The 144,179-nt window shown below is 34.6% G+C and overlaps 1 pseudogene; it reads left to right on the top strand.

Annotated features, from left to right (window-relative positions):
* Window positions 1-30,811: 30,811 nt before the first annotated feature.
* Window positions 30,812-122,424, top strand: LOC149571606 (rust resistance kinase Lr10-like; annotated as a pseudogene).
* Window positions 122,425-144,179: the final 21,755 nt, after the last annotated feature.

The raw sequence follows: 144,179 nt of genomic DNA, 5'->3' as shown, positions 1-144,179 counted from the left end.
AAAACATATAGCAGTAAGTGGTGTAAAGTATAGTGAAGACCATGCTACTTTGGTCATTTGGTCTCTAAAAAGAGGATCTAGGACTCTCTCCTATGAGCCTAGTGATTCTAATATAATAGGAAATTTGATTATAAAAAGAGTGGAGGACACCCCCAATGAAGAGGCAAAAAAATTAAATGTTGGAACAAAAAACCTCGTACTAGCCACTGTGGGGATGGAAAACAGATTTGTGTGGGAATTGCAAAAAAAGTATGAACAAGTCTTAGTATCTTATGATGAGGAAATTCAAAAAAGGCTAAGATTTGAGAATGAAATGGCTAGGTATAAAAGGAAACAATTCAGAATATCAAAAATTGGGGAGTCATCTCAGAGGCTTATTGCTTCCTCGCCTACTCCTCTACCACCTACTATCTCCATACTTGAAATTCTTGATACCCATCTACATCATGAAGATACTAGTAAAGAGGATATGTTGGAAGAAAAGGCTGGGCAAAAAGACTATGTAAGAAGAAACATGAAAAACGTATGATTAAAATAGTAGGGAGGCAAAGCTTTTCTTTGTCTATGACATTGATACCAAAAGACTACACTACATGGTTAATACATTACTCTTTATTTGATGAAAGTTGCTCCCATTAATACCATAAACACATTAAAAAAATAAAGAACCAACAACAAATGCGAGAAAAAAATATGGACTTATTATTTGTATTGCAAATGTAGAACTATAGAATTCATAATTACAATAAGCTAACCCACATGGGTGCCTTTATTATAGTAATTTGCAAGACAAGTTGCAAACTATCACCAAGAGTTGCCATAGACAATATTTGGGTCTTTCTTAAATATGTAGTTTTATGCCACCTGGGAAGGTTCTAGACAATGAAACATAATACCTAGGGCCGATAGATCCTAACAATACATATAGAGTTAGCCAGATACATTTTTGACAATTATTTTTGACATTTCGAGTAGCCCAACTTTGAAAGGCCATAACTCTTGAATTGTTTCTTTGATTGGCTATTATAACCACTTTTTAGAAATGCTGACTCCTAATCTACATGCTCAAAATTGTACAAGTGCCCTTTTGTCAAGTTTTCAAACCTCATCCAAGTACTCTAAGGCCTCCAACGATGAGCCTGAAGATTTTTCTACAAATTTTTCCATCAAAAATCAACAATAACTTCTCTAACACTTAAGCTTGAGCAATGAGATTTTTATAGTAGGCTTATAACTCTAAAATGAACCTTCTTTTAGGAAATGGGGACATTCAGAGCTCATATGAGAAACTTACTAAAAATAGCAAGTTCCCATAAATAGTAACCACCTTATCTACTAGTCCTTATTAAAATAGAAAAGATTAAAAATGAAATAATTTTGGGTGATGCAAGATCTCTCTTATACCCAAGATGCTCCTACATCAGAAACCTAGGGTAATTTGAAAAGTGACTCCATCACATCTTAGGTGTTCAAAGGAAAACCAAGATGGTTGACCTCCTCCTTTGCTAGCCAAGATAATCCTCAACTAGCCTCTCTTTCCATTTGACTAGATATTCCTCATAAGTTTTGTTCCTAGTACTTTTTCCAATATGACTGTCTGGTATCTCCTTAATTTCCTTTGTAGCTGAACTAGTTGCTAGAATACTTCATTGCACTCCTACAACTTCATCGCCATCACCTCCTTCATAATACTCTGTCAAATCTAAAATGTTAAATACTGATAAAATATTCAATTTAGCAAGCAACTCCACTTCATAATCATTTAAAGAGTCATGCCTTTTCACTATCTTTCATGGTCCAAACTTCATCTTCTACTTATTATATGTACCCACTGGAAAACACACCTTTCTCAAATGAACCATGACTTCATCTCCAACCTAAAATTCCTTATACCTCCTTTTCACATCTACCTTAGCCCTATACTATTTATTCATCTTTATGATGTGCTTCCTCACCTCCTCATTGATTTTCTTCAAATGTTGAGTAATATCTTCTGCTTCAGCACAACTTAGCTCTTCTTTATCCAACTATGTCAATTAAGAAGCATTCATGGGACTACTCCCAATTACAATCTGGAATGATGATTTACTAGTACTCCTATTGATATAATTATTATATGTAAATTCTTCCTATGGTAAAATCATATCCCATTCTTTTGGTTTATTTCCAACCAAGCATCTCAACAAGCTCTCCAAACTGTGATTCACAGCTTCTATATGTCCATAAGTTTATGGATGATGTGATGAACTAAACTTCAAATCCCTCTTCAACTTCTTCCACAGTGTATGCTAGAATTACCCAACAAATTTGGTATCTTGATCTAAAACTATACTCTTTGGTAGACCATGTATTCTCACCACTTCTCTAGAAAACAACTCAGCTACATGAACAACATCACTAGTCTTTTTGCAGGGAATAACATTTTCCATCTTTGGAAACCTCTCAACAATCACAAAAATAGAATAATTCCCACACTACGTCCTTAGTAATCCAAGAACAAAATCCATGCTGACATCCTCCCATGGCTTCTCTGGTATAGGTAATGGCTGATGTAACCCTATATTTTTCTTTAATCCTCTTATCGTCTGACATACTCTGCAACTCTATAAAGGGTATTTGTAGGATCATGGTGTACCAAACTATGGCCTTAAGTGGCAGTGAAAATTCAGCAAATCAGATTTATGTCAACTTGACACATAATTTTGAAGTGGTTATGGACTTTATATCAAAAAGTTGTAAGAAAATAATTTGTAAGAAATTGAATGTAGTTTCTAAACTACTAGGCCTTATCAGGAGAAAAAAAACTTAATTGGTCAAAAGTTTGAATTTTAATGCAATACTAAGAAAATTTCAAGACGAAAATAAAAAGTAGGTGTATGTCTGACCACCTTAATCAAAACCAAATCATAATATTTCTTTACTATAATTATAGATATGAAAAGTAGACTCATGCCCAATAAATAAGAATTAAATTAAATAAGAATTTTCTACCAAAATTTTTTCAGAAAAAAAAAAGTCTCGTGTCTGACCACCCTAACTAATAGAAAATTTTACCAAATTTAAATTATTATTTTTATTTTTCTTAGACTAGCCGAAGTATAGAATGTGACGTAAATTTTAGATTTAAAAAATGTTACACCGTTTGAAAGTTATAGCTATTTTTCAATTAGTATGTCAATCAGCACTTTACAATAATCTTCATTAATAATTAACTAATAAATAATTATTGAACTTAGAATTTGATAGAAATTATATTGATGGAATCTAGAGAGCGATATTAAAAAACCCTTTTCATTTTATTCAATTTTGATCAAAATAACATTGTCAGACAGCTACTCGAAGTCTAAGTATTACTAAAACCGTTTTCAAACACGTCTTTTGGGTTGGTCGGGTAGGCTTGGTAAATACCAAGCCTAATCGGATATCCGATTTCAAATCCAATATCCGATATGTTGCGGGTGGAAAATTTCAAATCCCAACCCATTTTGGAGAGAAAATTGGGTTTAAACGTCATAGCTTATGATTTATAAATTATTTCACATATATTACTATGTAAAGACGTATTTTAATATATTATATATATATATATATAAATATATATATATATATATATATATATATATATAATAACGTAATGTAAGGATATAAGATATAATCTAGCAATATATTATAATATTTTATGTTAATCTTATTACAATCTATAAATATAATTTATATTATTATTATTTTTACTAAATATAATAACGTAATATATATATATATATAATACGTATTATATATTATTATTTTAATATGTATGTTATTAATATATATATAATAACATAATATTTTCATTAAATATAATAACGTAATACATGTATATACATATGTTATTAATATATATAATAACGTAATAGTTTTTATTAAATATAATATCATAATATATATATATATATATATATATATATATATATATATATGTATGTATGTTATTAATAGATATGTATATTATTAATATATATGAGTCAAAAGGGGTCATAGGTCAACCATTGACCCCCTTTCATGCATTAAACGACGACATATGTCCTTAGGGGTCCTAGGACCCCTAGGGACATATTACAATGGTTAATAGGGTGACCTATGACCCCTTTTGACTCATTAAATAACGATATTTGTCCATACGGGTCTTAGGACCCCGAGGGGCATATTTGAATCGTTCATATGGGTCAAAGGGGGTCATAAGGTGAACTATGACCCCCTTTAACCTATTAAACGATGACATATGTCTCTATGACCCCTAGGGTCATATTCGAATGGGTAATATGGGTCAAAGGGAGCCATAGGTCCCTTTGACCCATTAAATGATGATATATGTCCCTAGGGGTCCTAGGACCCATAGGGACATATTCGAATGGGTAATATGGGTCAAAGAGGGTCATAGGGTGATATATGACCCTCTTTGACCCATTAAAAGATGACATATGTTGCTAGGGGTCCTCGGACCCCTAGGAACATATTTGAATGGGTCATATGGGTCAAAGGGGGTCATAGGGTGACCTATGACCCCCTTTAACCCATAAGAATGATTCGAATGTCTCTTGGGGTCCTAGGACCCCTAGCAACATATTCGAATCGTTCATCTGGGTCAACGGGGTCATAGGTAACCTATGACCCCCCTTTGACCCATTAAACGATGACATATGTCTCTAAGGGTCCTAGAACGCTTAGGGATATTTCAAATTGTTCATATGGGTCAAAAGGGGTCATAGGGTGACCTATAAGCCCATTTGACCCATTAAATAATGAAATATGTCTCTGGGGGTCCTATAACCCTTAGGGACATATTCGAATCGTTCATATGGGTCAAAGCGGGTCATAGGGTGACTTATGACACCTTTTGACCCATTAAATGACAACATATGTCCCTATGGGTACTAGAACCCCTAGGGACATATTGGAATCGTTAATATGGGTCAAAGGGGGTCATAGGGTGACCTATGACCCCCTTTGACCTATTAAACGATGGCATATGTCTTTGGGGGTCCTATAACCCTTAGAGACATATTCGAATCGTTCATATAGGTCAAAAGGGGTCATAGGGTCACCTATAACACCCTTTGACCCATTAAATAATGATACATGTCCCTAGGGGTCCTAGGACCACTAGGGACATATTCAAATGGGCCATATGAGTCAAAGGCACTCATAGGGTGAGCAATGACCCCCTTTTGACCAATTAAATAATGACATATGTCACTAGGGGTCTTAGGACCCATAAAGACATATTCGGATCGTTCATATGGGTTAAAGGGGGTCATAGGGTGACCTATGAGACCCTTTGACCCATTAAATCATGACATATGTCCCTAGGGGTCCTAGGACCCCTAGGGACATATTGGAATCGTTCATATGAGTCAAACGGGGTCATAGGGTGACCTGTGACCCCCTTTCACCCATTAAATGATGAAATATGTCCCTAGGGGTCATGGGGCTCCTAAGGACATATTCGAATCATTCATATGGGTCAAAGGGGGTCATATGGTAACCTATGACCCCTTTTACCCATTAAACGATGACATATGTCCCTAGCGGTCCTAAGACCCCTAGGAACATATTCGAATTGGCCATATGGGTCAAAGGGGGTCATAGGGTGGGCTATGACCCCCTTTGACCCATTAAATGAGGACATATACCCCTAGGACATATGTCCTCGTTTAATGGGTCAAAGGGGCTCATAGCTCACCCTATGACGCCCTTTGACCCATTAAACAACGACATATGTCCTTAGGAGTCCTAAGACCCATAGGCACATATTCAAATCACTCATGTGGGTTAAAAGGTGTCATAAGGTGACGTATGACCCCTTTTGACAAATTAAACGACGACATATGTCCCTAGCGCTCCTAGGACCCCTACGGACATATTCAAATTGTTCATATGGGTCAAAGGGGATCATAGGGTGACCTATAACCCCGTTTGACACATTAAACAATGACATATGTATCTAGGGGTCCTAGGACCTTTAGAGACATATTCAAATGGGTAATATGGGTCAAAGGGGATCATAGGCCCCTTTAACCCATTAAATGACGACATATGTCCCTAGGGGTCCTACGACGCCTAAGGACATATTCAAATCGTTCATATGGGTCAAAAAGGGTCATAGGTCACCCTATGACCCCCTTTGACACATTAAACGATGACATATGTCTCTAGGGGTCCTAAGACCCCTATAGACATATTTGAATGGGTAATATGGATCAAAGGAAGTCATTGGTCCCTTTGACCCATTAAATGACGACATGTCCCTAGGGGTCTTAGGACCCTTAAAGACATATTCGAATGGGTAATATGCGTCAAAGGGGGTCATAGGGTGACCTATGACTCTCTTTGACCCATTAAATGATTACATATGTCTTTAGGGGTACTAGAACCCCTAAGGACATATTCGAATGGATAATATGGGTCAAAGGGGGTCATAGGGTGACCTATGACCCTCTTTGACCTATTCAACGATGACATGTGTCGCTAGGGGTCTTCGAACCCCTAAGAACATATTCGAATGGGTCATATGGGTCAAAGGGAGTCATAGGGTGACCTATGACCCCCTTTGACCCATCTGAACGATTCAAATATGTCGCTAGGGGTCTTAAGACCCTTAGGGACATATTTGAATCGTTCATATATATCAAGGAGGTCATAGGTGACCTATGACCCCTTTTCATCAATTAAACGATGACATATGTCTCTAGGGGTCCTATAACACCTAGGAACATTTTTGAATTTTTCATATGGGTCAAAGTGGGTCATAGGGTGACTTATGACCTCCTTTGACCCATTAAACGACGACATATGTCTCTAGGGTTTCTATAACCCCTAGGGACATATTCGAATCGTTTATATGGGTCAAAGGGGGTCATAGGGTGACCTATGACACCCTTTGACCCATTAAATGACAACATATGTCGCTAAGGGTCCTGGGACCCCTAGGGACATATTCAAATCGTTCATATGGGTCAAAGGGGCTCATAGGGTGATCTATGACCCATTTTCACCCATTAAACGATGACATATGTCCCTAGGGGTCCTGAGACCCCTACGAACATATTTGAATCGTTCATATGGGTCAAAGGGGGTCATAGGGTGCCCTACGACCCCCTTTCACCCATTGAACGATGATATTTGTTCCTAGGGGCCCTATGGGCATATTTGAATGGGCCATATGGGTCAAAGGGGGTCATAGCGTGACTTATGATCCCGTTTGACCTATTAAATGATGACATATGTCGCTAGTGGTCCTAGAAAACTTAAGGACATATTCAAATGATTTATATGGGTCAAAGGGGCTTATAGGGTGCCTTATGATACCCTTTGACCATTAAACAAAGACATATGTCCCTAGGGGTCCTAGGACACATAGGGACATATTCGTATCGTTCATATGTGTAAAAGGAGGTCATAAGGTGACCTATGACCCCCTTTGACCCATTACACGATGACATATGTCCCTAGGGGTTCTAGGACCTTTAGGGACATATTCAAATCATTCAAATGCGTCAAAGGGGGTCATAGGGTGACCTATGACCCTGTTTGACCCATTAAACGACGACATATGTCCCTAGGGATCCATGGACCCCTAGCGACATATTCGAATGGGTCATATGGGTCAAAGGGGGTCATAGTGTGACTTATGACCTCTTTTGACCCATTAAACAATGACATATGTACCTAGGGCTTCGAAGACCCCTAAGAACATATTCAAATTGTTCATATGGGTCAAAGGGGGTCATAGGGTGACCTATGACCCCCTTTGACACATTAAATGATGACATATGTCCCTATGGGTCCTAAGACCCCTAAGGACATATTCCAATCGTTCCTATCAGTCAAAGGAGGTCATAGGGTGACTTATGACCCCCTTTGAACCATTGAACGAAAATATATGTCCCTAGGTGTCCTAGGACCCATAGGGACATATTCAAATCGTGCATATGGGTCAAAGGGGGTTATAGGTCCCATTTGACCCATTAAACGATGACATGTGTCCCTATGTGTCATAGGACCCCTAGGAAAATATTTGAATCGTTCATATGGATCAAAGGGGGTCATAGGTCACCCTATGACACCTTTTGACCCATTAAATGATGACATATGTCCGTAGGGGTCCTAGGACGCCTAGGGATATATTCAAATCATTCATATCGGTCAAAGGGGGTCATGTGACCTATGACCCCCTTTGACTCATTAAACGATGACATTTGTCCCTAGGTGTCCTAAGACTCCTATGGACATATTCAAATCATTCATATGGGTCAAAGGGGGTCATAGGGTGACCTATGACTCCCTTTGACCCATTAAATCACGACATATGTCCCTAGAGGTCCTAAGACCCATAGGGACATATTTGAATCATTTGTATGGGTCAAAGGGGGTCATAGGGTGACTTATGACCTCCTTTGACCCATTAAACAATGACATATGTCCTTAGGTTTCTTACAACCCATAGGGACATATTCGAATCACTCATATAGGTCAAAGGGGGTCATAGGCTGATCTATGACCTTCTTTGACCCATTAAATGATGACATATGTCCCTAGGGGTCCTAGGACCTACAGACATATTAGAACCGTTCATATGGGTCAAAGGGGGTCAAAGGGTGACCTATGAACCCCTTTGACCCATTAAACGACAACATATGTCCCTAGCGATCGTAGGACCCTTAGGGACATATTCGAATGGGCCATATGGGTCAAAGGGGGTCATAGCTCACCATATGATGCCCTTTGACTCATTAAATGACTACATATGTCCTTAGGAGTCACAAGACCCTGGGAACATATTTGAATCATTCATATGGGTTAAATGGTGTCATAAGGTGACCTATGACTCCCTTTGACTCATTAAACGACGACATATGTCCCTAGCGATCTTAGGACCCCTACAGCCATATTCGAATTGTTCATATGGGTCAAAGGGGGTCATAGGGTGACCTATAAACCCCTTTGACACATTAACAACGCCATATGTCTCTAGAAGTCCTAAGACCCTTAGGGACATATTCGAATCGATAATATGGGTCAAAGGCGATCATATGTTCATTTGACCCATTAAATGATGACATATGTCCTTAGGGGTCCTAGGACCCCTAGGGACATATTCGAATGGATAATAAGGGTCAAAGGGGGTCATAAGGTGACCTATGACTCTCTTTGACCCATTAAACAACAACACATGTCTCTAGGATTCCTAGAACCCTTAGGGACATATCCGAATGGATAATATGGGTCAAAGGGGGTCATAAGGTGACCTATGACCCTCTTTGACCCATTAAACGATGACATATGTCGCTAGAGGTCCTCAGACTCTTAAGAACATATTCCAATGAATCATATGGGTCAAAGAGGGTCATAGGGTGACCTATGACCCCTTTTGACCCATTAAACGATGACATATGTCTCCAGGGGTCTTATAAATGCTAAGAACATATTCAAATTGTTCATATGGGTCAAAGGGGGTCATAGGGTGACCTATGACCACTTTTGTCCCATTAAACGACGACATATGTCTCTGGGGGTCCTATAACCCCTAAGGACATATTCGAATCGTTCATACAGGTCAAAGAGGGTCATAGGGTGACCGATGACACCCTTGGACCCATTAAATGACGTCATATGTCCCTAGGGGTCCTAGGACCCCTAAGGACATATTGGAATCGTTCATATGAGTCAAAGGGGGTCATAGGATGACCTATGACCCCCTTTGACCCATTAAATGACAACATATGTCCTTAAGGGTCATGGGACCCCTAAGGACATATTCGAATCGTTCATATGGGTCAAAGGGGGTCATAGGGTGACCTATGACCCACTTTGACTCATTAAATGATGACATATATCCATAGGGGTCTTAGGACCCCTAGGGACGTATTCAAATGGGCCATATGTGTCAAAGAGGGTCATAGGGTGAGCTATGACCCCATTTGACCCATTAAACGATCACATATGTCCCTAGGGGTGCTAGGACCCCTAGAGACATATTCAAATTGTTCATATGGGTCAAAGGGGGTCATAGGGTACCTTATGACCCCCTTTGACCCATTAAATGATGACATATGTCCTTAGGGGTCTTAGGAACCATCGGGACATATTCGAATCGTTCATATGGGTGAAAAAGGGTCATAGGGTGACCTATGAGCCCCTTTGACTCATTAAATGATGACATATGTCCCTAGGGGTCCTACGACCCCTAAGGACATATTCAAACCGTTCATATGGGTCAAAGGGGGTCATAAGGTGACCTATGACCCCCTTTGACACATTAAACGACGACATATATCTCTAGGGGTCCTAAGACCCCTACAGACATATTTGAATGGGTAATATAGGTTAAAGGGAGTCATTGGTCCCTTTGACACATTAAATGACGACATATGTCCTTAGGGGTCATAGGACCCTTAGAGACATATTAGAATGGGTAATATGGGTCAAAGGGGGTCATAGGGTTACCTATGACTCTCTTTGACCCACTAAATGATTACATATGTCTCTAAGGGTCCTAGAAACCCTAGAGACATATTCAAATGGGTAATATGGGTCAAAGGGGGTCATAGGTCTCTTTGACCCATTTAATGATTACATGTGTCGCTAGGGATCTTCGGACCCCTAAGAACATATTCGAATGGGTCATATGAGTCAAAGGGGGTCATAGGGTGACCTATGACCCCCTTTGACCTATCTGAATGATTCAAATATATCGCTAGGTGTCTTAGGACCCCTAGAGACATATTCGAATCGTTCATATGGATCAAGGTGGTCATAGGTGATCTATGACCCCCTTTCGCCCATTAAAAGATGACATATGCCTATAGGGGTCTTAGAACACCTAGATACATATTTGAATTGTTCATATGGGTCAAAGTGGGTCATAGGGTGATTTATGACTCTCTTTGACCCATTAAACGACATATGTCTCTGGGGTTCCTATAACCCCTACGGACATATTCGAATCGTTCATATGGGTCAAAGGGGGTCATAGGGTGACCTATGACACCCTTTGACCCATTAAATGACAACATATGTCCATAGGGGTCACAGGACCCCTAAGGACATATTCAAATCGTTCATATGGGTCAAAGGGGGTCATAGGGTGACCTATGACCCCCTTTCACCCATTAAATAATGACATATGTCCCTAGGGGTCTCGGGATCCATACGAACATATTTGAATCGTTCATATGGGTCAAAGGGGGTCATAGGGTGCCTTATGACCCCCTTTGACCCATTAAACGATGACATTTGTCCTTAGGGGTCCTAGGCACGTATTCGAATGGGCTATATGGGTCAAAGGGGGTCATAGGGTGACCTATGACCGCTTTTGACCTATTAAATGATAGCATATGTCCCTAGGTGTCATAAGAAACTTTAGGACATATTCGAATCATTTATATGGGTCAAATGGGCTCATAGGGTGCCTTATGAGACCCTTTGACTCATTACACGATGACATATGTCCCTAGGGGTCCTAAGATCTATAGGGACATATTCGAATCGTTCATATGGGTAAAAGAGGGTCATAGGGTGACATATGACCCTCTTTGACCCATTACACGATGACATATGTCCCTAAGAGACCCATAGGGACATATTTGAATCGTTCGTATGGGTCAAAGGGGGTCTTAAGGTGACCTATGACTCCCTTTGACTCATTAAACGACAACATATGCCTCTAGGGGTCACAGGACCCCTAACAACATATTTGAATCATTCATATTGGTCAAAAGAGATCATAAGGTGACTTATGACACTCTTTGAACCATTGAACAAAGACATATGTCCCTAAGTGTCCTAGGACCCATAGGGACATATTTGAATCGTGCATATGAGTCAGAGGGGGTCATAGGTCTCATTTTACCAATTAAACGATGACATATGTCCCTATGTATCATAGGACCCTTAAGAAAATATTCGAATCATTCATATGGGTCAAAAGGGGTCATAGGTCACCCTATGACCCCCTTTAACCCATTAAATGACAACATATGTCCCTATGGGTCTTAGGGATATATTCAAATTATTCATATGGGTCAAAGGGGGTCATAGGGTGACCTATGACCCCTTTTGACCCATTCAACAATGACATATGTCCCTAGGTATCCTAGGACCCCTGGGGACATTCGAATCGTTCATATGGGTCAAAGGGGGTCATGGGTGACCTATCACCCCCTTTGATCCATTAAATGACGACATACGTCCCTAGGGGTCCTATGACCCCTAAGGACATATTCGAATCGTTCATATGGGTCAAAGGGGGTAATAGGGTAACCTATGACCCCTTTAACCCATTAAACGATGACATATATCCCTAGGGGTCCTAGAGACATATTTGAATGGGCCATATGGGTCAAAGGCGGTCATATGGTGAGCTATGACTCCCTTTGACCCATTAAATAATGACATATCTAAGACCCCTAAGGACATATTCGAATTTTTCATATGGGTCAAAGTGGGTCATAGTGTGACTTATGACACCCTTTGACCCATTAAACGACGACATATGTCCCTAAGGGTCCTAAGACCCATAGGGACATATTTGAATTGTTCATATGGGTCAAAGGGGGTCATAGGGTGACTTATGACCCCCTTTGACCTATTAAACAATGACATGTGTCCCTAAGTTTCTTATGACCCATAGGGACATATTCGAATCATTCATATGGGTCAAAGGGGGTCATAGGCTGACCTACGACCTCTTTTGACCCATTAAATGATGACATACGTCCCTAGGGGTCCTAGGAGCCATAGAGATAAATTTGAATCATTCATATGGGTCAAAGGGGGTCATAGGGTGACCTATGACTCTTTTTGACCCATTAAATGATGACATATGTCCTTAGGGGTCCTAAGATCTACGGACATATTCGAACCGTTCATACGGGTCGAAGGGGGTCAAAAGGTGACCTATGACCCCTTTTGACCCATTAAATGACAACATATGTCCCTAGCGGTCCTAGGAACTCTAGGGACATATTCGAATGAGCCATATGGGTCAAAGGGCATCATAGGGTGAGCTATGACCCCCTTTGATGTATTAAACGGGGACATATGTCGCTAGGGGTCCTAGGACCCTTAGGGACATATGTTCTCATTTAATGGGTCAAAGGGGGTCATAGCTCACCCTATGATGCCCTTTGACCCATTAAACGATGACATATGTCTTTAGGAGTTTTAGGACCCATAGAGACATATTCGAATCTTTCATATGGGTTAAAGGGGGTCATAAGGTGACCTATGACCCTCTTTGATCCATTAAACAATGACATATATTTCTAGTAGTCCTAGAATCCCTACGAACATTTTTGAATCGTTCATATAGGTCAAAGGGGGTCATAGGGTGACCTATAACCCCCTTTGACACATTAACAACGACATATGTCATTAGGAGTCATAGAACCCATAGGGACATATTCAAATGGGTAATATGGGTCAAATGGGATCATAGGTCCCTCTGACCCATTAAATGACGACATATGTCCCTAGAGGTCTTAGGACCCCTAGGGACATATTCGAATGGGTAATAAAAGGCAAAGGAGGTCATAGGGTGACCTATGACTCTCTTCGACCCATTAAACGACGACACATGTAGCCAGGGGTCTTAGAACCCCTAGGGACATATTCAAAGGGTAACATGGGTCAAAGAGGGTCATAAGGTGACCTATGACCCTCTTTGACCCATTAAACGATGACATATGTCCCTAGGGGTCCTAGGACCCCTAAGGACATATTTGAATCGTTCATATGGGTCAAAGGGGGTCATAAGGTAACCTATGATCACTTTTAACCCATTAAATGATGACATATGTCCCTAGGGGTCCTAGAGACATTCGAATGGGCCATATGGGTCAAAGGCGGTCATAGGGTGAGCTATGACCCCCTTTAACCCATTAAATGATGACATATGTCCCTAGGGGTGCTAGGACCCCTAAGGACATATTCAAATCGTTCATATGGGTCAAAGGGGGTAATAGGGTGACTTATGACACCCTTTGACCCATTAAATGATGACATATGTCCCTAGGTGTCCTAAGACCCATAGGAACATATTTGAATCATTCATATGGGTCAAACAGGGTCATAGGGTGACTTATGACCCCCTTTGACTCATTAAACAACGACATATGTCCCTAAGTTTCTTAGGACCCATAGGGACATATTCAAATAATTCATATAGGTCAAAGGAGGTCACAGGCTGACCTATGAACTCCTTTGACCCATTAACTAACGACATATGTCCCTAAGTGTCCTAGGAGCCCTAGGGACATATTTTAATGGTTCATATGGGTCAAAGAGGGTCATAGGGTGACCTATGACCCCTTTTGACTCATTAAATGATGACATATATCCCTAGGGGTCCTAGGACCTACGGACATATTTAAACCGTTCATATGGGTCAAAGGGGGTCAAAGGGTGACCTATGACCCCCTTTGACCCATTAAACGATGACATAGGTCGCTAGTGCTCCTAGGACCCCTAGGGACATATTCGAATGAGCCATATGGGTCAAAGGGTATCATATGGTGAGCTATGACCCTCTTTGACCCATTAAATGAGAACATATGTCCCTAGGGGTCCTAGGGTGATATTCAAATTGGCCATATGGGTCAAAGGGGGTCATAGGGTGACTTATGACCCCCTTTAACCTATTAAATGATGATAAATTTACCTAGGGGTTTTAGGACCCTTAAGAAAATATTTGAATTGTTCATATGGGTCAAAGGGTCTATTAAATGACGACATATGTCCCTAGGATTCCTTGGAGCCTTAGGGACATATTCGAATCATTCTTATGGGTCAAAGGGGGTCATAGGGTGACCTATGACTCTCTTTGACCCATTAAATGATTACATATGTCTCTAAGGGTCCTAGAACCCCTAGAGACATATTCAAATGGGTAATATGGGTCAAAGGGGGTCATAGGTCTCTTTGACCCATTCAATGATGACATATTCGAATTGTTCATATGGGTCAAAGTGGATCATAGGGTGATTTATGAACCCCTTTGACCCATTAAACAATGACATATGTCTCTGGGGTTCCTATAACCCCTACAAACATATTCGAATCGTTCATATGGGTCAAAGGGGGTCATAGGGTGACCTATGACACCCTTTGACCCACTAAACAACAACATATGTCCATAGGGGTCACAGGACCCCTAAGGACATATTCAAATCGTTCATATGGGTCAAAGGGGGTCATAGTGTGACCTATGACCCCTTTTCACCCATTAAACAATGACATATGTCCCTATGGGTCCGAGGACCCCTAAGGACACATTCTAATCATTCATATGGGTCAAAGAGGGTCACAGGTGACCTATGACCCCCTTTGACCCATTAAACGATGACATATTTCCCTTGGGGTCCTACGACCCCTAGGGACATATTCAAATGGGCCATATGGGTCAAAGGGGATCATAGGGTGACTTATGAACCCCTTTGATCCATAAAACGATGACATATGTCCCTAGAGATTCTATGATCCCTAACAATATATTTAAATCGTTCACATGGGTCAAATGGGGTCATAGGTCCTTTTGAACTATTAAACGACGACATATGTCCATAGGGGTCCTAGGACCCCTTGAGACATATTTGAATCATTCCAATGGGTCAAAGGGGCTCATATGTTGACCTATGACTCCCTTTGATGCATTAAACGATGACAAATTTTCTTAGGGGTCATAGGACCCCTAAGAACATATTGGAATCATTCATATTGGTCAAAGGGGGTCATAGGGTGACTTATGATCCTTTTTGACCCATTAAATGATGACATATGTCCCTACGGGTCCTAGGTCCCATAGGGACTTATTCGAATCGTGCATATGGGTCAAACGGTGACCTATGACCTCCTTTCACCCATTAAATGATGACATATGTCCCTAGGGGTCCTTGGAACCCTAGGGACATATTCGAATTATTTATATGGGTCAAAACGGGTCATAGGGTGACCTATGACACCCTTTGAGCCATTAAACGATGACATATGTCCCTATGGGTCCTAAGACCCCTAGGGACATATTTGAATCGTTCATATAGATCAAAGGGGGTCATAGGGTGACCTATGAAACCCTTTAACACATTAAACGATGACATATGTCCCTAAGGGTCCTGTGACCCCTAAAGACATATTCGAATCATTCATATGTGTCAAAGTGTGTCATAAGGTGACCTATGACCTCCTTTGACCTATTAAACAATGACATATGTCTTTAGGGGTCCTAAGACTCCTAGGGACATATTTGAATCGTTCATATGGGTTAAAGGGGGTCATAGGGTCCCTTATGACACCCTTTGACACATTAAACAATGACATATGTCCTTAGGGGTCTTAGGACCCATAGTGACATATTCAAATCATTCATATGGGTCAAAGAGAGTCATAGGGTGACCTATGACCCCCTTTGACCCATTAAACAATGACATATGTCCCTAAGAGTCCTAGGACCCCTAGGGACATATTCAAATCGTTCATATGGGTCAAAGGGGGTCATAGGGTGACCTATGACCCCTTTTGATCCATTAATCTACGACATATGTCCCTAGGGGTCCTAGGACCCCCTAGGGACATATTCGAATAGGCCATATGGGTCAAAGGGGGTCATAGGGTGACTTATGACCCACTTTGACCCATTAAATGACGACATATGTCCCTAGAGGTTTTAGGATCCCTAAGGACATATTTGAATCGTTCATATAGGTCAAAGGGGGTCATAGGTCACCCTATGACCCCCTTTGACCCATTAAATGATGACATATGTCCCTAGGGGTCGTAGGACCCCTAGGGACATATTTGAATCATTCCTATGGATCAAAGGGGGTTATAGGGTGACCTATGACTCTCTTTGACACATTAAACGACGACATATGTCCCTAAGGGTCATAGGACCTCTAAGGACATATTCGAATCGTTCATATTGGTCAAAGGGGTTCATAGGGGGACTAATGACTCCCTTTGACTCATTAAACGACAACATATGTCCCTAGGGGTCCTAGGACCCATAAGGACATATTCAAAATGTGCATATAGGTTAAAGTGGGTCATAGGGTGACCTATGACCCCCTTTGACCCATTCAACGATGACATATGTCCCTAAGGGTCCTAAAACCCTTAGGGACATATTTGAATTGTTCATATGGGTCAAAGAGGGTCATAAGGTGACCTATGATCCCCTTTGACCCATTAAACGACAACATATGTCTGTAAGGGTCCTAAGACCACTAGAAAAATATTTGAATTATTCATATGAGTCAAAGGGGGTCATAGGATGACCTATGACCCCCTTTGACAAATTAAACGAAGACATATGTCACTAGGGGTCCTAAGACCCCTAGGGACATATTCGAATCATTCATATGGGTCAAAGGGGGTCCCTTTTGACCTATTCAATGATGATATATGTCCCGAGGGGTCCTAGGACCTCTAGGGACATATTCGAATGGGCCATATAGGTCAAAGGGGGTCATAGGGTGACTTATGTCCCCTTTGACCGATTAAATGATGACATATTTTCCTAGAGGTTCTAGGACCCCTAAGGACATATTCAAATCATTCATATGGGTCAGAGGGGGTCATAGGGTGACCTATGACCCCCTTTGACCCATTAAACGATGACATATTTCTGTAGAGGTCCTAAGACCCCTAGGGACATATTCAAATCATTCCTATGGGTCAAAGGAGGTCATAGGGTGACCTATGACTCCCTTTGACTCATTAAATGGTGACATATGTCCTTAGGGGTCATAGGACCCCTAAAGACATATTTGAATCGTTCATATTTGTCAAAGGGGGTCATAGGGTGACTTATGACCTCCTTTGACCTATTAAATGATGACATATGTCCTTAGGGGTCCTAGGACTCATAGGGACATATTCGAATCGCGCATATGGCTCAAAGGGTGACCTATGACCCCCTTTGACCCCTTAAACAACGAGACATATTCGAATCGTTCATATGGGTCAAAGGGGGTCACAGGGTGACCTATGACACCCTTTGAGCTATTAAACTGCGACATATGTCCCTAGGGGTCCTAGGACCCCTAGGGACATATTCGAATCGTTCATATGGGTCAAAGGGGGTCATAGGGTGACGTATGATCCCCTTTGACCCATTAAACGATGACATATGTCCCTAGGGGTCATGGGGCCCCTAAGGACATATTCGAATCGTTCATATGGGTCAAAGGGGGTCATAGGGTGCCCTATGACTCCTTTTTACCCATTAAATGACAACATATGTCCCTAGGGGTCCTATGGACTTATTCGAATGGGCCATATGGGTCAAAGGGGTCATAGGTTGACCTATGACCTTATTTGACCCATTAAACAATGACATATGTCCCTAGGATTCCTAGGATGCCTAGGGACATATTTGAATTGTTCATATGGGTCAAAGGGGGTCATAGGGTCTCTTATGACACCCTTTGACCCATTAAACGATGACATATGTCCTTATGGGTCGTAGGACCCATAAGGACATATACAAATCATTCATATGGGTCAACTCTATGACCCCCTTTGACCCATTAAATGAGGACATATGTTCATAGTGGTCTTAGGACCCCTAGGGTTATATTTGAATTATTCATATGGGTCAAAGGGGATCATAGGGTGACGTGTGACCTCCTTTGACCCATTAAGCTACGACATATGTCCTTAAGGGTCCTAGGACCATTACGGACATATTCAAATGGGCCATATGGGTCAAAGGGGGTCATAAGGTGACTTATGACCCCCTTTGACCATTTAAATAACCACATATGTCCTTAGGTGTTCTAGGACCCCTAAAGACATATTCAAATCGTTCATATGGGTCAAAGGGAGTCATAGGGTAACCTATTACCCCCTTTGACCCATTAAATGACAACATATGTCCCTACTGGTCCTAGGAGCCCTAGGGACATATTTGAATTATTCGTGTGGGTCAGAGGGGGTAATAGGGTGACCTATGACTCCTTTTGTCCCATTAAATGATGATATATGCCCATAGAGGTTATAGGACCCCTAAGGACATATTCGAATCATTCATATTGGTAAAAGGGGGTCATATGGTGACTTATGACCGCCTTTGACCCATTAAATGACGACATATGTCCCTAAGGGTCCTAAGACCCATAGGGACATATTTGAATCATGCATATGGGTCAAAGGGGGCCATAGGGTGACCTATGACCCCCTTTGACCTGTTAAACGATGACATATGTCCCTAGGGGTCCTAGGACCCCTAGGGATATATTCGAATCCTTCATATGGGTCAAAGGGGGTCATAGGACCTATGACCCCCTTTGACCCATTGAACGACGAAATATGTCCTTAGGGGTCCTAGGACCCCTAGGGACATATTCAAATGGGCCATATGGGTCAAAGGGGGTCATAGGGTGAGCTATGACCCCCTTTGACCTATTAAACGACGACATATGTCCTTAGGGGTCTTAGGTCCCCTAGGGACAAATTTGAATCGTTCATATGGCTGAAAGGGGGTCATAGGGTGCCTTATGACCCCCTTTGACCCATTAAATGATGACATATGTCCCTAGGGATCCTAGGACCTATAGGGACATATTCGAATTGTTCGGATGTATATGAGTTAAAAAATGAAAGGATATATATATATACTATTTATACTATTTTATGATAATAATAATTATATATATATATATACTATTTTATGATAATAAAAATAATATAAATAAATATTAAATATTAATATTATTATATCTATAGAAATAATAATAATACTATTATAGCTATAATAATAATATATATATTAATACTATATTGTAGTATAATAATAATAAATTAAATAAACACTAAATATTTACACTATTATATCTATTGTAATAATATTAATACTATTATGGGTTTAATAATAATATTGATACTATAGCTATATTGATACTATATATTAATACTATTGATACTTTATATTAGTACTATTATACTATTAATACTATTATATATTAATACTACTATACTATTAGCTTAGTAATAAACCAAAGTCGATTTCCCTCCAATGATTTTCATAATATTAATATAATTATGGCAAAGGATGGAAATTATAGCAAGTTTTCTCCCCAAAAATTCACTTTACAAAATCGGATATCCGATCTAGGATTTTACTGGCACCAATTCCTAATATTTTCTTGTCCCTGTAGCCCCGACAACATCACTTTTTCACTTCTTTTTTCACGAGTTCTGTAAAAAGTCGCATTTTGGAGCCCAACCAATCAAAAAAAATTTGAAAATATAATTTTAGGTGTTCGAATTTGTCTTCTGAATGGGGAGCAATAGTCGTCGAAAGGATAAATGCAAAAGAAAGATATCTATTGAAGATATTGCGGCATATAGGGAAAGGGACAAAATGGAACACTGAAGAAAAAGATAAGGTATGCTAAATATCAGTCAAGTTGACGATGAATTAATCGAAGGTGAAATCATAGATTCAAATAATGAATATGTATAGTTGGGGAATGAAAATGCACCTATTGAAAATGATAATGCCGAAATTGAAAATTTGGAGAATGAAAATTTTGAAAAAGAAATGCCACCAAGTCATAATCCAAATTGCATAATTGACCATGTCGAAGATGACAATGCACAAGAACCTTACATATCTCCTAATTATAATCTACATGAAGGTTCTAAAACACCAAAATAGATAATTGAAATTGATGAAATGATTATTACTAGTTTGGAAGGAAAAAAATAAGAAAGAACCATTTGGTTATGAGCTTCAAGACTATATCAGATGTTTTTCGACAATAAGACAGTGGTAGAGCAATGTCAGCTTTTCATGCACTTATTAAAGATGCAAAAGATGAGACCTATGCTTTCCAAATTGAAGATTCGTGTCAATAAAAAGTTGGGAAGAAATTCCATTATCATGAAGAATCTTTTCAATACTCTCAATAGCATTGGGAAAAATAGTAGAGAGAAGGATAATAGAGCTGCTCGAAGGGTTATTACAACCTCTTTGGTAAGTCATCATTTGAGAAAGGGTAGATATATGAGACAAACTTGTATTGATTTGAATCTAAATCGTACTACTTTGAAAAGAGCACTTAGTCGACGAGATAAAATTGATGATCCTCTTCAAAATGAAACATGCGAATTTGGTGGGAGACTTCCACGTTTTGATAAGAAGCTATACGATGATATGAAGGAAGAAATTACACAATTTTGGCACTCTAACTCACGAGTATCACCCAATGCTAAAGATGTCTTAAAGTTGAGAATTGGCATTAGAGACCACATGCCACATCCTAAACACCATTTAGAGGTAAGTCAAACTATGTTGTTCAAAAAATTTAGAGAGAGTCATCCAAGTCTTCATATATCACAAAGGGCTTTTGAATCTTTGAAGCCATTTTATTGTGTGCCACTCAAAATTTGAAATACTTGTTGTTGCAAATATCATGTTGAGTTTTCTATGCACTATGAACTATTACACTCCATCCGTTCTACGTTGCATAGTAAAGAAATGTTGGAGGATTGTGGGGCTAGTGGGCTTCCAAAATCATCAAGAGACTTGCTAGATCAACTCTTATGTCATAGAGTTGATGGTTGTTCCTTTTATAGAAATGCTTGCTTAAATGAGAAGTGTTCAGAATGTGGTGGCTTATCCAAGTTTGACACATGTTTCTATGAGGGGGGTGAACAAGATCTTGGAAAGACAATACTGACAAAAAGGGTATATAAAATGGTGAAATACACATTGAAGAGTGGGAGTGAGAGCTCTAGATGTGAATTGGTTGGAAAAGATATCCGTGTGGCTAATTTTATTTCAAATTTCAAGCCAAATATTTTTTACAAGTATGCAAGACATAGTCATAGGTCTCAGTGGTTGGAACAACAATTTAGAACGTGTAAGGAGACTTTTCCCATTAGCACTATTATATCAGTTGTTGATTTTGTTGCGAACTACACATTGCAACCTCAAAATGAGACACAATCTCAGTATTACAACTCCATTTAGATTGCATTTTTTGTTCACATAACATATAGACATGCCCCTGATAGTGTGGAAGATAATCGAAAGATTATTAAAGAGTATCATTTTTTTATGCGTGATGATAGATCTCACTATCACAAGTTTGTGCAACATTGTTTTGAGAATTTTTTAAATTTTTTACATGAGCATGCAATTGCTATGGATAGACATATCATTTGGGTAGATAATTGTACAAGTCAATTCAAGAATGTTCACATGTTTTATTGGTTGTGTAGGATGCACATAGAGAGAGGGGTGCCTCATATTTGAACTTTTTTTGAGTCTGGCCATGGAAAAGGGGAACATGATTGAGCAGGGGCATGTGTGAAGAGAGCTCTAGTTAAGGAGCAACTAAAGATTTCAACAACAGAGCTTCTTGATGCTCGTAGTATTGTTGATTGGTGTAGTTTAGCATTATCACAGGGGGGGACTCTTGATTCAATGGTACGCAGGTTCTTTTGGTTGGTTGAGGAAGGGTCCATAGGTGATAGATCACATTGTGATACAGTGAGAGACTCATCAAAAATGCATTCATTTTGGAGCTCTGATACTAGTACATGGACTATTTGGACATGACAACTAACTTGTTTTTGTCATACTTGTTTTTAGTGTGATTGGGATCACTATGAGTCAAGTGAGTGGATGGACACATGGGCTCCACATTATCTTACTCCATTGTCTATCATACCCTCTATCAAAAATGATGACATGGAAAGTTCACTTGAGCATAACCATCTATCATATCTACTTCAGCCAGGACATGTCTTTGCATTGGTTGCACCACAGGGGAATGATGAGAAATATGATTATTGGTTAGCATGTTGTGTAAGAGGAAAACAAAAACTTGCACAACCAATCATAGATGATGATGGATTCACATATCCTACTAGTTTAGTGGTTGTTGCTAGAACATGGCTGCGGACATACATGCTTAGAAGGAACGAAATTCCTGCATTCGAAAACTATCAAAAGCACAAAATAATTCTCATATATTTGCATCTATTATAGCAACAAATGTAAAGTTATTGAAGCATCAAGGAAGACCAAAAGTAAAAGAACTTTTTACTATTGCTAATGCTGATCATCAAGCCCTATTGAAGACCCTAAAACAGAGAGAGGACCCTATTGGAATACTCGACTAGGTATATATACTTCTTATGTTATTTTCTTCATAATGATTTAATGAATTTATGATTATCTTGTTTAATACAATAAGTGACTAATTTTTTTATGATATTGGAATGTAGGTACATCATGAACAGTTGGAAGGGGGTGGTATTGGGGAGAATTTCTAAAATTTATGATGTATTATGATGTAAAATGTGTACTTTTTTTGTATATGGTTTTTGTATTTTGGTAGGTTCTTTGTAAGGAATTATAAGAGGAAGATATTGAACAAGTTCTTGCAAATCATATTTGCATGTGATACAAGGCTATAAGGACAATTTTAAGAGCATTTATAACAATCTGAAAGATAATTGCTTGCGGATATCTTATTACAAATTTGGTTTTTTCCTTATTTGACATAAAGCTGACATTATGATTATTAAAACTATTTTTATCAAACTAATCAAATAAGAAAAATCTAGAAAGTACGGATGAATAATTAGAATACTTCATTTTTTCCATTTTGCAACCAATCATAGCATTTGAAAGCATAAAGAGTAATAATATTGTATAATGTTTTGAAAGACTTTCATATTGAAAAGTTGTATGAAGCACATTTGGGATAAGCCATGAAATCCATGAAAGAAGATAGCATGTAGGATAAGCAATTAAAGCCAATAAGCAAGATAGCATATGCATAATGACATGATATGAAGTTGGATATGAAGGCTATAAGTGAATGAGAAAGTAAAATAGGGAATCTCATGGATAAGATAATGGTTTTCACCAAGGCACATTTTTTATCTTTTTTTCTATTTTTTAAAAAAAAATTAGAAATAGGTCAACTATTTTCAAGTTAGATAGTGTTCCTAAAGGAAAGATAAGTTATGATAAGCCAAGACCATAGATAAGTATGCTCAATGATTTTGATAGGGTGAAGGAAGTGAGATGATAGTAGGATAAGAGTTCATTCCTTGGAAGGATTGTATGTGTATGGATAGTAGGTAAGTGTAGCTTTGAAAACATTGCATATGGGTAGGTGACAAAGTGGGTAAGATCAACATTTACACACACCTTGGAGGGTTTCAGAATGATGGAGGAATCATGGAGGAAATGGATTAAGGTTTAGATGTATGATCTGGTAGGACAATGTTAGAAGAAGATTGAGTGGAATATTTGTAAGCTTTTGAGAAAGATGTTTGGAAGAAAATGGAGTGGAAGCCTTTGGAATATTGAATGTCAACTTAGATTTATGTTCAATATTAAAGTCTTTCAAGAGAGACTTTGGAATCCATATAGCTTTAGATTTTCCTTTGGATACTTCATAACAAATTTCTTCAATAATGGGTTTAGGAACCCATATTTTCTTTGATTTCACTTTTTGAATAGTGAACCTTTGTGGTATCTTCAATATATTTTTGTTATGTCCATTCACATGTTGATTAGATGAGACATAATGATCTCTATTTTTTAATGTATTATTGTATTTCTTGTGTTGAACATCCAAATTGCTTCCAAAATTTTTGGGACTTATGGATGAATAAGGCTGATATGATTGGTTTAGATGGTTGAGTGGACGGTTATTTTCTAGGATGAATGTCTTGTTGATATTGAGGTACATTAGGAGAGCTAGAAGTAGAAAGTGTAGGAGAAGTTTTGAAGACTTTAGATTAGATGGATAAGGACCAAGGATAGAATTACAAAATGCAAAGGTATAGTGACTAGGGATTTCAACATCTTTAGAGTGAGTATCATGACCAAAGTCATCAATAGATTCATGAGTACCTTTTATAGGAGAAAGACTTTTGATAGGAGTGTTTGAATCTTGAGCATAGTTTTGAAGTGGATATGGAGAAGTAGAACATGAGGGGACACTTTGATCTTGACATCTTTCTTTATATAGCATAGAAAGATCACTTTTCCTATAAGTTTTAGTAAGCTCAATGGAGGTAGTGGAAATGGTATCCTCATCATATGTAGGAGGTGGGTAACACACAGGATATAGAAAGGTGAAATTTTGGATGAGATGAAAAGGTGTTTGATCTTGATCTTTATTTATATATTTTTCTTTTTGAGAGTCATCTTGATATGGAGCACCTTCTAAGGACAAGGGAAAATTTGAGGTGTGCATTTATAGAATCTTTAGTTTTATGAAATTTTCTTCCATGAAAGTGGCAATAATGATAATTTCTCCACCATGGAGGTTTGATTGTGGGTTCATAAGGTCTAGAGTTGTCTAGTAATGTGATGGATTCATTATTAAGAAGTGTTTGCAAGATGTTATCATGAGAATCTTCCAATGGAGTAAAAGTTCTCTTGAAAATTTCTCCATGATAATTTTGTTGTTTCTTAAGTGAATAGAATGCATCAATTTCTTCATCACTATCTTGGTCAAAGATAGGTTCATAATGAAATTTTGGCATAGGCTCAAAGGAGGTATCACTTGCTTGTTCTCTAAAGAGGTCTTTACATCTAGAAGATGAAGATATTTGATGTCTTGGCATAGAATATGTAGACCTTGAAGAAGATGACCCATGTGTATGTAAAGGTCTTAAGGGAGATTAATTTAAGAATTCAATATTCTCCTCTAACCTTTTCTCAAGTTTAGAATTGATTTCTATCATGTGCTTAGAGAGATGAAGGTAAGAAAGATTATTTGTCTCTTCTAGCTCTTTGTATTGAACATATAGATCTTGAAACTCTTTAGTGGCATGGAGGATATCATGATCATCTAGATTTGGTTGAGGTTTGGTAGCACAAGGTTTGAATACCATAGTGGTAGATAGATAATAAAGCATGAAGGAGACTAGAGGAAGCTAATAAGGTGACACAAGATAACTTGATGTCCAAACTAGAGAGGTAGAGTGTTCACATGTCAAAGAGAGGTAGAAATTAATGAGTGACTTGTCAAACAAATTGTCCAAGTAGGTTACAACACTAGTGACTCAAGTCAAGAGGTATGAAAAAATCCCAAATAGCAATGTAGATAAAGAAAGAGAGATGACAAGTGAACAAATTTAAGTGTAGTCAATAGAACAAGGAAACCATTTAGTGAAAGAAATTCTTAGTATGCATATCATAGACCATGAAGTTAGAAAATACCAATAGCTCTAAGACCAAAGAGCCATTTTAAGCATGTTCAAGCACTAGAGACATAGAAAATCAAAGTCAATTTATGAAACTCCCCTTAGCAAAAAATGCAAACAAATATTTGCACTTGACGTTTTGACTTATTTGAAAAAGTTTGACAATAATTGATAATATTGCAAGCTTGATGTTCAAAAGAAATTTTTTTTCCAAGAAAGATAGTGACACATGGAGTAGTCTTCAAACAATCAAGCAAGGCACAAAGCAACCTTTCATGATACAAGTCAAAGGGGTCAACCTTTCTTGACAAATTTTCAAAATCTAACTCCTAACGGCTACAAGTCAGTTCCATTAGCTCCGAATGGGTGTGTGAATCGTAGTGACACCCTTGTTCCAACCATGGAGACCCTCTATCGTTCGTGGCCACCCCATACCGAGGAGTCCCCAAGGTTCTCTAAGTGCGTTTTGAGGTCGATCTTCTGAGGGTCATAAATGGGAGCTCGTGAGGGCTATTGATAAACTATCAAATGCTACAAGACGTTGATGTTGAGGCCTAAAATAAACTATTTCATTTTTGAGAGATCACATTATGTTTGGATTCGGCATAGGGATCTTGCTCGATGCCAAAACTCGCAGTGTGCCTTAGTTCATAGGTGCACCACAGTGTAACTTTGAAACCGCTGATCTTGGCATCGAATCATCAGTGCCATTAGCTTTGGATGGGTGGGTGAACCCTAGTCACACCCTTGTTCCGACCATGGAGACCATCCATCATTTGCGGCCACCCCGTACCAAGGAGTCTCCAAGGTGCTTTAAGTGCATTTTGAGGTCAATCTTTCGAGGGTCATAACTCAGAGCTCATGAGGGCTATCGATGAACTATTAAATGATATAGGACAGTGATATTGAGGCCTAAAATAACCTATCTCATTTTTGAGAGATCACATTCCGTTTGGATTCAGCACAGCGATCTCGCTCAATGCCAAAACTTGCAGTGTGCCTTAGTTCATAGGTGCACCACAGTGTAACTTTGAAACTACTGATCTTGGCATCAAATCATTAGTTCCAATAGCTCCGGATGGGCGGGTGAACCCTAGTCAAACTCTTGTTCCGGCCACGGAGACCATCCATCATTTGTGGCCACCCCATACTAAGGAGTCTCTAAGGTGCTCTAAGTGCATTTTGAGGTTGATCTTTTGGGGGTCATAACTCAGAGCTCGTGAGGGCTATCAATGAACTATCAAATGCTACACGATGGTGATACTAAGGCCTAAAATAACCTATCTCATTTTTGAGAGATCACATTCCGTTTGGATTCAGCACAACAATCTTGCTCGATGCTGAAACTCGCAGTGTGCCTCAGTTCATAGGTGCACCACAGCGTAACTTTGAAATCGCTGATCTTGGCATCGAATCGTCAGTGCCATTAGCTCTAGATGGGTGGGTGAACCCTAGTCACACCCTTGTTCTAGCCATGAAGACCATCCATCATTTGCGGCCACCCCGGACCGGGGAGTCTCCAAGGTGCTCTAAGTGCATTTTGAGGTTGATCCTTTGAGGGTCATAACTTAGAGCTCGTGAGGGCTATCAATGAACCATTAGAGGAGACAAGTTTGTAAGAAGTAGTGGCTTAGTTTTTTTGCTAAAATAAGTTAGTGGGAAGGCTTTATTAGAGGGTCTTGGCCAAACTAGTGGGGTGTTTGCCCACTCTCTAATTTTAGAGACAGTTAGGTTTTGGAGGGAGATTAGGGGAGCTCTACTACAACTATCCTTACCCTAGCTTGGACCAAGGTTGGTATCTCAAACTTGCTTCTTTTCCATTTCTTTCTTTTAGCATGGTTAAGCAAATATGCAAGTGTGGAGTTTATCAATGGAGTATGCATTGCATTGCATTGTGGAGTAGCATTTATGTGAGTTCTTGAATGGTGTTCATTCCATGTAGATTAGTGTGACACCATTGTGCATCTTGTTGTATTGTGTGGAGTATTGTGAGTATGATGTTTGGATTTTGTCTATTTCCTTGTTGTATTATGGGTGTTGATATTGTGTTGTGAAAATGTGATGTGCTCTTGAAATTTTTTTGTTTTATTTCTACTTGGTTTTTTTTTCTTGTTTTGTGCTTGAGTATTGTTATGGGCGTGGGACTTACATTCACCCTTGTGGGAAGGGAAGAGAAGTCCAGGGTGAAGGGCTTAAGTTGAGTTCAAAAAACGTATTGAGAACCTTGGAGTATGGGCTCCATTGTATGCCATAACATTTCATATCTTATTGGGGGTGATAAGGAAAGTATTGTGTAGAAAGGAAGTTTGAGGAATTACAACTGATGCTAGTGGGTTTGGAGGAGTAAATGTGGAGGCCCCGAGAGGGCATGAAATTTTCTAAATTATGATAGCCTCGAGAGGGCATGAAAATTGTTTATTGCAGATATGGTTTGGTATGGCAAGTCTCCATTTTAGAACACACCTTCACCCTATGTTTATGGCTCCATCTATGAAGCCATTGTGAAATAGCCTTGGGGGGAAATTGTTCAAGTTTGAAATGTAATGTTTATGCATTGAAAGATTGTATGTGTATCCCAGTTTGACCCTTGTTCCCTAGCATAGGGGTGGTCTCTTTGAGGCTATGGTTGGGTGGAAAGCACCCATGGTCCTGGTTATTTTGTTGTGTTGCATATGAAGATTTGTGTCCAAGGGAGCAATGGAAATGGCTTGGAATGATCATCTTGAAGATTGATGTTGGATGAGAAAACTTGACATTGTGCCCTCATTTGTGAAGGAGGATTCACCAGCTTGTTCATGTTCTCAATGATCATGTTGGACAATGTTCATGGTACTCACTGTCCATATCTTTCAATGTTCATGTTCCTTATGATTTTGAAAAGTCCCTTATGTTGCCCCATTGTGATGGAAGGAGATTGTATCATTGTTACCTAATGTATGTGTAGAGGAAATAATTGATAAGGTTGTATATGCATGTTTCATTTGGAGTTTATATTGCTATGAAAGCATTGGTATGAGTCACATATTTGCTTTGACATCATTGTTATCATTTGAAAATGTGAAGTAAAGTTTTCTCCTTGTGGTATTGTAAATGACTAGTTGATAATAACAATCCATAGATGTTATGTGATAACATTGATTGTATAAATTTAAAACTTAGTAGATTGCTTACAATCTTGTTGTGCACTCAATAATTTGGAAGGAAAATTTTATGTTCATATCACATGCATGGATAACATTGATTTTAATTACCAAGCTTAATGCAATTCTAAGCAAGGAAATCATCAAATTAATTTCATAATATAACAAAATGAAGTTTGTTGTAAGAGAAGACATAATAAAATCTATGAGATACATTGTTGTAGGCATGCATTTTCCTCTCTAGAAAATGTATGGTAAAGGCAAATAAATCCCTTCCTTAATATAGAGCAATAAAATATTAAAGAATATTCTTAGATTCTAGACTGCTATCCAATAAAAATAAAAATAATAATAGCACATAGAGACTAATGAGTGTCCTAGAATAATATATTTCCTAAGTGACAGAATGGTACACATTACAATCTTGTGACCTCTAAGTCACATCCAACACTCAAATAATAAATTAGTAATTAAATAAATTTAAATTGACACACTTAATACGATGGTGTAGTAGGATGTGTTTAAATACAAATCGTGAATTATTATTGAGTTAAGTACTTTGAATTGGCCCTTAGAATTACTAAGATTTCCTCATTTTATGTGCTTAGTAATTCATACTATGAAACTACTTTGAATCTTAACATGCTTTGATAATAATAATATTGATAGTGAGAAAGCGAGCTTATGGTGAATAATTAGATGTAATAATGTAAAAAGTAAATGTAATAGTATAGTAATTATAGTAATTAAAATAGTAAATGTAAAAGCATGGCAATGTAGCTAGATTAGTTAGTAGTTGATGAGCTAGATAGTTAGTAATTGTCTTTTGTTAGAGTGAGTTCAATTTATGTATTGAAATCTATGTTCCACGGAGTTTCCGAAACGGGGACGTTTTAGGGGACGGGGACGTGTTTCCGGTACGGGTACGGGTCAAAGCCAAAATTTAGGGGACGGGACATCAGGGGACGGTGATTAAAAACATAGGGGATTTTTTTTAATATAGAGACAAAATTCAAATATGTATATCATAACATTGATAAACCATTCACCATAGACATTTTAGAAGATAAATACATGGAATATTATCAAATGGCAAATACTAAGTGCTTCCATTATAACAATATCAAATACATATATAGCAAAAATTAAAATGCCTAAAGGCTTCAAGTATCATGCTGAAATCAGAATGAAATAAAGAGAAGTCCAACTAAAATAGTTAGTGAATAGTAAATACCAAACGCAATCTTTCTTCACTAAACACAATCTTTGCTCATTGCTGCTACTGCTCTTATGTTTTTTTCCTTCCTCTTAGCAAGTATGTTAAATCGAAAAATGAGTAGAAGAGTTAGTGTTTTAATGGACCAAATATAGGTTGCATATTGTTATTATGTCTTTAAGATGACTAGGGGCCACACGAACAACAAAAATTAGAAAAAAATGTTTTTTTGGGGATGGTTTGCCTTTACCAGATTGACTGGAAAAAAGGAGACGGCCAGCAGTTTCGGGGACGGATAGGGGACGGAAAAACCATCCTCGATATTGCTGGCCGTCCCCAAGTTTCGTGCCCAAAAAAATTGGCTGTTTCGGGGACGTTTTTGAATTTTTCAAAAAGGGGATGACTCAAGGGATGGCCAAAATCCATCCCCGCGTCCCCGTTTCGTCCCCGATACAGGTACTAGGGTACAGAGGCAGGGGACGCGTCCCCATGGAGCATAGATTGAAATAGTAATTTTTGTGTTTAGGAAACTGTAGTGAGTGCTAGTTTGGTGAGGAAGCAATGTTGATAGAATGCATAAGGATGACTAAATAGAGTAAAGAGGGAGAAAATGACTCAGTATTGGTCCAATCTTCGAGAGGACCTATAACTAGTAAGATATGGATGCAAGCACATGATACATGTTTGGCACATAAATGCAACTAATGTAACTAATGTGTTGAATGATGGATACTATCAATGCAAGTGGCCCCTTTTCCATCATGTAGGCTTCGAAGCTACCTTTGGGGAATATCTTTTCTAATTTCCAATGGTTAGATCTGATATAGTCTGGTAGATAAGAGCATGTTTTCTTATTTGACTAAGGGTGCTCATGTGATGAGTACTAAATCTAAATTCTCTAGATACGTGTGTTTAATCGATTAAGATATACTACACTTCCACACCATATAGTAATTGTCACATTAATAAATATTGTAATGATTAATGAATGTGTGTACATTGGTAATGAGGATAATAAGTAATTTTGATCCCCTTCCCTTACATGCTAGAATCATGACCTAGTCCATATGATACAACCGACAGACCGTAATAGAATATTAGTATTAGAGGCTTTTTAGGATATGAATTACCTCACTAATTTATGATTGTTGTATCTTGAACTTGCTCATTTGACTCGTGATGCTAACTTGACATAGACTAAAATGTTACAACTAGATGACACTATCCACATGAGTCTTGAACTCCTATTCAATGATAACCTTTTTTTACAATATGTAATTTCTTATGCGACCTCATAAGCTACAAAAAAAATAAAAAATTGTTGTGTTTTTACTAGTAAAAGTTAGGGCATGACACATGATCCACGATAAATTGAACAATACTAGATACTAAATTAATATGTATATCATTGTGCACATAAATGACAAAAATATATATCAAAATACATGTATCCATAGACAAAATTTTACACAAATATATATCAAAGATCATGTATCCATAGACAAAGTACTCAAATATATATCAAAATACATAGATCCATATACAAAATGTGGCTGATCATGCCATCAGAATGTGTATAATATCAATGTTTCTGTATACAATGTGGCATATGCCATCTCAAAATGTCTCATGATGCATCCTACAAAAACTATACTATCCTAGGGTGCTAGTGGATGATCAAAATGCAGCTTCTTCGCTGCACTAGGTGGATTGGATACCTCCTACATAAACAAAAAAGGAAAACCCAAAGTTAGACTACTAATTTTATATGATTCTACGTATCTAACATTGAATTACTCAAATGCATAATGATATTTTCCGTAATGGAGATTAATACTATCAAAATTTCATAATAAATACCTCTCTTGTTGACCTCCTGCACTGGTCAGGAGTCCTCTCGTATGCCCTTGACAATGTTGGTACCTCTCTTATTGTGGGCTATATATGTTCAAATACCTTTGTCAGATGAATCTACAATTTAAACTATAACATTATAATTCATAGCATGTTAAATTTATAACATATTTAATCATGAATTCAAACTACAACTTACTATTGTAGGCTCCTCCTCAGGAGTGAGTGGCTGCATCATCAAATCTACATAACTATCCCGTCAGACCTCATGTGCATTAGGAGTCTCCTATCAGATACAAAATAGTAGTTGTTAATATCACGAAAATTAGTTTTGAATTTATTTATGAAGATAAGTGATGCAGGAGCATCCCATGCTCATCAGGGGAACATTGAAGATCCAAGGCATTATAGAGGTCATGGAGCATCTCTTGAAGTCAATTGGGTAATCCTTGCACCAATTATGGCTCATGGAAGCATACAAAGTTATAATGTTGGACTCATATGTGGAAAAAATTTGTAATTGGGCATGATATAAGATTTTAGGATTTCATATGGTAGATGAGTCATTTGATAGGTTCATGTAGGTTTTCATGATCATATCTTGTCATTAGACAAGTCAAAATGTTCAATAAGCCCATTAAAAGCATAGTTTAATAGTTAGAAATTTGAATAGTAATGGTTATCTATTTTTTGGAGGGAAACTCCATAATTTAAATTTTATGAAGAGTTAACAAATGAAACCAATTGGAGGTTTTTGAGGGGGTTACTAACCATCCCTTGAAACTTATAAATTGTGATTGTATGGCTTGGAGGGTCAGATTTGTATGGATTGTCTCAGAAAATTGAATGAAAGTGCTTGGTTTTCAAGAGCAACTTGAAGGATTCTTTGCTTTGTAAGTGCTTTCTGACATTGGAATGAGTGGTAATATCATCTTAGATATGTAAATTCATGGTGAATACTAAAGGAAAAGTTCTAGAATTGATTTTTGGGGTTTGAACAAGCAGGCCCTGGTTTTTAAGCCATTTAAAGGATGGTTTTGAAGTTTGGGTGTTTAGGAGTGTGACCAAGACCTATAATCTTGAAAATCCTTTGCTTTAGATCATTAATAGAGACTATGAAAAAGGATTAAGTCAGATTTCAAATTTGAAGGGTACTTGCTTTGTAAAAGTGGTCTAATTAGGCCTAATTCTGAAACAAACTACCCTGTTTCGTACAATCTTTCCAAAGGAGTGATATCATATTTTTGGATATGTTATAAAAATCAAAAAAGGGTATCTGAAAAGCTAGTTTATTTTCTTGGTTTTTTGGAAAGTTTGGGAGAAAAATCAAGAAAATAGGGTCTACTGATCCAAAGAAGAGAATAGCCTGGTAAAGGGAAAAACTGGTCTCTTTTGTATCTACTGAAGATTTGTGGGTTTGGAAACCTTAGAAGCATGTTGGTTTAAGTTTTCTAAGGTGTGTAGAGGTGGAGGGAACACTTGGTGAATGTAAATCCAAGTTTGGAGTCTTTGGTGGCATTGTGTGCATTTGGGAACACCATTGAAACATAGGGGTTGGGTCCATATTGTGCTTGAATTTGCAAGTTTGTGGTTAGATCCTCCATCCTCTGCATCAAATGGTATCAGAGCATCAACAAGGTCTTTTGGGAGTAGATAAGTTGTAGGTTTTGTCATCATAGGAGTCTTTGTCATCCTTAGTGTGCTGGTCCCTTTGTTGAAGCCTTGGAGTGTCTAATTCCTCCTTGTGTGTCCTAGAGTTGAAAGGTACATAAGTGGTATCCAGAGATTTCTTGGTGAGGAAAGAAAGAGAATTAGTGAGTTGGCTCTTGGGAAGGAAGAAAACTTTTTGTGAAAATGCCTCCTAAAAATCAAATGGCTAGAGAACTTGAAGAATTGAGAGAAGAGTTGGAAAGAGAGAAAAGGGAGAGGAGAGAACTTGAAGCATCTAGAGTGAGGGAAGAAAGACAAATGAGAAGAGAGAAGCTAAAGCTTATTGCAAGGATAGAATCCTTAGAAAAGGAAAGGCAAGAACCTAGAGAAGAAGAGGTTAGAGGAAGAAATCATGGAGAGAACCATGAAGAAGAAGAGGTTGGTAATGCAAGGCAAGAGCATGAGACAACAGATGATCTTAAAGAAAGGAGATCTATGAGAATCATTAAGGCAGTACAAGCTAATGGTGGGAAGAACCATATTGATTTTCCAATATACCAAGGTAAAATGGATAGTGAATAAGTGCTAGGGTGGATAGAGGCCCTTGAGAACTACTTTGATCTTGAAGACATAGAGGAAGATAAGAAGGTAAAAGTAGCAAAAGCAAGACTGAGAGGAACAACACTCACTTGGTGGACTAGTGTTCAGAATGAGAGAGAGGAAAGGTGGTGCAAGGCACCTAACCTATGTGGCAGGGGGGAACAAGTATCTATGTTTTCGAACACCTCGCCACTTCATGAAAGCGAGGATTCAAGTAGATTAGGAAGTTGGAATAAAGGTTTGGTCCATATTTTACAAGTTGGTCTATGTCTTGTAATAAAGGCACATGTAAGGCTCACGAGCATTTTGGTGTGGTTATAAACCAAGTGACTCCATGGGACCAAAAGGCCTTAGAATAAGGTATTTACAGTCTAAACAGTATTAGCAAAAAGGGGTTGTTTGTTTGTTTTATGGTTGGGAACACCTATATGGTTGTTCCAATAGTCATGTAGACCTTTATATATGTCCTATGTGATCTCAGTTGAAAGGGGGAGATCAGAGTGTACGGTGGTTTGGAGAAAAAATAATAAAAACTACAATTTTCTAGAAATTTATTGGTAATTACTCGGCTATTACACTGGTATGGATCCGTATAGAACTTTTATGATTTCTAAGTGTATGAAATAGTTGCAAGGGTGAGTTAGGAAAATTTTGGTTTTGGTTTGACTCAAAAAGGAGTTGGGGTTTAAAAGTTATCTGCATTTAAGTAGAAGGTGGTTTGAAAAGCCTTGTTTCCTAGACCCTTCCACAAATCCATCCCTAACTTGCATTCCCACTGGTGGCACCCTCTAAAACTGAGGGATATGCAAGTTAGGAGACTAGGATACATAATGCTAGAGGTTGGAGGCTTGGAGAGAAGGGCAACTATTTTTCCAAGTCGGCCCTAGGTCAAGCAAGCCCATGTGCTTGACCAGTTTTTGCAAGGTAATTGGTGACAGTCATGGTTGTAGGCACTTCTAATCATTTTGGGTCTTGGGAACCCACAATGCCCATTCTTCCTTGAAGCCCTAGCCTAACTTGATCAAGTAGGCCTAGGTACCAAGAAGCAGTTTGGAGGGTGCTAGAGCAAGATCAGCCCAAAAGCTTTTGGATTCTTAGTAGGTGACAAGAAGGGTGTTTGAACCTATGGAGAAGTCCCTATGCTGTTAAGGGATACTGGGAGAAAAGTGCAAAGAAGCTAATTGGAAAGCTACAAGGTTTGTAGGCCTAGAAGTGCAAAGGTGTGTTGAGAGTTTGGTGGAACCAAACAAATTGATGATTTTGGGTTGGAATAGTATGTCCATGATTGTCTCCATTTCTAGTGATAGTTGGTGAGGCTTTTGAAGTGGGATTCCCTTGTTTGGCTTGGAGGTTGAGTATATCCGGAGTGGGTAAGAGGACTTGTGAGAAGTCCTAGAATCCTAAGTTCGATTGGGACAACCATTTATTGGCTTGTGGAAGGTAGTTGCTGTAGACTCTGCATCAAAAGGGGATTGAATAAGATTTCAGATTGGGAGAGAATGAAGACCATGGTGAGAAATGAATTCTTGCCATCTGATTTAGCAATCCAAATAAAGATAAGAAGGAAAAATTTGAAATAGAGGGATATGGATGTCATGTCCTATACTGAGCAATTCCATACCCTGAGTATTAGGGGAGAACTAAATGATGAAGATGAGAAGGTGGCTAGATACATTAATGGCCTCAAGTACAATATGAAAGATGAAATAGGATTGAATGTACCAAGGACACTTGGAGTATGTTTTCAGTTGGCAATCCGAGCAGAGGAGAAGTTGAAAAGAAAGAATGAGAGGCAAGCAAATCAAAGAGGAGGTGGAACAATGAGAGGAAGAGGTGTAAGAAGTCAGTTTGACACTTCAGAAAATCAAGACAAAGATAAAGGAAAAGAGATTACATCTGAGACAAGAGGAAGTTTCAGGGGAAGAAGATTTGGAAGTGGAAGAGGTAATAGTGTTTTCACAGGTAAATGCTTCACATGTGGAGGAGTAGGCAATCAATCCTACAAGTGCCCTGAGAAAGGTGTGGATTTTAGGAAGGAGGAGAGGAGAGTCACCTTGACCCAAGGAGAAGAGGAAGAAAAGAAGTACGATAATTCAGACCCCGAACTTGAAGGAGAATCTTTGATGGTGAGAAGAGGACCACAAATGAAGCAGCAAAAGGAGACCAGACCATCCATTTTTAGGACAAATTGCATGAGCCATGGTAAGATTTGTAAGATGATAATAGACTCTGGTTCCTTTGATGATTTAGTGTCTTATTAAATGGTAAATAAACTAGGATTGAAGAAGTATCCTATTGATAGACCATATAGGGCATCTTGGGTCAGTGATGTACAAAATATTGTTGTAAGGGAGCAAGCAATAGTAGATTTCTCTATAGGAGAATATAAAGATCAAGTTATATGTGATGTCATTCTAATGATATGCTGCATGTAATCCTTGGAAGGCCTTGGCAAGCCTCAAGGAACACTATTCATTTTGGCTCATCAAATTTTTATATAGTACACAAAGATGGTGTGAAGTTTAAGCTAAATCCTTTGACTGGTCATGATGAGGAGAGAGTTATTTGTTTTGGCAAGAAAGAGTTTGTGGAGTTGTAGGAGTAGAGAGAGAGTAAACATGATATGACAGATCTGCCACTAAAGCCATCTCTTTTGGTTATGAAGGATGAGATTATTCAAGAAAAAACTCAGAATTCTGCTTACAAGTAGATAGTGATAGAAAAAGGAGTGATGATAGGAATAGTATGGTGTCCTTTGGTGATGAGAGTGAACAAAGAAGTGAACATATCCATGGAGGATAAGAGACAGGGGCAACATGACCTCAGGCAACAAGTTATTTAGCCTTTGTCAAGGATAAAAAATGACTATTCACAATTAGTAGGCAGTAATGTTACCATGACTGGTAATAAGGATCCAATGCTTTTTGTTTCTAATGATTTGTATGCAGGTGTACAGGGTAATACATTGCAGGTGCAAAGTTGCAAACATCCCTTTGGAAGGATGGGAGGAAAGAAGATAGTACCCCTTAACTCTTGGGACAAGAGTTGCTTTGAAGGTGGGGTGTTTGGTGCAGGGGCACCTATTAAATCATCTAAGAGAGCCTTGGTACTAGATGAAGATAGAGGATCAAAGACATCATTGATTGTTAATTGGGATATATTAAAACCAATAATGGAATTATGTAATAAACAATTTACTTTGAAAGAAAAAAAGTCATAAAAGTCCTAGTAAGGACCTAAGGGCAACATGATGTAAAATGGCCAAAAGAGCCATATGGGGTAGTCTTAGGATAGTTTCATACTTAGTTTCATTTAATAAATCCATATGACCAATTTTGAGTCAATGGAATAGTTTAGAAAGTTAGGGAATGCATAAAAACTATAGTTTGAAATTTGAATTTCAAATTCAAATGGTCATATTAGTTTTGGAGGGAAAGTAGTAATTTGGTATTTGTTTGATTAAATAAACCTTTGTAACCAACTTGGTCGGTTGGATAGGTGCATATAAGCCTATTTAATTTGTAATGAACATATGCAAGACATGAATCATTATTGGTACAGAAAAAATCATAGAAATTGTATGGAACAAGAATCATACTTTCCTTTGCATCAATAAGAAAAATAAAAAATACATAATACTTATACATACAATGGGGCTCTCTATGCGAATGGAAATTCTTGATGATCTAGGATGCCGAATCTGTATAGGCTCATTGCCAATAGCCACACCCTATATACAATAAAGAATGTAATTAAATGAGATTACCACAAACATTTTACAAGAATGCATCGATATTTAATCAATTGGAAAACATCTAATTACCTTTCCTTTGTCAGTGCATGTTGGCTCACCCCCCACACTTTGTCCCCCTGGGGTAGGTGGTATCTGCAAGATAAAAGAAAGATTAGCAACCATATATGCTACAATATCAAATAGGAAAAAAAATGCGAACACAACATAATGTATCGTAGATGTCTCAAGGCCAAATGAAATGGCTGAGAGTGTAGCATCGTCTATCTGTTTGAGCTCCTCCTTGGTCATCAACTAAACATGAATGAAGATCACATACATGTAAAAGTCAGTATGGCTTAAAAATTAAAATTACTCTATTATAAAAATTAACTTTAAATCGCATATTTCATAACAAAAAAATTTATACATGTACCAACACTGAAGGAGTCCATGCCTTTGCATTCCCCTCCTCTCTCGCATCGGGGTCTGTAGCCTTTGCACGTGCGTCTGGTGTATCCTCGTCTAATACAAAATGATACTCAGGAAGATCACCTATGGGACCCAGGAAAATATTCTTGCATGTAATGCAAGTGTGAGGCACACAAATGTGTGATGAGCTAGCTGATGATGAATTGCACCAACATCATCAACACGAGGAGGCAGGACTAACCTAGCCTGAGATATCATTAGGCTACTCAGCCTATGAATGGCTCTGATGGTCTGAGAGCTAGCCTCTGCCATAATATCTGGATACTACACGCAAGGAGTGGGGGAGATATCAAGGGGGGGACAAAAGTACCAAGTTTCTTCCGCTAGGAAGAGGGTCTATCCTGAGGAGCTCCTAGTCCTAAGCCCATGTTGGGCTTCATGCTCCAATAGTTCACTTTAAGTTTCAACACAAATTCTGCATATAATTTTCTAAGGAAATAAAATGGTATGTCTAAATTTCCATGTGGAGAGATATCAAAGACCATCCACCAAAAATCCCAAAAATTTGCACGTATGGCATCATTTGTGCACCATTTAATTGATAGTTCGGTTTTTTTTGGGTCAACTGGAATACCTGTTTTTGGGTTAGCAAAAAGGCTAGCCAAATCGTCTTTGGTTATGTTGAGGGTCACGACCTCATCATAATCCAAACCATCATCAAACATATGGTGCATTTCATCACACCAACGAAGACTAGAATTTTGTTGGTTCGTAAGGGTTTCAATGTTATCCACTATGGTGTTTAACGTGGATAACATAGGAGCCAGTGCAGGTACATTATTATATGTTCTATGCAAACCTCTCAACTCGGTGAGATTTTTATTTATCAAATCCTCGATTTGAGGAGGGTTTTGACGAGGTAGAGGATCATTTGTTGGATGATTTTGTGGGGATATTGGATTGTTTGGTGGTGGGTTATGAGGAATATTATTCCCTGCCTCAGTGTCATCATTCTGATCAGACATTCCTATTGAATTGCAAAACGCAATATATATTAAAAAAAAATCTAAATTTTAACCATTTTTGTCAAAAAAACCCTAGATTCAACTGAAACAAACAAAATCATCCTAAAATCTATTAAATTTAGGTTAAAAATGAGTTGGGGAAAAAAAAACATACCTAAATATCTGATATCCGATTGATAATGGTAATACTGGCCCCAAATTCGCATAAAATGAGGGCCCGTGGGTTTGTGATTTTATTTAATCCAATGGATAGGTATCGGATATCTGATATTATATCGGATATCCGATATAATGAGTATAATATATATAATATAACATATAACATATAATATATATTACATTATATTACATTTTATATATTTTTATATTATATTTTATATATATTATATTAATTTACTATATATTATAATATAAAATATTATATTATATAATAATATTATTGTTATATTATATTATTATAATTTATAATATATTATACTTTTTTATTATATATTATATTATAAGATATTACTTTTTATTATTATATTATATCTTTTATATATATATTATATTACATTACTATATATTATAATATATTAAATATTATATTATATTATTATAATATAATATATTATTATAATATAATAAATTATAATATTATTATTATAGTATAATATTATACGATTATAATATAATAATAATAATAATATTATTATTATTTAATATGATATTATTATTATTTAATATAATAATATTATTAAATAATAATAATATTATATTAAATATTAATAGTAAATAATATATCATATTAAATAAATAATAATAATATCATATTAAATATTAATATTAAATAATATATCATACTATTATATTATAATTATAATAATAATTATAATAATATTAAATAATAATAATAATAGTGGTATAATATTATTACTCTAATTATCAGATGTCCGGTCACATGTCGGATATTCGATTTAAAATCGGATATCCGATGTCAAATCGGATATCCGATAAGGCTCAGCCTTACCTTCCAGGTTTGGTTCCTAGATAGGTGAAAAAAAGATAGAGCAAATTTTGAAGCACGTTTAGGCATCTTCAAACTCTTTTTTTTTCACATTGCCACTTTTTGGCACACCATGATCCTGCACATACCCTAAAACATTTTCACATCTTGCTGCACCTGTGGCCAGTAATAATTCTTAGCAGCCAAATATATAGTTTTACCTTTACTAAAATGTCCAACCAATCCTCCACTATGCTTCTCCTTGATGATATTCTCCCTCATCAAACTTTTGGGAATGCACAACTAGCTTCCTTTGAATACCATATTATCATGGATCATAAAATCCAACCACTTTGTCTTGACAAGTGTAACATGTTCTCTACACGCCTTCCATGCTTCACTAAAATTAGGGTCTTCTAGATATAAAGTACTAAGTTCCTTGAACCCAATCACCTCTATATACATTTCTGTCAGCAAAATTTTTCTTCTACTAAGAGCATCTGCAACTCTGCTAGAATTCCCACTCCTTTGTTTCAAAACAAATTATAACTCTACAAAAACTCAACCCACTTCAAGTGCCTTTGGTTAAATTTTTCTTGACTATTCAAATATTGCAAAGCTTGATGATTAGTATAAAAAACAAACTCCTTAGGAAGAAGATAGTGTCTCCATTTCTTCAATGCTTGAACTATAGCAGAAAATTCCTAATCATAAACATAATATTATCTTTTTGCATCATTCAAGTTCTCACTAAAATAAGCAATAGGTCTATCTTCTTAGCTCAAAACAACTCCTATTGCAGTACCACTAGCATCATAGTCTACTTGAAAGACCTTGTTAAAATCTAGAAGTGCTAACATAGGTTGCTCAATTATGTTTCAAAATATTAAAACTCTTATCTACTCCTACAATCCACTTAAATTCTTTCCTATCCCCTCTCATTGTTTTAGTCAAGGTTTCACAAATGCTTCTAAAACCTCTTTTGAACTTTATATTTAAACTAGCCAATCCATGAACAGATCTTACCTCTATCACACTCCTTGGAGTAGGCCATTCAAGGATAGCCTTCACTTTATCTAGGTCCATTTTCAGACCTTCTACCAAGATTACAAATCCTAGGTACACCAACTCCTTCACAAAACAACACTTCTTCAGGTTTATCAGCAACTTTTCTTCCCTCAACTTATTAAACACCTTGTGAATATGAATCCAATCCTCCTCCAATGTCTTACTAAAGATCAATATATCATCTAGGTAAAGAATAGCAAGCTTACCCAAAAACTCCTTCAGTACCTCATTCATGAGCCTCATGAAAGTACTTAGTGCATTGGTTATCCCAAAAGGCATGACTAACCACTCATATAATCCTTATTTGTTCTTGAAAGTAGTCTTCCATTCATCTCCTTCTCTAATATGAATCTAATGGTACCCACTCTTAAGATCTATCTTTGTGAAATGCTCAACTCTATGCAAACAGTCCATAATATCATCCATTCTTGGGAATGGAAATTTGTACTTGATCATGATTTTTTTGATAGCATGAGAATCTATGCACATCCTCCGTTCTCCATTCTTCTTTGGTGCTAATATTGCTAGTACAATACATGGACGTAGGTTATCATGAATCAACCCCTTCTGCAATAACTCATGAACTTTCCTATTCAACTTTTCACTTTCTTTTGGTGTCATTCTATGTGCTACCTTGTTTAGAAAACTAGCTCCTAGAACCAAATCCATCTAGAAACTAATCTTTCTCATTGGGGGCAATTCATTAGATACATTATCTAACACAACATCAAAAAACTCTCCCAACATATCTACAACTTCTACAAGTATGTCCTCTACTTCTTCTTTACTATCTTTAGGAATTATAGCAAAAAACATATGCTCATGCTTCATACCTTTGAGAAACTCTTTTCCATCAACAAAACATATTCTAGCAATGCTACATACCTTTTCTTCTTTATTGTTCAACATCTTTAACTTATGTTTCACTCCATCCTTAGTTAGAGTGTAAGTATTTTCTTGCCCATCATATATAGCATGTCTAGCAAACTACCACAGCCTACCTAGAAACATATGACATATGTCTATAGGCATGATATCACATAGTACCTCATCCTAGTATCTTCCAATCTTGAACTTCACAGAGCACTGCTCATTAACCATGAACTTGTGGTAATCTTACACCTAAGGAATATAGTATTGATGTGGGTGTTTCTTTCTTTTAAGCTTCAACTTGGTGACCATCATTTTTTAGACAAATTGCTAGTACTTCCACCATTAATGATCACATCACAACACTTATCTTCACATTTGTACCTCATGAAAAATGAACTCCTTCATTGATTAGGTTCATTCTCAGCACCCAACAGGACTCTTCTATTAACTAGGACTTCTCCTCTTTCAACATTTTCAAAATGTGATGATCTAGCATCTTCATCAACATGTTCAACTTTGGCCTGGCCTTCCTTTCTTTGATCTTTCCTTCCTTCATATTGGGTACATTTGAATGCTCTATGACCATCTTCTTTGTTGTAAGAACATTTTCCAAAGAAGCCTCCTCTTCCAGACCCTTGTCCTCACCTTTTCCTCTCTAATCTCTATTGTTCTGATCATGGAAATGATTGGAATTGTTTCCCCTATGGTTTTGATTACTACTTCTAGCTTCATCCTTTTTCTTTTGATCATCATTACAACCTCCATAAGATTGTCCACTAGATCTTCCACCATGACCTCTTCCTATTCTTATTATCAAACTTCTTTCTTAGTTTCTCCTCAACTTTTAGGGAAAACTAGTATGCATCCTCAATACTATTCATTTGAAGTAGACTTAGCTCATCCTGAATGCTTGGCCTTAACCCATTAAGATAATTGGAAACTTTCTCCTTATTAGCTTCTACATGGCCAGTTCTAATGAGAACTCGGTAGAACTCTTTAGTATACTCTTGAATAGATTTTTTTGCCTACTTCAACCCTTGCATCTTCTTCAAAATATCAAGAACATAATCCATAATAATGAATTTTTAATTTAGTTTAGCTACCATTCATTCCCATATGGTGATTTGGTCCTTTGCCTTTCTATTTCTCTCCAAGTAAACCTTTTGCCACTAGATCTTTGCATGTCCCTTTAGTTTTGCCTTTGCAAATTTGACCCTATTAGGATCCTTGATATCTTCATACTCAAAGTACTCCTCCAATTCATTGATCTAATTGATCAAATCCTTTGGGTTAAGATTTCCCAAAAATGTGGGAACCTCAAACTTAGGTCTTTCTCCAATTTTGGATATGGCCCTAAAAAGCCCTTCTTCCTCTACATTTATAATTGATCTACTTTGGCATTTTCTTCTACTTCATCATCATCCTCACTTTCATCTCCTATGGGAATATTCATTCCTCTACGCATTTGTTCTTCCAATGCTTGCATTTGTCTTTGGAGGGCTTGAAAAGCCTCAGGTGTAACACTTACAACTCTTCTACCACACTCTCTTTGTGGAGGCATTTTTGCACTTTTACTAAAACACTGTGCAAATTGCCTCCCAGTTGATGATCTATCTACATACTTAACCCAAACCATGGTCCTAGTGTGAACTACCTCACAGTTGAAAATTTGTCCACACACCCAAGAACTCTACCTCTTATACCACTTGATGAAGGTTGCTCCCCTTAATACCATAAACACATAACAGAAACAAAGAAATGACAACAAATGCGAGAACAAAATATGGATTTCTTCTTTGTGCCACAAATGTAGAATTATAGAATTCATAAGGAAATATGCTAACCCACATGGGTGCCTTCATTAAAGTAATCTACAAGACAATCTACAAACTATCACTTGGAGTTGTCCTATACAATGTTTAGACCTTTCTTAAATAGGCTATTTTATCCCACTTGGGAAGCTTCTAGACAATGAAACTTAATACCTATGGTCGACAGACCCTAACAATACATATAGAGTCAACCAAATACATTTTTGACATTTATTTTAGATATTTTGAGTAGGACAACTTTGGAAGGCCATAACTCTCAAACTGTTTCTTTGATTGGCTATTATAACCACTTTTTGGAAATACTAGCTCCTGATGTATAAGCTCGGAACCATACAAGTGACCTTCCATCAATTTTTTGGACCTCATCTAGGCAATCTAAGGCCTCTAACAGTGAGCCTACATATTTTTCTACAAATTTTTCAACTGAAAATCCATAATAACTTCTTTGATACTTAAGCTTGAGCAATGAGATTTTTATGCTAGGCTTACAACTCTAAAATGTACCTTCCTATAGAAAATGAGGACATCTTTATCTCATATGAGAAACTTACTAAAAATAGCAAGTTCCCATAAATAGTAACCACCCTGTCTACTAGTTCCTATTAGAATAGAAAAGACTAAGAATAAAATATTTTTGGGTGATGCAAGATCGCTCTTACACACATGATGCTCTTCCATCACTATCCATAAAACCACTAGCAATGATGGTGAAATACTAAGAGAAATTTTGAATAAATGGGTAGTTAGAGAGGAGGTAATGACATAAATATGCTTTGAAAAAATTAATAAGGGGAATGATAATCTTAGAGCTAAGAGAACTTATGGCCAATTAAGAGGATTATTGGATTTTGATATGAATAGATAGTTACTAGAGAGAAAGATTTGGTCATGCATCTCCAACTGTCAGAATAAAATTTTTGATTTATTTCCTTCATTGTTCACAAAAGGAGATGAAATAAAAACCTTAACAAACTAGGATGGTGATATTTTGGCTGTGCTAGATGAAAAAGTAGGCTATATAATAAGTTATGATGCAAATGGTTTATTTTTCGATGTTATAGTAAATTTGGAAGAAGCCAAAAAATTTTATAAGATTTTTATATCAGAGGCAAAATTGCTCAAAAGCAAGTGGAAGGATACTATTAATAAAGAGAAAGATATTATCAATTATGATTGACCTGATGATGCACCATATGATGAAGGGGTGACCAAATATTGTTGTAAATATTAAAGACTAAGATAAGTTATTGAGGGGGAAGGGTGAATTAGTAACTTTTAAAAATTTCAAAACTTTCAACCATTCAATTAAGATTTATCCATAATATAAATTCTGATTTAATTGCATACATAAGAAACTGAAAGCATTCATCACACTAAGACACAAAGATTTGGTGACCCAGAAACCTTCCAAATAGAAAGTAAAATTAGGGTGGGGATGATACCCACAACTCTGGTACTACAATATAAAGTTAGCCTGTTAAACCTTACATTTACGACTTCTAATGATCTACCCTATTAGGAGCAATAAGGACTGCCAGGTCCACCTTGTTAAAGGATTTACAAACATACAATCAAGTATGCACTTAGTAAAGAGATTTAAAAAAGACTATTAGATCTACCTTGTGAAAGGATTTGACTAATCCACTTGTTAGGATGAAGCAGTAGTAGATCTCTGATCTACAACTTAGTTTACTGAATGAGATTCCTTTGTGTACTAATCACCTTTCTATGATGTATATGTCTCTGCTACTCCTTATGTTGTTATGGCCTTTATAATTTTCTCTTTTTCCTTTTCTCTGATGTAATTCACATTCATATTTCCACACATTACATACATACATCATCATACATTTGATATGATACAATGCATTACACATATCAATCCAATTATACAAATTACAAAGTTGGCCATTATACAAGTTACCACAAATTTTACAAAGTTGGCCCACATGAAGACATTCAAGTTTTGAAGACTGACTCAGTGAGGTTTTGATACTCGGCATCCACTGTCAATACTCAAAATTTTCATGCACTCAGTTGACATAGAAGCCCAATCCATACTAATCACTTTTAAGTAGTCCTAAACTTAGTTTACACTAGTGACTTGGTAGAGATTATGAAACTCGTCATATAAAAGGAGTCTCTTGATTTACACTGTATGACTCAGTAAAAATTCTCACCTTGAGCTTAGTATAAAATGATTCTCTTGGTTAACACCAAATTCTCATCACATACACTACGAATTCAGTGAACACTACACTGCTCAATAACCACTGATAAACTCAACGTCAACTGAAATGCATAGTTTACACTTTTGGTCTTCACATTAACTAAATCTACTTTCTAATCATTGAAATGTGTTCAAACGACTCGGTAGCAACTATAGAACTCAGTGACAACTAAAATACATGAAAAAATTGTAAACTATACAATGAGCCTAGTAGCTATATACAATCTGAATAATTGTGTGTCACTAATAACAAAATTGACCGATATGTCAACAATGTCCTTCTTTGGAATTAGTGACAAAAACACTTATAAGCCAAAAATGAATACCTTATATCCATCACCATGCTCGGTGGAGTATACTATTTTTGGGATTTTCAAAATTGATTTTGTAAGGTATATATAGTATACTATACATCTTCTTGCTATATACAACATGTCTTATTTATTGCAAGTTCTCCCGCATGGCATATTTCTCCTTATACTATTTGTCTCTCTATGTACATGTCTTACTTCCCCATAACATATTGTTGGAATTTACAAGTGGGAAAATTTACTTCTAAGGGTAGGGATGGGGGGGGGGGGGATGAATCAAAAGTAACTAACTTTAACCTTTCCAAATCCTTTTGATTGAAAACATTCACATGCATCTAGTTCATCTAATAAGCATAAAATTAAAGACATGCATGAAAACACATAACACAAGATTTGGTAACCCAAAAACCCTCCAAAATGAGAAGGTAAAACTGGAGTGGGGATGACACCCACAAAATATCACTACAACAATATGTAATTGTTCAAGGTTACAGTGTTTGACCACTTTCAATGGTCTACCCTATGAAAGGCCTATCCTATTAAAGACTTAAACCCTATTAAAAGTCACCTACTTAAAGGATTTAACTACCCTATTAAAAGTAGGCCCGATTAAAGGAATTTAGTACATTCACTTGGAATGCCACCCTATTAAACGATTTACAAATGGCTGCTAGGCCAACCTAAGTCCATAATATTTTCAGTCCTATTACAATTGCTAGAGAGTATTAGAAGATTTTGACCTGATGACTTGCAATCCTCTATTGCTGATTCTAGATCCCTGCTTGATCTAATATGTTACTCTTCAAAACTATGATACTTTTTTCTTGATCAACTAGATTCTACAATGCCAAAAAAGTTTTACTTACCTCTATGATCATCTTTAGAGAAGCATCCCAATTGTCTAAAGTAGTTTCCAATGACTTGTGTTGGATGGTTGTCTTTGTTGCTAGATGTACTACGCCTTCTAGAGTAGAAAGATTAGGATCTTTCTTTAGTACATTTTTTGCATAGGACATTTCTTTATGGAGTACTTTTAAATGTGGGGTAATGGAGGATTTAATTTGTATCAATTTGGCCTTAATATTGGCCAGCCTTAAACATCACACACGAAGGAAGAAATTAAGACTTGAAAAGTAAGTCAAACTTTGACTATTTAACACTTTTGCACTAGAAATCAAGCCTTAGTGTGTGATGTTTAAGTTGTTCACTTAATATTGGCCTCTTCTGCTATCCATATAGCTAACTCTTTATGTGTGTGAAGCGTAGTTTCAAAATGCTTCTCACTCTGAGCTATCTTAGGGTAGCTATGTGCTAGAAATCTTGAGATTTTGTTCCAAGCTCAGTATCCTTTGGCTAGTTTCTTGTGTGAAATATGATGAATCACACAACTTGGAATACAATGAGAATACATTCCCAAGTACTATTTTTTCCTTTTCAATCTTCTTAGCTAATTCAACTTGTGAAAGTGCTATTTCACTAGATATTTTCTCATTTACTTTCATCTAAAACTTATTTTCAGACCATTCTAATAATTTAACATTAGTTTTAAGGTCTTCATTATGTACCTAGTCCACTATAATGGACAATTTCTCCATGATGGGTTGGGTTTCATTAGGTACTTGCAAGCTAAATGCATCAAGAAATATCTCTTTGATCTCCACAAGTACTTTCTTTTGTTGATACTCATTTATGAGTATCTCTTGTCTCTTCCTTCTCTCTAGTGCCTCTTGCACTTCATTTATCTGTGTTAAATTCATTGTCCTTGAGTCATAACTGGGTATGACTATTTCTTCATCAAGTGTAGGGTCTCCATAGTGAAGTACCCTTACAACCTTGGTGGAGCTCGAGACTGGTGCTAAAATTTGCAATGGTACTGCATCAGTGCTCAGCTTCTTGGTAGGAGTCTCTGAGGTAGGCAATTTCACCAATGTTTGTATTGCCTCATGCTCCTTTTCTTTAGGGGTTATTTCTTCCTCTTTACCCTCTTATCTACTACCTTGATCAATAATGATGATCTAAGGAGGTGCACTTTGGGTTTGTGCAGTAGGAACATCTTGCCCTATTTGTTCCTTTGTTGGCTCCTTAGTAGTTGTTGTCATTCTAACTGTAGAATCAACCTTAGCAGTTTTATCTTGTGTTTCTTTCTCTTTAGGTTGATATGTTGTAGCCATGGGAGGTTTTGAAGATGTTTCTTGTGTGTTTTCCTTCTCCCTTTTTATTTCTTCTACAACCTTCTACAATTCATCCATACTCAACAGAATTGGATTTGTACATAGTTGTGCTTGTAATGTAGTTTGGTGAAGGATCTTTTTGAGATCCTCTATAGTTAAAGGATTGATGTTCTAAGCTAAAGTTCCAAAAACATCATTTAAAATTGTAGTCTCTATAGGTGTTATATGTGGAGGACATGGCGGTGGTAGTTCGGTGTCTTGGACACTCTATTTTGGTTTCTACTCTTTAGTTGTTGCCTCTTTACCATGTGTCTTCTCCACTATTCTTCTTCTTTCTCTTTCTTTACCTCTTCCTCTTTCTCATTCTCTTCTTCTGCATCATCATTTCTCCCCTCAAATGGGTCTTCCTACCCTTCTTTGATAGTTGTCAATCTATAGATTAATTTCCACATTTGTGTGGAGTTTTGCACATTTTCAATCTGATTTTGCAAAATTCTGAAGGCTCTATATTTGGGTGCAAATTTGTTCCCATACTTCTTACTAACCTTTGTTATTTTACCTTTAGTTAGGTCTAGCATTACACAAGCCAATGTTGGCTCCTTTATTTCCTTTTCCATCTTAATATAGTAATGCCATTTATTATCAACTAATGAGCTTAGCTCCTTAGGAATTGAATTATCTAGTTCAAGTGGGGTGATCTTGAACTAAGCCATCATAGTATAGATGGGATCTTCCACTATGTTCTATTGTTCCTTTGACAACTTATTAAAATCTATGGTCTTCAAGCCAATTAGATCAACATTGTCTCTAATGCTATTACAAATGATTTCTAATTTAGATGTGGTAGAATGACTTACCAATTTGAATTGTTCATCATGAGACTCTATCATTTATTCATCTAATTTAGGATGTGCAACATACTTTCTTCTTTTCTTTTGATCTATAGGTCCTCCTTGTTCTATTACCTTTTTCTTCTCCTGTTCTTTTGCCACTTGGGTAGTTACCCTGGTATCTGACCTTGTAGTTGGCTTGGTTGGGCTTGGCTTTATTTCCTTCTTCTTCCCCTTGGGCTGTGTAGGTGACTATTTTTTATCTTTTCTTTTCTTTAGCTCTAGCTTTGGTACTTCTTGCTTGGCACCTTCCTCATCATATGCATCTTCCACCATACCTTGCATTACAAAAAGTGGCCCCTAACCTTGCTCCTCCTCATCATCCTTGGCTTCTTCACATTCTTCCTCTTTTGCTTCTGCAGTGCCCTCTCCAAAATTGGCTTTTAACTTCTTGAAAGTTTATCCTTATTTTTCAAAGTGGAGGCAATCTTTAAATCCATATGAACTTTTGATCTTACCATGTCATAGGTTCCAAAATGTGGTGCATCCTTGTCTATTTCCTCTGCTAATAATGTAGTTATTTTGTTGATACTTCATCTATGTTAATTTTATAGCCAAAAGGTCTTAACCATCTCACTCTTGGTATGGCAGCTTGAATGTATGTATAGTCAATATCTACAAGAAAACATACATCATTTACATGTTTCTCTACTAAGGAAACTGAAATTCTTAGCCTTTTCTTCATTGCCTTCTTAAAGACTTCAAAATAGCTAGTCATCAAGGTCTCAAAATTAGCTCCCATTTGCTCAATATATTTATTTACTTGAGCTATTATTGGCCTATTAGTTCTCCATGCAATAAAAGAAAATACAAATAAAAAATAGCACCAAATTTTCCTTGGGCTCCCTTGGTTGTTCTAATTGTTGCTAAATTCTCATTGATCTGTTGTAGTTGTAGTTTTGTAAGATCATAGGTATGATCCTTTTTCACCAATTCATAGCCTACATCTACTATAATGCAAGGAACACTATTGAGTCTGCTAGATTGGTAGAATTTGTGTGCAATAACTCTAATAAAAAAATCAACAAGAGGGTCATGTATGGTATCAAATGTCATCCCTCTCTTATTCCATTTAGCACTAGTATTTTTCTCAATTACTTCCTTTGCATCACTCCTATGTGTCCTTGGTTGATCTAGGGTTGGGTACCCTATTACTCTATGTACAACTCTCTTTGTGATTTTTATAGGGCCATCCTCCAACTATAAGCTACAATCATGCATTCTGCTCAGCAATAGCCTAATCCATTTAGTCTTGAAAATTATGGGGAATTCTAGGGCTCGTGTTAAACCCTTCTTCTCAATAATCTAGTATTATTCCTTTAACACACCATTTTTACATAGTCTCTCATAAAGGCTTCCCTCATTTCAATGTCAGCTATGGCTCCAATCTTGTAATTATAGCATCTTCTTACATCTTAAACCATGACAACCTTAGGGGGTATGATGGATAGGACTCCAATTGGGTCATTCTTATATGCCACTTCAGGGATTGGGTAGAAATCAGGTTGTTTAACCTTGTTGGACACAAGCTAGACTTCAAAAGGTTCCTTCTCTTGAGTTTTCCTAGAGCTAGAAGCCATTTTTTCAATCTAGGGTTTGTACGCAAAGAAAATATGAAACTACATAGCTCGGCACAAACATAAATACCTCAAGATTGATGAAATCATGCTAAAATGTTGTTGAAATCTATTTATATGCTGGATTCTCTTCTTTAAACTCACTCTACACTCTTTCTCATCATTTCTCTTTGTTCATGATTAGAAAAAATGATTGAAAATGTGATAATATACCCTATTTTTATTGCATTTAATGCTTAATGTGGTTACAACTATCCACTCAGCTTCTGAATTTTTCTACATTACTTAGCTTCCATTGGCTTTTCATCCACTTGGTATCCACATAAGTATTCTTTACTCAGCTTCAATTAAATTTCTTCTTTACTCAGCTTCCTTTACCAACTTAGCTCCAACTGTTCATTTAGCTTCTACTGGTTTTGACAGTTAACTTGACATGCACTAGAATTTTTACTCGACTTCTAAGGGAAGCTTGACAATACTTGCAAAATCTTGAAAATTTAACTTTGCATCTTTGTTCATGTTGATCTCTTCTTTTCAATACTTGCTTGTTTAGGAACTGATGTATGTTAAAGCTTTGTAAATTAGTTCCTTATGCCCTCTTGTACTTGGTTTGATGAAGTGTGATCACTTGACCTATTAGGTGAAGTGATCCCTTCATTTTATGTGCTACACTCATCTTTCTTCTTCCATGTCTTATTCATTTCTCCTTTGATGTGTTCAACACCTACCTTCTCTTTACCATTGTTGTTCTTTGAGTTGGGTGCCTTTGACTTGGTTGGGCAATTCCTACTCATATGACCAGTCTTCAAGAAACTAAAACATGTAGTTTGGCTCAACTATCTATTGTAGTTTCCTTTGAAATGTGTCCTTATACAATTTTCAAGAATTTTTCCATATTCCTAATAGTAATGACAACTATACCTAGTATTGTAGTCCCAATTGTAATGACATCCATGGTTATTTCCCCTTATTGCCTAATTTGGTGACCACATAGGCTTTGATCTGCAGTCAAAAGCTCTATGTCCATACTTCTTGCAATTGTAGCAGTGACCTTCAAATTTTGGTGTTCTAATAGTCCTAGTCCTGCAATCATGTACTTGATGTCCTTGCTCTTTGCACTTATGACAAAATCTTGCATTCTTAGGTTTGTCATGTTGATTCTTACTCCTACACACATTAGAGGTATGTCCCCTTTTACCATAGAAATGACAAGTAGGTTTAGTGTTCTTACCTTTGTTACTCCTTTCTTCTATAGTCTTAAATGACTTACCTTGTTTAGTGTTGATGTAACCTACTCTTGAAGTATCATTTCTAGCCTTTGGTGATTTTAGTAGCTACTCAAAGTACTTGATGACCTCATTAGGTTTGTTGAAGCTCTCTACAATCTCCTTTTCTCTTTTCAGGTCATTTTGTAGTTGTTCATTCTGCATCTTTAACATAGAGATCTCAATATCGTTGACATTCAATTCATGATATGCATTCATCATCTAGCTTAGGGTGTCTAGCTACATGTTTGAAATTCTTGCAAGATCAAATGAGTTTTCTTCTAGTCTATTGGAAAGGTTTGTCTTGTCTTCTTCTAGCATAGCCTTGTCTTCAATGGCTCTTTTCTTCTATTTAGTTACCTCACAAAGAATCATGGCTTGTGACTCTTGTTCAAGCTTGAGTGTTCTAATTTCTTCTGCTTAAGCTCTATTCTTCTCCATCAAGTCTACTATTACTGCATCAAACTCCTTGGAATGTCCATTTGAAAACAAGTTTGAGGTGTCAATCTCCTTGTATAGTGTATCATTCTTAGCTATGGCAATCCCTCTTCTTCTCTTAAAGGATTTTCTTAGTTCTCATCTAGCTTCTTCCAAAGCATGTAAAGAAAGTTGGTTTATCAATTACTTCATTCTTTATGATCTTCCCAAGTTTGTAGACTTCCATCTCTAGATCTTTTCTCCAAGCTATAAGGCTCCTCCTTGTGAGAAATAGGGTCTGATGCCAATTGTTCGAATTTACAAGAGGGTAGATTTACTTCTAAGAGGGGGGGTGAATCAGAAGTAACTAAATTTTTTCTTTTCATATCCTTTTAACTGAAAACATTCACATGTATCTAATTCATCTAATAAGCATAAAAGTAAAGACATGCATGAAAACAAATAACACAATATTTGGTAACCTAGAAACCCTCCAAAATGAGAAGGTAAAACTAGGGTGCAGATGACACCCACAAAGTATCACTACAAAAATATGTAAGTGTTCAAGATTATAGTGTTTGACCATTTGCAATGGTCTACTCTATGGAAGGCATGTCATATTAAAGAGTTTACACCCTATTAAAAGTGACCTAGTTAAAGGATTTAACTACCCTATTAAAAGTAGGCCTAGTTAAAGGAATTTAGTACATTCACTTGGAATTTCATCCTATTAAAGGATTTACAAATGGCTGCTAGGCCAACCTAAGTCCAGAGGATTTTTAGTCCTAATATAATTGCTAGAGAGTATTAGAAGATTTTGACCTGATGACTTGCAATCCTCTATTATTGATTTTAGATCCTTATTCTACTCTAATACTTGCTTGATTTGATATGTCACTCTTTGAAACTCTGATACTCTATTCTTTATCAACTAGATTATGCAATTTCTATTTTTTACTAAGTCTTTTCACCCTTCTACACTTTGCCATAATTCACCTATACACTTCTCTCTCATACATGCATAATGGGGTATGTCCTCCTTTTAAAGATTTCAAAGACTTAGGGTTAGGTATGAATCTATGATTAATATTAAATCTTCATTTCCTGCACTTTTCCTATTGATTACATGCCTTCTCCATTTTTCTTATTGATTGCATTTTGATTACATTGGTAATGCAAAATATTCATTCTTATCTTCAAGATTCTTCAAAATTCATCCCATGTTGGCTCCAAAAATGGTTTACATCTAAGTTTGTGAAGATACAAACTCATATGCCAATTTTGTGTTACTTGGCACTTACTAGTTGTTGATGCTCGACACATGTAGGAATTTTGTGTCACTCAGCTCCTATAGCAATTTTGTCTTTCTTGGCATCTATACTCTGCTCGGCACCTATAGTGACTTGGTATCACTTATCACTCGACACTTTAACTTCACTTGGCACCTAAAGATCACTCAACACCTGAAGTTCACTTGGCACCTATTAAATTCTTTGGCTTGGCACACACTGTAGGTCAGCTTCTATATTATACTTGACGTTAACTTAAGAATTGGTTAAGTGTTTTGAAACTCAAATGTCAAAACCAATCTGAGACCAACAACTATGTGCCTCTCTATGTAAATATCTTACTTCCCCATAACATATGGCTTTCTCCAATGTAACTTTTCTCCCCCTTTTTGATAGTAATGCCAAAGCTTTATTCTATTTCATTTATGTAGAAACACCAAAATGAGACAAAAATTTAGAATGTACCTTAAGAATGATTGCCAAAGTTTTATCCCAACTTTACTGCAGGACCTTACATGTATGAAGTGCAATTTGTACTTCTACTAAAAATTCTATCATGTTGTCGATAATAGAGAAGTTATTGTCATGGATTAGAGATTTTGAATGTGTAATATGTTTTTGCAATGCATCCATGTTGGGATCATGTTCTATATGTCAATTAATGTAGATCTGATCCTTGCTTCTTTTGATAGAAATTCTTCTTGCTATTCTAACAAGAAACTTATTTTCTTGAAGTGTAGAGCTTGAATAGGGGTAAATTTTTAGCTGCCGAGCACTATCCTTTAGATCATCATCTATTTTGGACAATTTTTCTTTTATTTCCTTTGTAAAACTAGAAACATCACATAGCTTCCCAAAAAGTGATGACACATTTGATCATGATGTTTCTAAATTGCCCAAAATTGTAGAGAGCTCTACATGATGAATGAAAATCTTCTGATTAATGTGCTCTAACACTTTATTGTTAAACTTTTTTTCAACCTTCTCAACTAGCTTATCTTATGTATCAGTGTCTTCATTGAATTTCTAGATTGCTTCTGCTAGCTGATACAAAATAGGTTCAGAAGAATCAATCTCAATTCCTATAGCCTTTGCCAATTTTTTTTAGCATCTTCAATTATCTTATACTCTTTATCTCTCTCCGCTCTTAGCCTTTGTTGTTTAGCCTTATTTTGGAGGAGTTCACCAAATGTCTTTATTTGGTCTAGAGTAAGCTTGTAAGTATCCTGATTGGGGATTACTATTTCCTCATCTAAATCAATGTCTTCCTCTATCTCCTTTCCTTTTCCCAAACTTTTGTGTTCAGTTGAACCTTGGGCTCAACTGTCCTTGCACTTATTGCTTTTGTATTCAGAATAGAAACAATAGTAGAGATGCTTGGGCTCAAAAGAAAAAATTATACTATGCTAACTGAAAGAATACTTATATAAATGCCCAAGGAACACAAAATTTATGTTCTCAAAATTAAAGTCAAAACTGGTGTGCTTACAACTAAAAAAGTCAAAATTGGAGAAGTCAAAACTGAAGTACATGACTTAGTAGATGAAGAATTTGCAGCTCAATGGATGAAGTGGAAGTCACTTTTGCTAGTAATGTGCTAAGCCGAGTGGGAAAAAAGAGTGATTGGACATTTGATATATCACAAGTGGTCACAATCAAAATTGTTGATGATGTCTCCACAATTGAAGTTGACGCTAACTTTCTTGGAGAGTGGGGAAGTAAAGCAATGACTACTACAACTATCTTAACTAGGTCAATCTCCTCATCATCTTGCTTTTATTCCTCAATAACCTCTTGTCCTTGATCCTCTTCATCTTCTTCATTGTCAAAGTGTGTTACTTCTTCAACATTCTCTTCTTCATCTTTCTCCTTATCTTCTTCTTCATCATTGTCTTTGACATTGACTAGAAAATCACTTGGTTTATGTAAAAAATATATATTCTTCCAAGTTTTTGTTGCATTCCTAACAACATGCTCAATGTCCTTGATCAAAACTAGACAAGTTTTGAACTTTAGAGTCAATTTTTCTTCAATGACTATTTCACTTCAACATCTGATATGCTCAGTAATAACTACCTTAGGGTTTGTCCATATAGGTCCTTGATAGTTTGCATAGCAAAATCCCATCTTGGATTTATCTTTTTTAATAATTCACTAGGAACTTGAGAAGTTAGCTAATCTGGTGAGTATTTCCACTTACCCATTTTATTTAACACTAGGTCTTCAACTTGCTTCTGCTCCTCTATTGTCATAATCTCATATTTTAATGATTTAAATTTTTTTATGCCTGCTCCTTATAGTCTCTTTAACCTATTCTAGAAGGTGGGTGGATGTTTTCTAAATATGATGTCTCCTCCTTCTTTGTCAGCTTTCTTTCTTGACCTCCTTGTGAATACTATAGTGGATGGTTTTGTTGGCTTGGTGATGATCACCTTGCCTTTTTTCTTTAGTGGATCTTCTTCCTTAGACACTTCCTTATCCTCTACTTCTTCACCTTTTTTATCCTCACCTTTTCCCTTGGTTAACAAAAGGGGTGAACTTGATTTCAGCTTTGCAATCCTTCTTTTTCCTTTATTGACCATCTAAGGGAGCTTTATTTCAAGTGTAATCTTGACCTTTCCTTCACCATTCATTCCAAAGTATGTAGCCTTAGAATTAACTTGTACATTAATAGGAGCTTTAATGATATCTTTTACTTCATCAATGGTGACCTCGTAACCAAGAGGTTTTACCGACACTATTATAGGCTTAGCTACCTGAATATACACCTTATCACTATCCACCATGAAACATATACCATCTTTGTATTTCTCAACTAGCTTCTTGGGGATTCTGAACCTGTTGTTCATTTTCTCCTTAAATACATCAAAATAATTGTCCATGATATTGTTGTAGTTTTCACTCATCTCTACAATATACTCATTTATTTGACAGAGCACAGGCACATCTTTTCTCCATACTATAATGAATTTAGAAGGAAAGAATTTTTGTACATAAAAGAATAGGAAAGTCAATAAGGAACCAAACTTAAATGGGTTGTTCTTTGAAGTTCTTATACTTTCCATGTTCTTGTTGAACTGTCTTAGCAATAGCTCGGCAAGGTCATATGATAAATTTTTCTTGACCACATTCTAAGCTAAGTCCATGGTTTCATGTGACACACTATTTAGTCTTCTTGACCTATATATCTTGTGTACAATGACATGAATACCAAACTTTAGTTCTGCATTAGTGATATTGCTGATTTTCATTCCTCCTCCATCCCATTTAACTAGGGTTTTCTTCTCTAGTTCTACCTAACCTAGGGTTTTTCTTGTTTTGTCTTTGGCTAGCATAGGGAGGCCAATGATTTGATAAATCATCTTCTTGGTTATCATAATTGGTTGTTCTAGCCATAACTGCCCATTATGCACCCGATTGAGGATAAACTTAATCCATTTGATTTGAAATTCTCAGGGCATGTGAGGGATGTGTGCCAACCCGTTGGTTTCTAGGTATGAATGCTTAGGTTTTAGGACTCCATTCACACATTACTGACCTAGGGCATCACCATTTCTAGTGTACCAATTTCTTGAATAAAAAATTTGAAATGAGTGCAAATATCATTGATAAGAAGTAGCTTGGGAGGAATTTGGGATTGTGCACTGCTTGGATCTAGGGTTTCTACATCTACAATAGTGAGCTTAAAATTTGGCACCTTCCACTCAACTCCACAAACCAACATGTCAGATCCTGCCTTAACCTTGCTATTGCTAGATGTGATTTTCACTTAGTAGGGTTCGAGAGAATTAAAAAAACCTTCACTAGAAATTTTCTCAAATCGCTTTGGTCACACTAAAAATTGCTCTTTGCAATAGCACTCAAAATTTCACAATAAGAAATGATTTCAATTCCATGCCTTTTATTGAAATTTTTCCATTAATACTTGGTAGAGAAGTAGATATGTTGATAGACTATCATCCACTACTTGGCATTGAACACTCAACAAAGTATTTGTGACTTCATAACCATATGAATCTTTATTACTCTTGACCTTAATCAGTAGATTCTATGATCTAACCTCACTTAGTAGAGAAGTAACTTAGTAGTAACTAATAGCAATCTCACTTAGTGATCCCTTTGTATCCTAAATACAAATTTGGATCTTTGCCACCTTTCAATTGGAACTATTTTGGATGTCATCTTTGATAGCCTTGTTCTAGTTCTCCTATGAGAATTTAATTAGAAATGGTAGAGTCACCCAATTCTTGAGTGACTTGTCCATCATTGCTCAAACTTGTATCCTTGGTAGACTTAGGAACCCATTGTTGTCTCATTTTTTTCGGATGTTATCATCTTTTGCCTTCTTTTCATCTCCAATTCTTCTAGTATTCAAGCATCTCTTGGAAAGATGACCAAGTTATGTACAAATGAAACATCTTTAAGTGGTATATCTTTTCCTCATATGATGTTTAAAACAATTCATACAAATGTGTCCAAATTCTCCACAGTAATGACATCTACACCAAGTGTTGTAGTCCCATCCAAATATTACTTTCACAATTTGCTCTACTAGATTCAATACATTGGTTTTTCATTTTGATGACTTGTCTCCATGTTTCTTGCATTTGTGACATTTGCATTCAAATCTTGGTTTCTCTTTGCATTCACTAGCTCTATGACCATGCTGATTGCAATTGTAGCATTTTCCATTGAATTTTGCTTTTCCATTACTCCAACACTTGTTTGATGTATGACCTTTCATACCATAGTGATTGCAAGTAGGTCTTTTGTTCTTTTGAGCTCCTTGCTTGGATCATTCTCATTCTTCTATGTATCCAATTATTACTTTTCCTTTTTACCTATAGAGGTTTTTCTCATTCAATTGATTTATGTCTACTTGAGATTTCATCATTCTTTCATTGATTTGCTTCTCAGAGTTTAGATCATTCCTCAATCTTTCATTGTTTTGTCTTTTAGCTTTCAGATCATTTTTCATTCTTTTGTTGATTTTCCTTTTAGAATTTAGATCATTCCTCATTCTTTCATTTTTAAATCTTAGGCTCATGATTTCTTCATTTGCATTGGAGAGCTAATCAATAAGGTCTACTTGCTAAACGGATTAGTTCTGGATTTCATTGTTCCTTCCATCCATTTCTTCTTTTACCTTGTTTCTCTATTCCAAGACTTCACATAACATTACTAACTAATTTTTTTATTCTTTTCTTATTTTTCTTAGCTCTTCTTGTAGGGAACCATTCTTTTCTAAGAGTTCTTTGATTTCTTCATTAGCTTCATCTAAATTTTTTGAATGAAGTCTTCAATTCTTTCTTCAATGTAGAGTTGATCATTCATTTGAATGCAAGTTCTTTTCTTCTTTTCAAGGATTGAGAGAGTTGCTCCTTTGGTTTCTTGAGTTGGGAAATGGCCATTTCTAAATCCAACTTTTCATTTTCAATGGCTTTTTCAAGTCTAAATATCTCCATGGCCTTTATCTTTCCTCAAGCTATTAAGCTTTCTTCTAAGAACCAAAAAGCTTTGATACCAATTGTTGGAAATATTCAAGAAAAAGATAAGTTATTGAGAGGGGAGGAGTGAATCAGTAACTTCTCAAACTTTCAATAATTTCAACCTTTAATTCAACCATTCAATTAGTGTTTATCCATAATATAAATTTTGATCAAATTGAATGCATAAGAAACTGAAAGCATTCATAACACTGAGACATAAAAAATTTGGTGACCCAGAAACCTTCCAAGTAGAAAGTAAAATAGGGGTGGGGATGATACCCACAACTTTAGTGCTATAGTATAAAGTTAGCCTGTTAAAGCTTACATTGACCATTTCTGATGATTTGCCCTGTTAAGAGCAATAAGGACTACTAGGTCCACTTTATGGAAGGATTTACAAAAGACTCTTAGGTCTACCTTGTGAAAGGATTTGACTGATCCACCTATTAGGATGAAGCAGTAGTAGATCTCTAATTTGCAACTTAGTTTGCTAAATGAGATTACTAATCATCTTTCTATGATAGATATGTCTTTGCTACTCCTTCTGCTATCATGGCCTTTACAATTCGCTCTTTCCATATTTCTTTGAAGTAATTCACATTCATTTTTCAACACATTACATACATACATCATCATACATTGGATATGATACAATGCATTACATATATATCAATCCAATTGTACAAATTAAAAAGTCAGGATACAAGTTACAAAAAATGTTACAAAGTTAGCCCACATGAAGACATTCAGGTTCTAAAGACTGACTCAGTGAGGTTCTAATACTTGGCATCCACTATCAATGCTCAACATTGTCATGTAATCAGGAGATGTAGAAGCTCAGTCTAAACTAATCACTTCTAAGTAGTCCTGAACTTGATCTACACTAGTGGCTTGGTAGACATTGTGAAACTCGTCATATAGACTAAGTCTCCTGATTTACATTGTATGACTCGATAAACATTCTCAACTTGAGCTTGGTATAAACTAAGTCTCTTAGTTAACACTATACTCTCATCACATACACTATAAACTCAATGAACATTGCACTACTCAATAACTACTGATAAACTCACCATCAACTAAAATGCACAGTTTACACTACTGATCTTCACATTAAATGAAACTGCTTGGTAACCACTAGAATGTGTCCAAATGAATTAGTAGCAACTGTAGAACTCGGTGACAAGTGAAATACTTGACAAACACTATAAACTATATGATGAGCTTGGTAACTATATACAATCTAAATAAGTGTGTCATTAATAAAAAACTTGATTGATATGTCAACAAATATACACCACCAACTGAACCTTCAATAATAGCAACAAATGACATATTCTAGGATAAATCAATTTCTACAAAAAAGGTGAAGTTTTTTTGGTAAAGTTGTTTAGAAAATTGATGATTCATAACATATATATGAGCTAGTTTCCCAACTGACACAAGACATTCAAATAATTGCTCTAATTGTTACTGAGGAAAGGAGAGATAATCATCTTATTTTAGATGTCAAAATATCAAAGCCAAGTACAATAGAAAAGGAAAAGGTGGAACCAAATCTTGATGAGAACCAAAAGGAAGAAGATCAATAATTAAGTGTAGTGGACAAATAGGAAACTAGCAAATCAAAATTGGGTCCACCACAAAGAGATCAATGAAAGGATCATTCTCTTATCAAGTGAAAGACCACAAGATTTGATTCTTCTTGTGCAATTTTTTATAGTGATAGTTTTTCCCTTTTTGTAACCTTTTTTCTTTAAGGATAACTTCTCTTTTCTCTCTAGGCTTGAAGCTTGTTGTAGCTGACCCTATATAAGTGAGTTTTCAAGGCTAGAGGAGGGTCTAAGTTTCTTTTATTATACTAGTTTTGAAAATTATGAGTCAATACATGCTTACTGTAAATTTATTCCAAAGTTAAATGTGAAAATGAACAATTGTTGGTCTAATGGTGTTACATTATGATAGGGATAATCACTAAATTGTACACAATCTCAAAGAAATTAATACAGATACACAAAGTTGGTTGTTCGTCCCACATCTTGTCTCATTTCTTGTTTCCATCTTGTTCTTTGAGATTGTGTAGGAAAGTTTATTAAATTTTAGTTGTAATTTATTTTGAATTATATTTCAATTTTTTTTTGTTGATAATCTAATGGATTATTTAAATGCTTAATGTAAACTGAAAGAACATTGTGGTTTTCAACAATGATATGATAAGTATGAGATCTGGAAAAGAATACTGATAATCTTTGCACAAAGCATAAAGATAAGATCCAAAAGTAGGTGTATAATCTCTATGAGTTCATTTCCCAATAGATAAGGCACTAGCCATTCTTAGGAATCAATCTGATTGGGATAATTAACATAATGCAAGAAATTCATATCAATTAATCTTTAAATATTATGTTGTTCAAGTTCAAAATGTGAGCCAGTACTTGATTCAAGGGTTTTAGGGTTTGGTGAAATAGCTAGTTGTCATCTCTTTGTCACTATTGAATTAGAAGAAAGCAGGATAAATTATCTTTAATATCTAGAGTTCATGTTGAGAACGTTGATTTTAAAGTAAATAAGAATAAATTCCTAAGGTAAAACCACTTGAATCTTGCAAGAGTCAAAGTGGACAAGACCAAAAGTTCTTGTTAGTTGATCTTTTCGTTTATTAGAATACTTGTAATGTTTTTTAGCTCATTCCTAGTTTTCTCTAACATTATAAAAGGTAGTTGAAATTATTGTTTAATCAGGAGCCAACAAAATGGTGACTTTATTAGGAATTGCATTTGATATACTGAAGTCTATTATTTGTGTATGTCTATAGTCTCTCTATAATTGTGTCTTGCTCATGTTTATATTGGTCTCTTTCTAGTGACAAACCTTTAGAATCTAAAATATTCCAATACAACAAGAGGAACATAATGTGTGTTCTATCTGAATAGTACCTTGTCTGTAGTATAGATTTTCTTTCCCCAAAGTGTGCAATATTTAAATTTTTTATGTGTTGGGCACTTGTGTCAGATCTATTGTTGAGAGTTTTTTCCATGGTATATTTTGTGTCTCTGAGCCATTTTAAAAGTATTTTCCCTTCATTCGGTGGTGAATCAATTAATTTTTTTTTGAAGCTAGTGCTATAAATCCTAAGTGATTAATTCAAAATGGTAGACAAAAGCAAAAACACAAGAGCATTCACAAAAGTTAATCCAGAAGTGTCATTGTGCATAGATTTACCTAATGTGGGTAGGAAGAACCAATCAAAGAGAAAGGGAGATCCTAACCATGAATGGAAGCCTAGAAATAGTGTATCAATCCATTCACAATATTAGCCAATAATAGAGAGAGATTCTTTATCTCTAATCTTTGAATCTGAAACCATTGGACTGCTAGGAGAAATATTCACCAACCTGCTACCAAAAGATAGGATCTACCACGATAAAGCTCTTTCTTCTATGGGAAACATCCCTTTTAGGCCTAATATGGAAAAAGAAATTAACCATAGGTATGAATATAAAAATATTCTAGATACTAGACTAAATCCTAGACAAATCCCATGTGTTGAGAGAAATCTCATAGACCTAGATGACTTAGTTGATTTAGAGACCACTTTTGCAGACCCGGATGAGTTGTTGTCAAAAATTGAAACTCTTAGGAAGAAGGTTGTAGAAGAGGATGATAAATACATTTATTTAAGAAAAGAAATGGCAACTATCAACATGACTGCTCTCATTGAAAGGGAAGATTTTCTTAGAAGGATAGAGGCATTGAAAGAGAAAATCAAGAAGTTAGAAGAAAGGCCTTCTCCTTTACATTAAGATTTTTTTGGTGATGTTGAAGATTTAAGGTCTAAAATCAAAGACCAAGAATGCCTTCTAAAGGAAAAGGAAGGATGTGTTATCTCCCAGATGCAGCATGACAAACCTATTAGAATGGATGTCATAGATTTGAATGTAAAGAATCTTGATAAAGGAAAGAAAAAGGTTTTAGGGATATAAATCGATGAGCCCCAAGTTCATGCTAAAAATCCAGTCATATCTAAAATTGATTTGGAGTTAGAAAAAGAAAAGAAGGAAAGAGAAGATTTGGCTAAACAATGAGAAAAACTTGTAAATGAGACCCAAGTCATTGAAATATATTATTTCCCAAATCCACCTCAGCCCTAGCATCCTAGCCAAACCAGCCCTCACAAGCCATGTCTTCTATCCTAGTTTGTGGATCTATAATGACTAACCAAAATTTGTCTTAGTCAGTACTAGCTTCCTCTTCCACAACAATTGGCCAAATAACATCTACTTAGCAAGCTCAAATCCCTATATAGACTCAAGGGGTAGGAGCAAGCACTTCAAATATTGTAGATTTCCAGAAGAGACCTGTCTACATGGAAAAATATAAGTAGATGTGTTTTGTAGGTATACCTAGTTTTCCTTATCCCATCTCAAATGATTTAAGAGATAAGGTCATTAAGCTCTTAGGTAATAAAACTATAACTGGTGAAGAGAATCATAGAATGTTCATTGATATGTTGAATGACTATAAAGTTGAGCATGAGGATGTGGTGATGAAATTGTTTGTATGCTTACTTAATGAAGATGTAAGGGATTGGTTTAGAAGATTACCTGATGACAGTATTGACTAATGGGATGATTTAGAAAAATATCTTTAAGGAGAAGTATGGTGATAACACTAACATAAATTTTGTGTTAAATGAGTTCAATAACATACAAAAGAATCCAAATTAATTAACATTTATTTCAATGTATGATTTTAGAGGGGAATATATAAGTTATTCCAAGTAACGAGACTAGATGATGATGTGTGTCTTACCAGCTATTTCAATTCTTTTGATAGTAAGATGGCCTACACCCTAAGAGATAAACATCCCAAGATATTGAAGGATGCTTATAAAATGGTTTTCAAAATAAAAAACAATAGGAAAGCATCTGGTAAGCTAGGAAGAAGAGATGATCCAAAGTTATTTAATCATAGGGATAATAGAAAGAATGGTGATAAGCCTACTACAACTAAGAAGCCTAAGGATGATAAGATGGATCAAGTTCTAGATCTACTTAAGAATGTGAATCCACAAGTAACTTATGCAAATAAAGAAAAACCTAGTGAGAAGCCTCAATTTAATAACCATTACAATAAGTAGACCAAAATGTAGAACTATCCTTATACCACACAATGGAAGGATGGAAAAACCCATTCCTAATCCTACCCAAGGCACAAAGGATAAGGGTACACTAGACCCATTATAGAGAAACTCTATAAATATGATGGAGGACATACCTTAGTGTATTATATGCTAGTCCCCTCACTCTCCTAACTAATTTTTTGTTGCCCAATCATTTTATGCAAATCAAAAGAGAAAAAAGAAAGAAAAAAAGACTAAATAATGTGAGGGAGGAAAGGACCCTAAGATGTGGCATGTAATATGATTGATTTGTGTGATAATGGTGAAGAATCCAATCTAGAAGACTTTGAGATTGATGTTAGTAGCTAGAGACTTATATATCAATTGCATCATTAGCATGTATTTTCAAATGATGATGATGACCAAAATAAGGATAAGATGTGCAACATGATATCAGATGTTGAGCATATGAATCTAATGAAACCATCTAATGAAGAGATTTATAGAACAACTACTAAGATGGTAACCCAAGTTCTCAACACTTGTAATCTCATAAATAGACTAGTAAATAATAATGTTGAAAAAGAATCTAGCATTTTTATCATGGACACAACCCATAAGATGAATGAAAACCCTAAAGAAGAATGTTCAGTGAGTTTAAAGATCAAGGATGTTAAAGCTAAGAAATGGGAACAAAAGAAGAAAGTGAAATTCCAAGATGTAGAGATGGTCAAGATCAACACATAAGAAAAAATAAAATCAAGTCTTGATTTCATCAAACCAGTTGAACAACTCACTCTCCAAGTAAAAGAAACTAGAGGTAATCTTTTTAAATCTATTGTGTATGATCCTCTAGACATGATTTCCATGTTGTCACAAATTACTCTTAAAGTACCATTATCTAAGATGTTTAGGATAGAAGAACACAAGAATAAAGCTCTTTCTTGGTTAGGAGGAATTAGGGATAGTGATGTGGTTGAAAAGGAGTCATCAGTAGGGCAAGAAGTATGACTTGTAGTGAAAGAAAAGGAAGAAAAAGGAGTCATGTCCCAACTAGCCTAGATATATTTGGATAATTCATCTATAGCATATATAGAGAACATTGACCCCTCCTTCGTTAGTCTAATCATAAATGGTAAAACCTTAAAGAATTGTATGATTGATTCAAGAGCATCAAACACTATCATGTCATTTAGAATTATGGAAGCCCTTGAATTGAAAGTAGATTCAAATAAAGGTAGGTGTAGAGCCATGGATACAAAAGAAGTCTATGTCATAGGTACAATTAATGCCTTGCCTTTTAAACTAGCTATCTACCCTGATGTTGACATAATTATGACTATCTTAGTAGTTGATATTCATCCACAATATGGGATGTTTCTCTCAAGATAATGGAGCACTACAATGGGAGGTATCCCACAATATGATATGTCATTTTTCACATTTCACATAGGATACAAAGTCATTAAAGTTGATAGAGAGCAATTATTTTCCCATATGCTTGAAGATAATATTGATATAGATGCTACTTGTTTCCTAGATATAGAGGTGAATTCTTTCATAGCTTAAATTGCCATTCAAGAAATTGAGAAGTCAACCCCACTAATGTGACAAGAAGTAGCAAAGTTAATAGAATATCAGAGTCTTTGTACTATGTATTTTGACGGGGCTAACTCTAAAGAAGGGTCAAGAGATGGAGTAGTTTTCATATCTCCATATAAGAATACATTTAGATACTCATTCACCCTAAAATTTACATGTACCAATAACATTATAGAGTATGAGGCACTTTTATTTGGATTAAAAGTGGTTGTAACACATGGTATCAAAAAATTACATGTTATTGGTGATTCTAATTTGGTTGTGTCTCAAGTAAAAGAGATATATGCATCCAAGAACAAGAGCCTAACACATAATAGTAATGTTGTTTTGGATTAGATTGATGCATTTGATGCTTTTGGTATTTCTTGGATGGACAGAAGTAACAATAAGATGAATGATTTGTTGGCTAATGTAGTCATTAAACTTGATGACATATCATTTATTGGTGTATCCAAGATTGAGATGCAGAAAAAAACCACCCATCCCTGACAACATAGAAAATTGGTAGGTATTTGAGAATGATAAAGATATTTTGAATTTTCTTCTAAATGAAGATAAATAGAATGGCCAAGAACTTGATTGTCGCACTTTGGTTGAGAGAATAGATGGAAAGGAAACCATTTTTGGTCAAGAAATTCTACAGTTACAAAAAAGTACCCAAAGGATTAGTGGTATTAGAGAGTGCCTTTGACCATCAGGAGAAATTTGATTTAGATGTTAAGGATAGGAAACCATGGGAGATTGAAGAAGTAAACCTGGGAATAGTTGAATCACCCAAGAAGATGTACACGTTACAAGCTGGAGTTGTCATTGTACCAAAAGATCAACCTGTTAATTCTTGATACAACCACTAGACTTATAGAACATAGGAGATAGTTAAGCCATGTCATGAATCCAAAAGGGGAAGGTTGGTGGTTAGTCCAACAATTCCCCCTTAGTGTTACTCAAGGAGATTCGAACTTGTGACCAAGCTCTGATATCACTTATTGCAAGCTTGAATTATCGTTATACAAAAATATCAACCTGTTAATGCCTGATACAACTACTAGACTTATAGAACATAGGAGGTGGTTAAGCCATGTCATGAATCCCAAAGGGGAAGGCTGGTAGTTAGTTTAACAGTACATTGGTAAGACTTTGTCCCCTAAAATTAGAAAATCCTTGATTGATTTGCTATTAAAATTTAGGCATGTCTTTTCATGTTCATATGATAACCTTAAATCTTATAGGGAAGGCCTTTTTCAGCATATAATACCCCTAAAAGAGAATGTTAAGCATTTCAAACAAAAGTAAAGACCCGTTAATCCCACATTAGCCTACGAAATGGAAGAAGAGCTTATTAAGATGAGGGATGGGGAGATAATTAAGCTAATTAGCCATTCTTCATGGGTGTCCAACCTAGTGCCAGTTAGGAAGAAAAATGGTGATATTAGATTGTGCATTGATTTTATAAATTTGAATATTGCTTCATTAAAAGATAATATGGAGTGCCTAATATGGAGGCTATGTTGTAGTAAGTAACTCAGTCAAAATCTATTGGTGTAAATATTTATTTACTTGTTACACTTTATTTTACTTAGGTTAATGTATTAGTTTATTATTTTGCATTATTTTATTATTATTTTAGGTGAGACACTTAGGAGTTTGAGTACTCTCATTGACTTATGCAACTCTAATTATGCACATGGTGTCTACAACATAGGAGTATGCATCATTCATTGAGTTGTCATGTTGACAACACAATTATCCGCACTCCTCATTTATCACATGTTGTCTACACCACTGATTTGCATGCTACACCATTGTAGGCTTATACTCACATCATCACACTTAATCTCGTGCTCAATGGAGGATAACCCATAGCTAGTGGACATGTGCCTGGTTGTATGACTTATCATGTTGCTAACTTCTATGCATTCTGGAAGCTCTCCTAAGGCCTTTATATACAGGCACTCCTAGTGTACTCTTAAGTGGGCTAAGCTGTTATATTCAATGAATATCATCATTTTGATCATACTCTATCTATATTGGTATACTATGTGCTTATGTTGAGTTTTTCAATTCTTGGGTGAATTCTGACCTAAGCCAAATTCTTACATGGTATCAGAGCTGAGGGAGATTCTCTACACATAGTTGTTCGAGACCATTCATGCTTCAACACCTTGACACAAATTTGGAGGATCCACAGAAATTGGGAGCGTCTAGAGCCAAATCTAACCTCATTATTGTGGCTGGAGCGTCAATTAGATAAATATCGACTATAAATTTGCCTATATTGGGTGAAAGTTGATCGTGAGGCAAATTTTTTTTTGCAAATCAGAACTCGGAGGCCCCAATTTGCAATTTGGGTATGATCATTTTATTGATATGATTGATTCTTTTTAAGATCTACATTTATTTTTATCCCTGTAATTTTTGGATTTTATTCGAAGTCAGTTGCACAGGAAGAGAATTTTTTTTTTGCTGAACCAAGCAATGACACCTCAACTCAGCTCTATATTTTTGGTGGATATTTAATTTGTCACAGGGATATTCCTTATTAAATACAGGCTATAACTGCTAAATCTTAGCGCAAGCATCACAGTCACTACAATAAATATAGGTATCAACTCTACAAAATCTGGCCATTATTCCCACCGTAGCAGATAATTTACCCATCACACCTAAATCAGGTGAGAATAGCACATCCACTAGTGGTACATAACATTCCAGTGGCTCTAGTTTAGTCTCCATTCGTGGTGGTTTGATTTTAAAAGACACTTTATCCCCCACTCCCATGCATGTGGGACTGACTGTAGGTTTAAATCCTCCGATGACTTACATTTCTAACTTCGATAACTCATATTCTAGCAGGTAGTTAATATTCCCACCCACAGAAAACTTTCCATAGCAATACGTGGTAGTAGCCACTCCTACACGTAGACAAAAATGCCAATTGACACAGCATCCCACGACTGTCCCAATCAGATTTGACGAAGTGCCTAGTCATCAGTGATAGTACCAAGACATGTCATTTTTTTGTGTCAACAGTCTATATCATGATGATTTCATCATGATGCCATGCTGACATCATCTCAAGCTTGAAGGATGCTGACATCATCTTTTTACGAGCTTAAATTTGATGCCTGTCTGGACATCATTCTATGGCAATCTACAACTGTTGTGATGGCTATATGACCATCAAATTTAACCTCCTCCTTCACCAATGCAACCCCTCTCAAAATTGATTTTGGTTTTTGCAATCTGACTTTGGGAGGCCATAACTTGCACATCCAGACTCCAATTCAGGTGTGATATTTTTTTTAATTGGGTATAATTTTTTGAATTTTTTAGTGGTGCAACTATTTTCTAGTTTTGGTGCAAGGATTTGTTAGAAATTGCATTTTTTGGTGACCTACATAATCTTGCATTTTGCAACTTCAAATGCTCTGTACGGGCACATCTAGAGACGAAAACAGGTTCTATTTTTTTTGAAAGTGCATTATTTTTTATCTACTTTCCAGATCTACTATCAAATTATAGGGTTGTGTGGACAAAAGTGTCACTTTCAGCAATAGGGCCTTTCTTTGCTTTGTAATGCTTTAGAATTGTAGCACATTGTAAAGTTTTAGATTTGTACTCCATTAAGAGGTTGTAACAAGAAAAATTAGAAGTCCACAAAGGCCAAAATTGGCAAGTGGCCCATTGTAATTGTACTACTAATAAAGTGCCCAAAGCATCTATTTTGGGGGGTTTCTTGATCTAGTGAAAAGCAGGGGTGTTCTTGGTGTTGTGTTCTCTCTTTTCTGCACTTTTCTTTCATTTTCTGCATTATGGGAAAATTTAAGTTTCCTAAATTAACTCCTCATAACTATGCTATGTGGTCAATCAAAATGTGGTATCACTTAATGCATAATGGAGTTTCACAATATATAGATGGTACTCTTCCTAAACCAGCAGGTGATAAAGTATTAGAAAGTGAAATTTCAGCTTGGGTAGCAATGGATAGGAAAGCCATAGGTGGTATATGTTTGGGGGTAGCTGATAAGATCTTGTATCAAATCAAGAAGTGTAATACATCCAAGGAAGCTTGGGATACCCTCGAAAGCCTATATGGTAAAGTGTCTAAAGAAGATGTGTTCAAAATTGAAGATGAGCTTGTATCCTTAGATCATAAATCGTATGACTCCATACAAAATTTCATCATCAAGGTGAATGAATTGAGGACAAAGCTTACTGATTGTGGGAGTTCTATCAAAAATGACAGACTGATCTATCTCATACATAACAAGCTGCCATTGGAGTACTCAACATTTGTATCTTCTTTTAACACCTCAAAGACTAGCTTAGGGTCTGCCTATAAGAAAGTCACTTTTGATGAATATGCTAAATTGTTGGATGATGAAGAAAAGAAGTTGAAATCAATGGGGATTCTCAAATCACCTCAGCCCAAAGCATTGGTGGCCAACAATGAGGGTTCTCAAAATTCAGCTGGACAGTCTTCAAGTAAAGGAAAGGGTAAGAAGAAATGGAAGAGCAAATCAGAGGATGTAGAAAAGAGAACACCACAATCCAATCAACAAGGCAAGTCCTCAAATTCAAACAAGAAAGGGGACAACAATAAGGAGAAGAAGAAGTGCGCATATTGCAAGAAATCATGTCATGAAGAGCATGAGTGTTATCTCAAAAAGATTGATGAGTTGACTTGCATCATGAAGAAACATAATGTTCCATTGCCTAATGCTTACAAGGAGAAAGGGTCATCATCAGATTCAAACTCTTCAAAGGAATGAAAATTTGACTCAGGTGCCTCATATCATATGGGTTCTTCAAAGGAGGATTTTTCTTCAATGAAGTAGTCCAAGGTACCACACATCTTTATCGGGAATGATAGAAAAATGGAAGTTGAAGGAAAAGGAAATGTGGAGATGGAAAATGGATTGTTTCAAGAGGTTCTCTATATTCCAAACCTAAGTTTGAATCTCCTATCAATCTACCAAATCACTCATCTTGGAGATGGACATAGAGTTGAGTTCCTTCTAGACTTGGTTCAAGTGCATAGTCTTAAAGAAAATTTCTTGGTTGTAGTGGGGAAAGTGAATTATAACAAAAGGTTGTGCTCTTTCTCTCATTTTGTGCTCAAGAATCCTTCAAAGGACTTGTTAACTCAATCAAATTCCAACATACAATTATGGCATGAGCGATATGGTCATCTTGACTACAGCTATTTGTAGCAACTTTGCACAAATTGAATGGTCAAAGGTCTACCTCAAATAAACTTTTCTAAGGGTGAATGTTCAATAAATTCAATGGATATGCATCCAGAGGGGAAGTTACAAAGAGGGAAGTCTTCTAGAGCAATAGGTGTTCTACACATGGTTCACATGGTATTAGCAAGTCCTTTTGCATTAAGCCAGAGTCGCTACATACTCACTTTTGTTTATGAATTTTCAAGGTTCACTTGGGTCTATATTTTGCATACCAAGAATGAAGTGTTGGATAATTTTCTAGACTTCAAGGCTAATATACAATGAAAAATCTAGGAAAGCATTCAAAGTAGTTCACATGGACAATGGAAAAATGGATGTGAATAGAAGACTTAAGGATTTTTGCAGACTTGAGGGATTTGATCTTCAAACTCCATTAACATTTAGTCTACATAAGACAGATGTTGCAGCTTTGAGGATCCACACTCTCAAGTCTATGGAAAGTTGCATGATAAAAGCCAAGTCTCTAGATCCATCATTAGAAGTCGAATAAATCTCAAGTGTCACTCACATTCTTAATTGTTCTCCTCATCCAGCCTTAGATGGAAAAACTCCTTTTGAGGCATGGTGCGATAGAAAACCTATTGTGACACACTTTAGAGTCTTTGGTTGTCCTGCATGGGCAAAGAGATCTTCCAGGGGATGCAAGACAGAGTCACCTTGGCCTTGTACTTTCATTGGTTATGAAGATAGTGTGAAGGCATATAGACTTCTAGATCCTGAGACACAACAAATTTGTGTGGAGAAGAATGTACATTTTGAGGAAAGTTCACCAAGCTTGTCCTCTACTCCTCTTCGCACATCATTCAGTGTGGAAACTGATAGTGACATCAGCGGTAGTGCTTCAAGAGATTCAGATATGTTGGGTTCTATCGATAGTTGCAGTGAGAGGTCACTTCATTAGTTCACTCCACATGCATACATCACCACAGTGATAGGTCCAAAATAGGAGGGTACATCTAGTCTTCCAGATACAGGTTCAATGACAGATTTGGGGGATAGTATAGATAATCCACCTCTTCTTCTTGATGTAGATATACCTTCTTTAGTTGTCATGAGGGTTCCATCTGACTCTCTTGTTCATTCTCTACATGATCAATCCTCACAGGTTGAAGTGATTGTGGATACTTATGATCAGTAGTTGCAGGAGGGTTTTTCATCAGTTGTAGAGATAGATAGTTCTTTGGGATAGGTTCTTCAACAAGATGAGCAAGTTTTAGAGACATCACTTATTCATGGGATTCTTTCCATGCACAGTGGAAGCATCTCAATTGTACCCTTGGCCTTGTTTCTTCCTAAGGGGAGGAACACCATTTTGCAGTCTTGGATAAGCTTCTTCATCAGAGCAATTATTGTTAAGCATTCTTCTTTGAGGAGAGGAGCCCATCCTATCTCTCTTCCTCTTCTCTTCATTCTCTTCTTATGTATATACTGGATGTATGTCATAATGGAGGCATTTTGATTACTCCATCCATCCATGCATCCCTCTTTATGGGAGGGTTTTTCCCATGAGGTTTTCCCTCTTTCCATTCTTTATGGGAGATTTCATATCATTATGTACAAGGGTATCTAACATGGCCTAGTAGTTGGGACCCATATTGCATTTCATCCTAGATTTTGTAAGCTTAAGGGCATTCCCCTAATTTGTAAGTGTATTTACTTATTACACTTACTTAAGTTTACTTAGGTTAATGTATTATTTAATTGTTTTGCATTATTTTATTATTATTTTAGGTGAGACACTTAGGAGTTTGTGTACTCTCATTGAGTTATGCAACTCTAATTATGCACATGTTGTCTACAACATAGGAGTATGCATCATTCACTAAGTTGTCATGTTCACAACACAGTTATCTACACTCCTCATTTAGCACATGTTGTCTACACCACTAATTTGCATGCTACACCATTGTAGGCTTATCCTCACATCATTGCACTTAATCTCGTGCTCAATGGAGGATAACCCATATCTGGTGGACATGTGCCTGGTTGTATGACTTATAATGTTGCTAACTTCTATGCATTCTAGAAGCTCTCCTGAGGCCTTTATATATAGGCACTTCTAGTGTACTCTTAAGTGGGGTAAGCTATTATATTGAATGAATATCATCATTCTAATCATACTCTGTCTATTTTGGTCTACTATGTGCTTGTGTTGAGTTTTTTAGTTCTTGGTTGAATTTTGGCCTAAGCCAGATTCTTACAAAATCAATGTCCATGATGGATGGTATTTTCTAGATATAACCAAGTGTTGGTTAATGAAAAGTAACATTTCAAGATAGCCTTAACAACTCCTTGGATACCATATGTGTATGCTCAGATGCCTTTTGGCTTGATTAATGTAGGAGCCACATTCTAGAGAGCCATGGATGTTCCATTCAAGGAATACATTGATAAGTTTATGGTTGTTTATTAGGATGATCTAACAATATATTAAAAAATGGATGATGACTACTATAAGCATCTAGAGAATATTTTTATAAAGGTCTTGGAATATGGAGTTTCATTGAACCCAAAGTAGTGCACTTTTGGAGTGACAAAAGGAAAATTGCTTGGCCACTTAGTATCCAAAGATGGAGTGAAATTGATCTTGAAAGGGTAAAATAAATAGATAAAGTCCCTGAACCTAAGAATGTCAAAGATATTCATCCCTTCTTTGGCAAGGTAAATTTCTTGAGAAGGTTTGTGGTAAAATTTTCTAAGATTAGTAGGCCTATTTCAAAAATGCATATTAAAGGGGCAGCAATCAACTAGGAAGGTAAGCCATCTCTTTATTTCCAATAAATCAAAGATGCCATAAAAATACACTAGTGTTAATGACATCTGATTATACAAAGCCAACGCATATATTTTCTATTGCCTCCTTCCATACCATAGAACTAGTTCTACTTCAAAAGAATGAAGAAGGGTATGGACAACCCATTGCATTTTTCATAAAATCACTCTAGCCTATATAGTCAAATTATAAGATCAGTGAGAAGAAGGCATACACTCTTGGAAAATTTGTTATGGCTTTCAAATATTATCTAGTTGGTGCCATTGTTATTGCACTTTTACCTAGTGCAATAGTCAAAGATATATTCTCCCAACAAGAATTGTTTAACAAAAGATGAAGCTAGAATAATAGAATCCAAGAATTCAATATTGAAATCCAAATTACTAAATTGGTTAGAGGTCAAGATTTAGAAAAATTGATGGCTAAATCAGATTTGGATGCTAACAAAATAAATGTTGTATGTGAGGACCGTAGATTAGGCACATGTGATATGGATGATTGTGATTGGTACAAAGATGTGATATGCTATTTAAAACACATGGAGACTCCAAATCATCAAGATAATAATGAAAATAGATTTGTGAAGTTACATGCATTTAGATACATCATCATTAATGGAAGTTTGTGGTGGAGAAATCTTGAAGAAATAATTTTGAAGTGTATTGATCATAAGGAGTCAGAAAAGATACGCACTAAGATGCATTCAAGAATATGTGGAGGTCATTATATGGTAGAGATTATTGCCCACACAGTAATGAGAGTTGGATTTTGGTGGCCTAGTTTATTTAAAGATGCACATGTTTTGGTTAAGAAACGTGATTCTTGCTAGAGATTTGCTAGAAAGTTAAAATTATTTGGAAATACACCTTTGAAGTTAGTAGAAGTACTTGAGCAGCTTTCTAGCAATGGGGAATGAAATTCATAGGAGAAATATCAACTAAATCCAGTACTAGTTATTCATGGATACTAGCAGCAATAGATTATTTCAACAAAAAGGGTAGAGACTATTCCTACTAGGAACACTATTAGTAAAGTGGTAAATAATTTCTTGTTGAATAATATACTAACAAATACTTGGTGCCCTAAAAAGGTTGTAACTAATTTTACTATTTGTTTTATGATATCAAAGGAGTTCATAAAATTTTGTGACAAATGTGGAATTATAAGATCAACATCATCTCCTTATCATCCATAGGGGAATTGACAAGATGAATTAACTAATTAAAGTTAGTTAAAGATCATAAAGAGGAAATTAATAGTAATAAAAAGTCATGGGATTCTATGCTTCAACTGGCAGTGTGGGCTAATAGAGTAATAGTTAAAAAGACAATAGATGTTTCACCTTTTGATCTAGTAAACAAAATCCAAGCAAGAATACCCTGAAATAACTTGAAAGGCCTATACAATTATATCAATTTGTCTGATGATGATATCATAGATTCCATGTAAGAAAGAATGGATGAATTGGTAGGATTAGTTGAAACCAAGAACGAAGCCTCTACTAGAAATGTAAAATTATAGTTATAGGCAAAGAGCCTATATTACAAGAAAGAAGTGGCAAGGAAATTTGAGCTTAGGGACCTAATCCTCATTTGGAATGCAAGAATTGAAAATAAAGATATACATGGAAATTTTTATCCCATTTGGCTTGGCCCATACTTGATTGAATCTACTTGGGTTGAGGATTCATATGTTTTGAAAGAACTATCAGATGACCTTCTTGAATTTTTAGTTCATGGACAATTCTTGAAGAAGCACTTCTATTGAAGGTACTTTTTCTTTCCATTAGTAGTAGTTTAGGTGTGTTTTCTTTATTTAATTTTTTTGTATATATGTTTGCCTTGCTATTTGTTTTTGTTGTGTTTCCTTGTGTGTGTGTGTTACTCTCTAAAAAAATTGTCATTTTTTAAAAGTATGTAGGGCTTTTGGTAAAGATGAGTAGGACTATATGCCAATTAAATTTATGTATATGATCGTACAAATTTCATCTTTCAAGGTTAATATTATTTTTTACTTTGCCTCCTTCTTGGCTAGAGAAATCCATGTGGGATTGATTGGGATTGCAAAGGGGAAGATTGAGAAAACATTTGGTTTCTAATATATGTTGATGCATATATTTCTTTTCAAAGGAGTTCAATACTTTAAGAAAGAGATGGAATTAATAAGAGAACACGATGAGGAGCCTTTGCTAGTTTAGTTAGGGAGTGTAGATATGACATGGGATGTAGGTGAAGCTAGTTTTGTGAGGTTTGAGAAGTATTTTGCATCTAGGTTGAGGATTCTATTGTCAAATCATAGTCCAAGGATTCTTAAGTTGCTTTTGGATTTTATTAGACATATCGATGCTCCCAATAATTTGAAAGTCTCCCTTGTTTGGGAAGATATCATCCTATATCTAGTATCTATTGTATTCACGGTAGATGGATTTCAAGAGACCCCACATCTACTTCCTTACTAATTGCCTTTTAGGGTAGGATTAATAGAGATTTTCTCAATAATAGGTGGATTAGAAGAACTAGACTTGATAGGTAGATAAAGAGATTCCATATTTCCCACTTAGATTATTGCACACTAGTTTGTAATTACAAAGGGTGGCTGGATCTTTTTGTACAAATTTTTGAATCCCTACAAGATGGCTACTTCACACGCAAGGTTCAATGATAGTGATAGATTTGTTGAAGTTTTCAGGAAGAGAGAAAAGGCTAAATCTAGGAAGCATGAGTTCTATTTTCTAGAGGACATTACTAAGAATGAGTTTTCATTGTAGGAGAAAGAGGTAAAGAAGGAGAATTGGAGAGTCTATTCTAGGGTACTTGTATTTATATATGCTTTTGAAAAATATTACAACCCATTGTCAAAGGCGAAAACAAATGTTGATAAGCTAAATAAGTGATTGAGCATGTTTGCAAAGATAATGGATATCACGAATGAGAATAAATCTATCCTCATTAGAACCTATCCTAATAGATAAAGAGAGGTAATTAGGAGATTATCTTTCACTCCTATTGTTGGTTTAGGTCAATTGGTTACTCAAAGAAGGGGTCGCTACAATACAATTAGAGTTGAAGAATAAGATAATTCTAAGGGAAAAAGGAAAATTGAAGCAATTACTAGTGTTTCATCAAAGAAACCCCAACTTGAAGAATTACCATTAGATCCATCATCAAAGAGATAGGAGATTGAAGAAGAGCTTATGGTTCAAGTAAAAATTTACACATCATCTTATTCTCATCTCCATGTAGGAGAAGAGCAGCTTCGATGCCAAGGTGGAGTCTTCATCACTACAACAAAGTTGGAGGAAGGAACTCTAAAAGAACCTCCTATACCTAGTATGTAGTTTCCTGTGGATGATTTTAAAAGAAAGGATCTAGATCCTATAATTGAACATGCTAGCCATGAATTCCTATCTAGTGATGATTTTATAAAATCAAGGGGTTTCTATCAGATTGCATGGAGAATGAACATTTCAAATTTTGAAGAAAGATGAAACAAAAGGAAAATAGAACAACCTTTTAAAGAAGACTTTATTGTGCAAAGTGAGACTAAAGAAGAAATGATGTAGGAGTTCAACAAGGTAACTCCTGAAGAAGCAAGGAGACTGATTAAAGAAGTTGGGGTTTTGCCTCTCCCTAGTTGGCACATTGAAGCTGAAATTATTTTTAATGTTGTGAAAAAGGAAAGTAGTACTAAAAAGAAAAAATGTAAAGCATTACATAGTGTAAAGTATGGTGAAGACCATGTTTCTCTCATCACTTGGTCTCTATAAAGAGGATCTAGGACTTGCTCCTCTTAGCCTATCAACTCTTATATAACAAGCAATTTGATTACAAAAGTGTGGAGGACATCCCAAATGATGAGGTAGGAGAATTAAATATTGGAACAACAAACCTCTCACTAGCCACTATGATAAGGGAAAATAGATTTGTGAAGGAATTGTAGAAATAGTACAAACAAGTCTTAGTAGCTTATTATGAAGAAATTCAAACAAGGCTAAGACTTGACAATGAAATGGCTAAGTATAAAGTGAAACAATTTAGAATATGAAAAACTAGGGAGTCATCTCAGAGCCTTATTGCTTCCTCACCTAGTCCTCCACCACCTACTAGCCCCATAGTTGAGATTCCTGACACCCCTCTACATCAAGAAGATATTAATAAAGAGTATGTGGAGGAAGAAAAGACTAGGCTCAAGACTATGAAAGAAAAAGCATGAAAAATGGATGAGAAAAATAATAGGGAGGAAATACTTTTCTTTGTCTATGGCATTGATACCAGAAAACTACACTACGTGGTTAATAAATTACTCTTTATCCATAAAACTCCTAGTAATGATGGTGACAAATGAAGAGAAATTTTGAATAAATGGGTAGTTAGAGAGGAGTTAATGATAGAAATATGCTTCAAAATAACTGATTAGGTGAATGATAATCTTAGAGCTAAGAGAACTGATGCCAAGTAAGAGTTTTATTGAATTTTGATATAAATAGAGAGTCATTGAAGAGAAAGATTAGGTCATGCATCTCCAAGTATCATAATAAAAGTTTTTATTTCTTTCCTTCACTATTCACAATAGGAGATGAAATAAAAACCTTGTTAGAATTGGATGATGACATTTTGGAAGTCCTAAATGACAAAGTAGGCTATATAATAAGTTATGATGCAAATGGTTTACTTTTATATGTTATAGCAGATTTGGAAGAAGACAGAGAATTTAATAAGTGTTTTATATCTAAGGAAAAAAATTTCAAAAGTGAGTGGAAGGATATTGTTAATAAAGAGAAAGAGAATATCAATTATGACTGTCCTGACAATGTAACATATCATGAATGGGTAGCCAAATATATGTCAACAGTTGAACCTTCAACAATAGAAACATATGACATATTAAAGGATAAATCAATGTCTATTGAAAAGGTAAAGTTTTTTCATAAACTTTTTCAAGAAGTTGATGTTTCATCATAAACATATGAGATGGTTTCCCAACTAATACAAGAAATTTAAAGCATTGTGCCAATAGTTGTTAAGGAAAGGAGTGATTAGCCACCTGTTTTAGATGTCAAAATACAAGAGCCAAGTACAAAAGAAAAGGAAAAGGTGGAACCAAATCTTGATGAGCAACAAAAGGAAGAAGATAAATCATCAAGTGCAATAGAGGAATAAGAAAGTGGTAAATTAGAATTGGCCCCACCATAAAACTATCAATGAAATGATAATTTTTTATCACAAAAAAGACCAAAAGTTTTTGTTCTTCTCATATACTTTTTGATAGTGATAATTTTGTCCTTTTTAAACCTTTTTTCTTTAAGGACAACTGCTCTTTCCCCTCTAGGCCTTAGATTTGTTGTAACTCACACTATATAAGTGAGTTTTCAAGACTAGAGGAGGGTTTGAGTTTCTTTTTCTACACTATTTTTGTAAATTATGAGTTTGTCCATGGATACTATGAATTTATTCCAGAGTTAAATGTGAAAATAAACAATTGTTGATCTATTGGTGTTATGTTATGATAGGGATACTCACTAAATTGTAGACAATCTCAAAGAAATTAATACAAATACACAAAGCTAGTTGTTTATCCCACATCTTGACTATTTTCTTGTTTCCATCTTGTTCTCTAAGATTTTGTAGCAAAGTTTATTAAATTTCAGTTGTAATTCATTTAGAATTATATTTAAATTTTATTTTGCTAATAATCTAATGGATTATGTAAATGCTTAATGTAAATTGAAAGAACATTGTTGTTTTTAGCAAAGCTATCATAAGTATGAGATTTGGAAATGAATATTGATAATCTTTGTGAAAAGTGTAAAGATAAGATCCAAAAGTAGGTGTATAATCTCTATGAGCTCATTGCCCAATAGATAAGACACAAGACATTCTTAAGAATCAATCTAATTGGGATACTTTACATAATGCAAGAAATTCATAGATCAATCAATTTTTAAATATTGTGTTGTTCAGGTTCAAAATGTCAGTGTGTACTTGATTCATGGGGTTTAGGTTTTGGTAAAATAGCTAGCTATTATCTATTTGTCACCATTGAATTAGAAGAAAGAAGGCTAAATTATCTATTATTTTTAGAGTTCATGTTGAGAATGTTGATTTTAAAGTAAATAAGAATGAATTCTTAAGATAAATCTACTTGAATCTTATAGAATTCAAAGTGGAGAAGACCGCAATGTCTTGTTAGTTGGTCCTATTGTTTATCAAAATACCCATAATTGCTTTTAGCTCATTCCTATTTTTCTCTGGCATTATAAGAGGTAGTTGAAATCAGTATTAAATTAGGAGCCACATGGTTGAAACCCGTAGGTCCTCACAACTGAGCACATTACATGTAAACAATTATTTCATTAATAAAGTGTTGTGGTTAGTATAAGATTTTATTTGGTGTGTTATTTCTATTGTGTGGTTAATTGCTAGAGGTTAGGACATCTCCACTGGGGATTCTCCTACCTTGCACTGCATCACATTGATAACTTGTGAGCCTCTCATGTGGGAGGTCTCAGGTATGAATCTACTCAAACTTAAAATAATAATTGTTAATAACAACAAATAGAATTAACAATGAACCTAGCCTTTGGTACATTACCAATCAAAAGTAAAAAATAAAAAATTATATTGTAAACACTCGTAGAAAAAATAATATTTGATTTATTACATCTAATTAATTTAATTTATAATTCAAATTAAGAAATTTAAGCTAATAATTTTTAAATAAGAAAAATAATAGTTATACTCAAAAACATTTATCAGCTTGGCATATTTAAAAATTCCAAGATTTCAACTTTTTTTTGTTTTCATCAAATTCAAATAATATAACATTAATAATTAAAAAATATATTTAATAATAACATAATTATAAAAGAAATATTTTATGAATTAAAAATTAAATAAAGATTTTCTATAAAAATAAGAAGACCTTAAAATATTTTCATTTAAAAATAATATATCCTAATATAAAAGAGTTCATTTTTAAAATCGAATGACAAAGTTTGTCTTTTAAAACCAAGTAATATTTAATAATATTTAATATGAATTAATGCAAGAAAATAAATGAGAAATAAAAAATAAAAAATGCAAAATGAAGAACAAAGAGTTTGGAAATATTTGTAAACAAAAAGTATAATATTTCCATCGATCAAATTGGAGAGCTTTTCTAATGCACAAGTATGTGTTCTACTATGTGGACAAACACATGCCATCCATACTTGGTTTTCTTCATTTGTTCCATTTCCAATGTTAAAAATGAATGTTATTTATACATCATATAATTTTTATGTATAGAAGTACATTTTATAAGCAACTTGGATATGTTTTGTTGGCTTTTGATTTGACATAATTTCAGAAATCTTTAAAAAGCATAGAAATACCTTGGAGTTAGCTAAAAATCATGACATGTATTTTCTAAAAACACAATTTAAAAGGATCAACTAATAAGACTTTGTAATGTCTTCTCCACTTTGAACTATGCAAAATTCAGGTAGGTTTGCCTAGGAATTCACTTTCTCTCTCCAATTTAAAATCTTAATATGAATTCTAGTATAATAGATAAATTGGCCTTAATTCATCTAATTCTAGGACTATAACAGAGATGATAAATTGATAATCTATCAAAACCTAAGACTCCATGAATCAAGTATAGGCTCACTTTTCAAAATCTTCAACAATATAACTAAAAGGTTGATTTATAAAATGATTATACCATAAAGACATTCCAAACTATATCAACTCTAATGGATGACAAGTTCCTTATCTATTGGGATATTATCTCATAGGAATTTGACACTTACTATTGGATCTTATCTTAATACTTTGTGAGAAGAATATCAATATTCAGTTCTAGATCTCATTCTTATAAAAATCTTCATTAAAAAGAGAGTAATTCTTCTTATTTATGTCTAGAATTTACATAAGTCACTTAGATTGTAAGCAAAATGTAGCTTCAAATATAACTCAAAATGAATTAAAACTGAGATTTAGTAAACTTTTCTATCAAATATTAGATAATTAATTAGCAACAAAAGAAGAGACAAGATCTAAAAATGTATAACCACCTTTCTACATCTTTGTATTACTTCCTTTTATAAATATATAATTCGACGTCAATTCCTATCAGAGAAAACTCAATTTTATCAACCACTATTAACTATTACTTCTTTCATTCCATCTTTTGGAAAAAAAAAAAAAAAAAATTATACATGGACCACCACAAAAATGAACAAGACTTGGTTCAACAAAATGATTCTTAGACCCTTCCTCTAGCCTTGGTAACTCATTTATATAGCATGAGTTGCAACAAGCTTCAGGCCTAGAGGGAAAATGGTTGTTGTTCTTCAAGAAAAACAAAAGGTTACACAAAAGACAAAATTTTTGTTATCCTTATTGCACAAGAACCTAAAAACATTTGTGGTATCTTTCTATTTGATACCAAAGTACTTTCTTATTAGGTGCTTTGTGGTGGGGCAAGGGCCTCTTCTTGTTGTTGTTTTCTTGCCAATTTTTGACAGTTTTTCTTCAAACTTTTGATCTCCCTCAGAAGGCGGGGCTACATTTTCTTCTATTATTATGCTTTGATCTAATTCTTTGGCTTCTTTACTTGATGATTAGATGTCTATTTCCACAACTATTTCTAATACTTTACCTTCAGCTTCAAGTGTTAGATGTGAATCCATCCCATCTATTTCTTCCATGGTTACATGAATATCCCTATCAATTAATTATTTTTCTTTAGTGGCCATGGATTTGTCCATTGATTTATTCTCAAATGCCACCAATAAAATTTTTGAGGCTAAAAAATGATTTACAATCCATTTATCAAAAATAGTGTTATTTGGTCATCTGGCTAGTTGAAATTGAAGATTTCTTTCTCTCTATTCAAAATATATTTTCCAAGTTTCTTTATTTCCTCAAAATCCTGTTAGAAAGAATCAAAGAATATTTGGACATTAACTACTTCATCAACAATTCTAGAAAACAAGATATAGTTTTCTTTGTTGACAACATCATTTATCCTTATACTCTTTATTTATTTCAATTTATTTCCCCATTTCTATTTATCTTTAATGTTACCAAGGGTTTTTAACACATGGGGAAAGAGATCAAAATTCATACTCAGATATTTAGAGAAACATGTTCTCAACCTTTTTTGTACCATTTCCTTCTTAAGATCAAAATCTAGTAGGTCACTTCATTGGTTGTATGCTTTCTTAATTTTACCATCAATCTTGTCAATAATAGTAAAATATAGATTAGTGATATCATCCTCTACTTATCCATTTTTTTGAAATTTGTCTCAAAGTGACATCATTATTCTCTAATCACTTCCAAATGTCTACCAACCTTGACATTTGTAAATGGAATAGAGGTCAATTTATTCTATACACTAAGAGAAAAACTCTATCTCTAACTTTATCCTCATACTACACTTACACCTCTAATTGAGCTACCCTAAGTTTAGCCTTCTCCTCATTCAATTCATTTGCAATGTAGAATTCTTGATGCTGAGGTGTATCTAAAATTTCAACAATAGGCCTAGTGGGAGGAGGTGGAGTAGGGGAAGTTGCAATCATGAACTAGCTAGGTTCTTCCCTAACTTTCTCTTCCCTTGCTACTTCTACAAATTTGAAATGATTTTCTCCATTTCATTATTTTTCCTTCCTCTCTCATCATAGGCTTCTAACACAATTTTAAATTTAATGTTAAGCTTAAGGAGCTTATTTTTATCTTTCTTTGCCACCACCACACAAAATTCAGCCACCTCTTCACTCATGAGAGTAGTTTTCTCATTATCCACATCTCCTACTTTGTATACTACCTAACTTCCTATATGTTCTACATCAGAAGTTTCCTAAAGTCTAGACTTATCTATTTTCTCAATTGACCACATAACTAGGGCCTTATGATCATCATTGTATTTCACCACTTTGTGGGCTTCCTTGACCTCCTCTTGTGCATTGAATTTTGTGCCCTTTTCTTTCCTAATGGTATCAACCACCATTGCATGACCAAAATCCCATTTTGGTAGTATAAGAACACTTGAATCCTTCAAAAATTGTCTTCTCCCCTTAGGGGTTATCTAATTAAAACTTTGCATCAGTTCATCTTTAATCTGTTCTTCAATTTTAGAGTCTTGTTGATTAGGTTTCTTTGCTTTTATTTTCTTGCACTTTCCTTCAAAATTGGAGATGTAATTTCTCCGCAAGAATTGAATGAAGGTGCTAGACCTAACAAAATCATCATTAGTGAGGAATTTCCTAGCAACCTTCTCTACAATAAGGTCCATCCCCCTCCCTTTTAAATCTCAAAAATGAGGTCTAAGAGTGGTATTATCGGTTCTTGAAGCATTCCCTCCTCTATATTTGATGTTGTTATTAAAATATCATATTTGCCTCCCATTTGTTTTAATTTCTTCCTCAAGTATTCTTCATTATCAAAATATATGGGGATTTAAGAAGGAGAGTATTTGTCCATCATTGATGAAGATCCCTCTACCAACCTTTTCTTCTTAGTTGCCAACTCTAAAGGTGGGTTCTCTGAATGATGTCTTTGATAAACTAGCATAGGATGTGCCTCCACATTCCTAGCAACTAAATATCTAGCCTTCCTTTGGAGAGTGTATTGCCTTGGACTAATGTCAACTTTATTTACCATTCTTCCTTCCATCTCCTTGGCCTAGTTTGTATATGTCTTTATTAATGCCTCTTTCTTCTCATTCAAGGTTTGCATAATCCAACAAAATCTGACATCAATTTATTTACCCTATCTCCCCAAAACTTGATGTCACCAAAAGGATCATATTTACTATCTAAAGCATTAAAAAATTCCTAAATTGTATGAAAAAATCTTCATTTTTCTTTCTTTACTTCCTATTCTTGTATAGAGAAGTTATTTCTAATTATATGCTCAAGAAAGTAAAATATATGATCATAGGATTTAGCCCTAGTTCTTTCTTTAAACATTTCAAAAAATCTCTCTAGATTTATAAATCTAAGGTGAGATTTGGTCATCCAATATCTATCTAGGGACTTACCCAAGTGTATCTATCTTCTTTTAGTTATCACAAAATTGTGGTCAACAATGAAATTTGGAAAAATTGTACCCATGGAACTTCCTACCAACTCTCTCTCTCTCTCTCTCTCTCTCTCTCTCTCTCTCTCTCTCTCTCTCTCTCTCTCGCTCTCTCTCTCTCGCTCTCTCTCTCTCTCTCTCTCTCTCTCTCTCTCTCTCTCTCTCTCTCTCTCTCTCTCTCTCCAAGTCTTCTAATATTCGATAAAATCTCAGCAACTCCTACTTTCAAGGGTACTTGGTAGGGTAGGACATGGGGTCTCTCTTGGAAACCATATAGTCTTAAAATAGTAGAGAGTAAATATAGGATGATATCTCCCCAATTGTGGCTAACCTTAAATCCCTTAGCATGATCCTTAAACCTTATCAACTATAGTAAGGGTTTAGGAATACGAGGGTTATCTTGGCTTAACAACATCCTCATCTTATATACAAAATATCGATAAAAATTAACAAAACTGGTATCTCTGACTTCCCAAGTCATATATGCACTCCAAAATTGGATTGGTAGCTTCTCTCCATCCTTTTCTCATCCTAATTTCATGTCTTTTGCAAAGATAGAAACACTTTTAAAGAGATGCATGTACATAAGGTAGGAATACCAACCAAAAGGTTTATCTACTTTACCCTTGCTTATGCCAATTAACCCACTATTTATTTCTTTAGCTAAATGGGAAGCAAAAGCAAATATTGATCTTATTCCATATTGCAAGATTTGTGCCATCATAAACACTAAGATTGTTGGGACATACTCTTGTTCATCCATGCCAAAAATCATTCAAAACAAAATATATATAGCCTATGCCTAGAGTTAAAAAATTTCTTCAATAGGGGCTCTAGGGTATATGGTGTTACTAGAATGTTAAATGTCCTACCATAACAAAATGCTCTCACAATGGTCCACCTTGAGGGTATACTCTTTATGCATAATATCTAGTCTACAAGTCACCAAAGTCAATCTTCTCATGTAGAGCAATGTTGGGATTTAACATAAAGACTTCTATGATCACTTTCATTATCACCCTGAACAATGTCTTCCCAGCATGGTTCTTTGCGACTCGTAACATAGGATCATATCTCTTTATCAACATTATCAACAAATCATCATCCATGAAAAATACACTTGGTACAAAAAGCTTTCCAATGTCAAATTCCTAGATATTGTTGAGTGGTGTATCATGATTTCTTTCTGAAACCATTTTCTAAATAACTCCAAGCCACCCATTGATGTTTCTACATCCCTCAACCAATTGCTGTTGTCATAGATACCCTCATCATTTTATAGCCTAAGGCTTTTTAGGACCAATTCCTTTCCCTTTGTGGTTTCATTTGTAGAAGCGGGTAGTTGTTCGTGTAAATCATCATGAACATTCCTGTGTTGGTAATCCATTTTTCCAGAAAAATCCCTTTGTGGAGGTATCATTACAACTTCATAAAATCAAATAGAAAACCTTTCCATAGCAATGTCTAGAAACTTACTTGCAAAATTCTAATCATAGAGAAAAAAAACCTACCTCAATCACATGAAAACTCAAAAATTCAAGCTTTGTTTACTCTACTTCATTATACCTTGCATTGTACAAAATCGTTGAATAAACTACACATTTTAAGATGAATTCATTTGTATGAGGGTGTCTTGATTCATCATTAATGTTCCAATAGTCAAATTATGCATGTAACACAATAGAATTTGAAAACTAGTCATTGATTTGAAAGAAATATGAAGTTGTGATTCAAACTCGATATTGCGTCATCTTTTTACTTGGTAGGACACATGTCATTTTTGCACTTTGTCACTTTTGTTAAACATCGCGCACCTCAAACTTGCGACATAGTGACAACCCTTGATCAGCTTCATATTAGATGACCAAATGTAATTGTGGCTTCATAATATTGCTTTTAGAAAATGTGCCAACTAATGACACATGTGACTTGATTGATTTCTCACTTTGGTTAATTATCCCACATGTTTCCTTTGTGAGTATCCAACATTAGTTGATCTATAAGATATTGGACAATAATGATTCTTGCATGGTGATGTAAAATTTTTGCCTACAAGAACATGTGGTGATTTTTTGCATTGTTGCATTTCGTAAAACTTAAACATCTTGATTTTGTGAGATAGCAACAAGCATGGATCACTTTTTGATCTGATGGTTGGGAAGGAAACCTTAAGGTTTCATGTGTAATACTTAGATTGAATCAAGATATGCCACCTAGTGTTTAATGTTAACATCATTTTTTTTGAACCTCACAATACACTTGGTCCCACCAAGTCCATGTGTCAATTCCTCACTTTGTCACACTTTTTAAATATCATGTAGTTAGGAATCACTAAAATGTGATGATCGGTGATCTTGTTTCTAATAAATGGTTGAAGATTTTGTAAACTTCTCCATCCTTTTTTGGGACCCATAGGGACACGTGGCAACTCCATTTTGCTAGATTGTGATAGCCTTTGATCTTCAATTTGATCAACAATCAGGAAGTAACTAGGTAACATTCTTGGCTTGAGTTCAGAACTAATCAAGGCATGACAAGAGGCTTATGATGACAAGGTATTCTAAGAGTCTTCAACAGGCTAACACTATCTAAGTGTCAAAATTTTGCTATGTCACAATTGTTAAAGTATGCACAACTTTCTTCAACAACAAAGTGACAGGCATTGATCTTGACATGATTTGAGGGATGAGATTAAAACTAAGGATTACTGCATTTCTTTGGTCCCACTGGACAGGTGTCAAAAATTCACATTGTCGCATAAACATATTAAACTAGCATGTGAACTAACCAGGGCTCAACCATGGGTAGAGTAAAACCAGGACTTAAAAGAATTTACCCTATTCTTCAAAAAATAAAACCTGAAAAGGAAATAACCCTATCAAAAGATTTTAAATAATACTAGCACTTTTTCAAAACATTCACATTTGCATTTAGGGTTTATTTTAAATTTCCCACCCTAGATAAAGGATATGATCGTTGAAAATTCAAAAAATTCTAGAACGGACAACTTTGAAACAATGGGGCATAAAAAAGGGGCAAACATGTCCTTTAGTAATGACTATCCTAAAGCATCACATGCTAAAAAATTAAATTTAGAAAAAGTAAGTCAACTTTAACTATTTCACATTTTTATCCTAACAACCAAACTTTATATTTCATACTTAACTTATCCGAAAAGTAATAATGAACAACATAACCACTCTTTCTTCTCTTTTGTTTCTAGGTGGGGAGTACTTTTAAGTAGGGTACAAAATGTAGGAGGAAAATCCTTCAACAACAATCCAAACTAAGGGGAACCCACTATTCATATTTCTGCAGATGCTATGCGATTCCCTATCGAAATCTAAACACTAAACTAAAACTCTAATCTCTCCAAGGAGATAGCTTTTTTTCGAATGCCCATTGTATGTTTAACGGTTTAGTTTATGATTTAGCCCATATCAGATTATTCCCCTCTATTAGAACGGCGAATTTCCATGAATCGACGACTGTCAACTGTAAATCAAATTAAATATGACCTTGAAAGTTTTAACTCTTTTGTGGAATTCAAATGTGTTGATCGTCATATGTGACTTTCAGGCATCAAAGAAAGCGCAGGGAATTTACTGAGTGACAGAGACGCTTGATGGTACGTAATGAATTTTGATGTGCCCACCGCATTCAATTGCATTGTAAGTAAAGTCAAATTAGTGTATGTCTATGTGCCACTTCATCTATTCGTTCCTTCGCAATATTTAACTCGTTCCTCGCTCCTTAATCTCAAGCTTGTCTAGAAGTCAATTTGGCGTATTGACTATGGTAGTTTTGTTATTCTTTTCCTCACGCTTCGGTTCTTCCTTGGCTTCTTCCATTTCTTTCGTTGCTATCAAAAATTTGACACAAATAATCGACCGATATTTGCAATTCAAGTCAAAGAAAGAGTTTTACTTTTACAACATTGGCAATTCAACAGAATAACAACCTTGAAACTTTTAACTCTTAGTTTGTCAAAATTTCTCTTTTGTGGAATTCAAATGTGTCGATCATCATATGTGACTTTCAGGCGTCAAAGAAAGAGCGAGGAATTTATCGAGTGATAGAGGCAAGTAATGAATTCGGATGTGCCTGCCACATTCAAATGCGTGGTAAGTCAAATTAGTGTATGACTATGGTATTTTTTTTGTTAAAGTTTCAACTCGCGCTTCCTCATTTTGCTTGCCTTCTCTCACTTCATTTATTTACTAATCAACTATCATTATTGCTCCCCGCTTAACTGCTTGCCACTTCATCTATCGTATTCTCAGCATTTCAGTCTATAATAGGCACAAAGAATGTGAATATGAAAATATAAAATGAAAGAGCAAAAATATAAAATGCTGAAACTATTAATTCAGATTTTCTAGATACATTTGAAAACATACAAATTGAAACTAACAATGATATTGAAATGATAATATTATATTGGAATGATATTAATATTTACATTGATGTTTGAGCATTTTTATATAGTCTTTTTCTTTACAAAAATTATTTTCCCTTACAACAACTACTTACGGGAATAACTTCCCACAACTATATATTGAACTAATTTTATTTATCTAATCTAAACATAGAAACTAACCTTATTAATGTAATAAATCTAACATTGCCCCCTTATTACATTAATTCAACATTCTAACATTCTTGCTTATTATAAACTAACCTAACCTAAATAATGTAATAAATTCAACATTTTCCCCCCTTATTACATTAATCCAATAAAAGTGAAAAGTCTTCACAAATATTATTCCTCTGGAAACTTTGATGAAACTCCTTCACCAATCTTTGAAAGTAGTCTACAACTTCAGATTACAAATCCTAATCCTAAAGTTGAGCTCCTTCACCAATCTTTGAAAGTAGTCTACAACTTCAGATTGCAAATCCTAATCCTGAACTTGTGCTCCTTTACCAATATTTGAAAGTAGTCTCTCTCTCTGCAACTTTAGATTGCAAATCCCAATCTTGAAGTTGCCCTCCTATCCCAATATCCCAACTTCATACTATAAATCCTGTAGTTGACCTAACAATAACATTGTTTCCACCTCCCTTACATAACAAGACATATTTCCTCCACAATTTCACATCTCCATGGAGTGTGCCTGATGCCTCCTCTATGTTGCACATGAGACGCCTTTCCTCTGAAAGTCCACATCTCCTCTGAGTGTGTCTAATGCCTCCTCAAGTGCTATAGAATCAATCACCACTAACATATGGATGTCTTTCCTCCAAAAGTTGACATCTCCTCCGAGTGTCTCTAATTCCATTTTTAAAATCCTGCCCCCCCCTCACTCAATAGAAGCACAATCACATAGCTAAGCCCCCTCTTTCCTTTAGGGACACAAATCCATCAAGTCCTCTCTTATCTTCAGGGATGAGTTTGCCAAGCCCTATCTTTACAAGGACACAAATAGTTGCTTCCCATGCAATAATCATCTCTAAGCAAGAAGCTAGCTCGAGATGATAAAAAATCCTCCAACCTCCATTGCCTCTAGCCTCCTATATTATTCACAAAAAATAGGGTCTGGCCATAAAAAATCTATTAAAGGCACTCTTCTCCCCATTGATTAACCTACTCTGATACCACTATAATAGGCCCAAAGAATGTGAATTTGAAAATATAAAATGAAAGAGCAAAAACATAAAATGTTGAAACTATTAATTTAGATTTTCTAGATATATTCAAAAACATACAGAATTGAAACTAACAATAATATTGAAATGATACTAAATATTATACCATAATGATATTAATATTTACATTGATGTCTAAGCATTTTTATATAGTCTTTTCCCTTACAACAACATAGAAACTAACCTAATTAATGTAATAAATCTAGCACAATCCACACACTGTACACCGTTGGCATTTCCTTTCTCTTTCCTTAATAATATTCAAGTTGTTCCTCACTCCTTCATCTCAAGCTTGCCTAGAAGTCAATTTGGCGTATTGACTATGATAGTTTTGTTATTCTTTTCCTCATGCTTCGATTCTTCCATGGCTTCTTCCATTTCTTTCTTTGCTATCAAAAATTTGACACAAGTAATCAACTAATATTTGCAATAAAAGTCAAAGAAAGAGCTTTGCTTTTATGACATTGGCAATTCAACAAAATTGAGTTGCAAATCATGGAGCCCTGGTAGGAGTCATAACTCCCTTGTTTATTTAATCGGCAGATGGAGCAAAAGTGTCAAATTTTAATATTTAGAAAAGGATTATTTTGTTTCATTTTTTCCTATATCTCCTAAGCATAATACTAAAAATAGTCTCAGCCGTTGTAGGTAATTCAGACCATACAGGTTTGTTTAACACTGCTAAGAATGTTATTGGTCTAGGTAAGTATTCCTTATCGATAATCTCCATAATTTATATATCAAGTGGAATGGTTAAACTATTTTTTTTCTTCAAATTTAATACATTATTTCAATCAATCCATCGTTTAAAAGTAGACATCTAATGTTAACACTCCTAAGAATGCCATATATCCCTTTCTTTTTAATCTATCAAGGATAAATATGTTACTACTATAATGCTTAAAAGTATTTTAAAGTATTCTCTTTCTCAAGTTTAATAAAAAAACTATCTATTGTATTATTTCAATAAATCTATCGTTTAAAAGTAGACATCTCCTGAATTGTTCATTATTTTAGTCATTCATAAGAAAATATAACATTAAATTAACATTGTAAGGTTTTTCAAAAAAATATCTGATATAATGATAAAAAATAATAGCAATTTCTTAAACATCACACACTAAGGCTTGACTCCTAGACTAATACTTTTCAATAGTTAAATTTAATTTATTTTTTCCAAACTTTATTTTTAATTTTTTTTATTAGTGTACAATGTTAATAAATGATGTCAAACAATATATTAAATATTTACTATATTAATTTAGCTTTCATCAATGTCACTATATGCCTTCCAATGCTGTGCACTTTTATATCATTTAAATTCTTATATCTTTTAATCTTTGAGATTCATGAACATAAGATTTTTAATCAGATGCGGCCATCAGAATTGGTTCATTGTTACTAATGGGATTATTACTTTTGTTCTTTAATCGAAGGAGGAGATTATCCTTATTTTCTAAGAAACTTGATGTTCCTAGCATAGAGAAGTTTTTGCAAGATTATGTTCATCAAATGCCATGTAGACATTCATACTCTCACCTTATGCAAATCACCAATAACTTTTCTCAAAAATTGGGAGAAGGAGGTTTCAATGTGTTTTATAAAGGAAAGCTACCAAGTGGCTATCTTGTGGTGGTTAAAATGTGTAATCTATCAAGACATGGTGAAAATCAATTCAGGAATGAAGAAGCGACTATCGATAGGATACATCATGTTCATTTGGTTCACCTAATGGGATATTGCTTCAAAGAACACAAAAACACATTTTGTATGCGTACATGGCTAATGGATCTCTAGAAAAGTTTATATTTACAGGAAGAGACAAGGAGAAAATCCTAAATTGGACACAACTATATTCAATTTCCTTGGGTGGAGCTCAAGGTGTAGCCTATTTACACAAAGATTATGACAATCATTTCATTAATTTTGACACAAAACCCCACAATGTATTATTGGATGAAGAACTCACACCAAAAATAGCCAATTTTCGTCTAGCTAAACTCTATGGGAAGAGAGATGATCACATATCAATGACAGTTGCAAGAGGAGCCTCAGGATATATTGCTTAGATGTGCAGAATAGAAATTTAGGGTCTGTGATAGAAAAATCTGATGTTTATAGTTTTGGGATGGTATTATTGGAACTTGTTGGAGGAAGGAAGAATTTTGATATGCAAGTGACCAACTCCAGAAAGATGTATTTTCTAGAGTGGACATTCAAGTTAATGGAGAGAGAGGGTTGAGTGGAATTGGTATAGGAGAAATAGAATGTGAAGAGAAGGAGATATCAATAAGACTATGCAAAGTAGGAATGTGGTGCATTTAGTTCAGTTCAAGAGATTGACTAAGGATGAGTAGAGTGATCCAAATGTTGGAAGGAAATGAGGATGATGTCACCAATCCTCCCATGCCTTTCAATTCATCATCAATTATGGTTGCAACTTCAAGTGAGGAGTCTTCTATAAGTAATCAAAGGGAATCTCATTCACATCCATGATTCTAGTTCTCATAGACATTATTTTGAGTAGGAATTGGGAACAAAGAGGTAGATCACTCTGAAGGAAATTCAACATCTTTGGGAATTTCCTCCAATTTCATTATTTGAATATTTTATAGGAAAAATAGAAAGAACATTATAGTCATGTGTGTGTGTGTGTGCACACGTGCACTCGCTTAAACATTCGCTTTCTTTTTTATAGTAAGGATCACTTTCTAACTATGAGGCTTCCACAATTTTCCTTCATTATGAGATTTATACTTATTTTATTTTATACTACCCACTTTTTTTATTTAGCCACACAGACACAATTTTATTATATCTATCTTTTCATTGAACTATTAAAGAGAATAAAATTTAAAAAATAAATAAAGAAATGTAGGAAAATAGAAACTTTATTGTTCATTCTTGTGTTTAGTTTTTATTTTATAAATTCTTCAAATTGAGTTTTTAAAATGTTGATGTCATCTAGATTTCTAACAGCATAATAATTATCTTAAATGTTTGTCTATCATTCCAAAGATTTTTAATAGATAAATATTATTTATTTATGTTATGCTCTAGAGAAGAAGTTTCTTTTGGCAGCAAACATCTCGAGAAACATTATTACAATCCAAAGATAAGAACACAAGATTTTTTCATAATTAAGAAAAGGTTAAAAAAGAAAAGCAATCAATTTTCTAAATACAACTATTATCATTTGGTATTCATCTATTTAGTAAGAATCAAATTGCTCAAGAGGAAATTAAATTCTTTCAGAAACTTTTGGCCCCTTAGGGAGTGATGGATGAAGATTCTATTGAGGAGGAGTCCAAGAATTATTGGGTAATATAATATTTGGCCTTTATAGGATAATGTGTATGTAAAATTGAACCAATTCCTTTAAACAATGTACATCTAGATTTTATGTGTGTTGGTTTCTCTTGGTTTTATTGTCTATTAGTCTTAGACACTTAGTCATGCATAAGGCAAAGTTAGTCAGTCATCAGTGTGACTAAGTTTATGAAGTAGTTGATAATAGCCAAAAAGATGGGGAGCTGACCCTGGGGTAAAATAAGGCTAATAACCAGTCAGAGGTTACCTCCTAGTAGTCTAACCTATACCAACTTTAAACATCAAAAACCATAAAACTTTAAGTGTCAAATTGTCATTAACCACAGTCCTTAAACTACTATGAATAAGAAGTTGAATAACAAACCAACAACATTTAAAGGCATCACTACTGTTGGTCCACATAACCGACATAGTCAAAAAACCCTATGGGGCATAAAGTTTAGAGACATATAATCATAAAAATAGAAATAAAACACAAGAAAACCTAAGCTAGATGCCGTCTTCCCTCTCCTAGTTATCAGTCTTCTGCTCCTTAGAAGGTTTCCTTGCTGCATCCTCCTCCTCCACTTTCACTGATTCATCCAAGATGGTTTTTAGCCAATCCTCTGCCAAGAACCCATAAATGGATTGAGTTGTCTTAGTAGTCATTCCCAAGTCTTTTTCCTCTCTGTTAGCCTATGGGAAGTAGAGGGTTGTGGCCACAAAATTCATTACCTTTGTGGAGAACTCCACCAAGGTTTCAAATCTACAACATATAGTGGTATGATTATCTGCCAAGTCCCTCATAGCCATCTCAAGCCTCTCCTACCACATCTTGGTGTGACTATGTTTTCCTTTCTTCTTAGTACTCTTGGGGTTAACCTTTCTAGGAGAAGTGATGTCTTCCCCCCCACTACGAGTCGAGGTAGCTTCAAGGGTATTATAGACATGGGATGGGCTAATAGAGATGGGGCTAGGTTTAATGTCCTAGTGGAGTATTTTCTTTTTAATAGGTTTCTCCTCACTGTTAGAGGAGTCAAAACTAGATTTTTACTTTAGGGTGGCCTTTAATTTCTCCATATGGAGATGCTTGCTGGTTCTCCTAGCACACTACTTTCCCTTCTTAGTATCCGAGTTTGACTCAACAATGCTAACTTTGACCTTAGGGTTTATTTTTGACCTCATTAGCATGAACTTTCTTGGGCTTCTTAAGAGCAGAGCTTAGGTTGGGGTCCAAGGAGGTCTGAAGGGTGATAGAGGCCAGGGGGTTAAGTAGGAGAGGGGGATTCTAAACTAGGTGTTGAATGAAAAGTTTATTCATTAGGCCCTAGTGGATAATGTAGAAAGGTTTCCCCTCCTCATGTTTCCTTCTAGCCTTAGAGATGCTATCGTCTAATGAATGCAATAAAAAAAAAAAAAAAAAGGAGATAAGGTCTATATTTCTAAAATGATTTAGGATAGGAAAATGATAATAATATAGTACCTAACCATGGTCCTCCAAGTTAATTCATCTAAGAATCCCTTAGCAAATTGTATCCTAAGGCTTAGGAAGGGAAACCCAGGCAAACCCACCACACAATCTCATTGGTTCCTCCTTGGATTTGAAGAATTTTTGCAAACTCGCCTCCTAATTGACCTTAGCTTGCCTCCCCCATTTATTTCCATCTAGTAGAAAATGCCCAACCCTCACAATGTTTTCTTTAGAAATCTCAAAGCTCATGCCATTAACTGCAACTTTTCTATCCTTCCAAGTTTGATAGAACTACATCGAGATGACCTCATTTTGTTTAACCATGCCCTCCATATAATGTAAATGACCCCCCTCCTACAAGTTGACCATCACATCTTCACTACTATTAATACACTCCTCCACACTCACTAGTTCAATATGGTTGATAGTGCCCATATCTTCACCTAGATCCACAACCTACTCTAACAGTGACATAGCCTTGCACCAAATTTTTGAATTATAAGATACAAAATGCCAAGCCATAATGGAGAAAATGAAAAGTGATTTCATAGTCATCATGAATCCACAATGTTTCCCAAAAAACCAAAAACCTCCGAAAACAGTATGTATGGGTAGTTCATTTTCATTTGCAAACGATCGTTCCTAGCTATAAAAATTGTGGGAATTAACCAACCTGTCTTTATGATTATTACAAATTTGATCTTTAAATTTCATTGAATCCCCCCTCTACATCCTTTTATTGTAGTCATTAATTTTCATGGTAGTCAGAACATAAATGTTAATCAATGTCTAAACTTGTCAATAAAACCCTTTACCAAGTGCCACATTCCCATGACCACGTGTAGAAAAGGAGACCTATCTCCTAATTTGATATTTCATGTGTCATTGGTGAAGGTATGCTCCCTTTATATCATAATTTGAGTTGATGATGGCAATAAACTGGCATAATTCCATTCCACTAACCACATGACACCGTGGCCAACTTTGGCAAGGTCATCCACCACACTATTTCCTTCCCGATATATATGTGCCACATGGATATCTTGATAATGTTCCATCATCTTTTTTATTTCATCGATAATGATCTTAATTGACTAATTGCATTTTCCCTCTCTCTTAGTAGCTTTGATTATTAGCATAGAGTCCCTCTCTATGACTGGCTTAGTGATTCCCCAAGTTCTTGCCATTCTCAAACCCTAGAGAAGTGCATTTGCCTTAGCATTATTATTAGAACATCCACCATAGCTACTTAAGTAAGCAGCCACCAATATTCCCATGTTGTTATGGAGGATACACCCCATAGTGGTGCTACCCATCATGGCCGACCCATCAAAATTTAACTTTACCTTGGACTTGGGGGGGTGCCAAATCATCTCCTTTCTTGCCTAGATTTTGGAATTGTAAAATTGTGTGACCATCGGTCACACATCCCAAGCTGAAGCCTAGTTCCTATTAGTTTCACTCAGGGAATTAGGTTGGGGGTGGGGTTTCCAGTGGTTGATCCCACTGCATTCCTTTAGGATCCTAATAACTTGTTAAGCCACCCCCAAGCTAGTTGTGGCTTTCTCTCTAAAAATCCTATTATTCCTCTCCTTCCATATTTTCCATGAGACATAAGGTGGGAGAATCGACAAAAGGTTTTTGAGATAAGGGTGGGTAGTCAGGCCCTCCTAGTGGGAAAATTGCTTCAACTCATTATCCATAGACCAAATGATCCCCCATAAAGAAAGAACCTCCCTCTAGATGTCAATGCAAAGGTATAGTGGATGAGCAACTAAAAAATAGATTTAGCATCTTCGAGGCATAAAATGCAATAGTTGGCAAGTTGGCAATCACAACACTGGAGGTTTTCAATAGTCAGGATCGACCCATGTAGAGTCAACCACCAAAAGAAGTTTATTTTAGGTAATATCTAAGGGTGCCAAGATTTTTACCAATAGGCCTATGCACCTTCCTTAGCCAACTTCCTAAGATAAGAAAACTTAATAGTAAACTCCCCTAAGGGGGTGAGTTTCTACACCAAGAAGTCCTCAACTAGGATGATCGGAATCCTATAGGTGTACAAGGGATCCTACAATTACTGAGCTAGACTCAACTCCATTGGCTAGAGATTCTAAAAAAGTGATTTATTATCTTTCAGGGGTGATAAAGTCTCAAATCTAAGGGTCATACATTCTACTGCACATCTCACACAGAGGGTGAAAACTTAGTTTTCTTGAGGGGGTCCTTATGGACCCACTGATCTTCCTATAAGTCTATTGAATTACCATTCCACATGATCCAATGAAACCCCTTTCTTAGGATCTTTTAGATGTTAACAATCTTATTCCAGACCTTAGAGCCCTAGGGAAAAGCCTGTGGCCCTATAAATTGGTGCGAAGATAATCCCCCAAAGTATTTAGCTATTGTGATGTTACTCAAGCTACCTTGGGAATTCACCAAATTCTAGCCAATTTTGGTTAACAAAGCCTTATTTAAGTGTCCAATTCTCCTTAGATTGAATTGTCCTTAAGCTTTAGGTTTGCAAACTTTCTCCTAGCTAACCAGGCTCATTCTTGACTTTTCTTCAATTCTGGACCATAGGAAATTGTACTAAATTTTCTCAATATCTCTAAAACTACTTGGAAGCTTAAAAATAGATAGGAAATACATCAAGATGCCTTGCAAGGAGGGTGAGGGGAGTTGAAATTTTCTATCATTGCTCAATATTTTCCCTTTCCAGCCTATCATCTTTCTTTGCAAACATTCCACAAGACCATTTCAAAAATGGTTTGGGATTTCCTTAATAGTGAGCAGTAGACAAAGACAGGTGTCAAATAGGGTTTCCCCCTAGCATCATACCAACTTAATCTTTTCTCACAAACTAGCACAAGTGTTGAAAAATAAAATTTAGTTTTGTGGTAGTTTATGCATTGGCAAAAGACTAGAGCATACATATTTAGGGTGTATTTCCACTCTCTAGTTGCATGGAAGGAGGAGATGCCAAACATAAAAGCATCATCCAAAAACTATTGTAAGACTTTGGGGGGGGTACTAAGAAGTAGGTATGATGCCCTTAATTCTGCCAGAGTTAGATAAAGAGATTAGATTTATGCTTAATACTTCCGCTACAACAATAAAGAGACAAGGGGATAGGGGGTCACCTTGACGAAGGCCTTGAGAGGAAGAGAAAAAATTACCCAAGGCACCATTCAAAATCATCAAGAAGGTAACAAAAATCATAGCATTCTTAATAATTATTAGGACCCTCTCATTAAAGCCAAGTTTAGCGAGAATGGCAAACAAGAAGTTGTGCCTGACTTTATCATAGGTTTTAGAAATATAAAGTTTAAGGGCCATACCTAGGTTTCTAGATTTTTCTAGAAGTGTATCACCTCATGGGTAGTTATGACCACATCCAAAATTTGTGTCCTAGGAACAAAGCCATTTTGATGAGGACTAATAAATATTTCCAAGAGGGGCTTGAGGTGATTCACAATAACTTTAGAAAATCTCTTGTAGATAGTATTACAAAGGCTGATGAGTCTAAAGTCTTCCATCTTCAGGGATCCTCTATCTTAGGAATGAGAAAAATGAAGGTTTGATTGAGTTCCTTTAGTAGCTTCCCCATTTTGAAAAAGTCCCCTATAGCATGAACAATGTCATACTTAACAATATCCCAAAAAACTTGGAAGAAGGTAAGGGGGAACCCATTGAGGCTAGGGCCTTTCATATTGAAAACAACCACTCTAACTTCTTCCTCTTTGACCTTACACATGATCCCCTCATTAATCTAGTCATAAATCACACATTGGAAGGTCCGTAGGGTATCACTTTGTAAGTTATTGTCACTCTGGGCCATTAGGGGATTATATATAACCTAGAAATAGGTTTCGACTCTTTCTTATATTTGGTCCATATCAGTGACCTTGTCATTATTATCATCCTCAAAATTTTTTTAGTGTTTCTCTTTTTTCTCCTTGAGGCTGATCTATGCAAGAATGTTGTTTTTTTGTCTCCCTCATCTAGCCATTCTATCTCTATTTCCAAAAGACTTCCTTTTTATTTGGAAGGTAGTTCCATTTGTGTCAACACTCCCTCTTTTCCTACTATTGCACCACCTGGGCTCCACTTTGCATGATTTTATTTTGGAGCTCAACCATCTTCTTTGCCATATCCTTCTTTTCTTTGGCTAAACTCCCAAATGATGATTTGCACCAAATCTTAACCTCCTTATGGATTCTCTCCATTTTTTGAAGCATGGCCATACCTTCCACTTGGTCCTTCTACCAGTGAGAAATATAGTCTTTGGAATCATTATGTAAGTGTCACATAATCTTGTATCTAGAAGGTCATCGACTAGTTAGACTTTGTGTCCAGGAGAATAGAAGCATACAATGATTGAATATGGTCCTAGGATAAGCCTTCAAGTTAGTATATTGAAGAATGTTCCACCTAGTACAAATGAGGGCCCTGTGAAGCCTAACTTGGATCAAGTTTTTTACAAGTATTTTTCTAGACGAGATGAAGGTTGAGCCCTAGAGGTCAATATCAATAAGATCATTTCATCTCAAGAAGTCCTATAACTCCTGCATACTGTTTGAGAAGTTCTCTAGTCCCCCCATCTTTTCTTGGTCTTATGGAATCAGCCACAAAGGTGGCCTCATCCCAAATACCAATCCAACCAATATGAGTATTAGGGGCATAAAAATTGAAAACAAACTAGCTACCATACTAGTTGGTGAATTTAGTGGCAACAAAATGGGTGTTAGTATCTATATCCACTCCCAATTCCTTATCTAGATACCACATCATGGCAATCCCTCTGAAAGCACCATTAGCCTCACAATAAGTGTAGTTAGCACCTAGCCAAACATAACTAGCCACTCTCAAGAAGACCTACATAGTCATTTTAACTTCCTACAATAGAACCAAAGTAGCCTTGAGTTTAATGATCTTTCATTTGATTTCATACTATTTCTTAGGACTATTTAGCCCTCTCACATTCTAGGATATGACTTCCATCTTTTATGACTCTAGGTTTCCTTCAAGGTTCTCTATTTTCCCTGAGAAATATCCTTTTTTGTTTACTTTTCAAAAATGATCCTGGTTAGAGGTTGACTAACCCTCTAGTTAGATCTCACATCCACTTTATTCCCTCTGTTATTCTTCCTCCTTGGGGTCATCAATTCAAAAGCCTTGTTAAAAATATTTGGGTCCCCTGAAGTTGGTGAAAGAACTTCAATAATACCTAGTAGGGAAACCACATGGGTTCCATTTTCAAATAGTGAATTAGCTCCCACATCAGGGAGTGGGTTGCATGCATTCCTTTTTCCTATTGTATCCATATCATTTTCGAATAACCCCTCACTGGGCTACATTATCTCTAGGGTTTGGATATTCAAAATTTCTCCCTCTTCATGCATAATCATCTCCAAAGCCTTAGACAATGTACCTATGTTATCCTCTCCTTGCCTCTTGACCTGAGCTTTCACAAGGGTTTTGGTTTTCTCCTCAACATTGGCAGTTTCATTTATCTAGACATCCCTTGAGCCAAGTGGTTATGTGTTGTCTAGGGTTTTAGGGATAACATCTATTTTAGTTGTTTCCAAGCTTTCTACCACCTCAACACTTGGGTTTGAGACCTTGTTCTTGAGTTTCTCACTTATTGGGAAGTCAACAAAAAGATGTCCAAAGTTGTTACACTTCTGGTAGAAGGGGGTAACATTCTCATAAGCTAGTGGTTGCAACTAGGTACCCCATTAATATAGATCCTGGCAAGGCCAAGCTTAATCTTTGAATAAGTCATGAAGTCCACTTTTATGAACTGCCCAAAGGACTGATCCACCTAGAAACACATTCACCTCAATAGTCCAAGGGAATCCTAGGGAGGCATATCCAGACTAGGGTGGATCTGAATAGATCACATTCTCGATTGAATCCTAGTTTCCACTTAGCCATCATCATATGGTGTTTGTAAAAGCTCTAGGACCCAGCTAAGATCGAATCCTAGTCCAACATAGTCATGAACCTGAATAGGAAAAGGGGACCTACCATCATAGAGATGGAAAAAAAAATCATTGGTTTCCATTAGTAGAGCACCATTTTTGAACCATGTCCATCGTGGCCTAGAAAGAGACAAACTTTCCTACAAGGATAAGGGTAAAATCCAAGGAGATTGAATCCAACACTGAATTTGGGAGTGAAATATAGGGTCCAATGGTACCTAAGGAGAATGTAGGTTTCACATTAGATTCCATAGGAATCTTTGGACCAACAACAACCCCAAGCCAATTTGGTTTTGGGTACATTGATGAAGTGGCATCATTCAAGGGGATGGTCAAGGGTTTGGGACCCAAGCAAGTGCATTTGTTAGGGATGGAGCCAGAATCTGCTAGGATAGCAACTTCCTCCTACAGAACATAATGACTATTTAGGGATTTCGTCACTAGTTCCAAATGTAGGAAATCAAGGGCAAGATCCAGAGGGAGGGTGGTGGTGGGAATCATTCCACCAAAGATTGAGATGGCATGGAAGTGGAACAAGGGGATGGCATCACAATTGCAGATGGTAGGAAGGTGGGAATTACTTATCACCACAACCAAGTTACTCAATATAGGTTGAGCCTTTTAAAGACTTATGATTAGTCATATGTATGTCGAGATCTATAGGAGCTAACAAAGTCTTTCATCACTAATTACTTCCATATAAGTCACTCTTCATCAAATGTTAAGTAGACAAATAATATAGATGTCAAGTCATATAGAAGGAGTTGAGTTAGATAAGGCCAAGAAATAACAAGAAGAACAATTATGACCAAGCATAAGAGACAATATGTGTTGAGTAAGATAGAGTGAATGTAATGCCCCACTAGGGAACCCAAAAAAAAATTAACCTAAATTTTGAAACTAAGTTTGCCAAACATTTATTGTTTTGAAAGATAATAACTTAACAACAACATATATACTATACAGGATCAATAAAATACACATAAACAATTACCATAAAACAAATTACAATTCTTAAGGTTTCCATGACATTGAATCACATTTCTATTTAATTAATATTAAAACTGATATATAACACATCCATATTAAAGAATAATTACAAGTACAAATCTATTTAAATAATATACAATTATAGGGTGATACTTGACAATAATCAGAATGCACAATCATCCACTGTACAAGTCATAGGGTATGGAAGGTTGAAAGAATATACATAATAAAATAGATTACATTATCTTTTTAAGATCCATGAAATAAAATAAAATACAATAGGAATAACCATCTATCATAGTACACAAGAATAGAATGAAAGGAAATGCTGAACATAGAACTCTAGCCACGACATCCAATGGTTGGATCTCAATGGTATAAGAAAATGCACTACAACCCAACCTCATGGAACCTAAATGGCCCATTCCCACCATGCTAAGGATATAGTCTCAAGTCCCTAATAGGATACCAAACTCAAAAGTCAAAAACAAAATCTAGGTTCAAGGAATCACCTAAAAGCAAACTATTTCAAAGTGTACCAAGACACAAGTATCAACTAAACCTAGAGGCAACACAAACACATAGGAAATCTTCTATTCAAGTGGGAAGGTGTCATCGCATGAGCCAACTCTAAGGTTACCACAATAGTCTTTTAATACTTTGGACTCAGTAGTGCCTCTATGTGGCATCAATATCCTTTCATATAGATAAGGCATACTAACAAGTTAGCTCTAAGGTTACCACGATAGTCTTTTAATACTCTAGATACCCTAGTAAATTTTTGTGGCACTAATATCTTATTAATTCATTTTAAACCAATTTAATGAAATGTTATCACTTATTAAAATAACCTACAATGGGTTACCCATCAGCCTCTTTAAGGTCTCAACCTCCATTGCAAGCCACTTCCCAACATGACATATAAAAAATCTACTCGAAGCTCAGTAAAAGAAAAAGATCCCAAATGACCATAAATCACACATTAGTTCTTAAACAAGCAACTAGAACATACTATAAATAGGACTGATCATAATCATAGATCCCACCAATACGATCATCCTAACAGGACTAATCCAAAATCAATTAAACATAAACCAAATCCATGTCATAACATGACATCACCAAGACCAAATCACATAATCACCTCAATCCTATACAACCAACTAGGACGCAATCCAAAGATAATTGATCAAAGATTCAAAGGTTATATCAAGAAAGACACATCATCCATCTCAATTTCACACAAGAATACTAGAAAGCAATAATCATCATTAGATCAACTCATCATAGAAACATGTAATACATCACCAAGGTTGGGTATAAAAGATCATATAGAAACATCACCATGACATCACAAAACAAACCCCCAAGCCTCTGGTAAACATCCTAACTAGTCAAAGCTAAGTCATCCCTAAAACCCAACATTAGTAAATCAAACCTCACATAAAGCACATGAAATAGTAACTTTTCATAATCCATTAGGTTTTGGAAAATACACAAATTTAAATTTCATTATAGGCTTCCAAGTTTACATTCTCATTTTTAGGTATTACAAACTCACTAATGTTCTCAAGTCTACTCGAGTCTCAACACTCAAAAAAACATAACAAGGTGTTTAAATATAGCTTTCATAGTTCAATTTGTTTTCAAAACACAAAAATTTGATATACAATCAAAGTTTCAATTATCAAATTTAGTTTTCAAATCCTTTTTAATACTCATAAATGATTTTCATATCTAAATTAAACAGTCAGATAAAATCTAAGTTTACTAAAGATAAACATCTTCTTAATTTACAAATTTGCAATAAACTTGCACACATACATTCTAATTATAAATTAATTAAAACACTTAATTAAATATTGTTAAAATTTAACTTGATAATCATAACATTATTAATAGATAATAATTATTGATTTATCAATAAAATGACTTATATTAATTTATTAATAAAATAATTATTAATTAAATAATAATAATCAATAATATTAATATTAAATAACATTTAATATTTAATAATAATACAATTTAATACATTAATAATTAATATATTTAATAAATTTAATTAACATAATAATAAAATGTAAATAAACTAAAACTTAAATTAAATTAAAACTTACTTTCTTTTAAAAAGGTTTAAAACATGTTAGCTAACAAAGAAGGCACGTATGCCACTATTGTCATGATAGGTCTGTGTCAGTAGCAGGCCTGCCATTGATGGCCACATTGTCATCGACAATGGAGGAAATGGGAGAAAAGGTGGGTGTGGGTTGGTGGCCTTGCCCACCACAATATATATATATATATATATATATATATATATATATATATATATATATATATATATATATATATATATATATATATATATATATATAATCCAAACAAAAGCATCCCCCCCCCATCAAATTCAATTATTATATTTTAAAAAAAAAAAAGTTCTGAACAATACTCTAATAGGGAAATCCAAATAAACCAATCAAATTTACATTCTAAATTTTGATTTTTAAACAAAAGCCCAACTGATTAAAATTTACAAGAATGAGGGTTTTCCAAAATTTCCATTCCTCAAAGATAGATAACTTTGAAATAAAAATAAACTTTGATTCACAATAGGGCTTCATTAAAGAATTCAAACAAATCAACAACTATTCGAGGACGGTTCTATCCAAACATCAAGCAAACAAAAACTTGTAAAACTAAAACTATTGTAAAATTTTACACTAGATTCTACCTGAATCTAATGCTAACCTGCAAGCAGGCAATTGCATGAAGAATACGAGAAAATCTCTTTCCTCTAAAAACTTCCTCCCTTGAAAATTGCCTCTCCAAAATCCTTGATTGTTGCAAAATGAGCTCTAGATCACTGATAAAGAGTTCTCCCTTAATTTGGGGCTCCATTGTGCACTCACATGAGGGAACTTGTCGATCAATCTCTTTTAATATCTTATTATTTTTTACATCTTCCTGCACACTTCTAGTAATTAAAAATATATTTAGTAAATTAATTTTCTTTCTGCCTTCAATTAATTTATTATATTTTAATTACATGCATACTTTTCATGCAATTTAATTAAAATAAACTTTATTAAAAAATTGCTTACTCTCTATTATTAATTAGCGATATGTTTCCAATATAATATTTATTAATTTAATTAATAATGTTATTTAGAGTTTATTATTAAAAAGAACTCCTCAATAAGTAATTATTAAATAAAATAATATAAAACGCCAAAATTAGAACTTTGATAAAATATTTAAATATAATTCTTTTATTTAATTAATTTCTCAAATAATTGAATATAATTAAATATTGAATTTACCTTATAAAATTTCCATTAAATTCAATCATTAAATTATCTTTTAATTTGATTTAATTATAATAGAAAATTATCATAGACTGACAAAACCAAATACAGAAACCCATCATAAAGTACAGAACACTAAATCAAACTCTAGGGTCAAAATAATGAATTCAAATCACTTGACGAATTCAAAAAGGTGAAACTAACTCAAATACTTGTCCTATTTTCCAGAAAAACTGAATTAGGTTAGGATTTGGACTCAAGAGTTATCTCCTGACTTATACCATTGAAATACCATGATAGGGCATGCTCATCCTAGTAATGTAGGGAAGTCGATACCCAATACCTACAATCTACATAAAATCTATGCATGTGCAAACCCATATATTCTAAATTGAACAGGCAATGGCAGGAAGTGGTACATCATGTAGATCTCGACTAGCAGGTGATTATGACTCCCTTCCTCAACCACATCAGAAATGTAAAACATAAAGATAATGTATACATGCACCATACACATGCAAGTATGGGGTAAGTAACCATAGGAATTGGATATAAATCATTCCTCTAACTATCATCATGAAATAACTAAAAGTCATTAAATATACATGTATCATCATAGAAACAATCATAAACACCTGAAATAACTAAGTAACTCATCACATATATAAACTGAGTATGAAATACATCTAATCTAATCTAGTAACCAAGTACCACTAATCATAAAACATAATCATAATACTAGCCTAAAAGAATCTAGCAATACAACAGAAAAGTCAAGTAGGGGTAGGCATTACAATGAACAAAAATATCTAAAATGGTATAAACTTTTAGGTAAACCATTTAAATGAGCCAACATGTAAATAAGATTTAATGATCATACCATTTATTACAATGATCATTGTGCTTTTTGACATGGATCATTGATCCCTATGAAGGGAGGACAACCAATCAAATGAAGAGGCAAAAAGGGAAATGTCTAGAAGGCACTACATATGTCTTTAAAAAGGCATATCCAAACCCTATTTTAAAAGATGAGATGAAGGAAGCAAAATATTATGCGAAGGAGTTAGGTTTTGGAGGCTTCAAGGGAAAGTTGTAAAGTAACAAAGTTTAGCAACATAATGAAGTAGTGAAGGATGGAATAAAGATATATCATATCAAAGATTAGATCAGAGATTAGAAGGAGGAGATCTATAATCACTATTGTAAGTACAGACCAAAGGATCGGGGACTAAATCCGTTTTTAAAAAAAAATCAGTACAAATCTCTTAACAAAGTGGTCCTAACAAACCTTTGCAAATATCTTAATAAAGTCCTTACTTCATTGTAATTATTAAATCCTTTAATCAAGATCGACCTAATGGTCTTATAAATATCTTAAAAAGGCAGACCCCTCATAAGGTACATCATCAAAAGTGATCAAATTTGTATTCCTAATAGGATAACTTTTTTACTCCAGTAGTAAAGATTTGTGGGTGTCATCCCCATCCTAATTTTACCTTCACCTTGGAGAGTTTATGAGTTACCAAAATCTTTGTGTTATGTGTTTACATTTCATGGATGTGATTCATAGTTAGATTTATTTCAACATTTGATATTTCACATTATGTTATGCATAATCTAGATATGAGATGGTTAATATGGTGAATACACTCAAGATGTTTTGAAGGATAGAAGTTATATAGATCTTGATTCACCCCCCTCCCTCTCAGCATCTCTTTTTCCCAATAAACTTCCAACAATTGGTATAAGAGAAAAGTTATCTTGAAAGAAGTCTAACAACTTAAGAGTTCAGACCTTGGAGATGGAGGCTTAGAAATTTGGAAATGTTATTGGAAATAAAATGATTGACATCAAACTCATACTTCAAAAACTTGAAACAACAAGAGAAGAACTAAGGAAATCCCTAAGAAAGAGAAATGTTATGGCTATTCAATAGAATGAGGAACTTTATACATAAGTTAATATAGAAGGATTGCTTGGTAATGGAAGTTCTAGTGAAACTGTTGCAACCATTTATAGCTTTATTATTCGTAATGAAGACATTTGATATTGTGAATCTATGCAAATTTGTGATTGGCATCTAGCTGTAGTGTGACACTTGTGTTCTTGTTTTCAATTGTATGGTCCATAAATTAGCTCTTAGACTTGATGAGAGAATGATATTTCAAATTGAATGGAATTTTTTGGGTGGAATATTTTAAAGAATAAGAAATTTATGTTGAGTATTGATCATATTATATAGAGTATGGTTATTGATCTCTATTATAGTTGATGTTATGAATAATTTCTATTGGTTGTCGAATGCAAAAAGATAAGGTTTATAGTACTAGAGAGAGATGTTGAGGTATAGAGGGAGATTTCGGTTCATAATTAAGAGGGAGTTCTTATAGAATCCCCTTTCATTCTCAGATATGCTTGTAATGCTCGTGGTATTTATTATGCCTATTTGTATTCACATATGAATAACTAAATATTTTTTTTTTATGCCTATTTGTATTCAAATATGAATAAATAAGACTATAAGAATCATCTATGATAACTCTTTCTATCTAGGAATGATCATCATGTGCAGAAAATCCAAGATAAAATCACATCTAGAGAGAATATGTAATGGGAGTTAGTTACATCATGTTGACTAATTCCATGATAGATCATGTGTTGAGAACCTATGATTAAAGGCTTAGCTGAGATTCTTACAAATCTATCATGTTGAGTGATTCGATGTGTAAATTTTGTTAGTGTGATAAGAGAATCTGGTTCTATTTATTGTAGGATTTTCATGTTGAGTGATTTCATTAATATTTATAGGACCCATGTGATTAGAATTTATCATTGACATTTTGGTTAAAGCCTTGTGTGACTTCACATCTACAGATTTCTTGCTCACTTAGAGGGAATGTTGAAGTTTATAGGTACATGATAGTTATCTTTATCTTTGGATGTTAATTCCATTATAGACACCTTCACTTAAGAAGGACACTAATGATAATTGTAATATTAAATATAAAGATGGGTCATTCAAGATGCAGTAAGGCACATAAGTTTGAAGAGTTGTATTTCTAATAAAGAGTTATATTATTGGGAATCTGAAGAGACCTTTCATTGAATATTCTCTCTTGTGTTATATATATCACTTGAAGCAAACGGCATTGAATCTCAAACATTTTATTACCAATAAAGAAGATCTTTGTTGGTGTGGATGGCCTTTCCCCTTCATTCTAGAAGAATTATTTTCCAAGATATTTATGTGTGTCCCTTGCATCTATTTTAGCCTTATTTATTGTTTTTATCTCTATTTTATTGACAAAACCCTACACGCAGCCCCCTCCATGGTAGTCACATTACAAAAATGTAGTACAAATGTCTAAGACTACAATCACCACTAGCAATGATTATTTCCAATCACAAGAACGAGTACTAACTCAAGCATGTAGGTAGATGAGATGGTTTCCAACATTCCCAAATCTATGTGGTAGCTTCATAACATCTATTTCCTATGCTTTGAGGTCAAGTGTTAATTGACCTAGATGAAATATGGTTATATTGTGTTTGTATGCATGTCAATTTTTCATAGGTTATGTACAAAGTGGATTGATTATGGGTAGTAATAACGTCTCATTTCTTCCCTTATAATATTTCAAGACAATGATAGATTGTAGGAACAATTAGAATATTAGATTAATTGGTATGGATTAAATCTTTCACAGAGATATGAATCAAACTAATTTAAGAGTTTAGTTCATTGCAGTGTACCAATTTTTAATAGAGATATTCACAAACTCTATATTAAAAATAAAAATGCTATTAGTTGATTATTCTTGAAGACAATAGGTTCAAGAAAACACAAACTCTTGAGGTCTACAAAGAAAGATTTAGCTTCCTGTACAATTCAACAAGGGAACTAATGAAGTGACACTTTTTTTTTTAAATTATAAATGGTTAGTAAAGAAGAGTAGGAAAGTTTTTACAAGGATGATACAAGAACATCTAGTAACTTGGCAAGAACAATTTCATGTTCTATAGGACTCCAAGCACCTACAAAGCTATATATTAGCAAATACTTATTCAAACAATAATCATGAGAAGTCTTGACATGTTATATAAAAGGGACTAGTTCTTAACAAGACTATGAAATTTGAAAGAGGTATTAAAGATAAATTAGCTTCATAATAGTTTTGTAACAACTATCACATAAATTTAGTAAATCTCTCAATTAAGAAGAAAAGTCATATTTCATTACCATAAATCTTAAACTTGAACCTTAGCACAAACATTCAAGTGTAATCCTAACCATAATCCTAATCCTAAACATGATCAAATTGTAAAACCTAACTTGAACCATAATACTAATAATGATATATCCCCTTACTCTAACTAAAATTTTAACCCTAAACCCTATTCACAACTCTTAGTCTAACCCTAAGCTAAATATTAAGCCATAATCCAACTAATGACATAGCCTTAGGAATGGACTAATATGTGTTACCTAACCACAATAGTTTTTAACAATAGTCTTTATAATAATAACAATAACAACAACAACAACAACAACAACAACAAAAACTTCCCACTTATAGAAGTGGGTGGGGGTTGGGTACAGGGTGGGGGAGATAGAGATAGAATCTTAGCAAGAGTGATAGAGAAGGCCAAGATGACTAACTAACTTGTGAGTCTCTCATGCAAAATGTCTTGAATTCGAATCTACTTGAATTTAATGTATAATATAATTAATTAAAATAATTAATGATAACAGTTAATGTAGACATTGACCTATTACAATAAAAGAAAATATTTTATAAAATCATAGAAAAACTACATTGCATATAATTAATTTAATTTATAATGAATTAAAAATCTAAGTTCAAATTTTTAAAATAAGAAAAATAGTAGTAACACTCAAAAACATTTATAAGCTTGTTATATTTAAAAATTTCTGGATTTGAAAATTCTTCTTATTTTAATCAAACTGAAATAATATAAAATAATAATAATTTAAAAAGATATTTAATAGTAATATAATTATTAATAAAATAAATATATAATAAATATCTTATATGAAAGAATTAAAAAGACCTCAAAATATTCTTCATTTTTAAATATAATATTTAATAATATAAAAGAGTCTATTTTTAAAATCTAATGTCGTACGATTTGTCTTTCAAAACCAAATGATATTTAATAATATTTAATATGCATTCAATGTGTGATGCATGTAAATAAGTGAGAAGTTAGAAACAAAAATGCAAAATGAAGAGCAAAGAGCTTGAAAATTATTGTAAACAAAAAATGCAATTAAATCAGAGTTTCTCTTTGTATGAGTATACCGTCTAGTCTCTTGACAAACACATGTCATCCATACTTGGTTTTCTCCATTTGTAATGCCTAAGATGAATGGTTTGTATGCATCATGTTATTTTTAAAGTAGAGAAGTGCATTTTATCATAAGCTTGACTAAAATAATGATTACCCTTGAACATCATACTTAAAAAAAATTAAGTTAGAAAAATAAACTTTAGCTATTTAACATTCTTAACCTTACAATCACACTTTTTAATCGGTCCAGTAAGAATAATCAGCGGCATAACCATTTTTTCAGTGGATGGAGCGTACAAAATGGAGGAAAATCCTTCGACAACAATGCAAATTAAGGGTAACCCAAAGAACCCACCATTCATATTTCCGCGGATCTTGTGCGATATTCACCAGAATTTCCATGGATCTGCGACCGTCGACTGTACGTCAAATTAAATATTATTTTAAAACTAAAAATCTCTCATTGTGTCGAACTTGCCCTTTCGTGGAATTCAAATGTGTTTGTCGTCATACGCGACTTTCACGCGTCAAATAAAGCATGTGGAATTAACCGAGTGACAGGAAGGCTCAATGGTACGTAGTGAATTCTGAAATACAAGTAAAGAGAGCAAGTCTAGTTAGCGTATGTCTACGTTATTTTTGGCTGAAGTTTTAACTCGCGCCTCCTCATTTTTCTCGCCTTCTCTCGCTTCGTTTCTTTGCCATTCAACTGTCATTAATGCTCCCCTCTTAACTCAATTGCTTCCCGCTGAATAGGTATGATGAAAATGGAAGGACCGCCGCTTCATCTATAGTATTTTTCAGCATTTCAGCCCACCCGCTATACACCGCGGCCATTTCCTTTCTCTTTTCTTCACAATATTCATGTCGTTACTCACTCCTTCATCTCAAACTTGTCCAGAAGTCTTCCAATGTAAAACCACTATGTCAAATTTATGTATTGACTATGGTAGTTTTGTGATATTTCTATCAGAATTTAACTGTGTGATTTTGATTCAAACTCATTGACTCATGTTTCATGAATAGTGATTCAACACGAATCCATCTCTCTTGAGAATAAATGGAACACTTAGTACTCTTTGAATCTGGGTGATGCTCACAGGGGTGAAGCATGGGGAATTCTCAGGAGGTTACCCATCCCAATATTACTCCAGCCTGAGTGCGTTTAACTATGGAGTTTCCTCCATGGATAAACCCAAAACTTGCTACCCCTCATCTTTTCCTTGACTTCTTCCATTTCTTTCTCTGCTATCTAACTGCCATTCATGTTTCCCTTTTATAACTCAATCACTTTCTCACATTTCTAACAAAGATGAAAATGGAGGGACTGCCCCTTCATTACGATTTTCAGTAATTAACATCTCTTGTGTTGGCAGTATTCTTATTCATGTGCCTCCTTCCTGCATCCCCAACTTGTCCAAAAGTCTATGAATGTGGAAATCATGCAAGGAAGCAAAGGTGTGTGGAATTGTTTCCTACACTAACCTTTGAGAGGATGATTATGCAAAATCAACTAACTATTATAGAGATCACAAGAAATGCATAATAACATAATCAAAATACCAATAAACTCATAACACAATGATTACCATGGAGAAACCCTTCCAGGATAAAAACCCCACCCTCCAAAACTTGCACAATGTATTCTCAAATCTGGAAGATTACAATACACTTGCAATGCAATTTCTTGTAGGAGCACATCACCACAACTCAAATTTAGACTCAGAGAGATACTCCTTCTAGCACTAGTCTTGCAAACTAAAATTGATGACTCAAACACCTCCCCAAGCCCTCCTTTTATAGTGATTGCCACTTGAAAACCATTTGTGGTTTTACAAAACCATGGGCCAAAACCATGGGCAAAACAACCATGCCACATGTTACCCATTTGTAATTTGTAACTCTAGGAATACCATTTTCATCCATAATTTTGTCCTCTAGTTTAGATCCCCATAAAAATCATATAATAAGTTGTTTACATTCTAAAAATAGCACTTCTACATTGTTCTAGAGACTAGACACATTTTTTTAACAATTCATACAACTTTTTCCAACTCATAAACATGTGGAAAACTACCACAAACAAATTTTAGAATTTTCAAAAAAAATTCTAGTTTTTCAGGTACAATTTTTTAGAATTTTTCAGAAAAAGAGCTTGCAAGGTTGAGACACAATTCTCAACATTCTCCCACTTGTCGAACACCTTACAAGAGTCAAGTGATCCATAGTTTCATGGACTTAATTTTTAGGGGTTGAGAGACCCATAGACTTCAAACACCATTTGAACTTCTATGTGCTCATGGGCTTAGTTAATGCGTCGACAACATTTGCCAAAGTCTCTATCTTGTCTAGCTTTACCTTGCCATCCTTGATCATATCTCTTACAAAATGATATTGTACATCAATGTGCTTAGTTTTGGCATGAAATGTTAGGTTCCTTGCTAGGCAGATTGCACTTTGACTATCACTACACCCTATTTGAATTCTATATCTGAACATAGTCTCCTAAGCTAGATGGCTTCCTTGCAGGCATGAGTAGCTACCATACACTCCACTTCTATAGTGGACAAAGCAACCACAACTTGTTGCTTGCTCATCCAACCAACTGCACCACCAAATAATGTAAACACATATGCAGTGGTGGATCTTCTAACATCAACATCACCAGCCTAGTCTGAATCCATATAGCCTTGAATATCCAAGGAATGCTCGTATCCTATTCCATGAAAACATATAGAGTACTTTGAGGTACCTCGCAAGTATCTGAAAACTCTTTTTACTACATCCCAATGTGCTCTTCCTATATTAGAGATATAACAGGAAAGTACTCCCACTGCTTGGGCAATGTTAAACTTCCATCAACACTCTGATATGGTACTTGACTCATCTCTTTCACCTCCAATCGGGATGAAGGACACTGTGAGCTTGAAAGCTTTGTTCCCATAGTAATAGGAACAATCAATGGTCTAGAATCTTTCATATTGAATCTTCTTAGAATAGTACCAATATACTTACTTTGTACTAGCCAAAGCTTTCTATTTTTCCTCTCTTATAATCTCCATTCCTAGAATGTACCTTGCCGTACCAAGATCTTTCATTTCAAACTTTGCTGAGAGCTAAGATTTTAATTCTGCAATCAAACATTTTCCTTTGCCAATAAACATGTCATCAACATATAAGACAATAACTAGGAAATAATCACCATCAGACTTGTAGCATATACAATGATCAGATTTGGATCACATAGATCGCAAAATCAATACATATGTATCAAACTTCTGGTACAACATCCTAGGACTTTGGTTTAGACCATAAAAGGATTTCTTCAATTTACGAACTAAATGACTCTTACCTTTCACCACAAAGTGCTCTAGCTATGTCATATAAATTTTTTCCTCCAAATCTCCATAAAAGAAAGTTGTCTTCACATTGATCTGCTCAACTTATGGATCATAAGCTATTGCAATAGAAAGTAAAAATTGAATGATTTCATTTTTTCTATAGGAGAAGAAATTTCACCATAATCAATTCTTCCAACCTGGAAGTAACCTTTTGCAACCAAATATTCTTTATACTTCTCAATGCTTCCATATGAACCCATTTTTCTTTTGAATACCCATTTACAACCAACATGCTTCCATCCTTTAGGCAATGGTACAAGGTCCCATGTGTTATTCCTCTTAAGAGTTGCCATCTCTTTTTCCATGGTTATCTTCTAGGACTCCAAATCATTCATACCAAAGCCTCTTCTACAGATTTTGGTTCATCAATATTAGCATTCAAAGCAAAAATACACCTCCAATCATCATGAGAATATCGATACCTTTTTAGTTCTTTCCTCTATCTACTAGACCTTCGAACAAGATCTGGTTTAACTTCAAGTTCAAGTTAATGATCAGGTTCTCCCTCCACCTCTGATGATTCAGAACTCATAGAGCTTTCTTCAACAACTTATCTTTCTAAGGGCCTCAATTCAACTTTCTCAGGTGTAGTGGGAAGTTGAATGACATCTTTCTTTTCTCTTATCCATTATGGCTATATTGTAATAGAAGAAGGCTCAATTTCTCTAAAAATAACACCTCTGGAATAAAATAGCTTTTGTGCAACAGGATCCCAAAGCTTATATCCTTTCACACCATAACTATATCCGACAAAGATACATTTGACAATTTTTTTGTCCAATTTCATTTGCTTCTCCTTTCGCACCTGAGCATATGCCTCACAACCAAAAAATCTTAGATGTCTAAGTGAAGGCTTGTCACCTAACCATACTTTCATTGGCATCTTATCAACAAGAGCTGATGTAGGAGACTTGTTTATCAGGTAGCAGGTAGTGACTATAGCTTTGGCTCAAAACTTTTGTTCGAGTCTAGCTCCACTTAGCATACTCCTAGCCTTCTCCATCAAGGCCGTATTCATTCTTTCTACAACTCCATTCTATTGTAGAGAATACAAAGGTTTCTTCTAACTTTTAATACCATAATCTTTACAAAATGTGTCAAAATAATTGGAGCAATATTCACTGCCATTATTAGTTCTCAAGAACTTTATCTTCTTTCGAGTCTACAACTCAACCATTGCTTTAAATTCTTTGAAACGACTGAAAAATTCAGCTTTAATTCTAAGAAAATAAACCCATGTTCTTTTACTAAAATCATCAATGAAAGAAACATAATAAACTAATCTACCAATAGAAGGAACATCAACTAGACCAAATACATCTGAATGGATTAGATCCAAAATACATGAGGACTTATGAGAACTTGAGTAAAACTAAACATAGTTTTGTTTACCATACATACAATGCTCACAAAAATCAAAATCAAGATTGCAATCATTCAATCCATCAACAAAGTTTTTGTTCTTTGAGGTTCATAGACCATTCTCACTTATGTGGCTGAGTCTCCAATGCCATAGCATAGTCTTCTCTATAGGTAACTTTGATTTAGTAGATAGAGCACCCTTGGATATCCAAAAAACCATGACCACTTGTTGAAAGAGAAACCCTCTTCTTCTCCAGCAAAGTAGTCCACTTCACAATTTTGTCAAAAGTACCATTGCACTTAACCATGCATGCATCAAGATGATACAATGTACCCAATCTACTTCCTCTTACTATTACCATAACACCTCTCACCATTTTTGCACCTTCTTTAGAAAACTCTACATGCACACCCACATCTATTAGTTTACTAATAGATAAAAAATTCCATGCTAGTCTTGAGATGTGTAAGACACCATCAAATCTTCTAATTCTACCATCAAAATATTTTAGAAAAATACTTCGATGACCAACAATATCAAGAATTGAGTTATCACCCAAATACAGCTTACCACTATCAAAATTATCATACTTACTAAACCAATTTCTCTTAGGATTCATGTGAAAAGATGCACCTAAGTCTATCAACCATGCATTGTCACTTGCATGAGTGGCCAAGGTTGCGATGAAAGCATCTCCATCTTCCTTCTTGGACTCAGAATTAGAATCTTGCTTCTTCTTCTTTCTCTTTTTCTCCTCTTTATAGTCCTTTCGAAAGTCTCTAGGTTTGCCACAATTCCAACAGATCACCTTGGACTGACCATGAGATTTTGACCTCCCCTTATTATTAGACTTAGAATGCCCATGCTACTTTTTGTTCTTACCTCTTTCCTTTGGTCTTCCTCAAGCACTCAAAGCCTCTTTGGCATTTAGGGAGACCTTCCTTCTCATCTCTTTAAAAATTAGAGAACCAATAATGTCCTTCATCTTCAAGATGATTGAAGTGCTCCCTATGGCCCTAACAAGGTTGTCCCATGAGTCTGGCAACAAACATAGCAATATTTGGCACCTTTCTTCTTCATCCATCCACACCCCAATTCAGGTCAACTGAGTCACCAACATATTAAAACTTTCAAGATTCTTAGAAATTTGTCCACCTTCTTCCATTCTCAAGGAATACAACTTCTTCCTCAAGAAAATCTTGTTCACAAGTGATTTTTTTCAATAGGTCTCACTTAGCTATTTTATCTTTTCTGTTTCTCATATCATACTCTATAGCTAAAGTTGGATCTGTGGGCCTCAACTTCTTTTCATCGACTGTATCTCATAGATCCTGATCAATCAACAGATCTTCCATCTTCAACTTCCACATTTTAAAGTTTGTGCCAGAAAACTTCTCTATATCAATCCTCCCTAACGTGCTCACCATCTTTGCAATCCTACAACATAGAAATAAAAACTTCTACAAAAGCTCCCACTCAAACCTTGATTAGCTCAAAAAACCTTGTACCCAACAAATAGAACCAAATCTAGCCAAACTCTGATACCACTTGTAATGCAGAAAAGGTGTGAGGAATTGCGTCCTATACTAATCTTTGAGAGAACGATTATGCAAATTCAACTAACTATTGCAGAGTTCTCAAGAAATGCATAACAACATAATCAAAATAACAATAAACTCATAACATAATGATTACCATGGGGAAACCCTTCTAGGAGTAAAACCCCACCCTCTAAAACTCACACAATGTATTATCAAATCTAGAAGATTAGAATACATTTGGAATGTAAGTTTATATAGGAGCATAACACCACAACTCGAACTCAGACTGAGACTAAGAGTGATACTCCTTCTAGCAGTAGTCTTGCAAACTAAACTCGATGATTCAAACACCTCCCCAAGCCCTCTTTTATAGTGATTTTCCACTTGGAAACCATTTGTGATTTTACAAAACCATGGGCCAAAACAATGGACAAAAAAACCATGCCATGTGTTACCCATTTGTAATTTGTAACTCTAAGAATACCATTTTTGTCCATAATTTTGTCCTCTAGTTTAGACCCCCATAAAAGTCATATAATGAGTTGTTTACACTCTAAAAATAGCCCTTCTATATTGTTCTAGAGTCTACAAACATTTTTAACAAATTATACACCTTTTTCCAACTCATAAACATGTGAAAAACTACCAAAAACAAATTTTATAAATTTCTAAAAAAATTCTAGAGTTTTCCAGTTACAATTTTCTAGAATTTTTTACAAAAAAGAGCTTGCAAGGTTGAAACACAATTCTCAACAAATCAAACCATTGAATATTGCTTCAGAGAAAAGAAGAGTGGTTGTAGTGACCTTGCTCTTCAGCTGAAGTGCAATGGTAAAGTGAATATGCCTCTAATTAACATTAGTGGCTACTAGTACTATATAGTGAATCATTTTCATCGCCACCCAAAATAGGATCCTACCTATCCCACTACAATAGTTGATAGAAATTTGTGGGGAGATGTTTGCAACCTATTGACCAATAATCTTACAATGGAATTGTGGTCTAGCCCTCGCTTTCACATTTCTAATGAGTACATCAATATAAGTCTATGCAAAGAAGATATCAGAGAGTACCTGTTAGCCAGTGCCACTGATCAAGTGTATGCTTTTGAATGCAATAGTAGTTGGTACCATTCAAACTTGAGTCTAGCTAGATATTATAAATCATCAATGCAACTACCTATTCACAAATTTGATATAAGTAATTGACAAATCTTGCGAAGAATATATGATAGATTCAAAATAAAATAGAATTTTAGTGAAGGTTGTGAGCATTGCAAGTCAAAGGAAGAGCTCTGCATTTACGAAACTACTAATTCAATGCAATTGAGTTGCAAATCATGAAAATCTAGTAAGAGTCATAACTAATCCCTAGTCTGTATATTTAGTCGACGGATAGAGAAAAAGCGTCAACATTTTTATTTCTAGAGAAAAAAAATTTTGTTCATTTTAATTCTTCTATATTTCCTAATCATAATACTAAACATAGTCTATGCCATCATAGGTAATTCTAACCATGCAAGTTTGTTTAATACTACTAAGAATGCTATTGGTCTAGGTAAGTATCCCTTTCTTCTTAATCTCCATAATTTATACATGAAGGACAAGTATGCTCTAGAATAGTTACCTCAAGTATCTCTTTTTCACAAATTTAAGAAAAAAATCATCTATTTCATTATATCAATCGATCTATCATTTAAACATAGACATCTCATGAATTGTTCATTATTAGTCCCTGCCTAATAATGAACTAATGTTTTCATTTGACCTCCCTCAAAAAATCTAACAACTAGACTTTACCTTTTTACTTATTAGATTTATATTACAAGCTTAAACTTTTAAGTGCGTATTTGGAATTGATCCATATTCTGCACTAATTTAAAAATTCCAACCTTTCCTTTTATTCTTGCATATGCATTTAAAGTTGAGAAGATAGGTTTCAATAAGCTATTTTGAATAGAATATATTGTAAGTGTACCCAACTAAGATTGTGTAGTTGTTTAATTTTTCAAATACTTTTTAAAGAGTAGAATAAAATATTTTAAATTATTATTATCTTCAAAAAAAAAAACATGTTATTTAAAATCTTAGTTTTTTATATTTTCCAAATATAAATTTATTTTTAAAGATATTATAATTATCTAATTCAATTTAAGAATGATAATATAAAATTTATTTTAAAGAAACAACAATCTAAATTAAAATTTTATATGGTATAAGTTTTGATTTCAAAAATTGTGATATTAATTATTTTAAAATATCTTTTCATATAATTTTTAAAATGTTTTTTCACAAAAAATTTCTGTAATTTATTTTTACTAATAAACCTCTAAAATTGTCCTTTTAATTGAATATTTTTCATCAATATAGATATGATTTTATGACCTAAATCACAATTATATTTTATCTTACATTTCTAGATAATTTAAAATTTAGTTTTTATATCAATGACCACATTAGCAAGATAATCAAATTGATTTGATTGATTGATATTTTTTATTTTTTCTCTTATTTTCCTATGTTCAATGACAATAAAAATGAATATCATTAAAACTTCTAGAAATGTCGCATTGACACTTGCATAAAGCAGGGACTCAAGCTCTCACAAACCTCTTGTTTTAATTATTTATAAGAAAATATATCAATAAACTAACATCATAGGGTTTCTCAAAAAAAGAAAGGTAGACTATAATGATATAAAATAATAGCAGTGCAAAAAGGGCATTAAAATTTATTATTATATTAATATATCTTTCATCACTGTCAATTCTTATGGATTGAGGCATTTTGGACAACTCAAAGACTAAAACTTCTATCATTGCAAATGAATATCACTTTTTTATTTTTATTTACTCATCTATATATCTTATTCATTGAACATTTGTATTTCATCAATGTAACCTTTTTAATCAAGTGCGGCCATTAGAATCAATGCATTGTTACTGATAGGATTATTGCTTCTATTCATTAATCGAAGGACGAGGTTGAAACTTGATCTATCTAGCATAAAGATGATCTTCCAAGATTATGTCCATCAAATGCCATGCATATATTCATGCTCTTAGCTTATGCAAATGACTAATAGCTTTGCACAAAAACTAGGAGAAGGAGGTTTGAGTGTGGTTTACAAAGGAAAGCTACCAAGTGGCTATTTGGTGGTGGTCAAAATGCTTGATCAGTCAAGACATAGTGAGGATCAATTCATGAATTAAGTAGTGACTATTGAAATGATCCATCATGTTCATTTGGTTCACTAATAGAATATTGCTATGAAGAACACATAAATGCATTGGTGTATGAGTAGATGGCGAATTGATCTCTAGACAAGTTTATATTTATAGGGAAAGACAAGGTACAAATCCTAAATTGGGTTATGTTGTATTCAATTTCTTTTGGTGCAGCTCGAGGCATAGCCTATTTACACCAAGATTGTGACAACAATATCATTTATTTCGACATAAAACCCCAAAAAATATTACTAGATGAAGATTTCACACCAAAGGTAGCTCATTTTGGTCTAGCCAAATTGTGTGGTACAAGAGATGATCACATATCAATGACAACTACAAGAGGAATGCTAGGATATATTTCTCTAGAGGTGAGGGAAAAATAAGATGTTTATAGTTTTGGAATGGTATTGTTGGAGGTTGTTGGAGGAAGGAAGAAATTTGATATGCAGGTGAGCCAGTCCAATCAGTTATATTTTCCAGAGTGAGCATTCAATTTGATGGAGAAGGGGAGTTAGAGAGGGGGTTGAGTAGACTTTGTATAGTAGAAATAGAATGTGAAGAGAATGAGAAAGCAATAAGACTACGCAAAGTAGGAATGTGGTGTATTTAGTAAAACTCAAGAGATTGGTTCAGCATGAGTAGAGTGATTCAAATGCTGGAAGGAAATGGTGATAATTTTAGCAATTCTCTTATGCCTTTCAATTCACAATCAATTATGGTTGTACCTTCAAGCAAGGAGTCTTTTGCAAGTAACCAAAGTGAATCTCATGCAAACCCATAATTCTAGTTCTCAACATTATTATAAGCAGCTATTGGGATTAACATAGAGGGACATCAATTTGAAGCAAAGTCAACATGTATGGAATTTCCTCTGATTTCATTATCTAAATATTTTAGAAGAAAAAACTTGAAGGAACATCATAAATATTCAGTTTTTCTTATACAAAGGACCACTTTTTAACAATGAGCCTTCCATGGTTTTTCATGATAGAGATATTTATACAAATTCCATTTGATCATACCTACTTTATTTATCCATTTTTTATGTTGTGTAGCCATATATATATATATATATGTTTTCACAATTTTCTTTTTATCTATCTTTTCTCTCTTATTTTTGGTAGGAGATTGAATTATTAAATACAATACAATTTAAACAAAATAAGGAAGCTAAGGTGAAAAAGAGAAAACTTTAATGTTCATTCTTATTTCTCTTTTATAAATTATTATTTACATTTTAAAAGGTTGATGTCATCTAGATGTTAGGAGCATAGTAATTATTTTAAATTTTAATCTATCATTCTAAAATTTTAATATATTTTTTTTATTTATGCATTTTTTTTTGTAAGATTACACTATTTAATATTAGTTTGTTTTGTTTTTAATGAGAATTTACATTTCTATTTTTAAAATTTATTTTACTGAGTACCAATAGTTTAGAGGAAAATAAATTAGGTTTTGAGTTTGAAATAACTAACTTTCTATTGGAAAAGTTGATTAATTATGAATGACACTGTATTTCTTTTTTATTACACTTATTTTAGGGTCACAATTTATTACACCCACTTTTCATCATTTTTATTGTTTAAAGACACGGTTTCACCTCAATTAATAGTAGATGGGGTCAAGCTGAATAAGAGAATGGACACAATAGGAAAGGGAATACTTTATTAACTATGAAAATATGCTATTACAATCCGTACAAAGAAACTGACTTCAAAACATGCCCGTTGGGCTTACAATAGCATAAAATTGGAGATAATTTCTCCTTTGAATACCTCCTCTCAAACTCCACTCCAAATTGCCTTTTACAATGCCAAAAATGTTCTTAAATAGACCTTGAAGGGTTAAGGATTAGGAATACACTCTAGAAAGTGCTAGTTGGCATCCACCGCCCAATTAGAAGGCTCTAGAAGTCACATTAGAAGTTAGTGCAAAATTAGAAGAATCCAAAAATGGTAGTTGAACTTCTAGAAGCCATAACTCTTGAACTGTAGCTCCAATTGACAAATCATTTACATGTTCGAAAAGCTCTCGAAGCGCTCTATAGCCCTATGGACAAGCTTCACTCATCCCCCATTTTTTGGTTCTATTTGAGGTCATTTAATGCCCTTAACTTGACTCTGAAGAATTGTTAGGAGGCCCCCCAGAAGCTAAAAAATTGCAATATCTTTCAAACTGTGGGGCCCTTTCACCTGATTCTTTTTCTGGAATGTTCTAAATTATAATTACAATCATGCAACCAATTTACACCTTGTAAGTCACCAAAATTATGGCTCAATTACACTCCTATTTTTTTTGGCATTTACACCTATCCCAAAGTGCTTAAAAACTCTAAGAAAACTCCAACCCAGAACACTAAAAGTGGAACTGTGAGAGTTGGAACCTTTATTTGACACAAATGGGTATCCAAAAATGAAAACACATGAAACAAAAACTATATCTAGGTATATTTTTTTGAGTGACACAAGATTGCCCTTATACCTCTAGATGCTTCTGCATTAGGCACCTAAGGTAGATTGAAAAGCGACCTTGTCGCTTGATGGATGGTAGAGGAAATTCCAAATGGGAAACCTTAGCTACTGATATCCAAGTTGAGTCCTCTATTGGCCATCCTTTCCACTTAACTAGGTACTCTTTGTACCTTCTATTTCTGGGACTCCTGCCCACACGACTATCCAGAATCTCTTCTATCTCCTCCTTCTTAGAAGTAGGAATTGGACATGGCTCCAGCATCAAACCCTTATCTGCACCATCATCATGATACTTTGTTAAGTCTACAATGTTGAAGATAGGAGAAATGTGAATTCCATTTAGCAACTCCACCTCATATGCATTCCCTGAGTCATGTTTCTTCAAAATTTTGCAAGGGCCAAATTTCTTCATTTTCAACTTTTTGTAAGTACCTACTAGAAATATTTATTTCTTTAAGTGTGCCATGACTAGATTCTATTATAATTCTTTAGAATAATTTAGAGGGGGGTTGAATCAATTATTCAAGGTCCAATGCCATTTTTCTTTTCTTCTTTTTTAATAGCACATAACTGAAACTACTATGCATGTAATTTGAACATTTAAACAACTATGAAAAGTAAACATGCATCACACCATAACACTAAGAATTTGATAACCCAAAAACCCTCCAGGAATAAGAAGGTAAAATTGGGGTGGGGATGATACCCACAAAATAACAGCGCAATTGATTTCAACCACTTCTGATGGTCTACTCTGTTAAAGACCTACCCTGTTAAAGGCTACAACACATTGTTAAATGTAACCTTGTTAGAGGATTTCACCATACTGTTAGGAATGGGCCTAGTTAAAGGACTTTGGAACATTCACTTGGAATGTCACCCTATTAAAGGATTTATAACATGGCTATTAAACCAACCTAAGTTCATAGGATTTATCTTAATTGTTACAATTGCTAGAGAGTAACAACAGTGGCTTTTGATTTGATACAACTTACAACATATCTTACAGATTTCAGATCACACTTCAGTTCAATCCTTTGCTTGGCTTTAATCACTTCAAATCTATCAGCTTGTCATCTCAAGCTTTGTCATCTTGAGTCTTCTTACTCATCATACCAATGCAATCATATCTATGGTCACCTATCGAAGTAGAGTATCTATACTCTCTTCTACCTTAGCACCTTCTTCAACACTTCATGCTAGACCATCTCTCCTTCTTTTCTTTGTGACCTTATGACTCCTTAAATAGAAATCTGGAATCTCTTTTCAGCTCAATTATCCCTCTCCAATTTTAGGGTTTCAATAGATTAGGTAAGATACAATGTATCTATCCCATATTTTTCTATTATCTAGAAACTTCATCTAGAATCCAATTGTTATTGTTAAAAATGATTTACATAGTGTTCTGTGCCACCAGCTCATCATTCTTATCTCCTATCTGATTCACAGAATTCTAGATAATAACCATGTCGTCTCAAATCTAGTGAATCTTCCATTTTCAAAATAATGCAACAACTCGGCATTATTGATTTACTAATGCTCGGCATCCTTTGTATTACTCGGCTCCTATGTTCTGCTCGGCATCTGATCTTCACTCGACACTTGAAGATTACTTGGCACTCGATATTTACTTGATACTTGAAGATCACTTGGCACTTGATATTTACTCAGCACTTGAAGATTACTCAGCATACTCTAGAAGGTGAACTTGCTCGGCTTCAACTAAGAATCTTAGTTAGGCTATACAAATTACTTAGCTAAAACCTTACATATTTGATATGTCTTGGTGTGTCTATCCTCTGTGTCTTAGAGTATGTCATCAATACACTATTTTATCAATGGCTTAGCTGATCCTTATACTTCATTACAACATCATAACTTCAACCTTTTTCTAAGTACTCTAGTTACGTCTTATTGATTGCCAGCTCCTTGTCAATTAACCATCTTGTAGTATTTGGATTACTAAAGCAATTGTCATTCCTACAAGTAGCAAGTTTGACATCAATGACAAAAAAATGATTGAAAACATTCTTTACCAATTCCATTATTCTTCAATCATTTCCAATAGATTCCCTACTTGGAACTCCTTATGTCTTCTTCTTCTATCAGCCCTAGCTTTATACTATTGGTTCATCTTGGTAATGTTTGCATGGAAATCCTCATGTAGACGCTTGATATGTTTAGCAAATTCTTTAGCTTCAGCACTTGTCCTCTCCCCTTACTCCATCTTCCTCAATTCTAGTGTAGTCCTTCAGCTATTTCCATCTACAATTTGGAATGGTGATCTACTAGTACTCCTATTTATAGAGTTATTGTAAGAAAATTCTGCTTGTGTTAGAATCAAACCCCATCCCTTGGCTTTATCCCAAACTAAACATCTCAACAAATTTTCCAGGCTTTTATTTACCACTTCAGTATGTCCGTCAATCTATGGGTGATGTGTAGAACTAAACTTCAAGTTCATTCTCAACTTCTTCCACAATGTTGTCCAAAAATATCCCACAAATTTAGTATCTCTATCAAAAACTATACTCCTTGGAAGACCATGTAATCTTACCACCTCTTTAAAAAACAAGTCTGCAATATGGATGGCATCATGAGTTTTGTGGCATGGGATGAAATGTGCCATTTTGGAGAACCTATCAACCACCACAAATACTGTGTCATTACCCCTTTATGTCCTCAAAAATCCAAGAACAAAATCCATACTTATGTCCTCCCATGGTTAGGCAATGGCTGATATAGTCTAGTATTCTGACTAAATCCCTTGGCCGCTTGACGAACCTGGCAATTCTGTACAAACTTCTTCACATCCAGTGACAATTGAGGCCAAAAATAATGTTCCCTAAGAATGGAAATGGTCTTATCTTGACCAAAATGTCTTACCATCCCTCCATTTTGTTTCTCCTTAATCAGATTTTCCCTCGTGGAACTCCTTGGAATGCACAATTGATTGCCCTTGAACAACATACCATCTTGAATCAAATAATCTGGCCACTTGGTTCTATCTATAGCAATAGGCTCTTTACAAGCTTTCCATGCTTCAACAAAATTAGGATCCTCAGGGTATAGATTCTTGAGTTCATTAAACCCAACTACTTCAACCTGCATTACTGCAAGCAACAATTGCCTCCTACTCAATGCATCTGCAACCCTATTAGACTTTCCACTTCTATGCTTCAACACAAATGTATAGCTCTGCAAGAACTCCATTGACTTCATATGCTTCCGGTTCAATGTACCTTAGCTATTTAGGTACTATAATGCCTGGTGATCAGTATACAAAACAAATTCCTTTGGCAATAAATAATGCCTCCATTTCTTTAGTGCCTGAACTATTGCATAGAACTCTTGATCATAAACAAAATACTTCTTCTTCGCATCATTCAATTTTTCACTGGAATATGCAATAGGCTTACCTTCTTGGCTCAATAAAACCCTAATAGCACTATCGCTAGCATCACAATCCACGTTGAACACCTTACTAAAACTAGGAAGTGCGAACATAGGTTGTTCTATCACCTTCTTCTTCAACATTTCAAAACTTCTCGTAGCTGTCGTAGTCCATTTGAACTCTTTTCTATCCCCTCTTATTATGTCAGTCAGGGGTGCACATATACCACTAAAATTCTTAATGAACTTCCTATAAAAACTAACTAGACCATGAAATGATCTTACCTCAGTAGCAAACCTTAGAATAGGCCACTCCAAGATGGCTTTTACCTTCTCTAGATCCATTTTGAGACCTTTAGGTGATATAACAAACCCCAAGTAGACTAAATCCTTTTTAGAAAAACTACACTTCTTCAAATTAATTAATAGTTTCTCTTCCCTCAACCTTTCAAGGGCATTACAAATATGCAATAAATGTTCTTCCAAAGTCTTGCTGAAAATTAAAATATCATCCAAATAAACAATAACAATTTTTTCCAAAAACTTCTTAAGTACCTCATTCATAAGCCACATGAAGGTGCTTGGGGAATTTGTCAATCCAAAGGGCATATTTAGCCACTCATAAAGACCCTCCTTGGTCTTGAAGGTAGTTTTCCACTCATCTCCTTCTCATATCCATATCTGGTGATAGCCTCTCTTGAGGTCTATCTTTGTGAACTACTAAGCTCCACTCAAGTAGTCCATAAGATCATCCATTCTTGGCAAAGGAAACCAATATTTGATGGTTATCCTATTTATAGCTCGAGAGTCTATACACATTCTCTGCTCTCCATCCTTCTTTGGTGACAGTACTTCTGGTACTGTACATGGACTTAGGCTCTCTCAAATCAAACCCTTCCTCAATAGCTCTTGAACCTGTCTGTTTAGCTCCTTAGTTTCAGTAGGAGTCATCGTATAAGTAGCCTTGTTAGGAAAACTAGCTCTAGGGATTAAATCTATCTGATGACTGATTTGCCTTACTGGTGACAATCCTTCTGGAACATTATCAGAGATGATATCTCCAAACTCACTTAATAAATCTAAAACTTCATGTGGTATTTAACTACTACCTTCCTTATCTTTTCTAGGAATCAAAGCATAACACATACGCTGATGTTTCATGCCATCTAAAAACTTTCTTCCATCAACAAGATAGATCCTAACACTATTGCATACCTTTTCACCTTCTTTTATCATTGGCTTTAGTTTGTGGCAAACTCCATCCTTTGTCAGAGAGTTTGTGGTTGCATGACCATCATGTGTTGCATACCTATGTAACTTCCATGGTCTTCTCAACAATAGATGGTAGACATCCATTGGAATAACATCACAAAGAACTTCATCATGGTAACTCCTAATTTTGAACTTCACTAAACATTGTTCACTTACCAAGACCTTATGATCATCCTTCACCCAAACAATCTGATAGGGCTGGGGGTGTTTCTCCCTCTTGAGCTTTAGCTTAGAGACCATCTCCTCTAACACCAAGTTGTCAGTGCTAGAACCATCAATGATCACATTGCAACATTTATCCTCACACTTGCACCTGGTATAAAATAAACTCCTCCTTTTTCCTAGTTCAATCTCACCACTTAGTAGGATCCTTTCATTCACTAAAGTCTCTCCTCTTTTTGCATCCTCTAAATGTGATGGCTGTGCATCTTCATCCGCATGAGCAACCCTAGCTTGACCCTTAGCTCTCCTATCTGCCCTTCCTTGTCACCGAGGAAATTCAAAGGCATGATGACCTTCTTCATTGCAATGGAAACAGGTACCATGGAAGCCTCCTCTTCTTGATCCTTATCCACGTCCTCTACCTCTTCCTCTCTAATCTCCAAAGTCTTGATCACTGAACTGGTTGAAACCCTCATTCCTCTGGTTCCTGCTAGTACCCACATCTTCATTTTTCTTTTGGGTCTCATTTTGGCCTCTAGATGACCTACCACTACCCCTTCCTCCTTGACCACACCCTCTTTGTCTCACTTCAAACCTTTTATTTAGCTTCTCTTCAACTCACAGGGAAAACTAGTATGCCTCCTCAATGCTGATCATTTTTACCAGACTTAATTCCTCTTGGATGCTAGGTCACAACCCAATGATATAATGTGCAACCTTCTCCTTATTTTCTTTTGCATGCCTTTCTCTAATCAAAAGTTGATAAAATTCCTCCATAAATTTGTAGACTGATTTTCCTACTTGTTTTAACACATGCATCTTAAACAAATCTAGCTCGTAGTCAATAGGAATGAACTACTTCTTTAGTTTGTCCACCATGCAATCCCACCATGTAATCTTCTCCTTCTCTCTTCTTTTTCTTTCCAATTGGTCCTCTTACCACTAGATTTTGGCATGGCCTTTTAGTTTTTCCTTTGCAAACTTAACCCTATCTAGGTCCCTGATATCCTCATACTTAAAGTACTCCTCCAATTCATTGATCTAGTCGATCAACTCATCTGGTTTCAAATTTCCTAAAAATACACCGACATCAATTATAGGTCTTTTTTCAAACTTAGTAATGGCTCTAAAAAGCCTTTCCTCTGCTTGATTCAAAACATCCCCTTCAACTTCTTCTTCTTCATTATTGCCCTCACTTTCACCACCTGCAGCAATATTTGTTTCTCTATGGAGCTCCTCCTGTAATGCCTGAACCTACCTTTGGAGGGCTCTAACCTCCTCAGGATTAATAGCTCTAGCCCTTCCACCACACTCTCTTCATGGTGACATCTTCTTAACTCAAAACCCACAACCACACAATCCTGGTGAAAACTGCCTCACAATCGACACTCTATCTACAGACTCAGAAAAACCTCACTATAATACCACTTGATGGGGTCAAGCCAAATAAAAAAATGGAAACAATAGGAAAGGGAATACTTTATTAACTATGAACATATGCTATTAGAATCTGTATAGAGAAACTGACTTCAAAACATGCCCGTTGGGCTTATAATAGCATAAAATTGGAGATAATTTCTCCTTTAATACCTCCTCTTAGACTCCACTCCAAACTACCTTTTACAATGCCAAAAATGTTCTTAAATAGACCCTGAAGGGTTAAGGATTAGGAATACATTCTAGAAAGTGCTAGTTGGCATCCACCACCCAAACAGAAGGCTCTAGAAGTCACATTAGAAGTCGGTGCAAAATTAGAAGAATCTAGAAATGGTAGCCAAACTTTCAAAAGGCATAACTTTTGAACTGTAGCTCTGATTGATGAACAGTTTACATTCTAAAAAAACTCTAACCCAGAACACTAAAAGTGGAACTATGAGAGTTGGAACCTTTATTTGATCCAAATGGATATCCAAAAATGAAAACACATGAAATAGAAACTATATCTAGGTATATTTTTTTGGGTGACACAGGATTTCCCTTATACCTTTGGATGCTCCTTCATCAATAGTTCATGTAAGTAAAATAGTTCCTAAACATTGGAATTCTTGTTCTCATGCATTTTACCATTTAGTGTGTCAAGTCATTACATTTCTATCCTCTAGAAGGACTACTTGCACATCTATCACCTAAAATCAAATAAACTTTTCTTACACAAATGTTTGTGTTGTCATACCATAAGTACCAAATCATAATCCAGGGTGAACATTTGAATATTTAGGAGACATAACAAGAACTTATGTCATGTACATAACTTCAAACTTGTATTGTTAGACATTCATTGTTATAATGATGTAGGAGAAACTCAATAGTTAAATACTACTATATCATCAAAAATATAGGTTAAAATGTTTATTGAACTTTTGAACATTTTTATTTGTTTCCATTTTTTCTTCATAATGTAGATTTATTAAATCTACAATCTCCATAAAAAGATATAAAATTAATCATTCAATTATGTAGTACTAGATATAATTTGTAAATTTTTCATAGTTGTTAGCACAATGAACATGTCACTATGTGCAAATCATATTTGAAAAATTAATTCTCACTGAATCATGTGTACCTTGAAATGTTTGAACTTTGTGCCAAATATAAGATTATATATGTGAGAATTGATCTTAAGGAGGATAATGATTAAGTCATGTAAAATTTGAAAGATTATATTTCATTGCACTTCTATGGGAAGCCATAGAAATTTTGAAAGATTAGTATTTATCACACTTCTTTAGGAGAAGTAACCTTATAAGAAACAAACTATTTATCCCATTTTAAATAAATTTAAAGAGTTGAAGTAATTTATATTGGTCACATGGTTTCTATTTCATGTACATAAATAATTGTACTATACTTTTGGCTAGAAATGATTAATATTGATCTTCTAGTTTATATTTCATGTACATAGAGCATTGTATCATATATTGGTTAATAATATCTATATCATTTTTTTATTAAAAGATGAATATTACATTATTTACCTTTAAATATGTGAATATTAATTATTGATCAACAAAAGAAGTGGGAATCAAATTAAAGATGAAGGATTAAAATTTCCAAGGCTTGATATTACATTTGGGTTATCATCATATTGAATTGTAATGCATAAATTCTAAAAATTGACATCATATTTTTATTTTTATTTTTATTTCATCTATTAATAGTTTTTCTATATGAATTTATAGAATTTTGTTAGACTTTCTATCCATAAATAAATTTAATATAGATCAATATTTACTTTCTTGGTCATTGTTAGGGTGAATTATAACCCCATAAATAAAATATTATGTACAATGTTGCTGAAATCAAGTTCATAGAAATCCCTAAAGAAGATGTCCTACCTTGTAGCAATAGAAAAAATAGCAAAAATCAACAAGAAGTTATACTAAACAATAGATTAAGATAGTAAAACTGATAATCACATTGACAAAGAACCAAGAACTTATATCCATTTGACATGTTGATATGCGGTCTCACATTTGAGGCATATAGGCTTTGATTATTTACAAGTTTAGATGTGAGCCCTCAAGTTATCCTTTATCTTCTCTATATGCTACTAAACAAGAAAAACTAACCTAACCTTATACAAGATAAACTTATACGATCGCAAACCTCAATAAGAATGAAATATATTACATCTAAATAGGTCAAGACACAAATCAATAAGAACAACCGAAAATAGATACATCATGATGTGTCAAACAAGATGTTTGAGGCCATGTATACAATAACATAGAGAAATGATCCAATTAGCTTCACCAAGTGTAAAAGACCCTCACAAGATGAATCAAGTCAACCTAGTCATTAGAAAAAGAAGAACAAAATAAGATAGAATCAATCTTAAAATAACTTCTCCAAGAAAAGAAAAAAAATGCGACCTAAGGATTACAAAAAATGTTCATCGAGATATCTAGAACACAACATAAGAATTGCATGAGAGAATGATCTACCAATGGACCGATTGCTACTTTAAAATGCCAAATATTATCCAAATGGAACAAAGCACCATACAAACTCAAGAAAATCTTGTTGGGTTATGCAAGATTGCCAAAATTTTAAGATGCTCCTATATTAGAATTCTAGGTTTAATAAGAAAGTGATCCTCTCCCTTTGATGAAAAAAAGAATTCTTCAAAATTCATTTTGACCTTTGATTTTCCAACCCTCATGTGGTTAAGAATATAAATATGCAAGATGTAACTCTCTCCCTTCTTGAATCTAATTTGTACAACCTTTGTATAGGGAAAATTATATCATATTATATTATTTACTTATTTATTTTATGTTTATTAGAATTTTTTATTAAAACCTATTTGGAAAGGTGAAATATTTTCTACAATATTGTCTCTTGAAATTTAATTGATTTATTCATTTATTTATTGTTATTTTATTAATATTTATTTTTAGCTCTGCCTTTATTGATAATATAATTTTTATATTTTACTTAATAATTATTTATATTATACTATTTAATTATATTTAATATTTTAATATTTTAATATTGATTGCATCATATGATTTTATTATAATTATTTATTTAATAATATAATTTTTGATATATCTAACTATTGTTGTTTACTAGTGTCAAACACTTAGTCATATGCTCGATAGAGTCAAACGGTCATCACTATGAGCAAGCTACTCTAGATAGGCTGAGTCATGAGATAGCCTTATATATAAACATGTATACACTAAGCCTTATATGACTCAATTAACTCTTTGGTCGCTAAGAATTTTCAATGTAAGTTGAGTCTAATGTTTACTAAGCAATTTGAGCATATTGTTATTGAGTGACATAGGAGAGACCGAGTACAATAAAGACTAAGCATCAATGACATATATAGTGAATGTTGAGTGTGAGGCATAGTAAGTGCCAAGAAATGTAGAGTTAACATTCAAGTTAGGAATAATACACACTTTGAGGTAAATTGTTTCAGGATGACAAAGACAAGACATTTAATACTTGTAGAGTTTTTTACAGAGATCATTAAATGTTTTATGATGTGGATCACATATCCCAATGTTCTATGATGAATGAATCAAATGGAGAGGTGAAACTAGGAAGAATCTAGAAAACTCTTTATGAAATCTTTAAATAGAGAAGATCTAAACCTATTTCAAGATAGGATATGAGAGATAGAGTTGATGAGAAAGAGAAAACATGTTATTCATGTGATTCAAGTGTGGATGTGTGAATATTGCAGAAGAGGTAAAAGAGATTTATCATTTCAGAACAAATCAAGTGACCTAGTGAAGTAGTAAAGTAGAGTAAAGCTATATCAGATTACAGATTAGATTGGAAAGAGAAGATCCAAGAATAGATTATTAGAGTAGACTAAGGACCAAGTACTAAATTAGTTTTAGTAGATTGAGATAGAGTAAATCTCTTAATAAATCTTTTTAAACCTCCTAATAGATTCCTTACTTTGTTGTAAGTGTGAAATCCTCCAACTGGGTGAGATATAAAATTTTCAAAAGCTTTTAATAGGGTAGACCTTTCATAGGGTAGATCATTGGATATGGTTAAACATTATAACCCTAACAAGTTAACTTTATTATTGCAGTAGTGAAAATGTTTGGGTATCATCCCCACCCTAGTTATACCTTCACCTTGAAGTGTTTCTAGGTAACCAAAGTCTTTGTATCATGTGATTAATTTTCATGAATGTGATTGATAGATTAGATCTATATGTTATTACAATTTAATTTTATAAGTTATGCACACATAAGAAATTGGACATGAGATGCTACATAAGATGAATGCACAAGAATTGTCAAAAAGTTAAAAGTGTTAAAGATTTTGATTTACACCCCCACCCCTCCCCTTCAATATCTTGGTTTCCAATTAAGACTTCCAACAATTGGTATTAGAGATGAGTTCTCTTGAAAAATTTTAACAACTTGGAGTTTAGATCTTGGAAATGGAGGCTTTTAAATTTGACAAAGTTATTGACAAGTAGGTGATTGATGTTTAGCTCGTACTGCGTCAACTTGAGATAGCAAGACAAAAACTGAAGAAATCCCTAAAAGGGAGAAAAGAGTTGGCTATTCAAAATAAAGAGTTTCTTTATGAAGAAATTGAAACTGATGAACTATTTGGAACTGGAAGATCAGGTGATAATTATCCAATACAAGCAGAACTACTAGATAAGAATAGAATCCTAGAGGAAGAAGTTAGAGGACTAAAAGGGGAACGTGAGATTCAGTCAATAAGGCTATGTGAAGTCACAAAGAAAAAGAAGAAAGATTAGGAAGACAAGGTTATCATTAAGGAAGAAAATAGACTAATGGAAAGTAGACCTGAAGAAAGGATATTTGATGTACAAAATCTCACAAACACTCAACTTGACATGGTGAATCAACTGATGCTTGTAAATTAGGAGTTGAACATAAAAAAATTTAGAGTCACAGAAGGATCTATTGAAGAATGAAGTGAAAATTAAGAAAGAATATGTGGAAAGATTCAACAAGCCTAAAGAAGTAATGAAATATTTTGAAGAAATAATGAGATAATTTGGTAGCACTTTTGGATTAGGACACTCATCTATCAAGCAATGAGAATCATCTAGGAGTGGAGAACTGAGAAATGAAAAATCGAAGGGAAAATCAACATTTTATCCTTGTGGAAAAATTGGTCATACTTAAAACAATTATAGAAGCAAAAATGGTATGAAAAATCCTAAATCTAAGTTTAGTAGTCATTATTTTACTACAAGAAGGAAGGACATCAAATACATGAGTGCAGATCAAGAATGAAGGATGCATGTACTACAGCTAGATTTGAAGGCTACTATTTCAACTATCAAAAGTATGGACATAGAGCATATGAATGAAAATCATACACAAATCCCTATTGGACTAATAAAAGGTAGAACCATTCACCTAACAATGCATGTTTCAAATGTCACAAGTTTGGACATTCAAGTAAATATTGCAAGACCAAAGTATCAACTACAAATCACATGACAACAAGGGTAAAGGCAAAGTGGACATTGATCAACAAGGAGATGAATCAAACATGGAAGAAAATGGTGGAAAATGAAAGAAATGGAACTAATTGAGTTAAGATCACCCAATCCATTGGAGAAGGTGATCATATCATCCGAAACTAAGAAAGAAAGGTATGTAAGAAACTATATAGTTAAATGATACATTTTACATCAATTCTTAGCATAAAATGTGCTAAATTTCATATTTGCATAAAAAAAGATGCATGAGGAAAAATTTATTAAAGAACTAGAACAAAAGAATCATGCACACAGTTAGTGTTGAACATCACTAAAATTATCTCTATTGATTGAGCATTGCAATATGCACTTAGTATTTCAAAAGCTAAACTAATGTATAGGATGAGTTAGATGGAAAAGACTAAATTGTATAGTGAAGACCTAGTTGGAAGGCACATTATTGATCAAGTAAAAATTGAAGTAGTGAAAAATTATCTAGAAAGAAGAAAGTTTTAAACCCTAACGGAGAAAAATGGTAGCTTCATCATCTACAAGAAAGACTCAAGGAGTAGAGGTTAGTAATATTCAATTGGTGAGGGATAATGCTTGTCCTCCACCTAAATTTTGTATCGGTGAACCCACAATAGTGAGTTAAAAATTTTCAAAGGAAGAAAATCATCCAAAATTGTGCAACCAAAAAATTTTTACTTCAAAGTTCTGATAGAAGATTTAGAAATAAGTTTTCATAGAAACTTATTAGTTTCTATCAAAACAAAAAAAAAGACATATTTTTGATACAAACTATTAGCTCTTTTTAGTTTCAATAGAAACTATGTTATAAGTTTTGATTTATTTTGTATGGGTGAACCCACAATAGTGAGTTACACTTTTTTGGGGGAAGAAAATTATCCAAAATTGTGCGACCAGAAAATTTTTACTCTAAAGTTTCGATAGAAACTTTAGAAATGAGTTTTAAAATAAAATTATTAGTTTCTATCAAAAAAAAAAAACGGACATAGTTTTGATAGAAACTATTAGCTCCTTTTAGTTTCAATAGAAACTATGTTATAAGTTTTGATCAAAACTTATAACATAGTTTCTATCGAAACTAATAACCTGACCATGTGTTTAATAAACCTGTGGTTGAGTAGTATAGTTTCGGTCAAAACTATACTAAGTAGTTCCGATCGAAATTTCTTCAAAACTTATAATATAGTTTCCATCAAAAATAATAACTTGACCATGGATTTAATAAACCCATGATTAGGTAGTATAGTTTCGGTCAAAACTATACTAAGTAGTTTCGATCAAAACTACTCAGCATAGTTCCGATCGAAACTATTAAAATCAAAAAGCCCCTTCGAAACTCCACTTTGTTATTTTCATCCACTATAGCATGTTTTGATCGAAAGAGAGTTCAAAAAAATGGCATCCAAAATTCAACCTTCAAAAAAGGCATGGTTTTGGTTTTATACATCTTTTGTAACGCCCTGCCAAGGCATCCAAAGAATTAACCTAAAGTTTTGCTAAGTTTGGTAGCATTTTTTTTAAAAACATGAAAGATAACATCATACTCCTAAAACACATAGTAGTAGAAGTAATGACATGTAATCATCTAAAGAATACATAACAGGTTACATTCTTTAAGGATCACAAGTCGTTGAGTCACATTTAATCTAACTATACTAAGTCTAACAACTACCACATCGACATGAAAGAATAATCAAAAGTCCAATGTTCTTAAATTACATTTCTAATTGCTCAATCATCTAATGTAAATTCCACAAGGTATGAAAGGCTTAAAAGAATATACATATGTGAAATAAAGTATATCATCCTATTCTAATCCATGATGCAATTACAAGTAGTAAATGAAACCACATGTCATACATGATACATCATCATAGAAGATATAAACATCCATCGTAAAAGATAACCATATATCATCAAACATAATTAACTAAGCGCATGGTTCATCCCAACCATCAATAGCATCATTAGACCATCATGGGCCCTAGCCATCCCCCATGCGTAACATCCCAAATCATTGAAGAGATCATCGATATTATAGTAAATAGGGATGTCACTCCTAAAACATACTACATCATATGCAAAAAGTAATCTAACATGCAAAATAAAGCATAAGATAAGTAAACAAAATCATCTATCACATGCTAAACATCAATGTAAGGATACATGTCCACCATCATAATTCATGATCAGAATGAAGATAGATGCCAACAAAGAATGCATCAGCCACGGTGTCTCAATGGATCTCAAATGATAAGAGTGGAAAGCACAACCACCTGACCGCATGGAACCTAAATGGTCCACTCCCATCACGCTAAGGAGATAATCTCGAGTCCCAAAAATAGGATAACAAATCACATAGCACAAATACTCTCTAAGTTTAGGAATCCTAAAAGTATACTAACTCAAAGGTTCCAATCACAAAATGACATCTAATCCCAGAGGCACAACAATAAGTACACCACCAGAGGTACACAAAATCTATAGAGGAGACTCAGGCTACATACTAGGGAGTGTCATCCCATGGCTACTTGAGTTACCTTGGACTAGTCTCTAAATAGACCCCGGACCCTCAAGTGTTGAGTTACCCTAGACTAGTTACTCCGAACCCCATATCCTCAACATGGTACATGTGGAAACCAAAAAGCCCTCTCAAAAAGATGAGGCAGTCATCCCATTCCTATCCTTAGTCTATACAAGCACTCAAGGCATGGGTGGATCAAATATCTCTAACTTATCTTTTTAGTGTGTTTCCCCCCATAAATTTTAATTACTAGATTATCACTTATTACATAACTTGCATTAGGTTACCTTGGTACTGACCACTTTGGGTCCCAGACCCCTATGCAAGACACTCCCAAAGTCATGTACCTAGACAACCTCTCCTAAGCACATAAATCCATAGTTGTGTCCCATACCACAACACTCATAAACATCAAACTCAGTTCCTTATCAGGCAACCTGATAATAAGATGGTTCTCCCATCCAAGAACACATAAAAGCTCCACAAAATAAACCTCATAAATATATTCTACAATATGAATCACAATATCCATTGGTTCTCAACAAGCAACCAAAAAGTATCTCAAAGCAATACTGATCGAAGACTCCAAAATGGTTGAGTCAAAACATGTCACAACATGACATCATCAAGAAATAAATCAACACTTCAATCCCAACATGGTGACTGGAAAGTAACCCAAGTATAACTAATTGATGACTCAAAAATGGTTATGTCAAGTATCTCATAATCATGCATCTCAACTTCACACAAGAATATTGGAAAGCAATAACAATTAGTAAATACAAACATTTCATAGAGCATTCCATCACATTACCATGGTTGGGTTTTAAAAGAATCAAGACCAAATAACATCAACATGTCTTCACATTCGCATAACTCCCAAGCCTCTGGTAAACATCCTAACTGGTCAACACTCTAGGATCACCCAAACCCCAAACATGGATAGCATAAAGAATAAGATACAAACACATATTTTAGTTTGCTTTTGCAATCACATGGTTAAGCCAAATATGAGGTTTCGGTTTTCATTTTCGAGTACATTTCAAGTGTATAAGATTCTTCATTTAGTCTACAATTCAACCCTTTTTTTTTTTGAATAAAACATGGAATTATCCCTCCATTATTTTAAAACAATTTCTAAAATAATCATAAGATAATTATTTACTTATTTAAATCATTGAAGTAGTTTCTATTGACTTTTAGATAAAATCATTCACATTATACAAAACATTAGAATAATACTTATCAACTTTCTAATAATTAGTTTACAATTTCTTTTAATAATTCAATTATTTAATTCCACTTATTAATATCTCATTTCTTTTAATTTTCCCTCATTTAAAAATCCATTTACTTAAATTGACTAATAATTAATTACACATCTTCTACTATTAACTAATCTTAATTAAATTTGATTTAATTAGATTAGATAATAAATCATATAAAACTAATGCATATTAATAAGATTCTACTTTTATTCTAACCCAATCCCAAATCAATTTCCAAATCTTGATTATAAATGTCTTAGATCTATGTTGATTTAGTTTTTAATTTATTTCATGCTTTGATAGATTATTTTTGTGAAGTTTAAGCACAAAGAACTCTTGGTTATGGAAAATGGTGGAATGACTATCATTGAATAAAACAGTCACAGTACAAGGGCCATATCTCCCTAATAAACTGTTGGATTGAGCCGAATTTGAAATATGTTGGAGAGGGCCAAGTTGTGCCAAATTTATTGGAATGATCGAATAAATTTGGTCTAGATATAAAGTTATGAATGTCTGAGTTTGGGTCTATGTAAGGGGCAACAACAAGGTAGTTTGTGATGAATTTCCTTTATAAATAAAACCAGGGTTTCCTAATGTTTCTTTGCAACCAAATAAAAATTAACATACATATCTAGATTCAAATTTCAAGATTGAAGATTCATTCATGGAGTATATTCAAACACATATAACAGACACGATGAAGACAAGAAGACAAAGAGTGCAAATGGAATATGCAAAAATCACGAGTGCACTTGGATACTGATGCTAATTTGCTATGCCTCAGAAGTCCATAGAAAAATCCCTTCCTTCTCTAACATTCACCATTCCTCCAAGAATCAACCAACCAAAACCCACAAGTGACTAGAAGTGCTTGTAGAAGCATATGAGCATGTAGAAGCATATGAGCTTCTCGAATGCATGTAAGCTTTTTTGTCCATACACACTAAGAGAGCCTCTATTTAAAGACCTCTAAGATGCATCTAGAATGTGTCTAGAAAGAACTAGGAGATAAGCATGACAACTAAGCACGAGTCTTTTCCAACCTTCTAGATGAGTCACAAGGTTGTAGACATCATGTGCTTAATTTGTGTGCTAACTCCTGTGTTGTTGACAGCACGTGCATAATTAGAGTGCAAACTCTTGTATTGTTAACATGACAACTCCCAAGAGCACGCATACTCCTATGGGAATAAATATTAAAATAATGCACATTAATTTATTTAATTTTCATTTTAGTTATTTATTTATTTAAATTAATTTATTAATTTTACATCTCATGCACTCACATTAATAAATCCACTTGTTTAATCTTAATATATTTATATTTTAATCACATTCACACATCATGCAATCTAGAATCTTTTAATAACTTTAATAACTTTTCCACTTTAAAATTCATTTTCAAAACTTAATTGCTAAAATATTTATTAACTTAAATAAATATTATCACATTCCAAGTTTTAAAATTATAACTTTTATCTTCAAATTCAATTATTTTATTTAATTAATTTCTCAATTAATTAAATAAAATAAATATTAAAATATCATATTAATTTTCCATTTAATTAAACTGTCATGCCCAAACTACGAGGGCAAAAATGCACAAATCTTTTTTGAGTAATAATTAAACAAACTATAATTTTGATATATGTATGTGCAAAGTTAAAGTATAAGTTCTCTACATAACGTCTAAGTTTAAAGGCTTAAGGAGGAATTGAATCGTTAAATATGAACTCTTGATACAAATCTGATATCAACAATAGCTACATTAATATTTTAATTTAAGAGCAATCTATTATAACTTAGAATGATTAAATCAATTTTTTTAATCTCACAATACAAAACAATTCTCTAGATGAATAATCAACATTAAAATTTAATCTAATAATCTCACTTAATTTTACAACCTTTACTAATCCTAAGCATTTCAAGGTAAAATAATATGAACTTTCGATTTAAGAACAATATAACCATTTATAATAATTTTTTTAGTAATTTTAAGACAGATTAAGTATGCTAACTACTTAACTTTAACAACATATTAACTTAAAAAAAAGATACTAACTAAAATAACGTCTAACATACAATTAAATGCACTTCATTTTAATAACAATTTATTTAAAGCTATAATCTATTAAAATGAAACATTCTAAATATTTACATTCAAACAAGTATATACCAATAACTAAATTTAAACTAAAACTAAATAGATTAAAATATACTAATACTAAAACAATTAAAAATAAGAATAATAATCGGACATAATAAATACCACACTACATCTTACTTATCAAATTTACAAAAAACTAACATATATTAATCTAACTAACCTAGGCTAACTTATATCTAAAATGATTAACAATAAACAAACAAAATAATTAACATAAACCTAAACTAACATATTAAACTAACACCAAAATCTAACATACTAAAATTAATTTAATCTTAAAATTTAAAATTAACTAACACTAAAATCTAACACCTATACTAACTATAACCTAACTCTATTAACTACCCATACCGTACCTACTAACCTAGCTCCACATACGCACACCCACAATCTAGGGCAGCCTCCCCATGGGCTGGTACACTGTCCCAAGGAAGATCTACGTTGCCCAAGGTAGCTCTTCCTTGTAAGATGCACTCAAACTCAAACATGGCAAGGGGTAGAATAAAATGGGAAGAAAAAGGTTTGAGATTTAATAACATCATCATGCCTACAAAACCCTTAATTGCTCAAGCACCCACGTACCCCCAAAAGAGCTCAGCACGTGATCCAAGACCTGCACTTGTCTTGTCTTCCTCCCAAGAAGATGCACGCCTAGCAAGACAGGGGGGGTACAAGGAAATAAACAACTAGGTGAAGTAAAGATATGAAGGGGGAAAACTTTAATGTATCCCTTCCAACAAATCAAACTGCCTCAAAATACATCTGCCAACTTTACTGACATGGTAGTCTGCATGGGTATGCACTACACTCCAAGTCAACCCATGAAGGCTTGTCAAATCGCCTAGGCTGAAGGAGGTAAAGTAAGATTTAGGGCATAAAGTTTTTTAGGTAAGAGTATAAGTTGTGTTTTTAAATTATGAAGATAGTCTTTAGGATATCTTTTTAATTGCTCAAAACTAAATTAGATATTATTTAAATTTTGAAATATATTTTTTATATTTTTTATTTTCTTAAAGAAATCAAAAGGAATATTCCCTATTTCAACAAGGGAATAAATTATTTCTCCCATACAATTTCCAGCATCCTGTAGGTGGGTGTTTTTGGAAATTTTCTTGTTCACTCTTTTTTCTTTTGCATATGAATTTTCTCTTAGGGATGGTATGAAAAGTTAATTTAATCTTCTTTAAGTTGGATCAAAAATTGAAAAGCTAACATATTGCTAATATTATCCCAAAGTTTAATTTTCTAAAGTTTCTTATGGCTTACAAAACTAATAGTGCATCTCTTAAATCTATTAGATGATTAAGGGAGGATTCAATACAATTTTCTATCACATCTAAAATAGATTAAACCAAGGACTAAATTCCTCGTTCCATTCACACCTGAACTCATGTAGGAGCATTCACCAATCATACTTTGAGCAATATCCTTCCATCATTTATACAAGGGAGTGGAATTGAATGGATTTAAACATGAAGTTAATGATTGTGTCAAAACAATGCATGATTAAATTGATTTTCTAAATAAACTTGAATTAAATTATATCAACCATATCCATTATTTTATTTTTCCTTAACATATTTTTTTTATTTTGAACATATAAGGAAACTTGCAAATTTGCTCAATTAAACCATCATCAAAACACCTTATTCCTGATGTGCATCCATCTATTTTTAAATTACGATTAAATCACAAGATAAACAATTCTACTCAAACACCAATTTTATTGGCAAACCTGATTCAAAGGCTCAGCCAGGAAAGAATCAGGAAGAAAGCCCAACTTTGTTTCCAATACAACAAAGTTTGAATTACAAATTTCATAGGATATCAATCCCAATTACAACAATTTAAATAAATTTTCTTCATGACCCTCATCAAGGGATTCATGATGATTTCTGCAACACATTCAAGAACGATGGAGGGAACAGAATTCTGATCAGGTGACAACAAAGCATAACCAAGAGACAATGAAACATGCATATTCATACATGGTTTTCACAATATGATTCACAATGAATCAACACTAGGGAAAGGTGGATTCTTCCAACCAGGAGAAGTCAAGCACAACACCAACAGATGCCGAATCGGGGCTATAAACCAAGAACTTCCGTTCTTCCATTTCAACATACCATAATCATACAAGGTTTGTGCTGACAAGTAGGGGCCCATAACACCCTACCCTTTCTCCCTCTTCTCATCCTGAGAAGAGACTCTACACTGGTTGGAGTCCGACTAAACATACCTTTCCCAAAATTGGTCACTTTTGCCCTCTCCAAGGGTGAGTAATACCAAAACACCCA

The sequence above is a fragment of the Cupressus sempervirens genome, chromosome 2 (assembly GCF_028749045.1).
Source record: "Cupressus sempervirens isolate cs-2001-9-10 chromosome 2, ASM2874904v1, whole genome shotgun sequence".
Lineage (NCBI taxonomy): Eukaryota > Viridiplantae > Streptophyta > Pinopsida > Cupressales > Cupressaceae > Cupressus > Cupressus sempervirens.
This window is presented reverse-complemented; position numbering and strand designations above follow the sequence as displayed.